Genomic DNA, 135587 nt, shown 5'->3' with positions numbered 1-135587 from the left:
ATGGCGATCTGACAAGTGAACCTGACTTTATGAAACACAGCTCTGCAAAAACAGAATATTTTTTAAGTTGTATCCTATTACAAATGCACTGAGTTCCTTAAACCCTCTTTGCAGAGGGAATTAGGAAAGGACTTCCGTTTATGGAGCACCGACTCCAGGGCACATCTGTAGAGTGACCTTGCTTCTTTGCTTCTCCAAGCCCTGGTTTCCTCATCCATAAAGTAGGCGCTCACCATCAACCCCTCCTGCAGTGGTTTGCAATGGTTGGGGTGCTGGGGCATGTTTGAAAATGTGTGGGAGTGTTTTCAGCCCACAATGCCCAGAGGGATGTGGGTGGGGGACAGGGATATAAATACCCCCTAATAGTTCCCTCAACTAGAAATTGCCTTGCCACAAAAATTGGTGGTGCTGCCACTGAGAAACAGATAAAGCAACGCCTTGCAGATGTCTTTCTGAGAAACCAGTGAACACTAGATGGCAGGACAGGGGAGCTTTAAGATGAAGGAAAAGAAGTCAGCATTCAAAATCCACGAGATTCTTCTGCCCTGTTAAAACAACAACAATTTTAAATAATAATTAACTAATTTTAAAATTTAAATAAAATGTAGGTAATTTAAAAATAATAACAAGTTTTTAAATAGGAAACAATTTTGTTTCCTACGTAAGTCTGCCCAAAGCAAATCTGAAATTCTCCTGCTATATGCAAAGTATCTTAAAATCTCGGATCAGCTCACCACCCAGGTGAGAGGACTTCTCTTAATGAGTTCAGACACAATGAGTTCATTTCCATTTTTGTCTGTGTTTCTAAAGTGTTGCTTGACTTTAGTGAAATCAGTAACTTATACTGCCAATTTTAAGTTATCTAAGATACTTCTTTGGATGTATCTATCTCATGCCAGCTGCTGCTGGGCAGGCCAGCTCTGTATGAGCTCTGACAAAGTTCACAGAAGCCCCCAGCTTGTCGTAATTCTTAAGAGCGCAGTCTTTGAATCCAGCAATCAATAGCACGTTGCAACAACTAGCATGTACATTTCACTTTGGCTTTCCTGCCATCCTTGCTTTGCTGTCCTTGCTCTTCACTCCCCTTCCCTGAGATTGTACTCCTTAATAAAAAAAAGAGCACATAAACCCTCTGCTTCGGGCTCTGCTTTTGAGAGATCCAGACTAAGACCTAAGTGGAGAATTGAAACCATCATCTGCTTAATTCAGACTAAATTCTTGCAGAGATCCATTTGGATTAATTTACGAGACAGGATGTCAAATACAGAAGAATGGTAATGCCAACTGACAAGTTAAATGAGCTGTCAACATTGTGTGACCATCATACCACCTTTCTCTTAGAAGCTCACTTCCGAATTCTCTGGTGTCTGTTTGGTTGACTCTCCAGCGTCGGACTTCTATCCCTCCCACCATCAGCGGACAACCGCTCTTCCAATTTAATTGGGAAAATAGATACCATCAGATGGGCACCCTTTGATCATCTTATCACTAGATCAACAAGCCCATCTGCACCCGCCCTCATCTCCTTTTCTTCTGTTCCATCTGGTGAAGCGTCGCTTCTCCTATCGCCAGTCAGTTCCTCAGCATAGATCTGATTTCCTCTGGCCTTCTCAGAGGCTTGGTTCCTTATTCCCCTTCTTCTTTTATTTTTTAAAAATATATTTTTTATTTATTTCAGAGAATGAGAGAGAGAGAGTGCATAAGCAGTGTGGGGGTGGGGGGAGAGGGACGGAGAGCAGAGGCAGAGGGAGAAGCAGACCCCCCGCCTAGCAGGGAGTCAGACGCCTGGCTTCATCCCAGGACCCTGGCATCATGACCTGAGGTGGAGGCAGACACTTAACTGAGTGAGCCACCCAGGCGCCCTATTCCCCTCCTTCTGGAAGCCCTAATCCCTCTTGCTCTGTTCCAGTCTGTGTTCAAAACACTCTCCTCCCTGTAAAAGACCTCCCTTTACTGCACGCTGGCCTCCAGCTATTTCCACACTTCTGTACTTGCTTTCCCAAACTTCTCCGAAGCGAAAGCTGTCTCACCTTTCTCACCTTCTATTGTCTCCTCAACCAAGTGTAATGAGCCGTCCACCCGCACCACTTCGCGGACACTGACCTCATGGAAGTTACTAAAGACTCTTGCTCCATCTAATAATCATATTTTTTACGGCTTCATTTTAACCCAACCTCAAGCAGCAGTCAACACAATGAAGCATTCTCTCCTTTAACTACTTCCCTCACTTCCTTTTAACTCCTTGCGGGGTTCCCCACCTGCCACCCGCTGCTGTCTCTTAATTACATTTGTGTGCGCTCTTCCTCTTTCCGGGTGGTGAACGTCAGCAGTCCTGAAGACTTGATCTAGGCCTTCCCCCTCCTCATTACATACTGAGACATTCTCACGTAGACCTGTGATTCCAAATTATGTCATTTGCAGATGACTCAGAAATGTATGTCATCAACCAGACTTTTCCACTGATTTTTATTTCCCACCTAGTGCTTACTGTCTTATCTTAGAATTTCAAATGCACTGTAAGCAGCTCTTTCTGCCCATGGGTCCTGTTCCTGTGCTTTAATAAAAACATCTTTTTGCCCTGAAAAAAAAAAAAAGAATATCAAAGTCACCGCAGACTCAGCATGTCTAAAAATCTAACTCACGATTTCTACGCTACCTTCCACTCAGCCCAACCTGGTTGTCTCTCAAAGGTTCCCCAGTTCAGTGATTAGATCATTGATCATGAAGTCATAGGAGCAGGAACAAAGTTAAGGGAAACTCTTCCTTAACCAACACATCACTAAGCCCTGTCTATTTGTAGAGATTCTAAACTATTTCAATTAGTTTCCTTTATGTTAAATCTATTTTTTTTTTTTAAGATTTTATTTTGGGCTGCCTGGGTGGCTCAACCAGTTAAGTATCTGCCTTGGGCTCAGGTCATGATCCCAGGGTCCTGGGATGGAGCCCCATGTTGGGGGGTCCTGCTTCTCCCTCTGGTCCTCAACCCCCAACCCCCTTGTGCTCTCTCTCGTTCACTGTCTCTCAACCAAATAGATACAATCTTTTAAAAACAAGATTTTATTTATTCATTTGAGAGAAAGAGAACACAAGCAGAGGGAGTGGCAGAGGGAGAGGGAGAAGCAGGCTCTCTGCTCATCAGGGAGTCCAATGTGGGGCTCGATCCCAGGACCCCGGGATCATGACCTGAGCTAAAGGCAGATGCTCAACCGACTGAGCCACCCAGGCGCCCCTATGTTAAATCCATTTTTAAATATTTCTCGAATCTGTCTGCTTTGCCACCACCACTGCTGTCATACTCTATCAGTATCTTTTGTCTGGGGATTACTCCAATTTTTTTCACCCAGTATCCAGAATGATGATTTCAATCCTCAAATCTGATTGTGTCACCCTGTTGCTTAAATTTTTAAAATGGTTTCTATATATTTTTAGAACAAAATAGGGAATCCTTCATCTAGTCTACAAACCTTGTATGTTCTGGCCTCTATTTCTCCAGTTTGCTCTCTTTTACTTTGTACTTTGAATTCATTAGCTTTCTTTCAGTTCCTCCTACTCTCCATGTGCCCTCCTACCACAGTACCTTAGGATATGCTGTCCCTCTGCCTAGAAAGCCCTTTTTCTAGTCAATGTCTGTTCAGTCTTCAGGTATACATTCAGGAATCATTTTTTTAATGCAAGCGTTCCCTAACCTTTCAGCCAAGTCCAATTCCTATTATATATTCTAATGTGTGTGTGCCCCAGGACACTAATAATATAGTGTGTAAGAAAGCATGTCCAAAGAGTTTACAAGAGTTTGAATTAAAGCCATGGACTTCAGGCTCAAAGTCAGAACCCCATCCCTAGAAGGCAAAATTATTTTATGTCTACTTTGTTAGAGGCAGGGAATAAAAGGAAGTTTGAAGGAAATTTCCAAATGTCTGACTTGTTGGACTGGGTGAAGAGAGATGCCTTGAAGGAAAATGGCAAATTTAAGAGTAGAACTAGGCTTCATGACAAACAAAAGTGTGAATGCCAGTTCACACGTAGCAAAATTACATATGTATTTGCTCTTTGACTTAGCAGTTAACGCTTTTGAGACTCCATCCTCAAGGTGAAATGATGACAAATTGCTGAAAACAACCCAGCATCATCAATAGGGGATTAGGGGAAATTGCCGTACACCTTTGTGTAATAGAGCACCAAGCAGATGTAAAGAGAAATGAAGTTTCCTATATATTACAACGGAGTTATCTTTCGAATATACTGTTAAGTGTAAAAAGCAAGGAGGAGAAAGCATACATAGTATGTTACCATTTATCTAAGTAATGGAGAAGAGGATTCGAATATCTCTGCTAGTATTTGCTTATATTAAAAAAACAAAATGACAAACCACAGTTATTTTGAATGGTTACCAATAGAGGGAGGGCATCATTCTGCAATGCAGATCTAAGTCTTCATCAGCCTAATGAGGAGCTCTAGATCAAAGACTAAGAGTTCTGGTTGGGTATTAATGGCCAGTACACTGATTTCATCTGCTCGGGCTGCCATAACACACTGTCGTAGACTGGGGGGCTTGAACAACAGACACTTATTTTTCTCACCGTTCTGGAGTCTGGGAGGTCCGAGATCCAAGTGTGACAGCATCCAGTTCCTGATAAGTTCTCCTTCCTGGCTTACAGATGGCTGCCTTCTCTCTGTGTCCTCACGTGATCTTTCCTCTATGTTCATGAGGAGAAAAAGAGAGATCTCTCTCTTCCTCTTCTCGGAAGGCCATTAATCACATTATCAGAGCCCATGGTCATGACCTGATCTAACCCTAATTAGCATCAAAGTCCCCATCTCCAAATATCATCTGTCTTTGTACAGGCTGCTATCACAAAATACCACAGACTGGATGGCTTATAAACAACAGAAATTTATCTTTCTCTTACAGTTGTGAAGGCTGGAACCCTGAGATCAGGACGCCAGTATGTTCGGCTGAGGCCCCTCTTCTGGGTCACAGACTTCATGCTGTGTCCTCAGGTGGTGGAAAGGGCCAGGAAATTCTGTGTGCTCTCTTTTATAAGAACACGAATTCCATTTGTGAGAGTTTCACCATAATGACCTAAGAACCTCCCCTTCACAACGTAAAAACCTCCCAAAGGCCCTACTCACCACCATCCCATTGGGCATTAGTATTTGAACAGATGAACTTGGTGGAGACACAAATAGACCATAGCACCACCACCTTAGGGGTTAGGGCTTCAATATATAAATTGGTGGGAGGGGGACGCAAACATTTAATCCATAACAGACATCCACTGTGCTTAGTCATTGGCTTGGGATTGCCTGGAGAGAGTAAAGCTTTAGTTAAACCAAAGTGACTCCGAAGGCACTGAAAATGGAAAGATACAAGACACATCAATTTGTCTTTTGTTTAGGAGGAGATGTTCTGGGACATGCCTGACCCCTGGAGCTTTAAATACGTGACTGAAGTGGCAGGTCCCTGAATCATCACAGGATGTCGTCTACCTACTAGAGTACAGGCCCATGCTTTATCGAGGCTTCCAGTGTGCCAGCCAGAGCTTGGTCATCCTGCCACATCAGAATGATGTTGTCACTCTAGTGAATTAATGTGATGTTCTGCAGAACATCCAGAGAGTTCAGATCTCTTTGAACTGTATTACTGTCAGATAGCAGAAGAGTTAACATAACACAATGACAAAACTGTGAATGTGTATAGTGGCCCATTTCATATGAACTGATTCTGGGCCTTTATCTTGATCAGGATAGAAAAGTATACATCCTTTATGTTAATGGTGATATACCATGCACCTAAGATCATAATTAATCTACTCTAATTAAGATAGCATGTTGAGGGGTGCCTGGGTGGCTCAGTCAGTTGAGCATCTGACTCTTGGTCTCAGCTCACGTCTTGATCTCAGGGTTGTGAGTTTGGACCCCAGGTTGGGCTCCATGTTCAGTGTGGAGCCTACTTAAAAAAAAAAAAAAAAAGAATGTTTAGCATGTTAGTTGCAATTAGGGGTATTACTTGGTTGAGCCTGCAGTGGTCTATTGTCATTCTCCAGAATCTAGCATCAGGTTTCTACAGAGGCTAGACTGGCTGGATCCATGGAGATACGGTAGTGGCCACCATCCCTGATCCTTGAGATCCTTAAGGCTGATACTGATCCATCCCATCCTCCCTCAGATACAATGCTGCTTCTATCTTTATTAGGAATGAGGATGGGGCAGGTTCAGAGGTTTTTACTCGGTCTAGCTACTATCATATTTCTTACCCCTGCAGGCCAAGGGTTACTCAAAACGTCAAGTAATTCAAACTCAATTATAGATTCAGGAATTGGAAGGAAAGACCACAGGGTCAGTGCACAGTTCTGGTATATTGATTTTAAGCCATACTTTGGCCACAAATCTACTATTGCCTGGTTCACTTTTGCATCCACTCTACAGAGGATTATGACGACACTGGGTTTCTAGGTATCTATATTTGTTGAGGTTTTCCAGGGAAATTAAATAATAGAGTGTGTGTGTGTGTGTGTGTGTGTGTGCACGCGCATGTGTGTGTGTAAAGAAAGAGACATTTTAAGGAACTAGCTCATGTGATTATAGCAACAGGCACATCTGCAAGGAAAGCTGGCAGGTTGGAGACCCAGGGAAGAGTTCATACTGTGGCTTAAGGCCAAAGGCAGTTTGGAGTCAGAATTCCTTTTTCTTAAAGAGGACCTCCGTCTTCATTCTGAGTGGATGAGGCCCACTCAGAATTATGGAGGGTAATCTGTGGGACCCAAAAGCCTACTAATTTAAACATTAGCCACATCTGAAAAATATCTTCCCCACACCGTCTAGACTAGTATTACACCAACCCCTGGGCACCACAGCCTAGCCAAGTTGACACATGAAATTAACCCTCACAGTATCAGTGTCAAATATGAGATCCTGTTCCAATAGTTTTCAAAATGTATTGGTATTTCTCTTTCCCCAGTATAGAGTCACCCAAGCCAAAGGCCATTCGTCCCTTGGGAAAGAGCAAGGAGAGTGAGTACGTATTTGCTGGGGTGTTTCAGGGTCCTTCTTCCTGGAGACAAACAACCTCTTTATTCAATGGTGCCCTAAGTTATAAATTTATTACCTTGCAGCTCCAAATTTACCCTTTAGTACTTACTCTATGATAATAGATGAAATTCTTTTAAGGATGTATCCTTTACAGTGAGCAAAATGCTAAGCTTTCTCAATGGCAGGTGCTAGAGGAATAGAACAGGAGGAAGGAGCTTCTCCCACACCTTCTGGCTGTTGTGCTGTCAGGCATGTGGTCGGTGGTGCTGACCCAGCCTTGCTCCCAGAATGCTCCCAGCCTAGCTTGACAGTCTTCCCATAGCCCTCTTAATACAGATATTGTGCCCTCCAAGCCTCTCACCTCCAAGCCCTACAACACCACCTCCTTCTGCTGACTGCTATCTCTCCCCCAGAAGTTTGTCTCCTACTTCCTTGACAATGGTGTGGCCTTCCTGACGTAGACACTGTGCTCTCCAGGCGTCCCATCTGCACTGGCCACTGTGGGCAACCCTCCCCTACAATGATCGTCTCCCTGCTTGTCCAGAAAGTAGAGCAGCTCTGGCCTAGGAAAACCAGCACACTTCTTTGTCATTCAGTGGGTTGTAACCATACCTTCTCCAACAAGGTCTGGACCCCAGCCTTTGAAGGAGAACTCCCTCAATAGAAGTTTGTCCTTCTTTAGATATTTTCCCTCAGGCCTAGGGTGCCTTTATATCTTATATTTACTCTTTTATCATAGCGTAATTATTATTTTTTTAAGATTTTATTTATTTATTAGAGAGAGAGAGAGAACACAAGCAGGGGGAGCGGGAGAGGGAGAAGCAGGCTCCCCACTGAGCAAGGAGCCTGATGCGGGGCTCAATCCCAGGACCCTGGAATCATGACCTGAGTTGAAGGCAGCTGCTTAACTAACTGAGCCACCTAGGCACCCCTAGCCTAACTATTCTTAATACGGTACTTACCCTTTTTAAATCTTAGTGTGGTTTCTGTCTCTTGATTGGACCCAGAATGATACAGAATGGGAATGGTCTCAGAAAGTTAGGATTTGGGAATTAGATTGGTCATCCCCTGGTCTTGAGTGCAGTGCTGAGCACATTGCCAATGGCAAGCAGGAAGTTAGTAAGTCATTGCAGACAATGGAATCACAATTCATCAAGATTGAATGGTTGATTGTGATGAAGTGCCAGATGAAGCAAGTGCCTTAGACACTTACGTGGCTTTCGTGTTTGACAATTGTGGCTGTCTGTGAGGACTGTGGTGTGGGATGGATCCTTTTGAAAGCACCTCAGTACTTACACAGAAAAAAAAAAAAGACACCCTGAAGCTCATTGATTTTCAGCTCCATTATGGAAGTAGCTTTCTCCTATACCCTGTGCACATCCCCTGGGTGTGGCTTGCTTGTGCCCCGAAGGGCTGCTTCCTGCTTGCCTCGTGATTGTAGACCATCTTGGTCCAGAAAGTCAGAGAATTTTTCACCATCCAGTGGAACTGTAACTACACCTTCTCCAGTAAGGTCTGAACTCTTGTCCATGTTTGTCTTGCCTTCGTTACTCTCGCTCAGCCCCAAGATCTATTTATATCTTATAGTTACTCTTCTATCATAGCTTGATAATTTTTTACATTGAACTTCCATTGTTTAAATCACAGTGTAGTTTCTATCTTCCGACGGGACCTATGTTAAAACGGACTCCAAATTTTGTACCTGGCACAGGTCCAGAAACTGAGCAAGCAATCCTGAATTTTTATTAAGACAACATTCTGCAGCCCTCTGTTTATCCATTCTTGCTTTCTTTTTTTAGTATTATTTTAAAAATATTTTCTTTATTTATTTATTTATTGAGAAAGAGAGTGTGTGAGCAAGGTGAGAGGCAGAGGAAAAGGGAGAGAGAAAATCCCAAGCAGACTCTGTGCTGAGTGCAGAGCCTGACACAGGGCTCAATCTCATGACCCTGAGATCGTGACTTGAACCAAAATCAAGAGTTGGACACTTAATCGACTGAGCCACCCAGGTGCCCCATATCCATTCTTGCTTTCTTTTGATTAGAGACATAAAGCAGCCCCCCCCTTTTTTTTTTTGCCCATCTATTTTGCCCCTAAGGACATTGTGTTCTACTAACCATCTCTACAACCCTGCAGGTCAAGTCCTTTTGGATGCCACGTCACCTTTGCCCATAATGACGACCATTGCGAACCATTGGCTTCCAGTCATTAAACACTGCCATTTGTCTTCATTCCCTCCTGTCAATGAGCCAAGCTCCCCTACTCCACTACTGTCAGATGAGAGCCGCCACTAGACTTCTTGGGGATGCTGATGCTTCTCACTGGCATACACCTGATGGCCTTGGTAAATTGCCTGATCTCTGGGACTTCCATGGAACAAAATCCTCTGATGGATCTTTCAGCCTCACAGGATATGTCCACTCAAGCGTGCTCATTGCCTGAGCTTTTTATTCTTCCTGTTCATTGTATGCTACAAAAATTCAAGCATTTCAACTTAGCTCAGCGTAAGCCATTGCTTTCTTCCACTACTCTTGCATTATGTGTGTACTGTCTCTTGAGTTTCTTGGAAGGGCGCTAAACCCAGTATCTCAAGACAGGTCCCCTGAGTCAATAAACTCTACCTCATTCAGTCTTTAAGTTTCAGCCCCTTTGATAAAATATTCTCAATATCCAGTCCCTCAGATATCCCCTGGTTCCATGTGGAAAATGCTGACTAACTCTCACAGCTCCTGTGGAGTACAGGCCCTGTCCTCCCTTATCAGGCTCAACATGAACCTGGCTGTCACTCCCCACACCTATTAAGTTGGCGGTTGGGGCCCAGTTGCTCTGTGGAGGAGAGGCATCTAGAGTATTTTCCTCTATGAAGACAGTATGACTCCTACTGAGGAGAAGGCGCTTACCTTTGCAGGCTCTGAGGGTTTAGGTAAGTCTGTGGAACAAAAGTCTTCAAGAAATAAACAGATATTCTTATCCCATGTATCAGGATTCTTGGGTTTCCCAACCAGGGCCCTGACATTGGCATAATAGACCTTCTTGTGTAATGTGTTCAATCCTCTTTGAAGCTAGGAACTCTATTCAATTCTGAGTTTGTTTGTTTGTTTGTCTGTTTGTTTGAAGGATTTTATTTCTTTATTTCACAGACGGAGAGCACAAGCAGGGAGAGCAGCAGGCAGAGGGAGAGGGAGAAGCAGGGTCTCGATCCCAAGACCCCGGGATCATGACCTGAGCTGAAGGCAGAGCTTAACCAACTGAGTCACCCAGGCGCCTCCTGAGGTTGGTTTTATGCTTTTTCTGCTTCTTGCTATGAAAGAAAAAGGGCCTCTAGGAAACCAAAGAGGCTTTCTGGCCTCCACAGTTAATTTTCTATGGTTAATTGCCCTCAGTTTTTCATTATCCCTCTGTAAGACAGAGAATCCGTAAGATACACCTTCATAGCAAATAACTAATTCCATTGTCTTTGTGTGTGTGACCTTCCAAACCCAGACCTCAGACCAGTTTTGCAACTTGTACATTACAAAGGGGAGGGGTTTCGATTCTATCACTCTTCCCCCTGCTTAGATGCAATCAAATGATCTAGAGGTCAGATGACAAAGCCTAGGAAGAATTTAGAGAGCCTCCCACGGCTTTTCAGATGAGGATTTTTACTGGCTTACGTGAACTCTCGGCCTTGTGTTTTTGTCTTTCGCTCTTTTTGTTTGGAAGTAGCTATTTGCCTGATGTGGAGTAATATATTTCTCTGCCTCATATGTCTACACGTTTTAGAAATCTGAGCATTGCATGAGAGACTATGGACTCTGAAAAACAAACTGAGGACTTCAGAGGGGAGGGGGGTGGGGGAATGGGATAGGCTGGTGATGGGTAGTAAGGAGGGCACATATTGCATGGTGCACTGGGTGCAATACGCAGCTAATGAATCATGGAACTTTACATCAGAAACCAGGGATGTACTGTATGGTGACTAACATAATATAATAAAGATATTATGATGAAAAAAAAAGATATCTGAGCATTTCAGTTAGTTACCAAACATGAGACATGAATCCTCCACAACAGAATGCAGTTTATAAGGAGTCGTCTCATTCTATCACTGAACTGTAAAATAGTGACCATGAACGGAGCATTTTATTTCAGCGTACATTCTTTATTCTGCACCACAGCACTATAAAACAGACCTAACCCTCCTTATTTCACAGATCAGGAAACTCAAGGACAGGAGCGAAGGTACCCTGACAATGATCCCACGTGCTAGCAAGTAGTACAGCCGATCCGACTCCACACTCACAATATCAAATGTAATCAACTGAATCATTTAGGTAATTCAAGGAAGACATCCACTTTCCTCCAAAATTAAAAATTCAGACACATGCCTATTAGGGGTTAAGAAACTTCCTCAGACATTAGCCCTAATATTTTGCCCTGTGTTTCCTTCCCTATTTTAAGAGTGAGTTTCTATAGCAAATCCTGGAATCTGAGTAACTACTAATTATCCTAGCAGAATGAAAGAATGCTCAAGGGCATACATAAACTTTTATGTGTGATTACCTCAGGATAGTTATCTCCACTCCAACCCAAAGTTTAGAACATCAGACAAAATACTTTGCCCAGATTCAACTACAAAACAATGCCTTCTTTATTACTATCATACCAACTGGGTTTAAAAAAAAAATGGAAAAGTTTAGTTTAAATGATATTAAAAAGGAAGACCTTTTATTTTATTAAGGCAAATAGGCTTATCATTCTTGTAAGAGACTGAGGGACAACAAAGTCCCTTTGTGTAACCCTTTCTTCTTGTTACTATGAGACTACTTTTAATATTATTATCTTTTCCTGGTAAAGTCACTAGGATCCCCAGCCCCCAAGCGTGCACCTGTGTCCATAGGCTCCTGGATGAAGTTTTTTCCTTGGTAGTCCTGTGGCTCCCGGTGTCCCCCACTGCTTTGGCACTTGCTGGGCTCATTCCCCAAATGCTGCTTCATCCCTTCCTGCTATCACTGGCCATGCCCAGGAATGGGAATGGTCTCTCTTCCAGCAGTCATAGTTTGTATTTGGCTCACAAAGAGCTTTATGAGTTCTTCCCTGTTGGCTGGAATGAAACACATTTGATAGTGAGTCAAAGTCCTACTTGAAACAATTCCTCTTGTGGAAAGATCAATTTAAGCCCCAAATTGACTCATGTGTCTTAATTCTTTCCTACCCGAAGATGATTTTACCTCATGAAATTAGGTATGACTTTTCTTTCTTCTCCCTCTTTTCCTTCCTTCCTTCCTTCCTATTTTTCTTATTTTTGCGGCTTACACACCTGCATGCTGGATTCCACATAATCACATTTATAGTTTACTTCATGCTTTCTTGGGAGCCTTAGGACCCACAGCAAATATCTGTGAGCTACTTGAGGACAGTTTTTGTATTTACGACTTAATGGGAGTCAACATTCAATTCATGTTTATTTGCATGAATGGCTACATTGGTGAGACAAACTATTAAGTAAGCATAACGGTTACGGTACATAAGAAAAATTGTGTGGTGCAGTATTTATATATTTAAAAATACCTATGTAATCTATTTGCATGTATTTTTTATTTTTTTAAAGATTTTATTTATTTATTAGACAGAGAGAGACAGCCAGTGAGAGAGGGAACACAAGCAGGGGGAGTGGGAGAGGAAGAAGCAGGCTCATAGCGGAGGAGCCTGATGTGGGGCTTGATCCCAGAACGCTGGGATCACGCCCTGAGCTGAAAGCAGACACTTAACGACTGCGCCACCCAGGCACCCCTATTTGCATGTATTTTTTAGACATTATAATTTGTTTAGTGGGATATATAATTTTTATTGCAGTATAATTAATATACAATGTTAGGTTAGTTTCAGGTATAAACATAATGATTCAACAAATCTATGCATCACTCAGTGCTCACCACAATCACTGTAGTCACCATCTGACACCCAACAGCATTATTGCAATCTTAATGAGATCTGGCCATTTGCAACAACGTGGATGGACTTAGAGGGCATTATGCTAAGTGAAATAAGTCAGACAGAAAAACACAAATACAATATGATTTCACTCATATATGGCATTTAAGAAACAAAACAAAGCACAAAGAAAAAAGATAACAACAACAAAAACAGACTTAAATACAGAGACTAAACTGGTGGTTACCAGAGGGGAGGTGGGTGAGGGGATGGGTGAAATAGATACAGAGGGGATTAAGAGATACAAATTTCCAGTAACAAAATAAGTAAGTCCTAGAGATGAAAAGTACAGCACTGGGATATATAATGTTTAACAAAGTATAACTGTACCTTTAAAACACTTCTTACTGAAGAATGGGATCCAAACTTACGTTAATAAAATGACGGGAAGCACTTAGGCCAAGGAAGAATGCATCTGTATCTACCACCCAAAACTCCTTATCTCTGGTTAGCTGTATCCTCTCAACATAATGTCTTCTATTTGTCTCCACACTTCTTCTTCGTGTTTTTACTATTAGTAATGATACAGAGTGACATATACACTTTAAGAATTCATTATAACATATCTCCTAAAACACTCACAGAACTTACTCGGTGTTCCATAGTTAGGCTTTCCATTCATTGTGTTACTGCATGGCAGGCCACGGCCACCCTGTTACACAGGGCCACGGGGCTTCACAGACACCCATGTGAATGGAGATCCTGGAATTGTGTAGCCACACATAGTGGCCCTAAGATTACATACATCTCCAAAAGTTTTACCGGCATATTTCTCTGCCTCCTTTGGAAAAGACAGGGCTTGCTTATCAAGTCAAATTCCTATCAAATCTTAGCATTGAACTAGGAGTCTGCTAATCTCTTCCACTGAAGAATTTTGACCGTTTTAACAGTAAAAAGAATGTAATAATAGTATATCTTCTCAGAAATTTTTTAAAGATTTTATTTATTTATTTGAGAGGGAGAGAGCACAAGCAAAGGGAGCAGTGGAAGGAGAGGGAGAAGCAGGCTCCCCACTGAGCGGGGAGTCCCATGTGGGGCTTGATTCCAGGACCCCGAGATCATGACCCGAGCTGAGGGCAGACACGTAGCTGACTGAGCCACCCTGCCACTCCATAGCTTCTCAGAATTTTTTTTAAAGATGAGTTTTTAATAGAGTCATTTCAGGAGCACCTGGGTGGTGCAGTTGGTTGAGCTGCTGACTCTTGATTTCATCTCATGGTCCTGGGATCAAGCCCCAAGCCCTGTGTTGGTTCTGTGCTCATCACGGAGTCCACTTGCTTCTCTCCCTCTGCCCCTCCTCTCCACACTGCCCCCTCTCCCCCCACCGTTTTCTCTCTCTCAAATAAATAAATCTTTCAGGGCACCTGAGTGGTTGAGTCGGTTAAGCATCTGCCTTAGGCTCAGGTCATGATCCCAGAGTCCCAGGATAGAGCCCCGCATCAGGCTCCCTGCTCAGTGGGGAGTCTGCTTCTCCCTCTGACCCTCCCCCCTCTTGTGCTCTCTCTCTCTCAAATAAATGAATAAAATCTTTTTTAAAAATTAAAAAAAAATAGTCATTTCGGTCTACAAAGAATTTCTACATCCATTATCCCATTGTATTCCCATACCAACCCAGGGTATAAGGTCTGCAATTCTTACAGTATCAAATTTGGAACTGAGGTTTAGGGAGACAGAGCAACTTGACCAAAAGTCACACAGCCACTTTGTGACAGACTCGGAATTCAAGACTCTGATTCTAAATGCTATAATATTTCCACTATCTACTTTTTAAAAAAATCAGAAATATCTTGCCTGTGCCAGAGAGAATTCAACGACCTCACAGGTGTGTATAAAATCAAAGGGGGAATTTCATAAACAATGCTTAAACAATATTACATAAAAGCTCAAAAAAGCAGAAAAACCATCCACAGACACCAGAAGGGAAATTTTATTTATTTATTTTTTTGTATATTAGATTTTTAAAAATTTTTTATAGATGGTGTTGATTCTCTCATTAACTCAGTGTACATTTCTGGGGTGTCTGTTATTAATGAGGCACTGAACTGAGCACTCTGAGAACTGTAAAAATGAATAGGACGCAATTATTGACCTCCTGAAATATGTCATCTCTAAGCACACAAATAACTGTAATAACAGGCAAAATGTTATAAATGCCATACCACACAGATGAGTATAGGGTTATGAGAAATTAGCGGAGGCAATACAATTGTCATTTTTGTCTACAGTAAATGCATATTATTCTTATAATAATTTTATGTATTTATTTTCTTAATTTGTTTATTTTTCATGATTTTTGTTTCCCTCCACTTTTTAGGATTTTCCCACTCCTGTCTATTTGACAAATCTTTTAGTGACTCACCGGTATCAAGTCTTTTTTTCTTTTAAAGATTTATTTTTTATAAAAGATTTATTTCTTTGAGAGAGAAAGAGAGGATGTTGGAGGAGTGGGCAGAGGGAGAGAGAATCTCAAGCAGACACGGTTGGTGGGGGGAACCCTGAGACCACGACCTGAGCCAAAACCAAGAGTCAGATGCTTAACTGACTGTGCCACCCAAGTGCTCCTACAATAATAATTTTAAAAGATTCATTTCATTTTTGAAGAAGAGAGAACATTACATTTATGGAGGAGAAACAAAGGTATGGAAGTAGCCATGGAAGGTCGGAAATACAGGTTTTCCACAACTGATGACGGGATCACACCGTGCTCACTCATTGTAAAATGAAAAATTGCAAGTCAAAAATGCATTTCGTACACCTAACCTTCTGAACTTCATAGCTTAGGCTTGCCTATCTTCAACACGCTCAGACTTACACCAGCCTACAGCTGGATACGATCATCTAACATAAAGCCTATTTTACAAATAAAGTGTCTATAATAAAGTGTTGAATATCTCATGTCATTCATTCATACAGAAAGGAAAAATGGCATGGTTCTAAGAGTATTGGGTATTCATCCTTGTGAATGCTGGGGCTGACTGGGAACTGTGGCTTGCCGCCCCTGCCCAGCATCACAAGAGAGCATGGTACCATGTACAGCTAGCCCGGGAAAAGACCAGAACTCAAAAGTTTGAACTACGATTTCTATTGAATGCATATCGCTCTCACCCCAGTGTGAAGTCAGAAAATCGTAAGTTGAACCACTGTAAGTTGGGACTGTCTGTATATAAACCAACTTTTTCTTTGTCCAGTGAATGACCGGAAGAAGGAAAAATAGCTGCCTTCCCCAGCAAAGTTCCAAGGAGATGATATCACCTGAGGAAAAATAGGCTTCAGTTCAGACGTGCAAATTGAAGAATTTTTAGGGCTGGGTGGGACATCTTGACTATATCATCTTGCACAACCCCTTATTTTAAAGTGGTAGAAACTGAGGCACAGATGAGTGAAGATACTTGCCCAAGATCAGGTAACCAGTTGGAACAGAGACACAACTAATATTCATGCCTCTGAACTCCACGCTGTTTCACTGATGACTGGCAATATGTGGAATGCTATCTGAGACACAAACAGTGTTTGATTGTCTTCACTGGATATCCACAGTGCCTTACATATAGTAGGCACTCACTGATTATTTACTGAATAAATGAAAAAATTAAATTAGTAATATGCTATTTGATGTAATAAAAGTATAATATGTGCTATGTGTCTACTCAGCATCCTGAATTACTAATAGATATTTTGAATTTACATGTCTTAAAAACCGAGCTCCTGGTCTTCCCTCCACAGGTATGCTTCATGCTGTCTTTCTCCTTTCTATTAAAAAAAAAAATTTTTTTTTTAAAGATTTTATTTATTTACTTGCCAGAGAGAGAGAGCAAGCACAAGCAGGGGGAGCAATAGGCAGAGGGAGTAGCAGGCCCCCGGCAGAGCAAGGAGCCAGATGCGGGGCTCGATCCCAGGACCCTGGGATCATGACCTGAGCAGAAGGCAGACACTTAACTGACTGAGCCTCCCAGCCTGCCTCTCCTTTCCATTAATAGCACCTTTATCTATCCAGTTACTCAGGCTAAAAACCTTGGAATCATTACTGATGTCTTTCTTCCACCACATATCCATTTTGTCAACAAATCCGATTGGTTCTACCTTCAAAATATCTCTAGAATCTACCCTCTCACCACCTTCTCTACCACCACCACCTTAATCAGTCCACCGCTGTCCCTCTCCCAGGTTCCTGCCACGGTCTCCAAAGCAGACTCCGCTTCTTCGCGCAGTCTATCTCAAAACAGCCAGAACAATTCTTTTAAAACTTAAGCCACATCACCACTCCTGTGACCCCAGCTCTAAAATCGACTTTCATTTTCCTTCTCATCAAGACTAAAGTCCCTTCAAATGTTTATAGCAGCATCATTCGTAATAACTAAGAAGCAGAAACGACCCAATGTCACCAAATGGGTACATGAAGGACAACGTAGGACTGTAAGAGCTACTTCTACAAGTGACTACAAATGCGGCGGCTTAAAACAACAAAAATGTGTTCTCTCACAGTTCTGGCAGCCAGGAGTCCAAAACTGGGGTTGTCCTAATTTTTCCAATTGATTTATAGTTCTTTATATATCCTGGATATGAGTTCTCTTTGTGAATATATGTCTTTCCCTAATCTGCCCTAATCGCCTTTTCATTTTCTCACTTGTGTATTTTAGGCATCAGCAAACTTTTTCTATAATGGGCCAGATGGCAATTATTTCAGACTTTGCAGGCCTTCGGTGATGTCTGCTGCTGCCACTCAACTCTGCCACCGCAGCACAAGAGCAGCTGCAGGGGCGCCTGGGTGGCACAGCGGTTAAGCGTCTGCCTTCAGCTCAGGGCGTGATCCCGGCGTTATGGGATCGAGCCCCGCATCAGGCTCCTCCGCTGTGAGCCTGCTTCTTCCTCTCCCACTCCCCCTGCTTGTGTTCCCTCTCTCACTGGCTGTCTCTATCTCTGTCAAATAAATAAATAAAATCTTAAAACAAACAAACAAACAAAAAAAAACAAGAGCAGCTGCAGACAGCTATATGTTAAATGAACGCGCATGGCTGTATTCCAATAAAACTTTATTTATGGACACTGAAATTTTGAATTTCATGTACATTTCACATATCATTACATATTATTCTTCTTTTGACTTTTTTCAACCATGTGAAAATACAAAAACCATTCTGAGCTCACAGGCTATACAAAGCCAGCAGCAGAATAAATTTAGTACGTCGGCCATAGTTTGGTGACCTCAGATACATTTTATGCATACAAGTTCTTAATTTTCATGAGTTTCAACTTATATCTCTTCTTTTGTCATGAATGCTTTTTATTCCTATATAAGAAATCTTTGCCTATCCCAAGTTCCTGAATATGTCTCCTTTGTTTTATCCTAAAGGTGCATTTTATGGGGTGTCTGGGTGGCTCAGCCCTTAAGCATCTGCCTTTGGCTCAGGTCATGATCCCAGGGTCCTGGGATTGAGCCCTGTGTCAGGCTCCCTGCTTGGCAGAAAGCCTGCTTCTCCCTCTCCCACTCCCCTTGCTTGTGTTCCCTCTCTCACTGTCTCTTTCGGTCAAATAAATAAATAAAATCTTAAAAAAAAAAAAGTGCATTTTATCATTCACTTTTACGTCAATGATCCATCTAGGATGACGTTTTGTGTGTGGTATGAAGTAAACGCTTTACACTTTTGTTTCTATGTACCCGAGTCATCGTGGACCTTTTCAACTTTGTCATGCAGCGATGACTTCTCTGCTCCATGAAACTCTCCCTGATGGCCAGATATGGAGCTTACACCCGTCAGCTAGTCATTCATTCAACCACTACTTTTAAAAGGCTTATTAAGTAACACGCTAGACACAAAGGTTTGGCTTTTGTCTGAAGGAGATTATAGTCTTTCAAAGAAAACCGCTAAGTCTCTACAATAAAATGTGATAAGTGCCATGATAATATTGCAAGTATTTGTTTGTTTTCCTCCTACTTAAAATGAGTCATTTGAAGAAAGGAACCATAGGCTTTAATTTGGTTATCTCCAGCACCTCGCGCAAACTCTGGTATAGAATAGGTGCTAATGAACATTGGACGTGTGATTAAATGAGTGGATAAATAGTCACACATATACAGTAAGCAGACATATTCATACAGTGCATCTGTACACAGTATATGTACATATATGAATTCAGTGACTAACACGCGTCAATGTACATATGTGTACCCACACAAACACACATATACAACCTTCTCTTTCTTCTTCCCAGACACACAAGCTAAAGCACCTCTTGGGCAACCGCTAATGTCTGTGTATGTTGGTCAGAGGACAACGTTCTTGCCGTAAAGATTCGTGATTGGAGTCCCGGTGGCTCTTGCATTAGAGAGCTTCTGTTCAAATCCAAGCTCTCTCACTCAGTAGCTGCGTAATCTTAGACCAGTGACTTAATCTTCCAGTGCCCCAGTAACCTCATCTATAAAATGGGAATACCTTCCTCGTAGAGTTGTTTAGAATAGTAAATGAGTGCATGCCTATAAAATAATCGGAGGCCTAGAAAGCTCAATGAGGACAGGAATTTTTGTCTGCTTTGTTCATTGCTGGACCCCTATCTCATAGAAGAGTGTCTGGTGCGTAGTACTCATTAAACACATCTGTTGCATGAATGACCGATCCTTGGATCAGGAAAATCTCAGTAATTGTTGACTATTTTTATTTCAAGTATGATATGAAAGTTCTAGATTCCCTTTCCAGCCATTCCCCATCCTCCATTGATGACAATTTCACTCTTGGGGAATCATAGCATTTTCCCACAGTGACACAAGGTGGCAGCATCAGTCTCCTTTTGAGCCAGCGGCGGCACTAGTTTGCACGTTCTAGAGAAGGGCCCTGCAACTTCTCCATTTGCAAGTTCCTCCATCCGTTCTAGATTCTGTTATTTTAAATAACAACATTAATTGAATTATTGTAAGGTTAGCTCTTAACTGCCCTAATTTCTAGCTAAAGAAAAGATGACTGCTTGTAAAAAGATAAAAATACTGACATTAATCTGGGCTGCCTTACAGTACCACTACTGTTTTGTGTCCCTAAAGCTCTGGCTTTGTAACAAATAATGAGCAAACCTCTTCCATTTCTTCTACACAAGGTGCAACAATGTTGTTCCTTTCCAAGTCTATAAGAAAAGACAAAACAAAATCAAACTTCTCTGCTTTCTAAATAAAGACAGGAGGCTAATTCTGCAGTCCTTTTAACTTACTCTGGGAAACCACTGTTTAGAAGCAGAAATTTCTGGGCACCTTTGAGGGTAAAGAAAAGAATCTTGGTTTAAATGAAGAGAACTGGTATTCCAGTGGTGCCTCAAGGAAACTCCTTACCACCAACTTTAAGCTTTCTTTCCAGAATTCTGTATCTTTATTTGTAAAACAAAGATAACAATCTCTGCCTTACCTACTTGAAATGAGATCAGTGAATGTAAATTCCTTTAGAAATTGTAAAGGGCTCTATTTTATACTGCATGAGCTAAGGTTAGAATCATTTCCATTTTACCAACGGGGAAAACCAGTTCTAGCTAGTTAAATGGGCTTGCCTCAGTTTTCACATCTATAAAATGGGCTAATGAAAGCAACCCCACCTACTTCGGTGAGTTGTAAGGATAAAATAAGATAATAGATGTGAAAGTGCATTTAACATGAATGTACTCTCACTTGTACAAGATTATTAGTTTAAGCAAATGGCTTTTCTTGAGTTTCACCAATAATCCTGAAGGAAGAAATATGTAACTAAATAGTTTTTAAAAAAAATTAAGCATGTCTGATTTACTTCAGAATCTCAGGAAATTGCACATTAAAAAAAAAGATAGGAATAAAGAAGCTCAAGGTATCGTTGCATTCAGGGAAGAATAAATAAAATTAAATATTCAGAATTAGTTGGTAACCACTTCTTGAATATCTTCATTTAAATTAGGTGTATTGTAGAAATAAATGTCTTCCCTTAAACTCCTAACATTCAGCTAACATTTGCCAACTGCCTATTTTGAAGCAAGTATTTTAAAATGTGTTCTTTCATTTTTTAATGCTTTAGTCCTCAAAACGAGAGAGAAATTGAAATTAAATAGAAATTTAATGAAAATTGAAGTTAAAAGTTGAGAAAACTGAGATTCAGAGAAGTTGCCTAGCCTACCTCCGGTCAAACAGCAGATCAAAGATACTCAGACCTCAAATCCCCTGCTCCTTCCTGTCTTGTCTTAGGCGCATTACTTGTGGGGGCTTCTCTCCACTCCTCGGCAGCGCTCCTGATACTGCATCCAGCACTTACAAAAGCAAGCTAGCAATTTTTGTTTAGTATAAACCAGAGGTGGAGTGTACCAGTTTTAAGGAAACTGTATAAATGGGTACTTGAGAGCCAAAACTTTGTCTTCTTATGTGAATCTCAAAGGCTCGCTTTGACCTTTGGACTCTACACTCTCCCGGAAAGGCACTCAGTTACCTTTCCCCTAAATATTTCCAGAGCCAATTCAGGCCTTTTCAAAAAATAAAAAAATGATTAATTATTAAATGTTAGGGGTTAAAGAGAAAGAGAAATAAAATTATGAGGTAACAGGAGATCTTAGAAATGAAAGCCATTTAAATCTCTTGGGAGGTATCAGTTGGCTAAGAATGATGTGCTGTTGTTGCCACACATAATAAGTTAATCTTAAAAAGGCATTTATCCCCGCTGATGTTACAGTTTTTCTACAGACTAGTTTAGTGAACTGGATGCCATTTTTAGGTGTGAATTTTGATCAGCTATGTTTACCAGGAATTTTAATTACTTAATTACTTTGAAATGACATGGTTCTAAACTCTGGAGTCTGTTCCATTGCATTTAACTTGCTAGTTAGACTGTTCCATTTTAGGGTTAAAGCAAAGAGGCCTTCAAGTTTACGTGTCTGGTTAGGTGGTTTGACTTCCTATTATCTGAAGAATGATATTGACGTTGTGCTTATGACTTGTTCAAGTCAATTTTAATGAGTATCTGTAGTATTCTGTTCCCTTGAAGAGTAATCCAAATATAAGACTTGTTTGCATACAACTCCATGCATCAATTAACACTATGATCTTTGTGTTATGAGGGGGGAGAAAAAAGCCCACAGAGCCCTGTGAATGGAAATATAAAACTTATTTAAACATCCATTACTTTTCCCTCTTATCTGCTCCTGGAACACCAGACTTTAGCCCTCTTATTAAGTGGCTGAGTTCAGTCTGGAGGACCTGAATATTAGGTTCCTAGCATTCAATCTAGTGCCAGCTAAAGTTAACAATCTTACCCAATGGCTTTAGGGACCATCAAGATTGAGGAGTTGTAATACCATTTAGCTAGGGTAAAAGCCTGGCTTTTAAAGATGTTTATTCTTAAATTAATAAAAGTCATTTCACAGATAAGAAAAAGCAGAAAGGAAATGTAAAGGGAGGTAACTCTAAAATTCTAATGATGGAACAGAGTAGAATATCTTGGAATATAAGCAGCAGCTGCCTTATATGGCACAGGTGCCCAAGGAGTGGGGGAGATGAGAGCGGTCCGCAGTTTCAAGATCTGCGTAAGATTTACTTTTATTTTTTTAAATTTTTTTTATTATATTATGTTAGTCACCATTCAGTACATCCCCAGTTTCCGATGTAAAGTTCGATGATTCATTAGTTGCGTATAACACCCAGTGCATGCAATACGCGCCCTCCTTACTACCCATTTACTTTTAGCTTAGAATTCCAAAGATAGGGTTTAGTGACTTAGAACTTCTAGGATGATTATAATTACAAGGAGGGTTGGGAGCGCAAGGGAAAGACACTGAAATCCCTGAATTCCTTTCAAAATGTCAGTAATCACATTGTATTGTTTCTGCTATTTTAACATTTGAAGAGGTGTTTCTCATGGAAAAGCAAGCCAAGGAATTTTTTCTCTTAGTTATCCTGGCTGATATTTGAATTGAGAGTGCTGTGTCTGACAGGCATCAGGATGCCCCAGCTTCCGGAATTGTCTTGGAGATTCCAGAAGACAGCGATTTTGCCTTTCTTTGCCAGCCCTATCTGTTGCCCAGTCTGGACCTGAATTTCATTCAACAGACCCCAAATCCTGTGCTGGGTACTGGGGAGATGCTGTGGAGTTGGAAATCCACAGAGCTGACTAGATTACTAACTGTAACGCCAAATCAGACTGTGAGAAGTGCCGCAAGAGTGTTATAAACAAAGTGTTGAAGGTAAAGTTAATTCTGTCCAAGGGTCAAGAAAGGGCTCAGAGAGAAGGCGACATTTCAGGGGACTCTAGAGCAAGAGAAGCATTTTGCTAGCTAGAGAAGGGATAGAGGTGCATTGTAAACAGAGGGAGTAGGAGGTCAGGGGCGTGAAGTGTCAAAGGAGTGTTCTAGAAAGGACAAGTGGTTGATGGTGGCTAGATGTAGGGGTTACTGAGCCCCGTAACAAGTCAGTGTAAATGTATCAAAAAGTTACAACTGTTTCTATTTCTGGATGCACAAAAAGAGACACCTGGAATAAATATCCATTTATTGTCCACCGTGTGCCCAGTTCTCTGCTAGGGACTATAGAAGATATAGGGGAAGACCCATACCCTGGGAATGTTTATATAGCATTCTGTCTGGAAGAAAGATGAACTCACATAAAATAATGTAAAATAATATTACAGCTTCTAAAGCAAAGCATTAGATTGCCCCAGACTCAAGCTAAAGATGATACCTCCAGAGAGCACTCCTGCTGTCCTGGACTCCCGCAGCCCCCCCCCCCACCAAACAGTGGTACAGGCAGGCTTGAGGCCAGCTGAACCAGCAGAGAAGCTTGAGGGCTTCCGACGCCCTCACCTCAGAAACAGGTATAAAGGTCACGGCGAACCCTTAGATAGCCCTTCTACGTACCTGGCACTGTTCTAGATGCTTACATGGATTAACTAATTCAGTCTTCACAATTACTGTATTTGGGAGAAACAGTTAATATCTCCATTTACATATAGGGAAACTGAGGCACAGAGCCACAGCCAGGATTCAGATCTACAGGGTCTGGCTCCAGGGTCCTGTCTCAAGTTCATATCCTCAAAGACTTCAGCCCAGTATCCGGTGCTGGGCGTTTTTCCCTGAGTATTTTCAAGATAATATGATTCAAAGCGAAATAAATACTTGAAAGCCCGAAATCTGTAAGGGAGGAGAAAATGCATGTTCGCTATGTACAGCCTCAACTTTTGCCCGACCCAAGGCCAACAAGAAAATGTTTCTTTTTATTTATATAGTTTTCTTTTTGTGACAACTTGGTGTTTCTGAACGCTAGGGGCTCCCGGATTCTCTGGTTTGAGAGTAACTTTTCCTTTTAGGATTTTTTTTTTTTTTGAAGGGGGTGGGGGAAAATGTGGCCTTAATTATCCTACGTCTTAGGCAGCTTAAGGAAGGGGCTGTGCTTTCGGGATCTCTTCAGAGCCAAGTAAGGAGGTCCGTCTTTCCCCCTGTCCCTCTCTCTCTTTTTAAAAGGACCTCGTGCAATAAAAGTGCAGAAACAAACCCAGGCGACCACAACAGCAGCCGCGGCGGCAGCAGGAGGAGGAGGAAGAAAAGTTGGAGTTGGGGCAGGCGCTCCGGAGCGGCCGGGCTCGGAGCAGCTCCCATTCATTAAGTAAGCAGCAGCCGAGGAAGGCGGCCGAGCGCCCGCGCTGCCCACTCACCCGCTCGCGCAGCCGGACACGCGCCAGCCCAGCGCGCCCCGAGCAGCACAGCTCTGCAGCAGTTTCTGCTCGGCAGCGGGCTCTCTTCCCCCTGGACTTTCGGACGCTTTGGGGCTGAGAGAGGAGCGCAGAGGCGCAGCGGGGAGCAGCAAACAGCCCGGGCTGCAGTGCGAAGCGCGCGGCGGGCTGCACCTTCGCCGCAGCGCCGCGAGCCGGGGGCCGACCCTCCGCGTCCCGGAGCAGCCGCGGCCGGGAGGCGGGCCGGGCGCGCGGGGGCCCCCAGCCGGGTCCCGGAGCCCTCGCGCCGCCCCGAGCCCCGGCGCCCGCCCTTCCCCCGGCCGCCGACTTCCCGGCCTGGAAGCGGGCGTGGGGCGCGCTCAGGCTCTCCCGGGCCACGGGAGCCCGGCCCCTTAGGAGGCGCCTCCGGCCGGAGGCGCAGGCAGGGTCTGGTGGAAGGTGTGGGTTCGGCCTCTTAGCGCAGGGCGGTGGGCGGAACCGTGACCCGGAGCCCGCGCGGAGCTGGGTGCCCCCATCCAAGTAAAATGGATCTCCTGGGGCGCCGGGCCCCTTCCTGCAGCCGCGCTGCCTCCTCGCTGGCTGTGTGTAAACACCCAACCCTTCCGCTCCCGCCGCCTCGGCCCGGCCGGACTCGAGCTGGCCTTTCCCCGTCTTCCCCCCCGCACACCCCCCGGGGGGCTGGAAGGTGCTCCCCGGGGGCTTGCTGAGGGCACCCATTCAGCTGCCACTTGTTAGGCGCCTACTATGTGCCAGTGGTAGGCGGTGTCCCGGTCTTAGTTTCAACCAGCCCTCTCTCCGACCCTGTGCGGGATGGGTGAGGAGCCCCATTTCACCGATTAGGAGACTGAGGCGCTGGGAAAGCAATCCAAGATCGGGATCCTGTTTGAGGACCACGATTAACTGCAGCCTCAGAAAGTTAAGGCCATGGTCCATTTCTGTTTTCCAAACTAGTTGCATGCCCCAGCCCGAAGAGCAGGGGGGCGCTAAAAAAATAGAGCGGGGAGTGAGGAGGATTTATGAACTTGGTGGGGGTGGGGAGAAAGCTATTGACGTGAATCTACAGGAGTTCCAAGGTTAAGTCAGAGTAGATTTTTTTTTTTTTTTTAAAAGCGATTCATGGTGTAATGGAAAGCGCACAGGACTTGTCGTCAGAACAGTGCTACTCTGCCACTTGCTGGGCGTGCCACCTCCTTGCCTCCTGGGCCTCGGTTTCCTCATCAGTTGAGTGAGTGGGTTCCATTAGATGCTCTCCTAAGGCCCCTTCCTGCATTAAGAACTCGGATTTGGTCCAGGAGCTGTTCTGCCAACTCTGCTAACTGAAGAAACATCTGTGTTCTCAATTCAGTTCCCTTAAAATAGAACTCCTGCACGGAGACCTAAGTCCCCTTTGAAATGGATTTGTCCGTGCAGATTGTGCGAACCAGAGATTTAGTGGGCTGGAGTTACCCTTCTCTTGTGTTTCATGAGTCTTTCTGCAGCAGGGTCCTCCCTGAGGTCCGTCTGTCCTTGGCTTGACTGTCCGTAGTAAGTTTGGGAGTCAAAGGAAGATGGGACACTTAGAAATATGAAAACACAAGAATGGCCCCCTTGGGGTACAGAGAGACAGCTGTGGCTAAAATCGTGCTCTGTGGAAGGGAAGAGAGGTAACTAGTTCAGGTGGCAAATCCCCTTCCCACCTCTTCGTAGAAATTAGACGTTAAGATGCTATGTAAAGGAATTGTCACTGGGGGGCCTGCCTTCCTGTGGGCCGCTGGCTTATTATCCTGCACAGTGGGAAGATTAGTATTTAAAGTCAGCTGCCAAGCTATTGAATTTTTAAAAGGCCCTCCCTGGTCCTGGGGGAGTACAAGGAGAACACTAAACACATTCAAACTGTTTGCTGTAAACTTGTCTGGGGCTTCCCAGTGTTTACTGGTGTGTTTTGTTGGTGGTAAGGTAAACTCTTCCCAGACGGCCTGTGCTGAGTACCCTCCTACCTCCTACTTTGTGATTAGGAAAGCAAAGCTAGAACACGCCTGACAGCCTTTGCACAGTTTCATTGTTCTCCTCCCCTCTTCCAGTCTTCTGATTTCAGAAGACAGGCCCAAGAGATGGTGCATTCTTATTAAAGGGAAAAGAGGTGTGAAGGAATTTGCAGGAGGACACACCTATCAGCTCTAGTTTAGCCAGGGACAGTGTTGTACATTGAAGATACAAGTAAGGTGGATGTTTGCACCTTTCACTTCATCTGCCGCAACTCTCCCTGTGGCCCCCGGAAGCTAATATTCTCTGCCAAGCTATTGATGATCTTTACTCACTGTTGGTCTGTTGGAATCAATTATTTTGTTTACCTCCAAAAGGTGGTAACTGGACCCCGCATTTTATTCTGAGGCACATAGCTGTCTATTTAAAGGGTATGCCTTGCTGTTAAAAACAAAACAAAAAAACGTGCCAACAAAGTCATTTTCAAAGTGACTTATCAGTGTCTCCCCTAGGCATAGACCAAAATATAACATCACTAATTTAATGCCTCACCTACCTTTAATAGGAAAAACTGTAAGATAAATACTTGAGAAATTTATGCAGGAGAACTCTACTTGGCTCCCAAAAGAAAATTAATAACACAACATGTGATTTTAATATCCCCTACACGACAGTCCTAAAAAAAAATTGTTTCTTCTTGGTTCACTTTTTGCCTAAGACTGTCAGTGTGATTTAATTTTTATATAGTTTATTGATCATATGGTCTGGATTACAGGGCACTAATAGAATAAAAAAGAGAAACATAGTTTTCTGTTTATTCTCTCACAGGAATATATACCAAGCTTCATCTCCTTGTATCTGGAAAAAATAAAAGCTGATGTGCTACATAAGTGTTATGTGAGTGGAAATATGTGAGCAGTTGAACTTGTTTCACATACCTTCTTGGAATATGAAATTCTTAGCAGAAAACAAAAGTCCACTCTTGTTTGAAGGCCTAAAGAATCTGGTGTCTGAGAACCCCAAAGGGAGTTTACCTCCCATTGAATAGCTGTCTTTGCCAACTAATTGCTTTCATAAATTCAGTTAAGAATCTTTGTGTGCTAGTCTTTCTAAAATTGATTTTGTTTTCCTTTCAATTACATAATATGTCCCGCCTCCTGTTTTTCCAGCATTGGTTCTGGACACCAGGTGACAGGAGAGCCGCAGAGGCTGTTCCAGGCAAGAAGGGAGGAGCGTGTACAGTCTGTCTAAGCTCTGCTAGCCTCTTCTTAATTAATATACATGTGTGTACTGTCCGCTGTAAGCTTCATGAAGAGAGTCTCTCCATTTCATAGGTGAGAAAACCATGTGTCAGGCAGGAAGCTCTGAGATGCACCGTGAAGTCCACTTGGGTGGATGCCTAATTCTTAGTGAGCAAGACTGGAGTCCATCTCCCTTTCAGACTCGAGATTCTTATCAGAAAATCCCAAAGCTGTTTGCAGAAAGTCCTGCCTCTCCCGCATTTCCGAGTTCACCTATTTGCACCAAAGCAAATGGGTAGAGGTGGTTGAACTCTTCTGGTCAGGGGTGCAGTCTTGTTGCTCCACAGCCGTGTTTGGATTTGGAGCTAGTTCCGAGACTAAGTAGTTCACAGATTTTTGAGGGCACTTTTTTACCGGTTGAGACAGTGGTTCCCCAGAAAGAATACCAGCAGTACGTGGCTGGAGCAAAATGCAGAGATTTGGTAAATCCATGCTGAGTGTGCCCCCACTTTCCCTCTCTCCTGTCCCTCATCTCAGCTATTTGCTGAGTGCCTCCCTCCAACCCATGCCCTTGGAGGCCTTGGCAGTTTTAGACAGGTCAGCTTTTTCTATGTGGACTTTGCTCAAGGCCCTTCATCCTTTGAGTTCAGTTAGCTCCCCTGCAAAATGGTGAGCAGACTGGCCGCTTCATTCCATTGCTGTAAGGATCAGAAGAAATCTTGGATGTGACAGTTTTGTTTTGCTTTGTTGTTGTTGTTTTTATCTCTCAAGTCTTAGGCAAACGCAAGGGCAAATGCAGGGGATTTATAACCCGGAGCCCTGGGTGAAGGCGTTGTGGTTGTCCTCATACATCGTGTCTCAGAGTCATAGGTAGATGAGCCCATGAAATAAATACCCAATAATATTATTACAGTGAAGACCGTAAGGCTGCACTTTAACTAAGAGAATGTCACATTGGCCCAGTGAGTTGATGACAGATGATTTCCATTCATGTCGGCTCTACACTTGAGCTGAGAGGGCAGCCCCTAAAACTCAGCAGAGCTCTGGAGCCAGCTGATCTGCACTGTGTACCCTGAGCCCTCTTTAGAGAAGGTTCTTTTGTTAAAAAACAAACAAACCTGTTCCTCATTTGGCTTTTGATACCAGAGGGTAGGTGAGCTGAGCTTACACCAGGAGGGCTGCGAGGCGTTCGAAGAAGCAGGGGCTTGGTCAGGTTGAGTCTGAAAGGCCGGACTCCCGTGCCGTTCCCCACTAGGAAATGCAGTCAACGGGTGGAGTACTGTGAAACAAAGGGAAAGAAACTCAAACAGGTAAAAATTTAGGATTTGGATGCTCAGCAACCATGCTGTGTAATTTAGTGGTTCCAGAATGTTCTTGGCCTTTTTTGATTTTCAGTTAAATGGTTGAGACAAAATTCCTAGAACTGGTTCCGTAGATGGGCTACATAACATCATCTAGTGTTATTATTAAATTACTCCCTTTTCATCCTGAAAGAGAGGCAGTGTGAGCAAGAACAGGAGACTTAGAAGCTTCAGGTTCCAGGCTGGCCAATGCCACTATCCAGTTGTGTGGTTGTGGACAAGTTGGTTTTCTGTGGCTCTCAGGGTTTTTTCCCCATTGGTAAATGGCAGGTTGGGCAGGATCACATCTAATACGCAAAGCTGCTAAGCAACGTTCTGTGACGGATTTCTGGCAGAGAGGAATGACCCATTTGTTGAATGTCTCCCTCGTGCACGCACTTTGCTTGGCTCTTCATTGTACATTACCTCCGTGAGTCACCGCAACAGTGATGAGCCTAGAAATAGGAGTCCTGGCCTCGGACTAATGCTTTGTTGCCCCGTGACGTCGGAGAAAGGCGCTTGACTTTTCCGGGCCTGGGTTCTTTCATTATTGCAATAGAGGGAAGGGCCTAGATCATCTTCTCAGACCTCTTCTAGCACTAACAGTTTTATGATTCTGTTCTGGTAGATACATGCTGTGATGTAGAAACCCGGTCATCCCGTCATTCCGTCAGACCATTCACCATCGATTGAATTGTTACATTTATTAACCGAAGAATGAATGCTGACAATGAGCTTATGTTGGTATTCATTCTGGAGAGAAAGTAAGCACTGTTCCTAAAGTTAACCCACTATGCTGAGAAACCAGCTAGATTTTTCCTTAGCCACATGTGTCCTCCAACCTGCCTCCTGAAATTTATAGTACAGTTGACCCTTGAACAATGCATATGACTTTTTGACTTCCCAAAAACCTAACGGCGTACCATTGACCGGAAGCCTTACTGGTAACGTAAACATCAATTACCACGTATTTTGTGTGTTATATGGATTATAAACTGTGTCCGTACAATAAAGTGAGCTAGAGAAAAGAAAGTGTTCTTAGGGAACTCATAAGGAAGAGAAAATGCATTTATAGTACCGTACTGCATTAAAAAAAGTCTGTGTGTAAGTGGACCTGTGCAGTTCAAAGCTGTGTTGTTCAAGGGTCAGCTATAATCACAAGCAAACAAGCATAACAGGTAACTTTCCATCTTTTTTTGTTACTTTTATTATATTCACTAAGTATGTGTTTTTAATAATAGGTTTTGATCATTTAATTTACCATGCGAACCACAGAATATAGAAATAGATTTTCATTAATCAACTGGTGAACTGTCCAGCCAAGCATCTTGGATGGGATGAAATAAAGGAGGGAACCTCCATTTTGTAGGTAAGCCATGCTGACTTTTCCAGAATGATTGAAAACCTCTTATTTCCTCATTGTCCAGAATGGCTAGGGTCTTTTTGTTTTTGCTTTTTAGTTTTTGGGGTTTTTTTTTCCCTTTAGCTCTTTCTTCCCCAGCTTTCTTGAGTACTCAAGAGATACACCATGGGGGTGTAGCTGTCTTTGTGGGAGACTGTTAAGGCCAGACTTGGTGGCCTTTTCCACTTGTAGCCCTGTTTGATTTCCTGTCGATTTTGGATTCTTTCTTTCCCCTTCCTGTGCAGTTGTTTGGGCTGGCAAGCCCAGTTGGCTGTAGTATGATGCTAATGAGACCGGAGTCAAGGACTTCTTCCCTGTGTAGGCAGTTCAACCGGTACACATTATTGGAGGAGGAATCACTTCTTTGGGGGAGGTCTGCTATATCAGCATCTCACAGACTTACTAATAAGGAGACTCATCTGGTGTGAAATAGAGATTCTCAGGCTCCTTCTCAAGAGATTCAAATTCAGCAGGCTTTGGGCCAGGGCCTGGGAGTCTGTATTCTATAAAAGCTTCTGCTGATTCTCATCAGGCCAATTAGAGCATCATTGTGTTAGCAGCCAGTGTCTTAAGGGCAACTGGCTGTGTCCTGGGCTTTTTGTCCCTGGACTGAATGTTCTGGCATTTTTCACATCGTTAGGTTTTTTCATTTGTGGCCAGCACACCTGTCTTTCAGCAAAGATAATGAAGCTTGTTAGAATTCGTTCAAAAGGAAAAATTACCTCTGGGTACAGGCCTGAAGGTCTCTGGTGATTTTTAGTGTAGGGGCTTGGTGGTGTCTCCTAATGGCTGGGAGGCTGGGAGTTTTATTTGTTTCTGGGTCCGAAACTGAGTTCTGTGTAGTGGGAGTTGCCCGCCTAGTGACCACTTTGGAAAAATGAGGTGTTAACTCTGTAAATATTTTCTTTTGAGATATTGAAGTTTCTGTCTGAGTGAAAAGTGAAATGAATAAATGAGATTTGGAATAGAGCCTTTAAAAGATCAAAGTTAGCCTGGCAAACGATTGTGGAAACAATACCAGCTTTGGATTCCCTCCAATCTGGGTGTGACTTGGGCAAAAAGTGTTTCACCTTTCCAGGCGGAAACGTGTCCTCCTCTAGAAAAGAAGCAAGAGACCCAGTGACACCATTGTACGGGAAAGCTCGGGTGAAATCGTGACTCTGAAAGGACTTTGGGAAGTTAAAAAAGCACTCTATCTTGATTATCAGGTATCATGTCGCTATTATTACTCAAAGTAATAGTAGTATTTTCCTTTCCTTCCCACTGTTCTTACTCCTCAATGGTGCTGTGAAATCCTCTCATTTTTTTGGCAACAAAGTTGCCTGATATATAATAGGGGAAAAAATTGTGAAGAGAATCCTAAGAAAAAAACCAGGCAGAGGGAACACAAATGTTTTCCATTAGCCGAAGAAAAGCAGTGGCAGGTTTTCTGACCCCATCTGGGAAAGTCACAATGTAGGGACCACGGTAGTCTTTGGTGAGTTGCTTTTTCCCCTTGGAAAGGGACACGGCCGTATCATCTTATGAGAAGGACAGATACACTGTAGGAAAGGTGGGAGGGAATTGGGACAAATGGTTTGTCTTACGGTCAGCTCTTATCTGTGTCTTTTGACAGCCCCAGGAAAAATCTAACTGAAAAGAACAGTTGGGATTGGAAAGGATCAAAATGCTTGTGATCCAGGGCCTTGTCCACATTTCTGGGGGAAGGGAGGGAGCAGCTGTGGTCATTGTCACATTGATTATTCGGGCCAGCCACATGGTATCGGTACCAGACTCCTTTCATAGACAGGAAACTGCGGCTCAGGGAGGCTTAGGAACTTCCCGTGTTCCCAGCTGGTCAGTAGCCGTTCGGTTTTCCAGAGCTCTTGCCACCTTTAATCTGTCTTGCTGCCCACTTTTCAGTACAGTGAATGCAGCGAAGACTCGTTCTTTTCTAGTTCATTCCATTTTATTCATTTCAATTTTACTGAGTCTGAATGTGTATGATATGTTTTACAGGACCTGATCTAGGACACAAATAGGAGTCTTTTTAAAAAAAAATTTTTTTTTTTAAAGATTTTATTTACTTATTTGACAGAGATAGGGACAGCCAGCGATAGAGGGAACACAAGCAGGGGAAGTGGGAGAGGAAGAAGCAGGCTCATAGCAGAGGAGCCTGATGTGGGGCTCGATCCCATAACGCCGGGATCATGCCCTGAGCCGAAGGCAGACGCTCAACTGCTGTGCCACCCAGGCGCCCCATTTAAAAAAAAATTTTATTAAGATCTCTTTATTTGTTTGAGAGAGAGAAGAGAGAGCACGTGAGCATGGGAGCAGGGGGAGTGGCAGAGGGAGAGGGAAGAGAATCTCAAGCGGACTTCGTACCGGCGCAGAGCCCTACATGGGGCTTGACCTCACGACCCTGAGGTCATGACCCGAGCTGAAATCAAGATTACGTCGCTGAACCCACTGAGCCCCCCCAGGTGCCCCGACACAAATACGAGTCTTGAGGATCACGTTGGGCAGTGAGGAGCTAGGTATACATAAATAATTGCAAAACAGCACACAGAGTGTTGAGTGAGCCTCTCTGTGGACAGTGTAAATTACGAAAATGCTGTTGGAACAGTTCTTCACTGCCTAGTTCATGGAATCTTTACAGCCTGACAGTAGCTCTTGGAGTTGTCGTTATCAACCAACCACATCAAGGTCATTTTTGATCTCCGTCAGATATATAGGCCTCTTGGGGCAGGGCAGGAGGTGGGAGCGGGGGAGCATGGGCTCTTGAGTCCGACAGATGGGAGCTTGCCTGCTGTTACTGGCTATTGTCTTAGACAAGTCACTGAGTGTCTCTGAGGCCCCCTTTTTCTTATTTGTGAAATCAGATAGTACGGGCATCGTGGAGGTGTGAGGCTGTGCCAGGGATGGTGAGTGGTGCTGTGCACCCAGCACGTGGTGGCAGCTCCAGTCACCTCTGTCACCATGTCCTACTCTGTGCTCTCCATGTGACATGAGGAGCCCGAGGCCTGGACTGGGTGGTGATGGTCCGGTGATCCTGAAAGATCAGGGCCTATAACCCATGTCTTGCCTTTATGCCATTTTGCTTTTCTGGTGGTGTTTACTTGTCAGTTTGAAATTGGTATTGTCCGGGAGGTCTGGTTCTCCGGAGAGCTGTAATCTCTTCTTTCTCTTGCCTGTGTCACTTAAAAAGGGAACAAGACAAACAGGTTAACTTTTTTTTTTTTTAAATTTATAATAATTTCTTATTACGTTATGTTAGTCACCAAACAGTACATCCTTAGTTCAAAATCATTAGCCATCATGGAAATTCAAATCAAAACCACATTGAGATACCACCGTGCCAGTTAGAATGGCAAAAATTGACAAGACAAGAAACAACAATTGCTGGAGAGGATGTGGAGAAAGGGGATCCCTCTTACACTGTTGGTGGGAATGCAAGTTGGTACGGCCACTTTGGAAAACAGTGTGGAGGTCCCTTAAAAAGTTAAAAATTGAGCTACCCTATGACCCAGCAATTGCACTACTGGGTATTTACCCCAAAGATACACGCATAGTAAAAGAGAAGGGCCATATGCACCCCAACGTTCATAGCAGCATTGTCCACAATAGCTAAATTGTGGAAGGAGCCGAGATGCCCCTCATCAGGTTAACTTTTAATCCCGATCATTGGGTAATAGTCAAGTGAGGTCAGAGAGACATGAGGCAAATTTGAAGGACAAGGCAGTTTTTTGATACCACTGTTCTTCCAACTGGTGCTTGTTCCAGAAAGTGCTTATTACCAAAGATCATTGCTGACTGATTTGAACTTGAACAGGCGCCCGCTTTTGCAAATGATGTATTGCAGGAGAGAAGAAAGAGAAACCCACATTTTCAAAGTTTTTGCTTTTTAAAAGCCTCTTGAGGTAGAAACTATTCTCACTGGACCGAGGACAAAACGGAGTCTCAGATTAAATAATTTTCTTAAGGTCATGCATTAATTGGCGGTGCCAACATTCAAAAGAAGCTAGGTCAGGTTCTCAAACATCTTTGTGGAACCATCCTTCCTTTCGATCCACGTTTATAAATTAGAATCTGCATTAAAATTCCCCAATTTAAAACCAAACCAAACAACACACATAAGATCCAGTTGGAAACTTTTGAAAGGAACTTGTTGATTTCTGTGTGCTTTGAAAGTATATGTTGCAATCAGAATATTGGTGGTAAGTGTGTTTTTGAGGTTTGTCACAAATTAACAAAATTATATGCTTCGCGAGTTTCGCAGAGAAATGCAAATCAGTATAAGCGCCTGGTCATAATAAGCAGTATGCTTTGGTTCCTGTTTATGTATCCCCAAAGCACATAATACACATAATTATATTGACACGAAGGAAGCCTTTCTCATTGATGGTTTCTTTATATCTGGCCCCCAAATTAGTTTGCGGTATCAATCAGTGTAATTTCTAGAGAGCCTATTTCATTAAGTCTAGGTTTGTACCTGTCTTTCAAGTATCAGTCTTGTCTTCCATGGTTATTTCTTGAGCACCTACTATGTGCTCGGGCCCCCAGGCTTTCTTGACCTGTAAGAGTTCTCAGGCTGGGAGAGGGGCCCAGACTCGCGTGATTAAACACACTAAGTGTTGCTGATGTGAAGGGTAGAGGCGGAGCTGTAGCAGCCCAGGGAAGAGTGGGGAAGTTTGCCTGAGGGCGTGGAGCTGGGTCCTGCAAGAGAAATCTTAGCTCACGTGCCAGGAGAGGGGAGAGGGTAATCCAGCGAAGGGAGGAACAGATGCTGAGCCGTGGGCCCGCGACCAGGTCTGGGAAGAGTGAGTATGAGAGGCCTGTGTGTTTGTGTTGTGTGACGGAAGGAGGATGTTGGAGATAAGGTTGGAGCCCGATTATGACGGGGGTGGGGGGGGTGGCTGTAAATGGCAGGCAGCAGAGGAACTTGAACTTGACTTTGGAGGACCAGCCGAGCCAATGAACTTTTATTTTTGTTTTCGTTTTCCTTTTTATTATGGAAAATGTCATCTCGAAACCAAACACCGTATATACCTAGGAGTGGAATTGCTAGGTCATATGGCAACTCCGTGTTTCACTTGTTGAGGAACTGCCAAATGGTTTTTCCATAGAGGCTGCACCGTATTTTAGAAATAGTGTGACATTAGTTACAATATGTAAGGAAAAAAATGAAGAGTTTTATAGACAATGTTTGGAATTAACATATTCATGAATAGTTTTAGGAGAGGATTAATCTGCTCTGAGCTGTGTTTGAGATTGCTCGGTTTGAGGAGAGGGAAATGGGAGAGAGAGGAGGGGCACTAGTGACACGGAGGCAGAGCTGGACTGTAAGCACTGGACACCAAGAAGAGCAGGGTGGGGAAGAAGGAGGACAGGTAGCCCCTCATCTCCTGGGTGGGAACCTCTGACCTGTGGTGTTGCCATTCCCTTCACAAACACTTTGAATGCAGTGTTTATAGAAGGCTTAATGAAATCCATCTTGTAGGATTACTGAAGTGCTTCATGGTCCTAGCCTTACTAGGCAGATGAAGCTGTAAGTTCCCTTTCTACCCCCACTCTGGAATTTTAGTTTCTCAAATGCCCCTTAAAATACATGGGCCATTGGAAATCCTCCTGGTTTAGGGAAGTAGTTTTTCTTGGATTGTAATGGTATTTTTGAAACAGTGTTGTTGAGATATAATACCTGAATTACATAAAAATCACATATATATTACATATTTTAAATGTACAGTTCACAGGCTCTCAGTATATTTACAGATGTGGGCAGCCATCCCCACTATCAATTTTAGAACATTTTCATCACTGCAGAAAGAAACTCGGACCTGTTAGCAGTCACTGTCCATCTGCCCTCTGGTCCCGCCATCCCATGGCAGCCACTGATCAGCTCTGTGGGTCTGTACATTTGCCTGTTCTTGACATTTCATGGAAGTGAGGTTTTATAATACGTGGTCTTCGTGAATGACTCCTTTGACTCGAGATGAGGTTTGTAACGTTCATCCGCACTGTATCACGGATGTACAGCATGTTTGTGGAGCATGTATTAGTACTTCATTGACTTTTATTGCCAAATAATATCCCCTTGTATGGCCATACTGCATTTATTTTATACATGTATCAGTTGATAGACATCTGGGAGTTTCCCACGTTCTAGCCATTATGAATAATACTGCTATGAACATTCATATACGGGTATTTTGTATGGGCACACATGTTCGGTCCTCTTGGGTATCTATGCCTAGGAGTCGAATTGCCGGGTCACGTGGTAACTCTTGTGTTTAACTTCTCGAGGGCACTGTCAAACTATTTCCCATAGTGGCTGCGCCATTTTAGAAATATCCTAAGATTAATTAAAATATGTAAGGAGAACACAAAAAAGTTTTACCAGGGACCTTTGGAATTAACATATTCATGAAACCATTCTAGTGTCGCTTTGTTGTTTGAGCCATTTTCCACAAAGAAGCAGTTTTTCATCAGTTCACTACTGTCACTGGGTTTAAGATGAGTGAGCAGAGAACAATGAAGCTGACTGAGAAAAAGATGCTGGGTGGTCAGCTGGACCCGCTCACCCGCTGAGTAACATACTTCCACAGTCCGCGGATGTCACAAGCAGATTCCTGCCCCAGCGAAATGGAAACAAGCCTCAGATCTTCAGAGTCTCTCGAAAACCGTTAAAAGTACAGGTGCTGATATTAAGATCTTCATATGCCTAGGATCTGTTTTATGATAGTTTTTAAGACCGTGAAATAGAACTATAGTTTCTGATGAGGTTGACCAGTCACCCTTTTCCCTGCTAGATGTATGGCTGTGTACAGAATGACTACCCCAGAAGTCAGAATTACCGTGTGTCTTTTGGACTCCCGTGCTGGATGCTGGAGATGGTAAAGAGTGTAAGACCCAAGCACGCAGCCTTAGGAATTAGTTGCAGCGTCAGATTGTAAGTTACACTAAAAATTAAACTGTAAGTGCGTAAAAAATTTAACCACCAATATGAAAAAAGGGTGAGGAAAAGAGACTCACCTTTATTATCAGGAGCATGAGATGCTGTCTTGCTTCATCTTTCCAGTAACAGAATAAGGTCGATGTCAGTAACCTGGTTTTGCAACTCAGAGAGGGTAAATGATTTGCCCAGGTTCACACAGCTAATGTGTGTGGGGGCTGGGCTGGGACTCAGGCCTGCCGAAACAAGGACAACTGCTGACATTTGTCCGGTACTAGTTCTGCTTCTCACTGGGTGGAGCAGTGTGCACTCATTCACTCGTTTAATCCTCCCACTGAGCCTATGGCATCCTTGTTGCTGTTATCTCCGTTTTATAGAAAGAAGGTTCAGAGAGGTTAAAAAATCACTTCTCAGAGGTTCTGTGGCAAGTGACTTTTGCAATATTGGGGTCAGACCTAAGCCTTCTGACCCATCGGGCTATCCTTCACCACCAGGCTCTACTGCTTTTGTTCTCCGGGTGCTTCTGAAGCCCCCTTTGTCCACACCCCCTGCGTGCTAGCTCTCAGGTTGGTCACACATGATGATTTGTCCAACATGAGTTAGACTTGGGATTCTCACCCTGGGCTCTCTGCACCTGTAAAGGTGTATTAGGGCAATTCTGGGGCATCTTATGCTCTTTTCAGCACTTCAAAAATAGCTAACCTGTACTGTACGTTTACCAGTGTGCAACTAGTCTAGACTAACTCGGAGCATCAGCCCTGCCTGCAGTGGTCAGAGCGCTGGGTTCGGGGCTGTGATTTGAACGTGGAAGGACACCTGTCCGCTCACTCTGGTCTTGCTGGTTATTTCCACTAGTCAGGAGATGGGATTGGCACTTTCTATGCTTTGATGAACAGAAGGAGAGAAATGATTTAAAATATAGTTTACTTGCTAAATGAGGACATCTTCCAGACGTCACAGAAGGTCAAGAAGGAAGTGGCAGGTATCTTTGGTGGTGAAAAGTTTGGACATCCTGGAATAGATAAGCTGCTCTGTGAATTTAGAGGAGAGGAAGACACCGTGTCATGGGAAGATGTCCTAGAGGGAAGAGGGGCTTGAACTAGGCCTTTGTCACTCACATCGGGCAGTAGTAATGAGTTGCCCCATTAGTGACCTTTTTTGTACCATGGGCTGGATCTGCTGTCCTTGTGGTTTGGTGTAACCTTTGGGTCACATGGAGAAATTGTGAGCTTGTCTGGTTAGTGGCTGTGGGTGTAGCAGCTTCATTAAATGTGGTGACTAGAACTTCTGCTAGTAGCCTCTTCCCCACAAATGACCCACATTGTTGTGGAGTTAGCAACCACTAACAGGAAGTGGCAGAAATGCTTGTCAGCCACACAGTGGATTTCATTAGACACTTGCCCAAAGTAGCTGTTTTGGTCAATTTGGCCTCCATAGGTTTCTGGGGAAGAATGACCTAATATGTTAGTTCTCATCATTGCATTTGTCTTGCTGTCATCTTGGCCTTGACGGACATTTTGATTAAATACGTGGTGCTGTCTTTGGAAGCAGCTGCACATATTAGGATGATAGGGAAGAACTCTTAGCAGGCTGAGATCTTTAAAGTAGTTCCAAGGGTGTTACCAACGTACCTGAGTTTTTTAGTGGGCTTCTCGCTTAAATCTCTTTGGAGAGAGCAACTCCAATAACTAGGCAGGAGGGATGACGGGCTCCACTCATCCTAGTAAACCATTGCTTTGGAAGATCTGTATCATAGGTACTGGGTGAATGCATGATTCCCAGGGGCTGGCTGGGAAATTAAAATATACTTCTGGGGTCAAAACATTAAAAATACTGGGTGCTTTCAATCCTATGGGGGAAATAAGCCATCTTGATTTTTGGTTTAATTTTCCTAGGGCCATTGGTGGTTGAAGAACCTTTAATTATGATTTTGCCTTAAATTGTATGTTTGTGGTTCTGCTGGCCTCAGCTGTGGAATGCAGTTATTACTAATTAATAATCTCTTTCAGTGAATAGTTCCATCAAACGATAATGTATGCATCTGAGAATTAGAATGTAAATACCCTTTTTTGCCTCAGTTTCTGTCCTTCTAGATCTCCAGCTGCCTAAACTCTGAAAGCTAACAAAACACAAATACCACTACACCCAGGATGTCATTCTCCAAATGCCCACTGGAAAAAGGCTAGGAAAAGAAGGTTTTTGAGCCCTATGGTATAGTCAGGCATATCCATGTGTCTCATGAAATAGTATAATGCCGAAGGGGAGATACTGCCAGAACTGATTTTTACAGATGAAGCCTTTGCCCTTTGGAGAGGTCGCGTGGCTTGCTGGGGATCCTGCAGCTGGAAAGTGGTCGAGTGCCTGGGATAAGAACCAGTCAACACCTTTGCTCTTTCTTCCAGCAGTGAAGACTGGCGTTGGAATTTGCACTGACTTCTATTTTCAATAATAAGCTTATGAAGCCAACAAGTCAGCCAGAAAGTTTTGAAATGAAATTATCAGGCCTTGTAAAGTGTTCCAAGTGTGATTTGGGATTTAAAGCCTTTTGCCCATTTTAGTTTTGCCTGTTGCTTTGTAAAATTCCTGGAGGACAGAGATGAGACTCAGAACCTTCAGGCTGGAAGGGGGAAGGGCATGAATTTTGCTGAATCTTTCCCTGGCAGGCAGTAACGCAAGGGGCTTTACAGGCATTATTAACTGACTTGAATTTCACAACAACCCTATGAAGGAGGAGGTTGGAGTTCATTTTAGTTTTCTCTGAACCTAGTCAGCAATGCCTGTCTCAACTCCTTTTGGTAGGTGGTGACACATTGTATTAATAATTCAACTAGTTAATCACCAGCAGAGATCATTTACTAAGATTCCAGGGGAAGTGCTCTGCCGGAATCGGCTTGGAGCTTGTCACTCATGCCATGTAGCCACTTTTATTGCAAATAGGTGGGAGAAGCTCAGCTTGTGTAGAGCGTGAGGAGAGAAGGACAGGCCAGGGCAGGAGAATATTTTGCCCATTTCATACAGTAACGGATGGACATTTCTGCAGGGGGATAGCAGCTTCACCTTCTCTTGTTGCTGAATCTTATCAGTCTTCCCCAAAGGAGTTAAAAAGGCAGGGAAATGCAACATTTTGAGTGAAGTAACCCACGCTCTGGTTACAGGCTCTGTGTATTTCCCAGGCTATTGTAGGTTTCCTATTCATCTGGGATTTGAATGGTGGTGTGATTAGCGTGAGAGCAAGTGTATAAAGTAGGTCTTTTTCTCCTTTTCCTAAAAGAAGTTCTGTGGCGTTTCTTTTTCTGACAGAGTTGGCATGAAGCTTTGACAAACACAGACCCATGGAAAAGTTAAATAGGACTCAGAGCAGACCCATTTTGTACAGACCCTTCGCACTTGGAATGCAGAGCAGCAAAGCAGCTGGCAAGAGGCACCTCAGATCATAGAGTCATAGCAAGGGCTGTTCCTCTACTGTGGACCAGTCAGTGATGGATGGGAAATACCCACAAGCCCAATGGGAAAGTGCATTCTTGGCTATTGACCAAAACTACAGATGAGAACATTCCTGGGACCCCGTTGTCTCTCTTATCTACCCTTCAGTATTTATTGAGATAAATGCAAAGGCTGAAAGAGATACCAAGAATTACAAGAGGTGGAGCCTGCCCTTAAGGGGCAGGTGAGAAGATGAGGAGATAGACACACAGTCAGTTGATGGAGAAAACACAGCCAGGTTTCTTGAGTGGAAAATTAAATGAAAAACTCCCAATAGGGAGTCTAGGAGGCATCTCCTTGCTGGTCTTGGGCTCTCTTCCCTGCTTTGCTGTATTGGCTGGGCGACCCCTGGCAAATCATTGCTACTTTAGGAATGATATGGTGGGGGTGATGATTCATTCCCTGCCTACGTCATACAGCTATTGAGACCCTAGGGTATGGTGTCACAAATATATAGGAAAATGCTTTAGCCTGTAAAGCCATGTCTGTGTTGTGCAATGAATATATGTTTTTTTTTTATCTTCTGAATTTGTTCTCTCTTCTGCATTCTCCCTATTTCTCATTTTAGGTGCATGCTGTCACATACCTGTGGCTGAAAATATTTCTTTTCTTTTTTTTTTTTTAAAGATTTTATTTATTTATTTGACAGAGATAGAGACAGCCAGCGAGAGAGGGAACACAAGCAGGGGGAGTGGGAGAGGAAGAAGCAGGCTCATAGCGGAGGAGCCTGATGCGGGGCTCGATCCCATAATGCCGGGATCACGCCCTGAGCCGAAGGCAGATGCTTAACCGCTGTGCCACCCAGGTGCCCCTGAAAATATTTCTTTAGCGGTTTTGTTTCTAGGGTGACAGTGTCTGCTCTCCCCCATATATACTTTATGCAATAAATCTATAGGAGTCATTTCTTTCTTTCTTTTTTTTTTTTTAAAGATTTTATTTATTTATTTGACAGAGAGAGAGATAGCCAGTGAGAGAGGGAACACAAGCAGGGGGAGTGGGAGAGGAAGAAGCAGGCTCATAGAAGAAGAGCCTGATGTGGGGCTTGATCCCACAACGCCGGGATCACGCCCTGAGCCGAAGGCAGACGCTTAACCGCTGTGCCACCCAGGCTCCCCTATAGGAGTCATTTCTTAAAACTGCATTTCTGATCACATAGGTCCTTCTCTTCAGACCAGGACTTTTATGACCTCTCATTGATGACAAAATAAACTTTTAAATATATTTGAGATCCTTCAGAATCAGACCCCAGCCAACTTTTCCTGCTCCTCATTCCTTTGCTTGCCATCCCCCCTCTACTCCGCTGCTTCGTACTCCTGTCCCAGACATCTCCATCTTGTGGCCAAGCCACGTGCTCTCCCACTGTCATTCTTTCTCTTCATTCGATATGTACTACTTACCTCACGAGACTCACTCAGTTCAAGTGCAGCCCCTTCTGTGAAGCCTTTCCTGATTTCTTCTGGGCAGAATTAGATCTTCTTTGGGCCCTTTGTATTGACCTTTCTTAGGTGGAAAATTTTGGTTTGTTTTCAGTTTTGTACAGTTCCGTCTTAATAGGATATGACTTCCTGGTATATAATAGATGCTTAAAAATTTTTATTAAAGAAAATGGGGGATGTGGGAGGGATGGGGTAACTGGGTGATGGACATTAAGGAGGGCACTTGATATAATGAGCACTGGGTGTTATATGCAACTGATGAATCACTAAATTCTACCTCTGAAACTAGTAGTAATATACTATATGCTAACTAAATCAAATTTAAATAAGACATTAAAAAAAAGAAAGTTGCTCTCAAAAATTTTTACTGAAGAAAATGTCAACAAAATTTATTTTAGAAAATAGAGAAAAGCAGGAAGAAAAACAACATTTCTGCTGCCTCTCCAACCACAATGGTAAGGTAGCTACTGGCACAGTATGTCTTCTTTCTATAAATAGCTACATTATTATTAAGTATAATTATAAAGCTAAACAGTGGATACTTAATACGTACTTCCTGCAAAGCAGTGTGATGGAATGGAAAAAAAACAAAAAAACCCCTTTGCTGCTAGAGTTTGTAACAGCCCATCAAGTACTAACTAACTGGAGAGAATTGGGTATGTAACAAAATGAAATGCAGTTAGATATTTTGAGTTCAACTTTGTATTCGTACAGTGTTTTGAACTTGGTCAACAGACTGAATTTGTACTGACGATAGCTCCCATTAAAAAAAAAAAGTTTAACTTACCTTAAAAGCTAGGGCTGTATTTATTTATTTATTTAATTTATTTATTTGACAGAGAGAGACAGCCAGCGAGAGAGGGGAGTAGGAGAGGAAGAAGCAGGCTCCCAGCAGAAGAGCCTGACGTGGGGCTCAATCCCAGAACGCTGGGATCACGCCCTGAGCCGAAGGCAGACACTTAAGGACTGCGCCACCCAGGCGCCCCTAGGGCTGTTTTTAGAGTGAGAGGTTTTTCTCATCTGGTCCTGCCTTAGGTGGGGTTCTTCAGGGAGAGAGCAGAAAGGAAAGTTGCCCAAGCTGGTGATAAGAAATCTGGGTTTATGGCCCAACTTTCTAACTTACTGGGTCACCTTGGCCAGGTAACTTTCCCTGTCTGTGACTGCTGGCCTCAAAGAGTATGTTAGTATGAAATCTGTCTTCCTACAATTGTAAAATGGCATCAGCTATGTTTGGTACAGTGTCGTTAAGTAATTATTACCATTATTAATAATATTAATTAGTTTTATCATTAGAAGCCCCAGAATAAGTGGTCATGATGTGTCATTTCAACAAATATTCCTTGAGCATCTTTACCGTACCAGGTACTGTGCCTGGTGTCGGGATCTAATGATGAGCTGGGCGGGGTCCCTGCCCGTGACTCTTCTGGAGTGGACACTGGTAGATCCAGGCCTAGAAGCGCAGCACGGACATCAGACAGACAAAGCAGAATTGACTTGGGAGGCTGAGAGCAGTAACATCACGGTTGTTCAGATGGTGAATCGGGAGAATGCTGTTCGGCACCGTTGTCAAATAGGGCATTCCGCCAGCAGAGTGGTTCTTCTGTCCCAGCTCTGACCAGTACTGACGACCATGCTTTAGAAAAATCTTAGAAGGCAGGAGGTGGGGGGACCTGACCATCAGGTTTTTCTGCTGCCTTACCCCTGTTTCATGAATGGCAACAGTAGGCTCAGAGAAGTTAACGATCTTGGAAAATGGTTAAGTCCAGAAGAAATAAAACCCTTATCTGGTGCAAGTTCCAGTTTAAATCCAGTTAAGTACCGTATTTTATTTATTTATTTGTTTAGTAAGTGCCATATTTTATTTTATTTTATTTTTTTAAAGATTTTATTTATTTATTCGACAGAGATAGAGACAGCCAGTGAGAGAGGGAACACAAGCAGGGGGAGTGGGAGAGGAAGAAGCAGGCTCATAGCGGAGGAGCCCGATGTGGGGCTCGATCCCATAATGCCAGGATCACGCCCTGAGCCGAAGGCAGACGCTTAACCGCTGTGCCACCCAGGTGCCCCAGTAAGTACCATATTTTAAAGCATCCCTGTTTACTACGGATTTAGTTACTCTGCAAACCAGATATTGGCCCCACGTGTCAGTAATCTACAAAGCCTTTTAAACCTTAACACAACATCCCAAAGCATAGTAATATATTCTTATAGGAAAAAAAAATTCCAAAAATACGATTATGCTTAAAGGGAATAGCCCTCTCACCCGTTAGCCCTCTAAATTCTGATCCCCAGAGGCATCTACTGTTAACAGGTTGGAGTTCCTGCCAGCCTCATTTGGAAGGCACAGGTATTCTCATTGACATCCACCTTCAGCCATATTGCTCTCATTGTTTCCTAGACACACCCCACAGATGTCTGCCTTCTGGCCTTTGATCATGTCTTCCCTCTTCAAAGCACCCTCCCCATCCTCTGTGCCTGTGGGAAAAAGAATCCATTCTGATGGCTGGTTTCTGCTCATCCCACTCCCTCACTACATCTGCCTTGGGATACTTTCACCCCCCCACCCCCCTCCCCTGTGATCTCAAGTCATCTCAGCTCTGGCACTAGTTAGCAACCTTAAGCAGAGCACTTAGGTTCTGTTGTTCTAATATTCCTCACCTAAATAATGGGGCTGTTGAATTAGATGGTCTTTAAGATCTGCTTGATGCTGTAAAATATGAAAGACTGCACCTAGCACAGTGCTTAATTAAGTAGTTGGGAGTCTTGACTGTGGATTGAATGCCTGAATCCTGTCAGAGGATTTCAACGTAAGAGGAGAGATGAAGATATTCATCTAACAAGTTCCCCCAACTTAAGTCTTGCCTGAAGTGTTCTACTCTAAGAAACAGTGTGGCACAGTGGAAAAAGGATGTGTCTTGGGGGCAGTTCTGGGCTCAGATCGGGGCTCCACCATTTTGCTAGCTCACAGCCCAAGGCAGGGGTTGGAACCTCTCAGAAATTCAGTTTCCTCATCTGCAAAATGGGGACAATAATTCCTATCTTAGAGGTTGTCCCAAGATTAGAAGATGCCTGGCAGACTGGAGGCTCTTCCACATTCGTCTCTACCCTGCCCCCCCAAACTTATCTGTCCCAGATAATCGGCAAGCTTCAGAACAAATAAATGTGTAACAGGGTGCTACCTGGATTTACAGCGTGTGTAGTATACAAAGTATGGATCAGTGGTAGTTTATCTGATCTTTGAAAAGTAGCCCTGGAGTCCTTCCAGAGAATCCTATGTCAGCCACCCAGATGGGGCTACCTTTCCATCCGCTCTTGCCGAAGGAAGGTGTTTTCCAGTTGGGAGAGCGCACGCTGGGGATTTGTCTTTAATGCATTCCAGTGTTCTGAGGCAAAACTTGCCTGAGAGATTAAGCCGAGCATATTAACCAATATCATTTAAAGTTGATTAAAACTATCATCTTAATTAAATACAAGAGAACAAGAAGTTCTCAGTCTTCTGGTAGCAATTAAAGACTAAAGAGTCAATTTGAAGTTGTTTTTGCAATTCTTAAAATAATACTCTCTCCCCCTCCCCTCCCGTGAAAGGAGTTTCTTAGCTATAGACATGCCCTCACATTGAGGTTTTTGAAAGCTGTTAGGACCACAAACCTGCTGGCAAGGCATCAGAGTTCTCAAAAGCAAGAGGGTCAAGCTCAGGATACACTGATTTGGAGAGAGAGCCCAAACAAAGGGCCTTTTGAGGCAGGAAACAGGGCTTTGGCCTCAGCACAGAGCAGTGTGGGATTGGAACAGCGCCCCGGGACTTGCCGAGGAGGAGAGGGACTATGAGATCGATGGAGGAAGTCTAAACTTTCTCCATATAGTGAAAGTTTATTCCAAAACCCTCGAAAGTTGGTTTCAGAAGCTGTTATCTTTCCTCTGTCAGCTTCATCCGTGTGCCTGTAGAATGTGGACTTACCACTCTTCTATGTCTTTGAGCAGAAGAGGGAAATGGTCCATGAAGGTACACACAGATGTGACCATTCTAGCAAGGCTGTCTGACCTGAGACCAAAGGCTTTCTTTCAAGACCCAAAGCAGCTATGTTCATGAATTCACTTATGCACCCATTTATTCGTGCAACATTTACTGATCACCTGCTGTCTGCTAGGAGCTGTGGAGTTGAAAGGGTACGATTCCTGCTCAAGGAGCTCAAACTTGAGTTGACCAGAGCTTGAAGATTTGAAGGGAAGAAGACTGCCCTTCTTCATAAGTACTCACCGCTGCGTTCACGGACACATGACCCTGCTCCCTGCACCAACCCCCAAACAGGTTCCTAAATTTGACCTTCCCCCAAGTGATGCTTCTAATACTCACCTTCACAGATTAGTATCAGCAAACTGACCAGCAGATTGAGCCCTGCAGGGACTGATGAGTTAGAGATGGCTGATAACATGGAGAGGACTCAGGGATGTAAGTCAAGGGGGAGGAAATACATTCTTGCAGATTCTAGTCTTCATTTTTCTGTATCGAATCTGTACCTACTAAGCCAAAACTTCCATGAGCAGTAAAGACCTACTTCCTGTCAACGGCTGGGTAAGATTGGGGGAGGGGGCGGGGGTTGAAATAGAACAATGGGAACAACAAAAGGAAATGAGTGGGTTTGGCAGAACCACTGACCACAGGACTGATCCTGGGAGGTCCTGGGTCAACTGGGACTGTCACCTAGAAGAGGTGTGGTGACTCTGGGTCACAGGTTTGGAAAACTTGAGTTTTCTGGAACAGATGGGACTCTGAGCTGTGAGCAAAAAGGGACAGTTTGTCATAGATGAGTGTTCTTAAATGCATGCTCTGTGCCCCCCCTCCCATGTGCATCAATAATGTAGCCCATGCTGAGTGGCTTTTGAGAGTCAAGATCTAAGTGTATCCAGCCTCTGCCTCCTAGCATTGCTTATGTGGCTGGTAACTGCTGTTGTCGTAGTTTTGCAGACATGCTCCACCAGCAACTGCAAGCACATTTGAATTCAGAGGTGCCAGGGCCTTGAATCTGCAGACAGGTTAGGTTTCCCTAACATCAGTTAGTTGTTGGCATGAGATGCAGGGACAGCTTGTCTCCCGCTTTGATTTGCACTTACGGGTGGTGTTTTTGACAACTGGATTTAATCAGAGAAGATAATAGCTGATTGGTTTATTGAATAAGGACATTTAGAAAAGTTTCTGGTGTGTTTATAGGTATCTGGACCACACAGGCAACTTTTCTTTCCCTCTTTGAATTAGAGCATTTTGCACGGGAGATTGAAATTTGAAGGATTACTGCATTCCTATACATATTTGGAGAGGTGTAAAGGATAAATATTGGTTTATGTAGAGCCCTGACAGTGAAATCTGAGGCAGGGATGTTCTCTTTTTACTTCCATATTCCTCGTGCGTTCTCTTTTTACTTCCATATTCCTCGTGCCTAACTCGGGGCCTAATACATGTAAGTTGTTCAGTAAAAATTGAAAAAATAGAAAAACCCAAGTATTTTGACACTAGCATAAACTTTTTAGCCTTTTTTTCCCCCCTAAATCTGTGACTTTGTTTTTTTATCACTGATGTTTTAAACTACCCAAAATTTGGGAAAAGGGAGAAAATCACCCATAATCTATGACCTAACCCAAATGTTATTACCATTTGGCGTATTTCCTTTTAGTCATTGTTACTGAGTTTCTTTCCGTTATTCAGGTATATATCCATACATACACATTCATACGATTTTCTGTGTTGCTACTAATTGCCATAATTAAAGTTCTTTCTCTTTACAGTCACCCAGAATTAAGGATTACCCTTTAATCACATAGATTTCTCTTCATTCCCTTTTGCTTTCCTTGCCTGACTCCCCCAAATGAAAACTCTCTGGGGTAGGTACCGTTGCCCCTGCTTGCTAGAGCGGCTGTGACAAAGTGCCACAAACTGAGTGGCTGAAACGGCAGAAATCATTATCTTACAGCTCTGGTGGCTACAAGTCCAAGATCAAAGTGATGCAAGGTGGTTCCTTCTGAAGGTTGTGAGGGAAGAGGTGTTCCATGTCTGTCTTCTTGGCTGAAGATGGTGGTCTTCATGTGAATATGGCGTCCTCTCTGTGTGCCCTGTACGGGCGTCTCTCCGTCCAGATATCCCCATTTTAGCAGGTCGCTTGTCATGTCGGATAAGGATCTACCCTAAGGACATCATTGTAACTTAATTACCTCTGTGAAGACTCCATCTCCAAATCAGGTCACACCCTGAGCTCCTGGGGCTTGAACTTCAACTATGAATTTTTTTTGCATTTATATGCAAGGGAAATGAGGCCCAAGTCAGGTAGCATGAGCTTTGGATTTAGGCTTCTGTGACTCTGAAATGTGCGTTATCATCACATCCTGTTTTCTACCCATGAATCGAAAATACCATGAACAAAGGGAAAAAAATTACTTCCTTGATCTGAATTTGATTAGTGTGAGACAATGTTTGATGATGGTTATTAATTGCTAAATTTAACCGTTTGACCAGTTGAAACCTGTGTAATCATGTTATTTAAAAAGGAAGTACAGTACACTATGCTTTGTTAAACCTTCTCATTGTTCTAAAGTGTTTGTTAAGCCTGTTGCAGAGGTCGTCCCATTTGTATTTGAAGCACCGGGGGACACAGCTCCTTATACGCTCTGGGGCCCCCCAATGATTCCCTGGCAGTTGGATTACATTTCACAGTAAAACCAAATATTGCATATGGCTCATCAGTCTTCATCTTGTTTCCTTATCTTTTATGTAGATTCATCTTCATCTTGTTTCCTTATCTTTTATGTAGATTCCCTTTAGTCTTTTGTTCTTCTCCCACACGACTGTGGCAAGCTCTGTGTACACACGTGTGTGTGCTAACTACACCCCCCCACACACTTTTTTTTTTACAACAAAAGTAACATGTATTCAGTAATATCCCAAATATGGTTCATACTCAAAATTGTACAATTGTCCCAATATCTCTTTTGTAGTTTTTTTGGATCCAGGATCTAATCAAGTTTCACTCATCATATTTTATATTATCTCTTTTGTCTCCTTTATCTGCGACGGATTCTATCTTTTATATAAATATAACATTGAGTTTATTGAAGGGTTCTGGCCAATTATTTCGTAGTATGTCCCACACTTTGGGTGTTTCTGTTTCCTTATTACTAATTCCGTGAGACAAGTTTGGTGCGAATGTTGCATACACACCAGTAGGCCCCAGGGAAGGCTAGAACCAGTATAACAATACCCAGGTGACATAGTCAGCCGGGCCATGGTGCTTAGGGTGTGATGTTCACAAGAAGTACGAGGCCCTGGTGAAGGTCTGGAGCAGAGGTGGTTGCATGGGGCCTGCTCAGCCTTCTCCACGAAGCAGGAGTGGAAATGGCCCTGAGTTTCAGTCCTGGCTGACAACCTCTGGGGTTGTGCAGCACATGGAAACCTGTGTCTCTTCTTCACCGAGTGCACTCGGGCAGACCCCTACGCTTTTTCTTAACTTCCCCACAGGAATTTTATTTTATTTTATTTTATTATTTTATTTTATTTTATCTTATTTTATTTTATTTTTTTTAAATGATTTTATCATTATAGAGCGAGTGGGGGAGAGCACATGCAGAGGGAGCGGCAGGCAGAGGGAGAGCATGGGCGGGGGGAGGGGCAGAGGGAGAGGGAGCAGCAGACTCCCCGCTAAGCAGGGAGCCCGATGTGGGGCTCAATCCTGGGACCCCTCCTGGGGTCGTGACCTGAGCCGAAGGCAGACGCTTAACCGACTCAGCTACCCAGGTGTCCGTCTGATAAAACTTCTTGATATAAAGTTCTCCCTGGGACATTCGATCTGTGTTAAATGCAAAGTCCTAGAATGTCTCCTGGAACTTCATGCAAACATGTAGAATGTTGTTGGATTCCTTTAATCCCCACAGGAATTTTAAAAAAGGGTTTGACCTATAATCACTGCATATATCCCCAGTTGCTCTCACGTCTGTCCTTTGTTCATTGTGGGCGCATAATAAATATTTGTTGGAAAGAAGCGAATGAAGAGAAAGTGAACAAATCGTCTCCATAGAGATGGAGACTATCAATATGAAGTAAAGGTCCAAGGAAGTCCCGAGGGACATTCCATTCAGCCCAGCATGAAATGCTGAGAAGATCCCCACTCTTTTCCTTTAGCTGGATATAATCAAACATTGAGAAGACACTGGTATTTTGGAGAACTGTACATATATTGTTGCCCTTGGCTGTTTTAAAGGAAGTGCAGAGCTCCCACCTGGGGCAAAGGGCTACCCTCATCACCTTTCTTCATGCTGACGTCTTTTGTAGGGAAGACCTTGAGTGACAAGAGCCACTGCCATGAATTGAGGGCACTGTATATATCGTGCTGTGTCTCTCAGTTTCACAGAAACCCCTCAAGGTGGGCTCAGCTAGCTCCCTTCTGCAGATGGCCTTAAAGACCCTAGCAGCTTGCCTCATGTCATAGGACTAAAAAGGGGCGGCAGAGCCAAACTTCAAATGGAAATCAAGTCGACCCCCAAACCTGTGTTTTTTCTGATAACCAAAGTCATTCACTCATGTCTCATAAAAAAGCCAAAGGCTTGGTGACCTTCATGGTACCTATTCAGTAACAGTGCATGAGGTAAACAGTGGGTTTCTTTGTGGGCCAAGATAACACCTGTCTCTGTCCTTGCTGGAGAAGACACACCATCCCATCGTCGTCGGCATAGTAACAGTTACCGAGCATTTCTGGGTGCCAGGCATCGTCTTAACATCTTTGCTCCTAGGATCANCAGTGGGTTTCTTTGTGGGCCAAGATAACACCTGTCTCTGTCCTTGCTGGAGAAGACACACCATCCCATCGTTGTCGGCATAGTAACAGTTACCGAGCATTTCTGGGTGCCAGAGCATTTCTGGGTGCCAGGCATCGTCTTAACATCTTTGCTCCTAGGATCACATTCCTCTCACATCACCGTGAGCTGAACGGACATGGTGAAGGGGGAGATGAGACCCAGGTGTGTCTGACTCCAAAATCCACATGCTTAGAGCTACACCAGGCTGTTGTACTTCCGTGGCCAACAGATGGGCTGCCCTCTTGAGCCGTTTGCTTCTCAGCTACACGAGGTGTGTTCCCGAACAGTGCTGTGTATTAAGATAACCCGAGAGTCTGAACAGGGGTGCTGCAGCGGTCGGTTTCAGAGAGGTGTTTAAAGCAAGAAGGGAAATAGCCCCAGACTCTCCTGGAGAGCAGGCACTGTTTATTTGAGTTGTGCTGGCCAGGACCTAGCGTGGCGTCAGGCCTGTGGGAGGCCTTAATACGTCTTATTCAGGGTTGATGAGGATGTGTCTACAGAATGCAGAAGGCTTTTCCTCGGGAAGGTGGTTGGTCACACCTCAGTTAGCAGGGAGCTCGAGTTCTAAGGGCACTGTGCTCCAGCCTGTCCTCCACGTGGCTGCCAGAGTCATCTTTGTAAAACGGCTTGGCCGCGCCACTCTCAACCCTAGACTCATTTTTATGTTGAGTCTCTGCTGTATAGCCAGCACTGCAGAGGGTAAATAGAAAACACTGTTTCTGCCGGCTAAGAAACGAGTCTTGTTTGAAAACCGTATACGTGAAACATAATTTTAGAGCCGGCAAGAGATCATTTAGGCCCACTTTTCTTGCGAGAGTGTTCTGGAGAGCTCTGGTTCTTCGAGTTTGTACATCTCCCTTTGAAACTCAGCAGTGAACTTTGATGAAGGCTCCAGGGCAAAGGCTCGTACTGCACATGCTTTAGGATATGACCAAATAGTCCCATTTCCTCTCTTCTATAGGTAAGGAGGCTCAGTGCAGAACAGGGACTTTCAGTGGAGAAAGTTATCCAGGCTTGGGCTCCAAAACCCAGCCCCAGGCTTTGTCTGCTGCACAGGGACCCACTCTGTGTCTGTCTTCCATCTAGGCAGTCCTAAGGCTCATATTTTCTCCTGTATCTTGAAGCCATATGTTTCTCCGGCTTTTTCTCTCCTTCTAAGATAGGCCTCTGAAGTTGGGTGTCTGAAATCATTCTGTTCTTTTTTGGTGCCGTCTTGGTAAAGACACTGAAAAGCAAAGTCCACCATGAGGCAGAAGAGAAAGGAGGGAAGAGCTGTAGGTTTGCAGTCTCACGGGATCCCTAGGTTAGAAAGACTGGCTCTTCTGCTGGGATGTTGCTGCATTCCTAGACAGGGAGCTCTTCTGAGGGCAGGAACCCTGTTTTATTCATCTCAGTATTGCCTGTCTCCAGCATACGATAGGTGCAACGGCAAACATTTGATATATATTTTTAAAGGTTTAATTTATTTGACAGAAAGAGAGAGAACACAAACAGGGGGAACAGCAGGCAGAGGGAGAGCGAGAAGCAGGCTCCCCACCGAGCAGGGAGCCCGATGTGGGGCTCGATCCCGGGACCCTGGGATCATGACCTGAGCTGAAGGCAGACACTTAACTGACTGAGCCCCAGGCGCCCCAAACATTTGATATTCACTGTGGCTTAAAATTTTGTTGATTTGCTGGACGTACATATAAGTGTCGTTTTATGTATATTATGCATCCACTTTTTTTTAAAGCCCTTGAATTCAAAAATGAAATGTTTTTACTTTTTAGAGCAGTGACTCCCAAATCACCTGGGAATAGAATCATTTCAAAGGCTTGTGAAAATGGAGACTTCTCAGGCCCTTGTCCTGGGAATTCTGATTGAGCTATTAATCAGGTCTGGGTAGTGCCTGGAATGTGTTTTTTAATGAGTGCCCCTGATGATTTTGATGATTGGCCAAATCTGAAAGTCACTATCCAGAGAATAACCTTGTTCCATGCCCAATTTTACCCTTAAAGACATGTGAAAATCAGCACTAGCTTTCAGGCCTGGAACCTTGAAACCAACAAAGCGTGCTGAGAGATTGAGAAAGGTTACAGGCAGAACAATAGGCCAGTGTACCTGGTGTCAGATTGAGAGGGGGTGATAGAAATGATTCGGAACCCTAATTAGACCTGCTCCCCAGTTCTTCAACCTGCAGCTCTAAGCCCCCTGCTAATTGGCAGTCCCTTAATAGATTAGGAGTTGGCATCAGGCTTGCATGTTATTATAAACCACACACAGAAAAACCCAGTGGCTGAGGAACTCCTGCCAAACCCAGGCCTGGGTTTTTGTGAGGCTTTTGAAGTGCACTGGTCTTTCAGTATTTTGTATGGTCAGTGTACTGAAAGGCATCAAACCATTCCTTTGGACGGGATTTGTGAAGGGCCGGTTTGTTGAATAATGAATTCCCCGAGACCCATTCTGTCATCTTGATGGACAAGCCGGGGCCCACATCCACAGTTTTGCTCTCAGCGGTACAGGGAGCAGGATAGGAGAGGTGACCTCTCACGGATCTGGTCCTGCGCCCGGCAGCCTGTCCCCTCCCCTCGTCCTCAGAACCCCAGTGCATGCGCTCCGTGCGCTCCGTGCGCTGCCCAGCTGGGGGCCACCCCCTCCCCCACCCCAGCTCGGGGAAATCCTCACGGCAGCTCTTCCACGCGGCCTGACCTGTTTTGCCGTCTCAGGACGAGGAGGTCCTGAGAATTCACTGGTCCGGGGTCACACTGCCACAAGCAGAGAATGGAGGGACTCATGCGAGGTCTGCTCCTTCCAGTCACCAAACCTGACCAAACCCAGAAACCGATTTTTGATTTTTCTTCTTGGAGCTCAGTGGATTCTGGGGGGCTCTGAAACAGTTTTCAGCCCTTGACCTCACTGTGCTGGGGATACCTGTTTGCACCCGTGGGTAATACATGCGTGGCAAGCGCTCCCCCGCCCCCCGCAGTTCCATACTGGGGTCCGTCCTCTGGTCCTCTGAGGTGAGGCAGCCCATTACAGAGCCACATTGTGCACAGGGGCGAGCGGCTGCAGAAGGGGCCCGTTCCAGGCAGCCAAGGCACAGTCAGGTACTCCTCCGGCCTCCGAGCAATCCCAGGGGCCTTGCTCTCTGCTCTTGTCTGCCCAATTAGGTTCCAGTTAGGGGCCTTCCATTTCTTTCCAAGTCCATTTCCACAAAGGGAGAGCTGTAGTGGAGGCCGAGATTTCCATGAAAACCTTCCAATTTTCAGGCAAACATACCAGGCAGCTCTCATGGCAATACCATGGTGAAGGGGAATAATGTTATTTGGCATTTCGCCCTTAAAAAAAATGTATGTGTGTGTGGGGGGGTGGGTAGGGAGGATGTGGGGAGGATGGGCAGAGAGAACAGTGGGGGCTTTGTAATTTACTGCTATAGAGAGGTCAGGTGGGCAGGGCCATGAGGGGAGGAGGGGTGCAGAGAAGGCCTGAACCCCCGCCCCCCACTTTGAGCTTTGCTCCCTTCTTCTCCCTCTCTGCCTGATTCACACATTTTGAGAGGTTGTAAGGGCGAAGTTGAGGAGTTTTTCTGTTTTTATTTGGAAGAAGGACTCTAGACATTCTGTCCCTCTGAGGGAAGCTGGCTCCTTGCTGCTTTGCAAGGATTAAGGGCCTGGCTTCCAGTACCATTGAAGAAACATCCCAGGAACTACCCTTTTCTCTCAACAGCTGAAAAATGCATCACGGAGCGTGGCTTCCTGGAGAGTTTTGGCAAAAGAACTTCCCTCTGGAACAATAGGGTTCCTATAGCAAACCACCTAGNGGGTTTTGTTTTTTTTTTTTTTTTTTTTTTTTTTTACTGCAGTCCTTTCTCCTGTAACTGAATGCCCACATTTTGTTATCCCCATCGTGGTGGGAGCGGAGGGGAGGGCTGCCAGAGCAGCTGAGGGTGGCCCCGGGAGCACAGGAGTTTCTAACTACGGGGAGCCAGCCAGTTTGCCAGAGGCACCCCTTCTTGGTCTGGGGAGAAGCACCTACAGATAGGGAAAGCGCTGGCTGCCCGGAACTGTGGAGAGCCAGCCCGGCCCAGTAGCATTTCTGCTCTGCCTGCTCCACGACCTTGCTTCTGATCTTCAGTCTGGGCCTTTGCAACACCTAGCTTGTACTGCTTACCTGGAAAGGATGACCGGGAGGAATAGTAGAGACCCCTCTATAAAGCGCCTCGAATAGTACCCAGTTGGCTGCAGTAGCTGATGCTAATTCCTCCCTGCCTGCAACCCACACGGCGTTTTTGCTGTTACCTCCTTCTTTGACAGAGCCAGGAGCTGCCAATCGTTCATTCAGTTTGTATCCGAAGGTCTGCAGATTCGGGGATGTTGCTGGAGCTGTTCTTTTCTAAATGAGCACCTCTGAATTCTGAAGGGCACTGCTTGGCCAGTCTCTCTTCCCAGACTTAAAAGGAACATGGTGTGCCCCTCAGTTACCCCAGTGGGGATAGTGGGCAGGTGGCAATGCCCATCTGTCTGTTCTGTAAGGTTGCCCTGGGAAGGAAGCCTGCAGTTTGTTTATAAAGCACCGAGGCCAAAGACAAAAACGACAAAAACTCCTGCATTAGAAATGTCCCTAAGACACCTGATAAAACCACCCCTTTCATTTTGCACATGAAGAAACAGAGCCTGAGAGAGCAGAAGTGTGAGTTGTATAGTTAGTTAGCCTCACTAACTACCACTGATGAATACGAGTCATTAGGATTGTCAGTTAGTGTGCATTGGTATTTGTTCTTTGAGGTCTCCTTGCCAAAAGAAACTGAATACTCCCAAACTCACTTGTGCTGTCTTCTTACTGATAGCAGGCCTCTCTTCACTGACTCAGAGGCTAGTGTGGAAATCGTTTTCTTCTCCAGGACATTGGCTGAGCTGACCCGGCTCTGACTACTTGAGACTTTGCTATTCAGTAGGTGAAAGGTTGCCTAATTCACTAGGATAAACACACAATGTTGAGTGACCCTCGTACATCTATTTGGATTCAACTTATTTCAGTTTATAGTAACCCTGGTGATGATTAACGAGAATCCTTTGTCTCCAAGTAAGACAGCTCTTCTGGAGGGAACAACATTTTTAGCTGCCATTGCTCCCTTTTTAGCATCTTTTCGGCATCTGTGTTTTAGGAATTAGATGGGCTCCCTCAAACTCCTTTTCTCATTTTTCCTCAGGGTTAAAAGTTGGGTAGGGGCTGAGGGTGGGTTACCACAGCAGTTTTATTAACTGTTTTGGGGGGGATCTTTCCAGTTCTGGCTTTTTTTTTTTAATTACTTTTATTTAAAAAAATTTTTTGTATAGACTTTATTCCGTTGTTGGCATTCAAATGGCAGCAAGGAATCTTTGAAATGCATTTACTGGGTTAGTCAGTAAACTGGTATTACATCCCTGCTGGCAGCCCAGTCATGTGCTCATCCTCCGTGCTCCCTGGGCATTTTAGAAAGGCCTCCCTGGATGGTCCTGTCCCGCTGCATCATGGGTAGCTGTCCCCAGAGTCTGCATTCTTAGAGGGCAGGGACCACATCCTATTAATTCCTGTAGCCCATAATTCTCCCAGTGAGGGCTGTGCTTCAAAGTAGCCTTTTTCTCCTTCACTTTCTTGCCACCCAGTGCATTCTGGAAATCTTGGTGGGGCATACCCCAAGCCTCAGATGTGGGGGAGAGAAGTTTGACTTGTACTTTAATCAGGTGTTCTGTAATGCCATTCACTCCCCGGATACTTCTGAAACGAAAACGTAGCCTGTGAGTGCAGCACCGAGAGAGGAAATAAACGACAAATTAAAAAGTGATTAGTGAGCGTTTAGGCAGAAGGTCAAAGGGATTATTTTGGACTTCAAACTTTCCAGCTTTCAGGGCCTGTATTCAGTTACAGAATTGCATCCCTGAGTTATTTGTGCAGGTGGCAGCTGTCAGAGTAAAAAGAAGGTTTCTGGGTTCTACAAAGGGAACGTTGACAGGCCCAGAGTGGGGAGTGTGCTCCTGGCGTGAGGGTTGTCTATCCCTGGCACACCGGAACGGCTCCAGCTTCGCCTGACTGGAGTGACAGTCCTTGTCAGAGCTGACACAGCCTCGTCCAGGTTAGTCTGGGCACCTTCGTGAGGAAAGTGGAGGAGACCAGTCATGCCGCCTGATTGGCATCAAGTAAACAGCTGGAGGGTAGATTTTCAGGCCACGAGGGCAGAGAACTCGCGTCCGTTAAATCCCTGCCCTGTGATGGGTCATCCTCACAGCTCTTCAAAGTGGGTATTATCCTCTTTTTACAGTGGGGGCTCTGAGAAGTGAAGCCCCTTGCGGACGGTTGCATAGATTTGAAGTGGCAACACTGGTTTTCAGACCTAGATCCGAGTTGCTTTCTTGAGATTGTGCTCTTCCTCTGACTGGGAACTTTCTCCTGGGCAGCAGTTCCCCAGAGGATCACGGGACGTGGGTCAAGGGTGTGCTGAAATGGATCTCTAGGTCCTCGGGACAACGGGGCAGGGTGGAGTGAGCCGCTGAGTCACTGAACGGCAGCCTGCTCAGCTTACCTGGGTGCCCTACAAAGTATTTCCTGGTAGTTTCACCACATGAAAAAGACTGGGAAACTGAAAATTCAGGGTCTTAGCGGTCATCCAGCCCAACAGCCGCCCATCTGAGACTTGGAACTGGTTAGGTGCCCCGTAAGTAATTCCTCATGGATGCGTCTGCTCGTCGTGAGGACGCGTGGTGGTGTGTTGTTTTGGGGGATCGCGTTAGAGAAACAGGAGTTGAGATATGAAAGAGTTCCGAGGAAAACTCAGAAAGGTGGGGGGGAAAGAATCTATAAGCCATAGGCTGTATTTGGGGCAGAGCCACGTCATCTGGATTTTAGTTTGTTTCCTATATACATTTATCCAATATCCATTTGTGAAGCACCCACNGGAGCTGACACAGCCTCGTCCAGGTTAGCCTGGGCACCTTCGTGAGGAAAGTGGAGGAGACCAGTCATGCCACTGATTGGCATCAAGTAAACAGCTGGAGGGTAGATTTTCAGGCCACGAGGGCAGAGAACTCGTGTCCGTTAAATCCCTGCCCTGTGATGGGTCATCCTTACAGCTCTTCAAAGTGGGTATTATCCTCTTTTTACAGTGGGGGCTCTGAGAAGTGAAGCCCCTTGCGGACGGTTGCATAGATTTGAAGTGGCAACACTGGTTTTCAGACCTAGATCCGAGTTGCTTTCTTGAGATTGTGCTCTTCCTCTGACTGGGAACTTTCTCCTGGGCAGCAGTTCCCCAGAGGATCACGGGACGTGNGGAGGATCACGGGAAGTGGGTCAAGGGTGTGCTGAAATGGATCTCTAGGTCCTCGGGACAACGGGGCAGGGTGGAGTGAGCCGCTGCACTGAGCGGCAGCCTGCTCAGCTTACCTGGGTGCCCTACAAAGTATTTCCTGGTAGTTTCACCACATGAAAAAGACCGGGAAACTGAAAATTCAGGGTCTTAGCGGTCATCCAGCCCAACAGCCGCCCATCTGAGACTTGGAACTGGTTAGGTGCCCCGTAAGTAATTCCTCATGGATGCGTCTGCTCNTATGGATGCGTCTGCTCGTCATGAGGACGCGTGGTGGTGTGTTGTTTTGGGGGATCGCGTTAGAGAAACAGGAGTTGAGATGTGAAAGAGTTCCGAGGAAAACTCAGAAAGGTGGGGGGAAAAGGATCTATAAGCCATAGGCTGTATTTGGGGCAGAGCCACGTCATCTGGATTTTAGTTTGTTTCCTATATACATTTATCCAATATCCATTTGTGAAGCACCCACTTAGTACTAGGAATTACTCTTTGTGCTGGGCATACAGAGATGAATAAAATATGGACCCTTTTTTGAAGAGACTATCAACTAGTGTAGGGGACTTACAGAAAAAGGAATAATGACAATGCTAGAGTATGATGGATAAATCATACTGGATTTATAGTTGAACAGATAGGCTTAAGGTTAAAACAGTTAAATAAACTCACGCGTACGCTCCTACACATACACACGTCTCATGAGGCCACTACCTACTGCGGTGGGCATGGTTGAACCAAGAGTTCGTTATTTTTATTTTTATGGGTTCATTCAAGGACCTTCATATTTTCTAGAGCAGTGCTGGAAAAAGTAAAATGTCTACAGCGGCCAGGTGGATAACATAAATAACTGACACAGACCAGGCGTAGGAAAATCGACAATTCAAGCTCAGGGACAGTGATGACGGATCTGCGGCCCTGGATGTCAGGGAGACAGCAGGAAAGGCGGAGACCACATTCAGCCACAGTTAGCACTGCTTACATTGCCATGTAGCATTTGAGCTGGTTCAAGAGCTGGAAATCTGGATGTTGCGTGAGACCCACTGTCATGAAGTGGTAACAACCGATGTTAAGAAATTAAAGCCATGGGTGGCCAAACAGAATATCTCTGCAGGCCAAATTCGGCCCTGGGCTGCCAGCATGTGACCTTTGACCTAGATTGGCCCATGCAGCTCAGTGCCCTGGTGGGTGCCCTGGTGGCCTTGGATGGCCAACCAGCATGATTTGGTCCTCACGGCATCTCCAGTAGTGCTCCAACTCTTCATTTTTGACACTGTATCTGGCTCCAGTCTTGTTTTTGGACTATCTCGAACTTTGGCCCTCCCAGGTGTCTGATGTCCTCCCAGTCCACGTGTTGTTTATCCTACCGCCATGTGAACCTGGGGCTTTGTGTACACCTGGGCAGCATAGCTTGGGTGGGAGCGTGCATGCTGACGAATGTATGTTTAACTCTTTGAGAAAATGAAAAGGGAATTTTTTTCACCCTTATAGACTTACCTCCCATTCAGCCTGGCGTGATCTTTTGGCAGTGCATGGCAGGGTTCCTGCCACGATATTTCTTCTCTGCATCAGGGTGCCAGGCCCTGCTAACTACTGTCGAAGCCCCTTCTATTTATACAATCCCAAGAAGTCCCTGGGATTAGATGATTTTATGAGCGTGCTTTTCCCGTGGGATCAGATTGCATTTGGGAAGGAGTTGGCCTGCCCCAGCTGCTTGAGTGAGCTTTTGACTGAACTCTGATCACGTCTTATACCTGCTTAAAAGCTTTCCGTGGCTTCCTGTCACACGAAGGAGCAGGAGCTAACACTTAGGAGCCAGGCAGTTGGATCTTTTATAAACGGTGTCGTCTCAGTCCTCACAATCAACTCTGTACATTGGGAATTATTGTACAAAGTCCTATTGTACATTGATGAAGCCCAGAGAGGTAAAGTGACTTGCCCAGGGTCATACAGCATGACAGATGATAGAAGTAGAATGTAGAATCCTGTCTGCCTGACTCGGAAGTTCATGGATAAATTGAAAAAAGTAACTCTACCCGAGTGGCTGAGGTGGCTCAGCGAATCCTTTGTAGAAGGGATATTTAAGTCTTGAAAGACATCTAGGAGTTTGCCAGGGGTACTTTAATCTAGATGTTAAGACATTATTTCATGGGGTTGTTAGGAAGATTAAATGTGATTCTTTATGTAAGAGCTATTAAACCCCATGCACACAATGGGATTCTTGCTATGTCCTAGCTCTAGGCAGCCGTATTGGAAAGAAACACATTGGGGTCATCTGGGGAGACTGAGGCAAGAGAGTAGCTGGATCTATATAAATCCATCTCAGCATAAGGAAGAGCCTTGCTTTTTATCCTTGTTCAAGGCCAGCATACACTTTTCCAAAGCTTTGTAGCTTTGCTAATATCTGCATATAAACCTAGTTCCTCTGTGTACTTAGCAAGAAAGGCTAACTGGCCCCATCTCTGAATGAACTTCAAGAGTCTCAGTATTCTATTATATATCCTGGTTACACTGCTCTTACCAACAGTGGTGAAATATAATCTCTGTGACTCAATTCTTGGGCTATATGCTACTAATTGTTTTAGAGGATTGATTTGAATTACATCAGTTGATGTATCCAGAGCTCCAGGCAAGTAGTATGCACCAGATGAATGCAAATTTACTCTCATACTTATTTAAAAGAGGGGTCAAAAGAGGAAGAACATGACCCAGTTTGACCTGGGGTAGAGGAATTGTTTGTCCTGTTAGCTGTGGTAGTTGTGTATTACTAGAAATACCATGTCTACAAAAGAAGGCTGGGGCTCTCTTCATGAAAGGTGTGAATCATGCACTGTTGGCGAGTTTGTTTTTTAGTCCCTGGTGGATCTGACAACCCTTTCAAAATCCAACTGAAAAGGTCAAAAACAGACAGAGCTAAGAGTTTTAAGGTGACCCATGTTATTTTGGAGAGTAAAATGTTTTCTCTTCAAGCACTTTTCCAATGAGAAAGGCCATCCAAAGTTCTTTTTCACACCCATGATTAGACTAAAGACAGGTGTCCCTTTGTCATGGAACCTGAGAATTTCCAAAGTTGCGAAACTCAGAAACAGTTTGTTATCTTGATATTGTGTGTCCCCAGCACCTAATAGTGCCCCATACTCAGGAACTGTCCTCCATGTTTGTGGAATTACCACTGAAGGCCCTGGACTTGGGCTGGGGAAACCCAGGCGCCAGGACTAGATCTGCCATTAATGTCTTCACTTCTACCACAGAGTTGCTTTCGGTTCCGACAATCTTCTTTTTGTGAAGAAAGGGACTGGACTTTCCAGTTTTGAAGAATGAGCATTTGTCAAAGAAAACCCCTAGACCCAGAATATTGCCTGTTCACACCAGCCAACAGCAAGTGTTTTTCATGGCAGCCTGTTTCAAAGGTGGGAAACGCCTTCATAATAAACTTAGTTTTGTCTCATCTGGATTGTGTCCAGTATAAAAATCTGGGCAAATATCGTAAACCAAAGAAAGTTTGCACACTTCTAAGACCAGTAGCAATTAATTACTTTAAATAGAAACCCTGTCACTTACAAGCAACATAAATATTTGTATTTTGAACCTCTAAGTAGTAGTTGGGTTGACCATTCTGGCCTTAAGTGATTAAAAAAAAAAAAGCAGTTGGTCATATTTTAACAGGGAATACATTTATAAAGAAAGGGAGGGTCAGGTCATGTAGTAAGAAAACATGAACCAAAAGACAGACAGACCTGGGTTCAAATCCCAGTGACCACCTGACTCATGTGGGAACCCTGGCCGTGTTACAAAACTCCTGACCTCAGCTTTCTGTTGGCGACACATGAAAATAATAATAATGTACCTTTTCACAGCTATTGGAGAAGTGCAGATACATTAATTCCTAATTGAACTCTAAGTTTGAAGTCAGAAGCCCCACGCCTTCCTTCTGTATTTCTAACATCTGGTCCATATCGGCACCCTTGCTAACTTTGCCTTTGGATGAGCTGCTTAAAACTCTGAGCCTTAGTCTGTCATTTGTAAAATGAGCAGAACGGTAGAGTCTGTACCTCATAAGATGTCTAAAGTGCTGTCATGGAGCTCTCCTAACTGCCTGGAACAATGAGTCTGTGCTTGATGCCCACACACGGATTCTGTACCCACCCGTCTTCTATGGGTAGGTGTTTGTTTAATTATTACTCTCACAGATCCTGGACTCTGCTTATTTTAAGGTAACTACAGATCAGATGAAGTAGAAAGCCGGACAACTCTGGGGAAGGCACCAGAAGGCCTTGGTCTCTAGGAGCCATGGGCAGCCCCTCCCTGATGCCCTAAGTTGGGTCCTGCCAAAGAGCGGAGATTTCTTTTTTTTTTTTTTTTTTAAGATTTTATTTATTTATTTCAGAGAGAGAGGCAGCCAGTGAGAGAGGGAACACAAGCAGGGGGAGTGGGAGAGGAAGAAGCAGGCTCATAGCAGAGGAGGCTGATGTGGGGCTCGATCCCAGACCTCCGGGATCATGCCCTGGGCCGAAGGCAGATGCTTAACGACTGAGCCACCCAGGCGCCCCAAGAGCGGAGATTTCTAGTTCAGTCTCCCACCCCCACTCTTTCCCTGACACACAGCACGGGCTTTCTAAAAAGCACTTTGAGAGCTGGAGTGTGTTTAATTTTGTGCAAACGTGAAGCTGGGGCTGAAGGGAGCTGGGTTCTGGGGCTGGGTCACTTTGGTAACACTTCCCACATGACTTTATCAATGGGTGGGCCACAGAAACTTATCCTGTGTTTTTTTTACACCCTACCCCCCAAACCACCCAACCTGCTCAAGTGTTAGTTTTTCAAAGCCCAAGAAGTTTCAGAGGCCCGAACCCAACACAGGGGCCTTTCTTCATGCTTTGATTTTCTGCCCATTAAGTGTTTGTCAGTGAGTTCGTATTTCGCCGCCTCTGCAGCCTACACATCCCTAGAGGTCCCAGAGGTATAGGAAGTTAATTGATCCTTGATTAAAAGAAGAAGGACTTTGGGTTGGGGTCTAGAATCACCAGATGGTATGTACGCATACACACACACACACACACACACACACACACACACACACACACAAACACACTGTTTGGATTTGCTTTGCAAAAAGCTTGTAATGTACCTTTCATTATAGATAAATCTAAAGTAAATTAGGTACTGAGCCCGTGTGTGGTATGTGGTAAATGTTCAGTGAATAATCGCCCAAGCTATTGCCTTGACTCTTCCATATAAAGGCATCTTTTTCTTCAAAGGCCATGAAATTTGTGAGCTGTAACTAATTTATCAATACTCATAGAGGCTTCCTTCTCTGTTTTAAGTGACTCGCTGACTTTAGAAAGCACCCAAAAGTCCTAGTGTCTCTGGCAAGTCACTTTAATCCCTTTGAATCTTTGGGTGACTGAATGTGTTCGTTTTTATGACTGTTCTCCCATTAGCCCTTGGGCCACTTGAAGGTTGGGACTTCCCTCAGCACAGTGGCCCAGTCGGTGGCACCCAGGTTTGTGAAACGGCAGATGTTCACGTGGGGCTCCTCAGCACAGTCTGGGCACATAATAGTCAGTCGGTAAATGTTAGCTACTCTCGTTGTGTCTGTGCTAGCTTTCCCTTTCTTCCTTTCATTGCCTACTTGTGTGTCTCTTCCAGCTCTGTAGCCAAATTTAAAATTATATTCTCATAATGGCCATCACTTTTGATGACTGCCTTATTGAAATCCCTAAACTACATTGAATTTTTTGAGTGTATTTAGTCCCTGGATCCAAAAACCTCCTAGTCACATAAGGGCTGCCTCAAGCCTCCCATCCTCTATGGGCCATCTTTGGTGCTCCTGGTGGAATAGTCTTGTTGGGCCTCCCTGAACTCTATACATATGCCAGTCCTCACATTTGGAAATACTGTAGTGCACTTGTTTTTGTAATTTTCTTAAAATACGACGAGCCTGTTGAGGGCAGGTACTGTGATGTATTTACCTCTAGATTCCCAGGCGCTAGCACTGGGAATTTTTTTGAAATGATGCGACTGGGGACTATAGTGGTTGGTAATAAAGATGGTGCCAGTGTTGGAAATGGAGATCTGCTGTGGAAAAGAACAGCCTCTTCCCTGTGCCCTGGAGAGGCAAGGCATGGTGTTACGTCTCTTGAGGATTAGCTCTGCCCCGTTGAGAAAATGTTTATGCTTTTCCCATCAACTGAAGGGAATCTGAGGTTACTCTCTTCTGGAGCAAAGTCAAGACTTGACTGGCATCCCCCCCCAATCATACCACAAGTTTGTAGGGGAAACAGAAAAAGCCGTTGGGTTTTCTAAATGCTATCTCCATGCCTTTCAAGAAAATAAACAGAACACATTCAGATCCAGCTTCTTGTCTGTTTGTGGCCATCATCCATATAATCAGAACCGGAAACTCCCCAAGCCTTAGGCAGAGGAATGAGAGAAAGGATTTGGATCGCTCCCAGGTTAAGAGAGGGCAAAGGAACGGAATAAACAGATTTTCTTTACTAGCCTTCTCTGTGGGATTATCCCCCCCACAACTTCATCTTTTTAACGTCTATTGAGTGTCCATAGTGTGTGCCAGACTCTGTGCTCATGTTACCCAGTGCTGTTGCTCGGTTTCTTTCAACAAAAGCGACTTCCGACGCTGACTTCATTCCATTACGTCTTCCCCTACTAGATGCTAAGCTCCCTGAGGGCAGGGTTGGTGCCATCTTTGTATTCCTTGCACTTCGTGTACGTAGTGAAGACTGAATAAATATTGGTTGAATAAATGCATGGATTAACGTAGTGGCGCACTACGTTGTCTGAGCAATCCCCGAACTACATCTCGTTCTTCCCATTGCACAGATGAGAAGGGCGTTGGGGAGATGGGAAGTAACTCGCTCAAGTAGCCGGGAGCAGAGTTGAGATCATTAACCCAGTTCTGTCTAACTCCACAGCTCTTTTATATGTGTTTTATTGTCCTTAGAAACATATGTTTTACAGGCCTATCATGTGAACACTATTAAAAATAGAAGCTGGGGCCTAAGAGCGTGGCACAAATGTAAGGCACTCGGGTTCTGTTCCCTTCCTGAGTTTATTAGCAACGCTTTGGCTCCCAGGCACCACAGAGGCTGCGGCCGGGCTCAGACGTGGAGCTCAACGTTTTATCACGATGTGTGGAACTTTAAAAGCGGACTATTAATATCATATTGCTGGCTTCTCGGCTACTTTTCATAGCCAACTTGGCCACATTTCAGAATGTTGAGTAGTGGAATGAAGGTGGTTGAGGCCCATATGATATTTTGTCTCTCGCAGCCCCCCACCCCCGAAGATAGGCTGACTACTCTTGTCATTGCTAGGCCACCACGCTTACCCACTGCCTTCCCTTGCCCACTTCACTCCTTTGCGGAGACAGAGTCTCGAGAGCTAATGTTAACTGCCTTCCAGGGCCCCTCTGTGTTTACTTTGAGAAGGTCAGGCACAATGCTGTGGTGTGTTGCTGTTTCTTTCTTTTCAAAGCACCAGTATGAATTTGATAAAGTAAATTGTTGTTCTAGCAGGAAGCAGTTAGGGGTCACAAAATAAATAGCCGTAGAATTCAAATAAATCCAAAGAATAAAACCAAATAAATCCATGTGTGTATGCACAGTGATACATAAATACACTTTTTAGAAAGTGAGCATTTTTATCGCTGCTGGTCTGGACCAAAGTAATTGAAAAATTGTGGAGTTCATGGTACATTTTTTTTAAGAGGCGGTCTGGGGCTGCGAGCAATGTGACGTGAATTTAATTCTTTTTTGAGAATCATGAAAATGGAATTTTATCTTTTAAACAACCGCTTATCTTGGGATTTTTCAGCTAGTGAAATTCACAGTTGGATGAAACCAATTTGCAAAGTTCAGTTAGGGGATTCTGGCATCTGGGGGTAGACTAAGAGACTCTGAATGAACTAAATATTCTTAGTCTCTGTTCTCCTCACTTGAAGATGAACACGACATGTGCTTAAATGACGATTTAACATGACCTCTTCAGGTTGTTGGAAGATCCAGTACAAAAATGGATATAAAGTGCCTTCCGCATTGCTGGTGTTAGCTGTTCCATCAGTGCTGGCTGTTAATAAGATAATTTTTCTTGGTCTTCCCCAGTCCTAACATTTAGCGGCTCCCCTTTGACTTTGTAAAGTGGCATGGCGGCTTGGTGTTGAACTTGGGTGGTAGGGAAAGAAGACAACTTCCGATCTGAGAGAAGAGTATGAACCAAAACACAGTCTCTGTGTACTGTTTCCTTGGAGGCGGTGTCCAGGAAGGCAGCAGACTGTGAGTCAAGAGAGAGGAGGTCCAGTTCACGGGGAACCCCAGAGGTCATACTTAGGGACTTTATCTCGTCCTGTGCAATGGGGAGCCATTGAAGAGACTTAAGCAAGACAGTGACGTGCTTGTGGTCAGGAAGTGAACTGGTAGGCACGTGTGAGAGACCGTGAAGGCCAGGAGACGGACGTGGAGGCCGTCGCAGTGACCGGGCAAGAGATACTGTAGGCCTTCGCCTTTTGCTTCAGTGTTAGGAGGGGCTTTTCCTGGCAGGTGATGGAATCCATTTGCCATGACCTTTAAGAGAGCGGCATCTGAGCTAACACTGATAAACCAGCAGCAGCTGCAAGGGCAGCCCGGTGCTCCCAGATGCCCTTGGGCTCCGCTCCAGGGCTGCAGGCGGCAGGGCCCCACTCAGCAGGCTTAGTCTTGTTGGTGACCCTTCACTGGACGAAGGAAGAAAGAGGTTGAAAAGGGCACCGCTGAGCAGCTCCTATGTGCCAGGCACCATGCTAGAAGTTCTATGTGCTTCGTTTTCCTCTCCTGGTCCCCACAACTCATTTGTGAAGAAACTGAGGCCCAGGAAGACAGAATTAGAACCAAAGGTCACATTGCTAGGAGGTGGTGGATCTGAGATTCAAATACAGGCTATCTGACCCCAAGGCCTTCCCTGCTCCAAGGGGCGGAGCCTTAGGATGAGCTTCTGCAAGGGGGAATGGCGATGACCAACGCACTTGGAGATTAAGACATCATTAGACTTGAGGCTTTGTTGGTCATTATTACCAACTGGGCTTAAATTTTAGCAGGGTGTTGTGGTGCAGGGGGAGAGCTCCTGCCTGGCTCTTCCACTGCCTCCCGCAGCACTCCTACACGAGACAAGAGGGTCAGACTGTGCTCCTGCTGGGGGTGATCAGGAAGGAAAGGGCATGCGTGTACTGAGCACTCTCTGTGGCCCATATGTTGCAAATGCAAGAAATTACTATCACTGTCAGTGCTGTTATTGGGGGGGTGTCATTGCTGCTGGTCAGTGCTTCTTTGGCCTCCTTTTATTGATGTTTTCCCTTTCTCTTTCTCTTTTTTTTTCTGGTCCATGTGGTGGTTCCATCTTGAGCAGCGGGCCTGCCCTTCCTCATCATTGAGACAAGCACCATCAAGCCGTACCACCGAGGGTTTTACTGCAATGACGAGAGCATCAAGTATCCCCTGAAGACTGGTGAGACGATAAACGATGCTGTCCTGTGCGCCGTGGGCATCGTCATCGCCATCCTCGCGGTAAGCATCCTGGCCACCGCGCTCAGCCCGGCCTGCCGCCCCGGGATCCTAGTTCAGACTATCTGAGCCAGTGCAGTTGGCAGATCAAGGAGAATTTCATTTGATTAATACTGTTCATTTCATGTGGTTAATACTATTACTAAAAGTATTTTCAGGGATAACCTGGGTGGCTCAGTCAGTTAAGCGGCTGCCTTTGTCTCAGATCATGATCCCAGGGTCCTGGGATCGAGCCCCACATCGGACTCCTTACTCAGCAGGGAGCCTGCTTCTCCCTCTGCCTGCCCCTCCCCTAGCTTGTGCTCTCTCTCTCTCTCGCTCTCTCTGACAAATAAATAAAATCTTTATTAAAAAAAGTATTTTCAAATACTAAATACATATGTATATGCGTATACACCAGAAGTATAATATATATGTACACATATACTAAAAGTGTCATGAAAGTACGCAACGCACCCCTCTAAAATACTTTGCATGCATGATCCTTAGAACCATCTGGTGAAGTCTAGATACTCTTCTTATCTTCTACAAATTAAGAAACTGAGGTCTGCAGAGTAAATGTAATTTGCCCAAGTCCACTTGGAGTGGCAGAGTTAGGAACTGAACCAAGGTGCCCCTTAGTCCAGAGTCTGAGCTCTGAGCCCCGACGCTGAGCCCCAGAAGAGGGGGGAGATGCCATCCGATGTCACAGGCATTTTCTGGGCTCTCTTCACACCGTGGCTGTGCTGCTGTCACAGTAATCTTGCCACTGGCGGTTCTCTGGCATATCGTTCACTTCTCACATCCAGAGGCGGTGGTGGCAAAGTGAAGATAAAATGGGACTTGGAATCGAGAGACCGAGGTTCTAGACCTGGCGCTCCGCTGACAAGCTGTACATCCTTAAAACCAGGGATGACCATCTTGCTTCATAGTATTGCAACGAAGAGTAAAAGAGGTCATGAATATTGAAATACTTTGCAAACTCCCAGCTACAGGACAGGTTACTCAGGTGCAAGTGTAAACACACAGATCTTTCCTTAAAGGATGAAGTCCTCATTGAGGATGCAAAAATGTGCCACGGACTTTGGGACCAAGTCCAGGATCATTTTGAGCAATGGTTGCTTCGTGGAAATTGGGGTATGGCCCACCTGGGCTTTACTTGGAAAGTCACCACCCTGTTTTAGATGTGCCCATTTGGAGTAGGGGTGGGGAGAGTAACTAATGGTAATCCAGTCTTGTAATTTGTGAGTCCTAAGTTTTCACAGCTGTCCATGCTCCACCTCCAGAATTTTCTGTTTGTTCTCTGCCCTTGAACCCCAGCCATGTAGGCATAAGGGACGGGCGTCATGTCCACCAAGGTCATAAATTCTTTCTCTCAGATCCTTGAGTCATGTTTATATTAGCCAGAACCTGGAAGCTTATCTTTGGCCTGTATTAGAAGCCAAGAAGGAAGGAAGCTAAGGTTAAGAATACTGCATGTGAGTTAAATGCTAATATCTCATTATACAAGTGGAAAACCAGAAGCTCAGAGGGGTTAAATGATATGCTCAAAGTCTACAGCAAGTAAAAATTGGGGCTCAGTCCTCTCCCTCACTTATTTCATAGCTCCCTTTCCATTTTGCAGACTTGATTTCAAAATGAGAGTGGCTGTCTTATCCATATTAACTGCTCAAGGGATAGGCACTTGGCTGCTCTTGCCTACTCTGGATCAGATGCAAGCCGCTGATGGTACTGAACCACATTTCATGAAGTTTTTCTTTTGACTTCCTCACTCTGGGGGTTGGTTGTAAACTTTGAGACCCCTCTTTGTTTTTTAATAACATCGTAAACCAGGCACACAATCAACAGTTTGAAATTGGGAAGGGGGATGGGGACTAGTAGAATTCTTTCCAGCCTTTAAAATAAAAACAGTCCATTTGGCAACCCTAGTAGTTTCTTAAAGGTGGACTGAAGATCTTTGTGTTCAGAAACGGAGAGATCTACAATCTAATTTTACTATTTGCTTCAAATTGACAGTGTGGGGTTGAGTTCTCTAGGAAGAATGGCTTTTCGTGGAAAAGAAGTTTGTCAGGAAGGCAAATAATTGTACAGTATCTTGTACTAAGGTTTGAACAGGTGTTTTTGACGCTTGGAGGATCAGTGAATTGAGTGCTTCTAGGAAGCAGACTATAACCCAGGAGTGGTTAAGATAAGAATAGCACGGGGACAGGGATATCACGTGCGCTTTGCTCTGTCTGCATGCAGTTAGTATGGGCTTGCCTGGTGGGGCAGCTCCCAGACCCAGCACAGTGGACGGCCGTGCCACCCGAGCTCTGTGAACCGGGCAAATCACTGCTCTCTCCAGCCCTCGTTTTCCTCGTCTGGGTTTGCATTCACTCATGGGGACTGCTGGGAGACTCAAACACGATTATTCGTGGGAACGGACTTTGCAGTGCTAGGTTAGATGGACACAGGCTGCGAAAGAAGCTTCTCTGAGGGCTATGCTTCTCACCTGTGCTTCCTTGCTCGAGCAGAACTCCTGCTCAGCAGCTCTTTCCCTGCTGTTGGCCAAGACCAGCCCCTTCTTCCTCTGGAAATGCTAGCATTTCTGAGAAAGATCTGCTTTAAGGAGTTTAGTTTGGCTTGCTTTTGTCCTGGTGTCATGTTGGTGTTTTAATTAAAATGCCCCTTGACCTCTCAGGTTTCCTTGAAACAGGCAGTCACACGCCGCGGCCTTGGTTATAGAATGAGCAAGGTTGTAGAATTGCTTCCTTATCCCATAAGATGTCAGCAAAATAGGTTTGGAGAGTGCTTTCCTACAGTTCCAGAGGGCGGAGAAGAAGCAGGCGAGAAAATACTGTAAGAATCGGTGGCCTTCGTTAGGTGCTATTATGCGTCCTAGAAACCTATGAACCATGTTTGAACATTTCACCCTTGCAGAAGCCCCAGCAGCTAGGTAATCTTAAAGGTCTCCGTTTAGCATGGGGGTTAAAGGTGTAAGCTCTGCATATCTGAACTCCTGCTGTGGAATGTGTAGCAAGTTAATTAACCCGTTGAGCCTCGGTAGCTCATCTGTTCAATGGAGATGATGTATGTCAAGTAACTCAGCGCTTGGCACCTAGACTACGCTCAATACATGTCAACTGTTTTCTTTGTAAATGAGTCAACAGTCAAAATGTAGTGAGGTGACTTTGCCAAAACCTCCTGTCCAATAAAAATAGAATCAGGAAAGGAGCTTCGGCCTTGGGACCCATCCTGTCTCCCACTCTTTCCTTGTAGTTAATTCACTAAAACCCAGATCTCTTGACTCTCATTCCAGTGCTCTTTGCAAGGGGACTTTGCCTCCAGATCCAGCTACCCCTGCATTTCAGCTGGAGGCGCATGCGAGATGTGGGCTCATCGTGAGGTCCGTTTACCCATTTACCTGCCATTAAGTACTTGAGTCCTCATGGAAACAAGCAGAAGCAGAGACCTCAGAGGAAAAATGAGTAATTCACTTTAGTGTAGTCAATTCTGGAAAAGCTATATACAGCCTAAATTAAACAACAACAACACATTTCCCACTTTCCCATTATGACTGGTCATAGAGCCTGGCTGGCTCCACCCAGGACCTGCTTCTGATCAGAGGGCGTGAATGACAGTCAGGGAGGGTGGAGGGGGACCCAGGGCTGGGAATCTAATCATCCTGCTGCTTGCTGCCCGGGCCCTCTCCTGCCGACCTCGAGTTTGTTCAAAACAACAACAGGAGCCTTGACTGATGTGGATGCCCTCGCTCCAGTTTGAGCGTCCCACAGCAAAGGGGTGGGGGGCCGGTGCAGTTTAGAGTGCGATGTGGACATGGAGATCATCAGCGGTTATAGAGAAAGCAGACACCTCTCTGTGGCAGGAGATGTGGAAAAATCTAGCCGTTTTGACTTCTTTTTCAGATGTATCTCAGATTCTGGAATTATAGCCTAATAGGAATTTTTCCAAATCCACAAAGCAGCAGTTCCTATCCTTGCCTTGTAGAGGTTTAATGACTCTAGCAGCAGTGAGATTAGGAGCAAAAACAGTAAAGTATCACCCCCTACCTAGCCTCCTCTCAGTTTGCCTTACACTACCCTCAGCGGAGTATTATGGGCGAAGATTTTAATATGGAAAAAATGCTCAGTGTTCATTTCAAATAAACATGGGCTCAGCGCTTGCCTTGGTCAGACGCTGAAAGTGGTTTATATAGATTCTTAATACCTAGGAGTTGCAGCGTGGATGAGCCATGGGTGCTTCCCCGTCTCCCTCCGCCATATAAATTCTGCTTTTCCTCTGAGATCCTGTTGCATGTGACTGCTGCAATACTATTCCTCACTCGAGAAGCAGCTCACACTTCGGCACCCTCTCGTTTATTTGTGCTTATTCATCATCGGACCCCCTTGGAAAAGAACTGTACCTTCCTTTTCTGTAAATTGGTGACAGTCATTCACCAACTCCGTAGGCTTTTTCTGGAGGTCAGATCAGGTGACATCGTGTGTGTCATCAGCGAGGAGCATCCTTTTCGTTTCCGTAGCGTCCTCCAGTTAACAAAGTGCACTTGATGTGCACACTCCCCGATTTGCACCTGGTGCTGATCCTGGGAGGTGGATTGTTACAGCTAAGGCAACCGGGGATCAAGGATATTAATGACTTTCCCATAACTAATTAGTGGCAGGGCCAGACCAGGGGTCGTCTGATTCAAAGGCAAGGCTTTTTTTTTTTTCTTTTCTTTTCTTTTCTTTTCTTTTCTTTTCTTTTCTTTTCTTTTCTTTTCTTTTCTTCTTTTCTTTTCTTTTCTTTTCTTTCTTTCTTTCTTTCTTTCTTCCTTCCTTCCTTCCTTCCTTCCTTCCTTCCTTCCTTCCTTCCTTCTCTCTCTCCCTCCCCTCCCCCCTTCCCTCCCTCCCTTCCTTCCTTCCATCCTTCCCTCCTTCCTTCTTTCCTTTTTCCCCCCTAAATAATGGCATCACTGCTGCCTTGTGAAGCCTGCCTGCCTACCTTCCACGATTACTTCTCAGACACCCCTGAGATAGCATGTGCTGGGGACCCGGTGACTCACGTCTGCCCCGGTTGCATCTCAGGCAGACAGATAGCACCTTCCATACTTCTGTCCTGGTAATGTGATCTGTGTCCGGGTCTTGTCTTCCCAGCCAGATAATAGGTTCCTAGAAGGCCAAGACCAGGCTTTCCTTCTTGCCCATGGTAGGCACTAAATAAACCCCTGGCAGACATCTCTCTCTCCAGGAAGCGTTCCTTGGTTGCCTCCTCCCCCACCTTCCGAAGGTCCCAGAGATTCCCTGGGCCCTCCTCTGACTTTGCAGTTACTGTGTGGAACTGTCCTGTCTGTTTACTCGTTTATTTTTCGTTTGCCCTGGGAGTGGCGGCAGGGACAGGGACCGGCCTGCTCTGATTTTGAATGGCTCGTGCAAGGCACGGACTGGCTCTCAATATGTGTTTCTAAGAAACCACAAGCCATACATTTTGGGCAGAAAATCAAAAGCGTTAGGCCAGGAGATGTGAGAGGACCTATGCAGCAGGGAAAAATATCCCATCTGCTGCCCTAAAATCTTAAATATGGCCCATGATGCGCATGGGAACGCGCTCTGTAGCACACGCAGATTTCTCGCTGGAAAGACAAGAAGAAGAGCTTAATACCTCCAAGACTTGTTTATTCAGGATCGGGCTTCAGTGTGCCCACATCTGGACTTCATTACTTCCTCCCCACCCCCAGCCCCCTTTATCTGAGAGAGCACTGCCAAGAAAACAAGGTTCCCCAAGATTGCCTCCTCATTAAAGGTTAGGCGAGTTTTCAACTCTAAAAACAGTGAAGTCGGGCTGGCCCAGTGGTGCCTTGGTAGAAGACCCTGTCCCCCCGGTTTCCAATCCACTACATCTGTGCAATTACCGGGACCACCCACAGAGAGTGGCCACATGAATCCTTCAGCTGTGCCATTCCCTGATCAGATGGCTACAGAGTTCTTCTGAGACCTCCTTCTCCCTGAGGGGATGGTGGAAGGGGGCATCTATTTGGCATTTAGCAAACACAGGCATTGGGATTAGGATTTAGTTTGTGCGCGCGCGCACACACACACACACACACACACACACACACACAGACGCAGATGCAGACATCCAGACCCTGGAAGAAGTGAGAGCTGCAGCAGTCCTTCCTTAGCTCTATGTAGTTCTTAGGGGTTAATGACTACTTGGAAAATGTGTCCAGTGTGAAAGTGGTTTTTAATTTATCCATTTTAAGTGATAATGCTCTGGAGGCTGGGAAATCCATTCTGTGAGTGGATGTATGTTAGGGGATGGGGTGGAGAATCTGATAACACTCACAAGCTGTCTAATGGGGGGGGAGGGCTAATGCATTATCTTAACAGTTAGATGAGGTAGGTATTATTTACCCTGTCTCACAAAAAGGGTACGAGGCTTACAAGGGAGAAGCAGCTAGTGCAAGGTTACTCTCTGTTTAGTGAACCCAAGTCTCTCTGGCTTCAAAGCCCAGTGTTTGAACTGACATTCATTGAAGGCCTACTCTGTGCTAGATGCTATGCAGAGTGCTCTTGGTTTCATGAGCTGTGAAAACACGTAGTTTCTGGGCTTGCTTGGAGAGCTCAATGTATGGAGGAAGGCAAGACAGGTAGACCACTGGGCAGATGACCACCTGAGATCCTAAGACCGACGGTGTGCAGTAGCGTTTTGTATGAAGTGGTTTTTGCAGACGCAGTAGCCTGCTAGGTGGCTGCTTGGTGAGACCTCAGCCTAGAGCTGGTGCAGAAGACACAGATACTGTCCTAGGAGCCGGTGGTCTAAAGGGGAGGCAGGGCAAGGAGAAGACTGACTGCACTATTAACTCTCAGAGAGACTGAGGACGTGGTCAGAGAACACGAAGGGAGCCAGAGCACTCTCTGCTGGTGGTGGGCCCCAGAGCTGAGAGCTTTAAGGACAAAAGAGGCCAAAGGCAGTCGATGGTGTGAGGTATAAATAAAGTGCTGCTATGGGAATTCAGAGGAAAATCACCGAAGGTTATTTTCATTGCTGAAGACTTCATCATCATTGCCATCATCATCGAACATCGGGCACTAGTCCCACTTAATTATCACAATGGCCCTGGAGCTCTTGATACTGGCATCCTCCCCTTCTTACACATAAGGAAACCAAGAGTTACAGTGCTCAGTCATCCAAGACCCCTAAGTAAGAAGAGCCAGAACTCTAACCCTGTCCGCGAGTTGACACTGGAGCTCTCCTTTGAAGGGCAGGTGGGACTTTGATCAGAGAGCCTGGCCTTCCAGGCAGAAGGTATTGCTTCAGGGATGAGAAGCTGAAAAAATGGAGTATTTTCAGGAAATGTAAAGGAAACCTGTTCGGCTGGAGAGAGTATCAGGGAGTAGATAGAGATAAGGTAGAAACAGAGCGCAGCGACATTGTCAAATGCCTTGAATGTCAGGGAGTTTTTACCCAAATGAATTGGCTAGAGATTGATGAAACTATTTGAAGCTAGCTTCATCAGTTTTGCAGCCAGGGTGAGGATGAGGCCTGAACCATGGTGGGGGCAATGCAAGGGGAAGAGAGAAGAAGAGATTGGGTGGGAGACAGTTTGCAGAAGTAGGATGACCAGGTTTGCATGACAGTGGGACGAGGAGGCGAGGAGTCTGCAGGGTCATGTCTTTGCAGCTGTATGGTGGTGACTTGAACAGAGACGAAGGGAAGAGCAGTGAGGTTTGGGATGGAAGTTGGAATGAGTGTGATCATATAGGTTGATATGCTGATGTCATCAGTGATAGCGGTTGGGAGATTTGGCAGAAGACTGGAAGAGGACTGACTGGAATAAGGGGTAAGCTGAAACGAGCGAGAGAGAGAGAGAGAGAGAGAGAGGAAGAGAGAGAGATGCCCTTTGGGTGGTCATCTTCACAGAGGTAATAATTCAGACTGTTGACGTAGCAGAGATCAGCAGAAAGGCTGCAGCTCCAAGAAGATCTAGATTTATCTGGTAGAACCCTGAAGGGGAGCCACTGGAAGGAGAAAGGTGTTTGAGAAATAGAAGAAAAGCACTGTGGTGTGATACTCAGGAAATTTCGGGAATTCGGTGTCAAAAAAGAGTAAGAGACGGGCAGCAGGCGGTGCAACAGAAAACACAGTCAAGAGCCTCCTGCACAGACAGGCGGGGCTAGTCATCTAGGAGACCCGCGGCTCTGAGGCCCCGACCTTTGGGAAAAAATGATGCTTCATGTCTCAGACTGCCTTCTTCATAAAGCTTATGGGCTTCGGGCAGCCACTGCTGATTTCAGCCGTAACTAGCTTCTGTGGCCTCTCTCTGGCCTTTTGCTGTCTATATTCTAGATATTGGAGTTTTGACTTACCATAGGGCCCAGAAACTCCACTGGTGGCCTTGCACAGAGCTCTGTTCTCCTCGCCTTTCCCAGTCTGCAGGGCACTGATCTCCTGCCAAGAGGCTGAAGACAAACAAAGCGAGAGAAGAAGCGAAGACTAAATTTCTCGTCCGTTCTTTCTCGTCACTAAAGATCCCGCATTTTGTTGTACTAGATCGAGCATCCAGCGTCCGAGGAGATACACTTCTATCTCCATCCTCAGAAGCAGGACCCAGATACATTTTTCCTTTTGCTTTGGGACTGAGAAAAATGATTTCCCCTTCTTTATTGTCCATCACCCAGTGTTCGTTGAATGCATGAATCTGTCCTGGATGGACAGAAGTTCACTCATGTGCATAACTGAGATGTGAAGGAACAGCGTGGGGCTCCATGGCTAGCCGGCCCTCAGGTGTGCAAGTGCCTGACAAGAGTACGTGACCTCACCAGGTGCTCTAGGAGCATCCGTTTCCCTGGAAACACAATCCTGCTGCCTGCTAGGACTTCTCAGGGAAAGCCGGCTTCGTGCGGTGGAACAGGGCCCGGGACTGGCGTGAAGAGTCCATGCTTGAGTGCCAGCCCTGCCATTGCCGGATTTCTGACCAAGGCTGAATCACTGGCCTCCCTGGCCTTCCCCATACTCACTTATAAAGTGGTGACGATAATTTAGTAATTCATAGGGTGTTGTGAGAAGCCGATAACGCAGTGGATGTGAAAATGCTTTGTAAGTTGTAAGGTGCTGTGCAAATATTATTCAAGCAGATCGTTAAATAGGGAAGTTTGTCCTTCAAACTCAGCAGTCTCTCAGGGATTGTTGGGACACTGTGCAAAAGTCTTCTCTTTTCTTGGGATCATTTATAGAGGGGAATGTGACAAATGACATAAACAGTACAGTAGGCCTTCCCTTGCTGCCTGGGGTTTAGACCTCTCCTCTGCTTTGTTCCCCTGAGAAAGGCATCCTATAGATACCATGGTCAAAACCAACGTATCCATACACATGTTTTCTGGTTCTACTCTGGAGGGATGGTACTTCCAAACTCTTCGATTTGGAACGTTCTTTTCCAAGGACCTTTTGGAAGGATCTTAGGAAGGATATGTTCTACAAGTATGTGTTAATTTTTTGTTTCCTCTCCTCTAAGGGAAAGAGAAAAAAATTAACTTTTGGAGGGCTCTTCTGCTGGGTGCCAGGCATTTGACATATCACCTCCTGGCATCCCTTGGCAGTCCCACCAGGTGGATGGTATTCATCTTATTTTTATACATGAGGAGACCTAGGCCCAGAGAGGAAAGCCACTTGTCCTAAGGTAAGAGATGGGATTCAGACTGAGTTTTTTCTGGCTCCGAAGTCAATGTTCTCCAGATTTCCCCTCTGGAACACTTTGATATTTGTGAACATGTGGGCAGTGGAGCTCTTTGACACCAGAAAGGGTAGGCAGGGAGGCGCTGTCTTGGAGTTGGGGACAAACTGTTACCGTTCCCAGGCAAGGAAAGATCCCTTTCTGTCCCCTCGTAGCTTAATTGCAATGCTTTCCCACTTTATTAGTTTCCAGATTCTGTGCCAAGTGCTTTAATAGGCAGGTAGGGGAGAATTCTCCTCTGCTTCCTGGCAGCTTGCCATTCCCCCCAGAATCTGTTGCCTGCTGTTTCAGAAAGGGATCAACACGGAAGGCATTCTTGTGGGCAGTGAAATTTACATATCGCAACCTTGCTGACTGAAGTAGAAATAAGGGCTGGGGGCGGGGCCGAGCCTTCGTAGGGGGAGGGAAGAGCAGATTTTATTACCCAGGAATAAAAACATCGTGAGTAATGAATAAGGTCCGAAAGCAGTAAATCTGGAACTCTGACGTTAGGTGTGTAATGCGTCAGAGAACAATTTAAGCCTTCGCCTGTTCTGCAGGGGTGAGGTATACGGGCTGCCCCTCGCAGCCCGCATCTCATTCAATGGTCTTTTAAGGGTTAGGATTACAAGAAGCCAAGTCCGGCTGGTTCATAATGATGATTTATGGCTGTATTGTCGACTCCCCGACCCTTCTGTGCTAGGGGATAGAGAAAATACATAATTTGTTGCTCATTAACTGCGAGATCTGTCAGGGCTGCCCCAGAAGCCATGCGGTCCTGGAGTCATGTGTCTGCTAAATGGCTTCAGCCTGGCCCTGTCCTTGAAAATATGCGACTGGGGTTCTGCAGTGGAAATCAATTTTAATAACGATAGAGATACAGCTGATCCCCAATTTACGATGGTTTGACTTACGATTTTTCGACTTCACGACGGTGTGCAAGCAATACCCATTCAGTGGAGGCCATACTTCGATTTTCAATTTTGATTTTTTTTCCATGGGTGAACGATAATGCAGTACGGTGCTTTCTCGTGATGCCGGGCAGCAGCAGTGAGACGCAGCTCCCAGTCAGGCCCTGCGATCGTGAGGGTAAACAGCCTTTCCGTACCCATGCAACCATTCTCTTTTTCACTTTCAGCGTGGTACCCAAGGAATGACATGCGCTATTCTACACTTCATTGTAAAACAGACTTTGTGCTTGTACCCAACTGTAGGCTGATGTGGGTGCCCTGAGCATGTTGAAGGTAGGCTAGGCGGAGCTATGGTGTTCAGATTAGGCTAGGATATTTTCCACTTAGGATGTGTTTATCAGGATGTAATACCGTGGTAAGTCGAGGAAGATCTGTAACAAAATTCTGTTGATACAGTCTGTTGTGAGTCTTTGAACTTAAGAGTCAGCATATCTGGGCTTTACTTTAGCTCTGTCACTTAGATGCCTCAACTCCTTCACCAAAGTGCTTGTCCTTCAGTGCCTTACCATCCTCGGCTGTACAATGGGTATAAGTTCTTCACAGAGTCACAGATCAGATGAAACTGTGAAGTACGAAAGAAATGTACAAGGTTACTGCTGTTAATAGCTTTGTGATTAGGAATTTGAGATGCCATGAAACGCCTTCTTTACCTCTTTCTCCTCCCGTGAGAGGAGGAAGCATTTTAACTGGCGGTTTGCCGTGCATGAGCTTGTGGCACTCAAACTGAAGCTTTACAGTGAAGGGATGTTAGTGCTAAAAGGGGTCCTTGAGTCGTGATCAGACCCTTTCTCCCTAAGGCGGCCGAAGCGTAGAGGTGACTTGTCTGAGGTTAATTAGTAAATTCATGTGCGAGATGCTGATTTGCAATGAAAAGCCACGTGTTCTTTTTCAGCATCGTATAGGAAGTCAGGCTCAAGCCAAGTCAGTTTAGAGTTTCTTAATTTGTGGCCATCAAGGAGCTCAGGAACCATCCAAGGGCAGGGACTGTTGTGCTAGGGGCCTTGGTTCTGCGCCGTGGCCGTGGCATCGTCTCCGAGGAAGTACTTTCCTCTGCTGTTGCTTTTTACCTTTGCTTGGCTGGGAGGCTAGTGGTGGAGGTAGCACAGGAGAGTTGAAAATAAATGTCATTGCAATTATGAAGTGATAAATTACAGAGTCTTGTGCCCTCATTTTGCAAATGGAGACACTGGCTTATCTCAGATTCACTCAGTGAATAGGGACTTGAACCCTGGCCACTGCCTCCTCGTTGAGTGTTCGTCTCCCTGCATCCAAAGTCATGTGAGCGTGATTTATAAATAAAGAAGAAAGCATGATGGTGGTAGTGAACATCTGCAACTTGTTAGCCTGTAAGGTTACACGGGGTAAAAGTATAAACAGGTTCAAAGGGGAATTAGACCAGCAATGGTAGGAAAGAATGCTGGGTGGGGAGCTAGAACACCTGGGTCCAATCTTTCCTTGTGAGTTAATTTAGACCTCAGTTTCTTCCATGTATAATGGACCCTTTCATTTCTTACGTGCTAGGCTTCTCAGGTTTTAATCTCTGCAACGTGTTATCAAAGGACTTTTGGTAATATTTAGAGGATAGTTCCAGCTTTGTAATAAAACAACTGTGAAGGCTATGGTCCTGTTCCTTTCATTCATTCATTCATTCAGCCACATCTGCGAGATCAGGTGCTCTCCCGGAGAATGGCTAAGCCAGGACTGTGCACTCAACTGGCCTTTGACCATCTCTTTCTAACATTGAATGACACTCAGTGTGATCTGGGAACCAAAGTGTGGCACTTAGAAATAATCCAGTATTTATAAACACAGGATCGCTGTACCAACATTAGCAGAGCTAGTGGTTGTTCTCGCTACCACACCTGCTGGCCCCTGAGCCCAGCTGGCATCTCCCTTCCATCTGGCCATCTCCTCACTAGACTTAGGGGCCCTTGAGAACTTGGATCAGACCCCACGCCTCGACCCCTTCCCCCGCTATGAAACAGTAATGGGGGACTTTGAAAAGGAGTGCCCGGATATGTCCGTCTATTGCTTCCGTTGCGGTTGTGAACATGCCCTGTGCTCCCTGAAAGAGCAAGTGTGGCTCACCATCCCGCCCTGTGAGAAACTGTAAAAGGAGCTTTGTGGTGCGTGATGAGTTGACTGTTGCCGTCCCCTGGCTGTGGCTGCGATCAGGAAGTGGCCGGAGCTGCGCCGTGGAGTTAAGACAAGAGCAGCAGGCTGTGTGGTTGGGCATTACCAAAGTGGGATGGGTCCTCTGCCATGTAGGCATCGCGGGCATTTGCCTTGCGGAGAGTAAGCTGGACCCCCGGTCTTAATGTAAAACCAGGCAGTGTGGGTGGAGCTGCTTCCTCCATCTGAGCTCCAGGCATACCTGTCTCATGGCCGGATTGTCATGAAATAAAGCATATGGGAGCGATACCTGGTATGCAGTGTGTAATCAGTAACTGGTGGCTCTTCTTTTCCCAGGAGTGAGAAACCTCCCCTAAGCGTTAGGAGTAAACACGGTGGGTTGGAGGAAGGGTATGAAAGCTGAGACTCACTGACTGTCCTTTAAGATTCAGGAGATGGGAGACAATGCCCACAGACTTGGAAATTTGCAAACACCAAAGGGCATTGTGTTAAAAGGTCCTTGGTTTGTAGGCCAGTGTTCTCATCATAACATTCTTTTAAAAAGGAAAATGAAAGAATCACTTTCTATGACCCAGGTCATTTCCCATCCACGTTACCAGATTTAAGCCAACGACTCGGCAAGGGCGTGCAGCCAAACGAAGCTTGGAGAGGTTGTCATGGCCGAGGGACATCGGGCAGGTGTCAGAGCTGGGACTCAAACCCAAGACATGGTCTTGGGCATTCACCTTCCTATAGAAACCCCACCCATGGCTCAGTGTTGACACAAGGCTGGTGATCCCCGACTCCGAAGCCCAGTATCCTGAGATTGGCTTAGATCCTCTGACGTCCTGGCCTGATGCTTAACCATGTCCTTGATTGTTCATTTAATTTTTTTTTTCTACATCTGGGTCTTTGTCTCTTTCTTTGTTTAAAAAAATACATATAGGGGTGCCTGGGTGGCACAGCGGTTAAGCGTTTGCCTTCGGCTCAGGGCGTGATAACGGCATTATGGGATCGAGCCCCACATCAGGCTCCTCCACTATGAGCCTGCTTCTTCCTCTCCCACTCCCCCTGCTTGTGTTCCCTCTCTCGCTGGCTGTCTCTATCTCTGTCGAATAAATACATAAAATCTTTAAAAAAAAAAATAAAAAAATAGGGGCGCCTGGGTGGCACAGTGGCTAAGCGTCTGCCTTCGACTCAGGGCGTGATCCCGGCGTTATGGGATCGAGCCCCACGTCAGGCTCCTCTGCTATGAGCCTGCTTCTTCCTCTCCCACTCCCCCTGCTTGTGTTCCCTCTCTCGCTGGCTGTCTCTATCTCTGTCAAATAAACAAATAAAATCTTTAAAAAAAAATAAATAAAATAAAATAAAAAAAATAAAAAATAAAAAAATACATATAATTTTATATTTAATGTATATATTTAAATATAAATAAATTTGATTGTATATTTTTGTTGTCACAAAGGTACTATGTGGCCATGTGGGACTTTTTTAAAAAAGGGAAAAATGACCATGTTAGCACTCGGATGTTTCCTCTCATCAAATTTTTGTCTGTATATTTCTCAAATAGAAGATTAAGATTTTCTTTTTTCAAAAAAGATTTTATTTAGGGGCGCCTGGGTGGCACAGCGGTTAGGCGTCTGCCTTCAGCTCAGGGCGTGATCCTGGCGTTGTGGGATCGAGCCCCACGTCAGGCTCCTCCGCTATGAGCCTGCTTCTTCCTCTCCCACTCCCCCTGCTTGTGTTCCCTCTCTCGCTGGCTGTCTCTATCTCTAATAAATAAATAAAAAATCTTTAAAAAAAAAAAAGATTTTATTTATTTAGGAGTGAAAGGGAGCACACACACGAGAGGGGGGAGGGGCAGAGGGAGAGGGAGAAGCAGGCTTCCCGCTGAGCAGGGAGCCCGATGTGGGGCCCCATCCCAGGACCCTGAGATCATGACCTGAACCAAAGGCAGACACTTAATCAACTGAGCCACCCAGGTGTCCAGAAAGTTGAGATTTTCTAGATTATAGCCTGCAGTTATATACTGAACATTCTCTTATGTCACTAAATATCCTTTACAACGTTCGCTTTGATGACAGGCCTGGATACTGCCTGATTCCCCTGTTGGTTTCCTTTCAGATCATCACTGGGGAGTTCTACCGCATCTACTACCTGAAGGAGAAGTCCCGGTCAGCGATTCAGAACCCTTATGTGGCGGCCCTCTATAAGCAGGTGGGCTGCTTCCTCTTCGGCTGTGCCATCAGCCAGTCCTTCACAGACATTGCCAAAGTCTCCATAGGGCGCCTGCGTCCTCACTTCTTGAGCGTCTGCAACCCTGATTTCAGCCAGATCAACTGCTCCGAGGGCTACATCCAAAACTACAAATGCAGAGGTGACGACAGCAAAGTCCAGGAGGCCAGGTGAGTTACCACCTGCCATGGCCACAGTGGGCATACCTTCAACACAGGCAGCTCAGGGAACACTTACTAAGGCACCTAGTGCATGAGGTGCCAAGCTCAGTGAAGGGCTTTGGTTTCAAGGGGTGAATAAAACATAGTCCCCATTCTTAAGGAACTCAGGGTCAAATAATTTAGATACATAGATAAATAAGCAATTGTGGTAGAACATTGGTAAGTCCATCCATCCATCCATCCATCCATCCATCCATCAATCCATCCTTTTGCTTACTTATGCATCTGTGGGTGCCTGCTAGGTTCTAGACTGTGTATCCAAAGCATTACCAAGGACGCAAAACCAAGCAAGATAGTGCTGCTCTCAAGGTCACAGTCTAGGGAGGGAAGACAGACAGGCAAACATGTGTCAGGGATGTGATTATGGCCCTTTCATGGCCCTCTCTTGCTCTTGCAGGAAGTCCTTCTTCTCTGGCCACGCCTCCTTCTCCATGTACACTATGCTGTATTTGGTGGTAAGTACCTTCCTTCTGATTCCAATGGAGTGCAGCGTCCAGCCCCAGCTTAAATCTCTTCTGTGCAGAGAGCCCTTGGGATGGTTAGGGACAGACTTCATTGTGAAATCCTTGAAAGAGAAGTTAGCTAGAAAAATGAGGTTCTGTTTTGAGCTCTGCCATGGCATCAGTAGAAGTTGTTTTATTTTCTAGGCGTTTCCCGTTTTTCAAATATAACTGATATTTATCATGGCTGTTTGATAAGGATCGTGCACCCATTCGAAGTTATAAAATGATGAAGACACTCGTATCACATTTTATGGTAGCAAGCACTGTTTTCTGAACATCCATTTAACTCAATCGACCCTTCCAGGCACCCTAGGTTATAAGTAATACTATCTCTTTTGTGGGAAAGGATTACTAAGTAAGGCTCAGAGACTTCAAGTGAACTGTCATAATTTACACGGACACTAGCACTATTGCTCACATCCATGCCCTGTCACCAAATTCCTTGTGGTGTTCCTCATACCAGCCCTCCTCCATCCCCCACTGAGGGAAAGGCTTTAAAAATTATCATTATCTGATGACTTAGAGTAATTTCAAGTGTGACAGGATAATTCTGCTTCCGTGAGCACATGTGATCTCATAATAACATGGTGAGGCACGAAATGCGTGTCCCCACTGCTGGGATCCAGAGACCAAGGCCCAGGGAGGCCAAGCAGTGTGTTGGGGGGTCCCTCAGCTAGTGGTGGGGCCATGACCTGAAACCCCGTGTTGCCCTTCCTGTGGCCATGTCTGCTCTGACTTCCTAGAGGCGCTGGGACAGTGCAGGCGAGATGCCCTGCGCCTCTCCCGCTGCTGCACAAACAGCGGCCGGTCTGTTTCTCTTTGTGACTTACATACGGTCCCCTGCCTCTCCGCTCCCCTTGAACGAGGTCCCTGTGCCAAGGCACTTCCTGCTTTCGGCCCTTTGATGAAGAGCAAGAAGGCGCTGAGAGGTCAGACGTAGCTCAGGGGAGCATAAGCTGTTTGCAGAAAGAACGTTTTGATTTTGACTTATTTAAAAAACATAATTAGGATTTGGAAAAACTAGCAGAAGGGTTTTGTTTTGTTTTGTTTTCCCTCGCAATCCTTTCCAAGCCCGGAGGCCTCCGGGCTTCCCATTACCTGGGATACAGAACTAAAAGGTGGGCCCCGACCTAGGAAAGCCTCACACGGGGATTTTCTTTATTCACGAATCGCTCCCCCCTCCATTCTTCATTGGTTGTTGTTGTTTTGCTTTTGTTTTGCTTTTAGAAAGCTAATTTAGCGAAGATATTTAGTTTCCTATTGCATTTTTTATATTTTACCCAGGTCTGGAAGCAATTTTACAAATGTAATTTCAGTGTTTTGCAAAGGTGCTTGGAGGAGTGGGTCTGTGTTCATTTTTCTCCTATTCCTTCATTTTCTTCCAAGACAAAAATAAGGGGTAATTTTGAAACCAACTCTGCGTTGTGTGCTCGACAGCCACTGAAGAGATAAAGGTGCTGACATGTTTCTGGTGCCTTCTGTGTACCAGGCACCGGGGCAAGCTCACACCGTAGCATTCGGTTCTCTCAGTAACTCGGTGAGGTGCATTTTAATTACCTCGTTTTCAGTTGGAAACCAGCCAATCAACCCGAATCTTAAGAATTTTAGTAATAAAAGTTCCATCTCCTGTAAAAGGGAGAAAATGGATTTGAAGGCTTATCTTGATGACACCAGAATCACTGCCTTGTTTTTTTCATGGTTCTGCTCTTCAAAACACAAAAAACAGCCTCGCCAGGATAAACTGAAAGAGTATAAGTTTCCTGGGCGCCTGGATGGCTCAGTCGGTTAAGCGGCTGCCTTCGGCTCAGGTCGGGATCCCAGGATGCTGGGATTGAGTCCTACATTGGGCTCCTTGCTCACCGGGGAGCCTGCTGCTTCTCCCCTGCCTGCCTCCCCCCCGCTTGTGTGCTCTCTCCCTCTCCCCCTCTCTCTCCCTGTCAAATAAATAAAGTCTTAAAACAAAGCAAAACAATATAAGTTCCTGACTCTACTTTCCATTTCACCTGAAGGCAACCTGCCTTTCTTCAGATCTGCTTTAATGGAGAGGCTACCCCGCTCACCCCCACCCACCACGACCACCTCCTACCCGCTGTGATTACAGCCAGAGACCTCCTCTGCAGGGGTGAGGAGTGAGGGGTAGATTCGGACCTAATGTCTGTTTGTGTCTTTGAGGGAGGAAAAAATTATAGTGCCTTTATGTTTCTGGAAAGAAGGAAGGGAAGGAGGCAGGGAAGACTGTGGGAGGAACAGACGAGCCTTCTTACTCCTCCATCACCCTAGCATCTTACTGCACACGTACACACAGCCATGCACACACCACACACTGGAGAAGCTTTGCAAATACACACGTTTTAACATGCACAACTCCCGGATAGCCATATATACAACATATAAACACAGGGCTCTATGTTTAGCTCTAAGGTTATCTTGCCCTGAAACAACCTCTGAGGTTACATTCCAAGGAGGACAGTGCTCTTTGCCAGGCTCCTTTCTACGTGATGTTACGCAGAAATTTCAACCCTCCGAATGTCCAATGTGCAAAGCTTTCTAGAGCAAGTTCGAGCACCATTGCTGCCTGTCAGGGTCTGTGGGAAATGCTGCACTCAGGGGAGCCCCCTGGCCCATCCCCCGGGGCTTCTCCATGGAGGTGGGCAGAGGAGACCCTGGCCTCCCCCAGTGCACCTCCCCCTGGGACCTTGGGGAAAATCACCTTTGAACCAGTTGGGCGTAACATTGATGGCGTTTGCCCTCAGGGTCTGGCAGGCCTGGATGGTTCCGTGGCCTCACGACTAGCTCTGGACCCAGGGGTTGCTTTCCTAGGTTTCATGCCTCAGTACTCCTCTGAAAAGTGGAGACAGTCATGTCTCTTTTGCAGGATTCTTGCTACTTTTCATCTCTAGACCCCACTTTCTCCATCTGTCAAATGGGAGAGTAGAATTAGATGGTATCTACTTATTTCTCAATCTCTGTGGTTCTGTTTGAAAGAAGTTTGAACTACCCCAAGCGTGACAAGAAAAGATGGGAAGCCATCCGGGACAAACTTACGCCCTCATTACCTTGGCATTCAAGGCGGGGGTTAGGGGGGATTGGAAGCACCAGCCGGCCCTACTCCAGGCCTGTCGGCGGCAGCTGCCATATGAACCCTCCCATGGCTCTGAGGGACACTCCACGTTAGGTTTTGATATGTAAAATGGTTAGCTTGGAAAAACCATGCCCCAAACACCAAATTATCTCTGGGCATAGAAGCTTACAGATGAGGTTAAGGCATGTTAGCGATTAATGCAGTCTAATAGGAAAAACCCACAGCATATATAAGCATATGTGATGCTTTTCTAACCCTGAGCCCTGGCCTAAGCCCCAGAGAACCACATCTGGACCGGCCCTGTACCTCCATGGTCAGGGACCGAGGATGACTTACTTGGCTTTCTGGATAAAATGCCAACACCCGCACAGGCCCCAGTTTGTGGGGCATACCTGTCATTGCTTCTGTTGTGCCAGGCACTCTGCTATCTCCCAGGGCTATTAACATGAATCAGACCTGGGCCCTGCCCCCAAGGACCTCAACGTGGGTTCAACACTATGTATATCAGCACGTATTTGGTGGGTGACTGTGATAGACCAAGCAGCACGCTAGGGGTTGGGGATAGACACATCGGTAAGTCATGGGCAGAGCCCTTGGGGAGTTCAGTCTAGGGGAGCAAGTAGACAATGACAGCAGTTTGGTACACTGTGTGGGGGCGGGGGGTCAGGTGTAGGTCCTTATGGAAACTTAGAGTTGTGGCCCCCAAGCCAGCCTGGACGGAGGTGGCAGAAGCTGGGGGAGGCTGCCAGTAGGTGAAGATGGGCAGAGCGGAAGAACCGCTTATGTGCGGTGATTTGCAAGCTGCAGGTTCTCAGTTCAGTCCAGCTCTGGTGGCCGGTAGGAAGCAGGGGGTGGAGGGTGCAGCGAGAGCTGAGAGGACTTTCAGGACCAGCCCCTCCTCCTGCAGCTCAGATCAGGAAGCAGCAAGTTGGTGGCGAGGCCTTTCCTTTGCCGCTGAGACTCCCTCCCCGAACGAGCACCTTGCCCCCTTGCCTTCTTCAGGGTGCTTTGTCAGAGAAGCCTTCCGTGGTGATGCTCCCTAACTCCCTTTGCAGCCTTCTTCCACCACCACTGCCGCCCCCCCAATTTCTCACCATCTGAAGTCTATATTCATTTCTCTACCAGATAAATTGTAAGCTTCATGAGGGGGACGTTTCTGTCTCTTGATTCACCACTGTATCCCACGGCTCCAAACAGGGTCTGACGCTTAGTTAAGTATGCAGTGCATATCTGATGGGTGAATGAACGAATGAATGAATGACTCAGTTGCAGGCCTTCTACGTCCCCAAGCCAATCTCCTTCCCATTCCAGTCAGAATCGTGTTCATCCCCTCATCCCTGAATTGGTCAGAAAGGACCTAGGTGGTATAGGGAAGGCCTTTGATGCCTCTTTGCTGAACTATTGACATATTGACTCTTGACTAGGGTGCCCGTGGGAACTGTTTATGTGTCAAAGGGTTTGTCGGATACCAAGGAAACAGGGAAGTGGCTGTCCTCTGACGGCCATGTTCCCTGGCCTGTGGTTGTTAGTCATTGAGGTTTTGTTCAGCGTGTTTAGAATCGCGGAATGGTGGGGTCTGGTATGCCCACGAGACATGCCCACAGATCTTGGGAGTGTCTGGTGAAACCCCTGGCAGGGACAAGATTGTGGTTTCTACGGGGAATAAACTGCCGTATCAGATGTAGATGTTTTCCCTTGTCTTTCCCCCACCTGTATCCATCCATCATCCATCCACCCATCTGCCTGTCCATCTGTCCATCCATCTATCTGTCCATCCATCCATCTGGCAGTTTCTGAGCCAGACCTTGTGTGAGCATCTGGGGACACCAAACGACCTCCTATTTGGTGTGGAAAGCCTGAAAAGTGAATAGTCTCATAACAGGTGGATGAGGTCTCCGACTCGGGTGGACTGAGCCACAGCGCCCCAAGGGGAGAGCTGCTAACTCCACTCTGAGGGGCACTGACTGCACGGTTCACAGGCTCTCCTTAGCTTAGAATCAGGGCGGAGGGTCTAATACTCTCACTCTTAGAAAAGCTACACACTTGCATTTTAGACAGTGGCCTTAATGAAAGTATGTGACAGGTGAATTCCAGGAGCACACGCTTCCAGGTATCCCCTATAGGCTGTCCTTTAGCCCACAACAGCCCTGTAGTCCCCATATTGCTTTTCTCCTCAGACAGAAGTCCAGTACTAAAGACCAGTACTTTGTGTGCAGAGTACTGAGTCCCTCTAAGGAGGCCAGGTTCTGTAATTAGAGCTCGGACACATCTTACTCAAATCATGGCTCTCTGTTACCTTGAGCAAGTGACATGGCCTTTGGGCCTTGATCTCTTCATCTGTAAAATGGGCACAGTGGTGTCTATCCAATAGGATGACTGTGATCATTGCAGGTGAGGTCATGTAAAGCGCCTGGAACAGTGTCTGGAACAGTGCTCAACAAACTGGTAGTTTCTTTTTCTCCCCTTGATCGTGACAGAAAACAAGAGCCTATTCTCTCCTGAAGGAGGAGAAAAGTTCACTAAAAATTCTTCTTTTGTCCTGAAAGCAGTTGAATAACTTCCCAGAGAGAAATTCCAGTTCTGCACCACGTAGACAAGTCACTAGGCTCATGGACCAGAGCCAAGCGTGAGCTGTGGCGGAGATGAGAGAAGGGAGAAAGTTTCTCCCTATGGGTGTCAGTGATCTGGACAGACTTCCAGGAAGAGAGCAGGCAGGGACTTAAGGAAGGACAAAAGCCTCCTTTTCACTCTGAGCAGAGCAGTCCCAAGAGCGATGGAAATGAAGTGAGAGGACAGTACAGACCTGTTTCACCAGTATGCAAATCATGTAATGAAACACAAATGACTTAGCAAGAACCCAGTGTGACTCACCCCCACATCTGACTCTGCTAGTTTAGACCAGAGGAGCCCACGATTTCAGACAGACCTCTCTAAAGAGGTTTTGTTGGAATTCCACAGGACCCCAGTTTTGAAGCTAGGACCACGAAGGAGGAGAGAACTCCATTTATGGAGTGAGTTCGGTGTGCTGGGGACTTCCACATACATCATTTTGGGGATGGGGGTTTGTGGGCAGGACCTACAGCTTTCTGTTGTAATCTTCCCATCTACAGTCAGCCGTTTTATTTTAGCAAATGGAAGAAAAATCTTAGTAAAGAAACGAGATTTGATTTTTAATTTTAATATTCTTTTTTTTCAGGGAGGAACTTTATTCATGTTTCCATCTTTCACAATTTTGAGCAGAATAGATGCTCACGACAGGTGCTTGTTTTTTAAATGAGCAAATCTCATTGTGTAAGAGAAAGCAGAACTTGAGAGAAGCAGAGTGATGGGTTTAGGGCCCTACAGGTGACATGGAGCAGAGAAAAGAGTCAAATTTAGTTTTGCTCTGATTGCAAATCAGACCCTTTTCTGCAGGGTCACACTGATGCTTAGAAGTGGATTCTGCCAGCCCAGAGACCTTCACGCAGATGGGGAAGTAAGATAAGTCAGGACCTCAGGGCTGTTGACCTCTGTGAGAGGTCAAGGGATTCAGCCTTTTTGGTTTTGTCCAGCTCTGCTTACCTCTTTCCTAACCACCCTTTTGCAGGGTGCCTATGACTTTCCTGAAGCCCCCGCAGAAATTCTGAGTCTGGGCAAGTCTCCCTACTATTTGGTCCTGAACAAGGTCTCAGTATCACCGTGGTGAGGAGTGTGACTTGCTCCCGTGGAATGGGAATAAATGCAGTCTCCTGCCTCTCATCCTGTCCCCACGCTCAGGTTTCCAAGGGAGCAATGTGCTCCAGAAAGTTCTCTCTGGTCACAGTGAGGTCCAAGTCCCTGGTATGGAGAGCCTCACGAGAACTGGGGTATAAACCAGCAAAAGCCCATCCATTTAGCAGTAGGATTGGTGGGGTGCGGAAGGACTTATTAGATCCTTTGGTCAACCTCAAAGCCTGTTGCGACCAGCTTCTCAAATCAATGTGGAAGGTCACCGTGCAACCTTTTGCTTTAGTCAACTACTTGTTTTGGTGAAATCAACCACAGTCATTGAGTAAGTCTCATTCACCAAGGCAAAGGGGGACATAGATTTCTGAAGAATGCCTTGAGTGCCCAGTCCTATGTGTCTCATTTGATCCTGGCAACCCAGAGAGGGAGATGCTCTTGTACCTGTTTCCCAGATGAGAAGTTGAGGGACCGCCCACTTAGGAAGTGATGGAGTTAGGGCTGCTTCACCCCCAAATTCACGCTACTCTTGCTGCTGTGCTTCCCCCTGAAGCCCCAGCTGCAGACGCCAAGGTCAATCCTGAGACCTCAAGGTCTGAATCAATGTGTTGGTTCCTGAGGGGTAGCGAAAAAGTGCCGCTGGCCATTCCACATCTGACTGCTTCCCCAAGGCATTCTTTTCCCGTGGCCCCTGCTCCTTTCTCATTCATAAGCACTCCCTTCCTGGAGCTCTTCTGATGACTGGTCTCTTCCTCTCTCTCCTCAAGTTCCTCTCGTGTATTTATTTATTTTTTTTCTTTTCTTCAGCTCCAGGCTTAAGTATCTGAGTCAGTGGAAGGGGAGATGTGTGCCATGTCCGGTTGGGAAACCCACCCTTCCTCTGCCCCACCCTGATTTCCAAGGCCCATGACCTAAACTCTGCACGGAGGGGCGGGGAGGAATTGGAGGATTTTAAAAGAGCGTTTTCTAAGGATCTGCGGATTATTTTATTTGTGAGAAAACCTAAGGCTCGGTGAGATTTTTCTGATGAACACCTGGTGTTCTTTCTGTCCCTGCCCCGGCCCTTGTCCACTGCCAAAATGCCGGAAGATGGCCGGATCATGGTGGGCACAACGCAAACGGACCGGTGCTTTTGCCCCAAGACTTGTGTTAAGTGGGAGCTACACCAGCGTCACCCCATACCCACTCCTAGAAGGAAAGGATCTTTTGATTCACGATTACAGAATCCATTGCTGGCTCATTTCTGCGCAAACGAGGGGATAGCCTTTGACCTACAGGTTATTTTTGATGGTACTGAGGGCCTTTCTTAAAATAATTTAATTTTTCACCATTTGCTTACAGTCACATTTCCCAATTGCGATTCAATAGACAGATACTCTGTAAATGTTAGTAAGTATTGTCAGTAATGAAAGTAAGGATTTCCCATAGAGCATTTACCATCTTTGCTTAAAAGACCCTTAGTATTCCACGGAGTATGGTTTGAGAAAGACTGACCTACTAAGTAAAAGCCAAGTTCCTTAGTTTGATATCCACACCCTTCCTGAGCTGGCCCCCTTTGCCTCTGTAGCCCTGTGGCTCATCAGTCCTCCCACCCCCACCCTGAAGAGCTGTACTGAAAGCTGTGAGGTTCTCCGGAACTCTGGCTTCTAAGCCATTGCTCTGCCTGGAATATGCGTGTCGCTGTCCCCTCTACTCCTAGCAAATGCAGATTGTTTAGGACTCAAGTCAAGTACCCCTCCCCCCTTAGTACTGACCTTGGTTCCCCAACTTTCTCCATAATTCCTAGGAAACCTGTAAGTGCCCTTGCCTGTGTTTATGGATTCCCCCAACGAATGAATGGTCTATAGGGCAGGAATTACAGCTTCCATTTCTGTGTCCTTACCCTCTGTTGGAGTGCCTGACTTATTTATTCGTTGGTTTGTGTTCTGGCTAGTTGTATAGTTGGAGCCTTTTAGTTTGTTTTTAGCATGATTTCTTTCAAGTCTTTTTCTCCAGATCTTTTTAGGATGTCCCTACAAATCGGATGGGATTTAAGTTGCCAACTTGATGAGCTTATAAGTTGAGTGTTTTATACATAAAAATTCTAGCTGTCTGTTCAGCTTGTCCTTTATGTCCCTTACTTCCTAAAGGGTCCTATGTAGTTCTTGGTCAGCTAATTACTGTTTGTAGAATCACCTGGGCTGCTGTGACGGTTTTACCTCTCCTTCTAGGTTGTTCACTGGTTATGTTTCACATACGAGAGACTGTTGATCTTTATCGCTTGTTAACAGCCGCCATCCGTGCATTCTTTATTATTATTTTTCATTTGTTATTCTTAGATTGCCCAAGAATGCATTCATAATGATTATAAAGTTGTCTGCTGTTGTGGAGGCCTGGGTTTTTGAAATCACCTTCCAGGTAGTTGAGGAGTCAGTGCTAGGCCATCTTCCCCCACCGGCAGGAGTGGCTCCGGAAACTTCCACTCATCTTTCTCCTCACGACCAGCCATTGGCTTGCTCCTTCCTGTCCGCCAGAAGGAAGGTGTCCCTGTGTTTCAGGAAGGGCTGAGTCCCGTCTCTGCCGCTCTCCCAGGTCTATCTTCGGGCCATCAGCTCCTCCCCTCCGAGCTCTTCCCCTTTCTGCTGGTCTCCCCCAGTGCCTGCCTTTGATTTGTCGTCGGAAGTTCCCCTTGACCAGTTGCCTTTTCCCCCTCATTTCCCAAGTTCCCACAGGAACCTGGGAAGTAGGTTGTGCCCAGAGGTTAGAACGGAAACTGCAGCTAGATAACTCTGAGGGACAATGCTCAGCTGACGTCATTTCAGCTTCTTTGCTTCGGCCAGAGGAGGTGGGTTTTTCTCCATTTTTCCTCAGGTTACTCTCAGCCCGGTGTCTGTCAGCCTCTGTGAAAGCTCTCCGGCATTGTCTGGTTGCTTTATGTGTTTCCTTATATTCGAGCTCCAAAGTCCATAGTTGGGAGTGGTGAGTTGGAAACTTGTTCTTCGGGAGAGGTGCGTTCTGTTGAAGCAGAAACATCCCCTTGTGACTATCACGAGAACCTCTCCTAGCAATCCTGCATTTTGTCCAAGACGGTCCTAAGCAGCAAGTAGTGCTGCCCTGATCGCCAGGGAAACACACAAATGCAGTGCATGGATTGTCACCGATTGCAGAAAAGAAGCCTTTACTCCCCTGGTTACTACTCTTTTATTTGTTTCAAACACGAAGAAGATAAAAGGGAACGCACGTTTATGAAGTGTCTAGAACGGGCCAGACAGTGGGCTCTAAGGCATTCCTCGGCCCTTCACATTTTTCTTTTTTCTTTAGTATGGGAACTAAGGCTCCAGGTTTAAGGAGCTGACTTGAGGTCATATCCAGGTTGAATGTTCTTTGTACACCATGCCCCCGAGAAAGTCCAGATGGTTCCATTTAGTGGAAACGGAGTGGGTGTCGACCTGGTATTCTAATGCACTTAATGTGTGTTCCTTTTCTCCCCTCTCTCCAGCTGTACCTGCAGGCCCGCTTCACTTGGCGAGGGGCCCGCCTGCTCCGGCCCCTCCTGCAGTTCACCCTGATCATGATGGCCTTTTACACAGGACTGTCGCGTGTGTCCGACCACAAGCACCATCCCGGTGATGTGCTGGCAGGATTTGCTCAAGGAGCCCTGGTGGCCTGCTGCATAGTGAGTAGCATGTCGTTCTCGGTCCACGAGCAAAGCCCCGGACGGCTTGCTTGTTCCGTGTTTCCAGCTCAGCGACCAAAGCTAGCAAGCTCTCAATCCTTTTCTCTGCCCAGGGTATCAAGAGTCCCCCTACCCCAGGACCCCTGCAGTAAAAGGATAGTATTTTCTGTTTTCCTTCCAGCCTGTGAGTTTTCCTTCAGCAGAATCTCTTACGTCCTCTTCTCTCTAACCGTGGAAGGTTTGGGCTCATAAAACATTGCAGCCAGAGGAGGTCTTAGATGCTGTCCACCTTGGTCACTTGACTGATGAGGACATTTAGGATTTGAGAGGGGAAGGAACTTGGTCACATGTCAAGTGACTAGTGGTGTTTCTGACTCATATGGTGCTCGCATGCTGCTTTGCTGGACGCTTACAAATCACTAGAATTCAGCTTCTTGGGAAACGTCTACCCTTCCCACTGTGACCTTTAGGGTGACTTGGTCAGACTCTAAACTTGGTGTTGGCTAGAGAAGAGGGAGTTGGGTCAAGGCTAAGCCTTCCCCTGGCTAGCTCGAAGGGCCTTGTCCATCAAGAGAAGGGCCTAGAGAATGGCCTTGGGAGGGGCCAGGTTCCCATTTGCCCCAGGTGACCAGGTTACTCTCTCCTCACACTTCATCCCTGACTCTCACTGAGCCTCCATCTCCTCAAGAATCTCTGTTTTTCTTGCCGGCTTAAAGTTTTGAGGGGCTTATGCAGCAAGCGCGAGGCGCACCTGCTCTGATCCTGTGCCTTCCTGGACCTCACTCAGGGGTGCTCACGCCAGGCCCACGGGAATCCCAGAACACAGTCATGGCTGGGTGTTTAGGCACCACGTACATGGGGTGTGTTGTGCGTATAATTCTTGCCCCACCGACTGTAGGACTCATGAACAATCCAGAAATCTGGACGAGCCCTCGGCCTTTCCTCCTTTCTAAGCCTGGCTGCGGCCCCGTGTCTCCCAACGGTGGCCTCTCGCACTCTCCTCTGATGGTGTGTTTCACCCTGTGCTGACGTGTGTCTCCCTTGAGACTGTAAAGTTCCCTGAGGACGGGGACCGTAGGTGACGTACTTGTTGCTCTCCCTGTCTCACCAGCTCCTCTCAAGGCATCTAGCTCAGAATAAATGTGGTTTTTAATCAACAAAAAACGAGAATCAGTGGGAGGCTCTCTTCCTTGAGAACACTACAAGGGACATTCTCTTGAAGGTAGAGGCATGAGTAAGGCAGGGCCCTTGCTCCCAAGGAAATGCCAGTCCAGTTGCTCGCAGCGCCGGCCAGCACAGGAGTTAGAACATGGCTCGGGGCCGTGACCGAGAGGCCCACAGCGCCTCGTTGCCGGCGAGGGCCGGATGCGGGGTGCGGCGGGAGGGGAGGGGGCAGGGGGCCCCCCGGAGAGGGCACCACAGAGAAAGTAGCATCTGAGCTGCTTGCCAAGGGACTGCCTATTTTGATGGTTTTATTCATTACTTTCTTTCTTCTTCTTTTTTTTCCAGTCAAGGCCAGAGGGGAGAGAAATTGTGAGAGCAAACTGTTAATGAGAGCAGCTGTCACTGGCCCTTTAACGTGAAGTGACAGCAGGGGTCTGGTGTTTGCAGGGAGGGGTCACCCTTTGCTGACTGTGCCCTTCCTAGCCGTGCTTTTGGCAGGCAGATGGCCTGCTGCTGTGTTTCCTTCTCTGTGCTGCCTTAGTTAGGGTGTCCTGCACCCCCGATTTAAAAAGGTGCTGGGATGGGGCGCCTGGGTGGCACAGCGGTTAAGCGTCTGCCTTCGGCTCAGGGCGTGATCCCGCCGTTATGGGATCGCCCCACATCAGGCTCCTCCGCTATGAGCCTGCTTCTTCCTCTCCCACTCCCCCTGCTTGTGTTCCCTCTCTCGCTGGCTATCTCTATCTCTGTCAACTAAATAAATAAAATCTTTAAAAAAAATAAAATAAATAAAAAGGTGCTGGGGTCCTTCGTTGGTGTCCTCTTGCATAGCCTAGAGCACTCTCCATGTGCGGTGAGACGGTGTCCGGGAGGGCAGGGTTTATTTTCAAGACGGACGTGAGGGGTCTGGCTTCTATCCTCTTTGGCTCTGGCTGACTATAGCGCGGGATAGGAGTTTGGTACTAGGTTTGTAAAGCCCCGACTCGGTGCTGGCACCATTCTAGTCCTTTACCCACTGGCTCCTTTTAGACACATGCAGCCATTTTGTAGATGAGGTAACTGAGACTCCAGAGAGACCAGCCGAGTCATCCAAGGTCAGAGCTGGTCAACCTGCTCCCGCATGCCCCCGGCTCCAGAGCTTTGCCCTGTGCACGGGGTAAGGAAGGGTGGTTGCTGGAGGTGAGGCCAGCCAGAGTTAACCCGAGGCAGAACAGCATAGAAGGCTGCTTAAGGAACATCATTTAAGGATGTCACAGGGCCTTTCCCCAGCCTTTGGGTTGATCTGGTCATTGCTTTGCGTTTATTTATTTATTTATTTATTTATTTATTATTATTATTTTTTTTTAAAGATTTTATTTTTTATTCGACAGAGATAGAGACAGCCAGTGATAGAGGGAACACAAGCAGGAGGAGTGGGAGAGGAAGAAGCAGGCTCCTAGCAGAGGAGCCTGATGTGGGGCTCGATCCCATAACGCCGGGATCACGCCCTGAGCCGAAGGCAGATGCTTAACTGCTGTGCCACCCAGGCGCCCCTTATTTATTTATTTTTTAAAAAGATTTTATTTATTAATTTGACAGAGAGAGAGCACAAGCAGGGGGAGCGGCAGAGGGAGAGGGAGAAGCAGGCTCCCTGCAGAGCAGGGAGCCCAATGTGAGACTCAATCCCAGGACGCTGAGATCATGACCTGAGCCGAAGGCAGATGCTTAACCCACTGAGCCACCCAGGCGCCCCCATTGCCTTTCAGTTTAAAAGCCTGTTTGACAAAGTAAAGACGGTTTGGAAAAGGATGATAAATATTTTTCCATCTTTTGCCTACTTAGCTGTAAACACATGAGGGCAGGGGTTTGACCTTATTTACGATTTTTCTCCAAATGCCTAACACCCAGCCTGGTACTCGTGATACTCAGGAGCTCGTGGTCCTGACAGGCTTGGCATCACAACACAGAGCCATCCACGTCACGGATGCCATCAGAGAGGCCAGGGCAAGACGCTGTGGTTAGTCAGCCCAAGAGCTCAAGAGTGCTCAGCTTAGAGGAGAAAAGGCAGTGGGTGATTGCCCATTACAAGAGCCGTCATCCTGGCCTTAAGTGTGAGGAAGACATGCAGAGCTCAACCCTAGCCTGAGCCGGAGATAGGTCTGGGCAACCCACCATCTGAGTGCCCTGTATTCCCTGGGGGAGGGGACAGGTGGCGAGCCACGGCCCCACAGGTAGAGCTTTGCAGCATGCATTTGTGGCCTAGGCCAAAGCCCATGGCCTCTGCTCTGTTTGGGTGTCATAGCAGAAACTCCCACTCAAGAACCAAGGCTGGCTGTCCCAGCGAATCCCAGGAAAGCCAGCACTCCTCTCTGAATGTGGCTGTATTGAATGGATCTGGAAACACAGAGCACAGGGGCGTCTCCTGGGGGTGCGAGGAGGACCCGGAGGAGGCAGCACAGAGTGGTACAAGGCCACTCCCGGGTGCCAAGAACCCCAGAATCCATTTCACCCTCTGCCTGATTACCTGAGCCAGGCTTCACTGGACCCCACCACCACCTTAACAGAGAAATAACACTTGTGAACATGTATTGCGAGCTCCCTGTGCCAGCCGTGATGATAAGCACTTTTCACAGATCATCCTCAGTCCCCTTAAAATCCTGTCCTACCCTGTACCCATGATTGTTCTCTAAAGAGATGAGGAAGGGACGCAAAGGATGGAGTACCACAGAGAGAAGGTAGGGAAGCCAGGGTTGTCCGCAGGTGGTCGACAGCCAGCACTATGAGACCCGAGGGCCTGGTCTCTTCCTCTCTACTCCCCTCACCTCCAAGCACACCAGACTTCTCAACATTTCCCACTGCCTGAGCTCCTGTCTTAGATGTCGGTCCCCCTTTGATGGAGCATGGCTCTGGTTTCACCCCATCGCTGGTGGAACCTTCTGTGTTTCCCGTGTTGCTGCTGCAGCAAATTACCTCAAACCTAGTTCCTGCAGTTCCTGAGTTTGGCGTTACAAAATAGGTCTCAGTGGGCTAGGATCAAGGTGTTGGCGGGCTGCGTTCCTTCTGGAGGCTCGGGGTGGGGGCGGGGATTTGCTTCTTTGACTTCCCCAGCTTTTGCAGACCGCCTGCATTCTTTAGCCAATGGCTCCTTCCTGGCTCTTCAGATCTTTCTTTCATTTTCTCTGGTCTCTGCTTCCATCACCATCTTCTGAGATTCTTACTCTGCCTCCCTCTGCGGAGGGCTCTGGGGAGTCATTGGGTCAGCCGGTTAATCCAGGACAATCTGCCCCTCTTGAGGTCTTTAACTTCATCATATCTGCAGTCTCTTTGGCCATGGAAGGTGACATATTAGCAGGTCCTGGGGATTGGGGCACAGACATGTTCAGGGGACCATTGTTCATCTGCCACACCTTCCCCTCCCTCTTCCCTGAAGACAGAATTGTTTGGCTTTCCCCTCCTGCTTCCTCGGCCCTTTGTGTGGTTTTCCTGCCGTGGCCTTCGGCCTGGTTTTATTGTGGTTGCCTGTTCGAATGTCTGTCTCCCCAGCTAGACGGCCAGAGTCTCAATAGCAAACCCATGGCTTCACGTTCTGGCTGTTTGTCCTCGGGCTTGGTGCGGTGGTTGACATAGTAGGTGCTTGATTAGCCTTGGTTAAAGAGTGAGTGATGAATGAGCTTGTGACGTCAGGCCAGACACTTCCCCTCTGAGCCTAGTTTCCTCATCCGGTGAGCCGATGTTGCAGGCCCCGGAGCTCTGTGACCTTCTCCCACAGAAGTTCAAAGGCATAGCTGACTTTGTAGTAATTAAGCTCGACCTGCCTTCTCAGATGGCACCGTCTCCCTGCAATGTCCGTGAAGGTGGCCTCTATTTGGGGATGGGGACTTGTCTCTAAGCGGGAACAGTGCCTCACTCTCGAATGTTGGCTGAGTCACTGCGGAGCCTTGGGCAACAGGCCACGACAGCTTAGCACTTTCACCCAGGTCTGTGGAGTCAGTCCTGTCCCAGCAAGCAGATGTGTCTAGACAAAAACCACGTGCCAAGCAGGAGCAGTTTCAGTTTCCTCCACCCGCTGCTCACTCGTGGAACCCTTTCCAGAAAGGGAAAGGCACTCGTCACAAACAGAAAGCCTGTGTGGCGTCATAGACTGAACAGGAACATGGGCACGTGGGGTGGGATCAGCCTGCACACTGACGTCCATCTTCATACATGTGAGTGGAGGTAGAGAGACCCAGAGGCACACGGACAGACCAGGTAGCGTCCAGACTTGTAGACGGCCATCCTCTCTCTCTCTCTCTCTCTCTGTCAGTAGCACTGAGAACACAGACATGCACCGGCAGACAAGCCAATGCAAACACAGGCACATACTGACCCTCACATCCCCCCTCCTGCCCATCTACACACGCGCACACACGCACACACACAGTCGTCCCTACCAACACAGGAGCTCTACAGCGGGGCTTACCAGACCCACCCCTGGAGTAACCCAGGGACTCAGACGAGGCAACAAACATCAGTTCATTTCCTGTCTGGTGACAACTTGCCTATCTGGTCACCTCCTCCCTGACCCTCTCGCAGATGGCAAATTATGGGGCCCTGGGAGGGGTCAGGGCAGGGCCAGGCCGCCATTGCTGTGGGTTCGGCAGAGGAAGCAGCTGCTCTTGGATGTCATAAACACACAGCGGAGTCTTTCCTGGTTTTCCTCTTCCCTGGGGGTGTAGCTCGGCTAGCGGTTACTCTTTTGTGTGCTGCTGTCTTCCTCCAGGATGTAGGGAAGGGCGAGGGTGTTCTTTGTCTCTGCCCCAGTGAGGTGACCTTGAGAGAAGAGACAAGCAAGAACAGGACTGTGAAGAAGAGCTTGGTGGTGACACCCCTCAAGAGGAAATGGGTGCAGAGAGGGTGTGACACACCCAAGGACACACAGTGGCAGAGTTGGGACCAGATTCCGGTGCTCTTAATTCTATCTCACCGGACTAAGACCGTGAACTCCAAATGTGCTTGGTCTGTGCCAGGAATCTGTGAGGTCTCCTTCTCTAATGGAAGATTCCCATCTATTCCCATTAGATTTATCCTACTGCTGCCTGAGCACAGGGAAATGGATGAAATGACCTTGCAAGTGTCTTTAGGCCCAGCGGAAGTCTAGCTCCTTGCCCAGTAGGCCCTGGGGCTGACCTTGCCTCCTCAGGGCCCCCACTCTCCTGTGGGTAGGGGTGCCAGACTGTCGTTATGGGAGAGAGAAGGAAGCAAAGGTGGAGGCAGACTTTGGCCCCAACAGATGATGACTGTATCCTCCAGCCTCTGCAGCGTCCTTCTCAGATGTCCTTTCTCATTGCCCTGCTGAGACAACTGGGATGAATGATGAGGCAGGAGACTCCAAAAGGGGCGTCTCACTAGCCATCCGCTCATTAGGCATGTCGGGCATGTCACTTCCTCTCAGGCACCTTTCCCTGTCATGTGATGTACGGATGACAGTACGTCCCGCAGTCTTTGGTTTGAGGATTCATTGAATAAAAGGTGCTCATACTCGGCACGTGCAGCACAGATGGAATGTGTGTCACGGGGATGTACTATGTTTTGTCTTAAAGTTTTGGAGCTAAGAAGAGTGGGTCCTTAAAGAGCTCTCGTGCGGGAGCTTCCCCAGACTTGACCATGATCCATGATAAGGAAACCATTTTCCATCATAACCCAATAGAGGCACCCACACGTCACTGAAACATTTCTCCCGATAAGACTTAGCTTCCCTGTGTGTGATACATCCTACTATTTGTTATTCAACCTTTAAACATGCCAGTAGTGACCACCAGTTAATGGACTTTGTAACTTACTAATGACTTGTGACATGCAGTTTGAAAAACACTGATCTAATGGGGACCGTGGGGGCACAAGAGAGGGGATTCTTCTTCCTGAGGGTGTTAGAAGGCTAGAGAGAATTCCTTGGGGAGATGGAACCTTGACGAGGGGACATTTTTATGAGCTACAAAAGAGAAGGAAAGGCATTTCACACAGAAGGAATGTTGCAGAGACACAGGGATGAATGAGAACAGTGAGAATACAGTGTGTCTTCTGATCCTAGAAAACTTTAAAAGGTAGAGCTTCTGGAAGTGGGGGCCCCTGCCTCTTTCTGGCCCCTGTTATCCCTTTGTACAGTGTTCGTGAACCCCATCTCCTGCTGGATCGAACACCCCACTATCAGAGCTGTCAGCCAGGAGCTCCCCCTTCCCGGAAACCCTCCTTCGTCATAACCTAGAAGTGCCTTCCCAGAAGGTCCCCTGGGCAACCACAGATCTCTCTTCTCCAGAATGGCCCCCACTCTCTCTCCTCTGCTGCTTGGAGCCCTCCTTGTTTTTGTGAGACTAACCTCCTTCACAGCCCTCAGTAGCAGGGATGGCCATGAACCATGGTAACTAAGATAGCATTTGAATGGCCTTATATGGGTAAGAAGTGCTTTCATATAAATTCTTCCGTGGAAGCCTGACGGTAACTATGGGAAAGTGAATTTTTAAATAATGTTTGTACCCAGGTACAGGGCAGATTCATCATCTGAAGTCACAAACCTCTTCACTTTGGATAAATTCTAGCCCCGACAAGAGTGTGACTTGGCCTGGGTGACACAGCAGTTGCAGTTTGGGGACCAGATCCTGCTGTCTGACTCCGAGTGTGACATTCTTTCCACCCCATCAAGTTCCCTCACAGATAGACCAGGAAATTATTCAACAGAGACGCTGGCAAGCTCCCAGTGCCAAAAGCCACTGGAGGCCTTTTTTTGAGGTCAAGAAGTGATGATTGCAATTGTGTCAGTCTGATTTGGTCAAAAGACAGGGCTGCCAAGGATGGCTTTTCTTTAGACGTACACTGAGGGCATGAGGGTGAGCCAGGTCCCGAGGCTGTCTCCTGCAAAGAAAATGATTCCTTTAATCTAAGAGATTGTTTATTATGGGAGAGCAGGATGCCAAAAGGAAATCCAGGGGCCAAGGCATGGGGATGTCTGCAAAAAGAGCAGCAGAGGGGCACCAGGCTGGCTCAGTTGGTGAAGCATGCGACTCTTGATCTCGGGGCTGTAGGTTTGAGCCCCATGTTGGGTGTAGAGATTACTTAAAAATTAAAAAAAAAGAAAGAAAGAAAAAGGAGCAGCACATGGTCTCTATCCTCACATGGGGTGGATTCAAATTTATTGGGGGCTATAGTTGCTGGGCTCTGAGTAGTTCATGGGCTTGAGTAGGTCATAGTCCAAGTGGAAATATGGTGTAGCATTATGCCTGAAAGCCTATGTCTAGGGCTAAGATGGAAGGTCATTGAAAGCTGTGTGGGTAGCAAAGAGAAAGTGTAGGCAGCTTGGGGAAGGTATCACGAAATCCAGTGAACAGATAAAAGAGCGGCTCTCAAAGCAATTCCGAGATGTGTAAGACATTCAGCCACTAAGTAGCAGATGTAGGATTTGAGCCCATCTGTTCATCTGTACAGTGTCCACTGATGGTTCTCCTCGCTTGAGTCTGCATAGCAGACACCTATAAGGGTCGTTGAATGCAGACTTCAGGCCCCACTTCCGGTAGGTCTCGGGCGATTCCCCAGCTGATTCTGAAATAGATGATCTGAGGATGACACTCTGAGAAATACCAGAATGGACAACTTGCTGTTTTCTTCTGGTTAGAAGATTCCAACATTCTTCTCCTTTTGTATTTATCCATATTTATCCGCCCTGTGCTGGCATCTAAGCTCGGTGGGGGGGCTTATAAAAATCTCAGTGTATGAGGATGTGATTCCTCTTTTCAAGGCATTCACTTACACATTCTCAGAAGTTGACACACTCAAGGACTCCAGAAACACGTAAAGAACAATTTTGCCGTCACGATCTACTCTTTACAAGATGACCCTCAGAATTTGCTGAGTTGGCCATTTGCAGCAGTGGGAGTGGAAACCTGGCGACAGACCAGAATGCTGGTTCCTGGACGGCTTGGTTCTTGGTGCACTCCAGCCAGGCAGCACCCCAGCGGCGCTAGACTGTGTAGGCTCCAGGGGGCTGGCGCCTCTGGAACTCGTGAGTGCCGGCGACAGGACATCAGAGGCATCTTCGTTTTTGATTGTGCTGACTCATTCCCCAAAATAGCCTCAGAAATTACAGGACTTTGAGATCTGATTCTATCTTTCTTATGGAAAACTCCCACCTGCAGATGGTCTTCCTGTCTGACTTGACTTCTACCTGTTGGCTTATATTCTGAATCATTCTTTCCCCCTCTCTCCTTTTCCTTTTTTCTAGCTCCTTCTCTGTTTCTTGCCTTCCCACAAAGGGGCAAGGGGAAGAGAAGTGACTTTGTACAGGTAGGCACTGAACACACAAGCCAGTGACAGTGGCTCATACCTTAACCTCTTATGAGGCCCCAGGCACGTTGTCATCCTTGTGCTTTTGTTCCAACACATCCTTAGAGTAACGCTTGGAGGTGTGTCCTGTGTCCCTCAGTTAGGTATTTTACTGAAAATAGCAAAGCTTGGATTTGAAAACAAGTCTGACTTGCTGTAGTGGGCTGAGCTGGTTGCCAGTACACAATGGCCCAGTAGAGATAGTCGCCATTTGCAAGGAGACTCCCTGTAGGCCTCTTACCTCCTCTTAACCGTGAACGGGACTCCTCGGTCTGACTCCTCGGTCTGGAATTGCCTTGTTTGCATGTAGTGTTGCTCTCGGTTGAAGGACTCCGCCGTCCTGAGGGCTTGGGTCCCATCAGGCCATCTTGCACTCCCAGGTCACAGAAGAACCTGCCTTTCTGACTCAGGAGAAGGTCAGAACCAATTCCCCAAGATACTACAGGAGGGACCCCAAATATTAGAAGGCAGAGGAAAGCAGAGCTAGAATGTTCTTCCCCTAGTGTGGTTGCCCAGACCTTAAGAGTTTTGGTGGGGACAGGTGCAAAGATTTCTGGAGTTAAACGCGGAACTGGAGAGGAAAGCATCAGCTCCCCTGCACACATAACCACCCACGCGCTCACACAGCACCTCTGTCGACCGCAGTCTGTTTGCAGCGGTTCAGACATCGTGTCTTCTTGGCCGGCACTACAAGCAAGCCGTGGCCCGTCCTCCCCTGCAGGCTGCAGGTCCTACCTGGCGCCCTGGCCTTCAGGTTCCACACTCCCTTTTTGACTCCTTCTGCCTCTTAGATACTGTCTTTTCAACATGCTGCTTCCCTGCGACAGCCTTGACCATGACTCCTGAGGCCCACGAGGATAAGGTCCGATTCCTTAAGGTGTCCTCGGAGGCTTCTCGAGATCTGGCTCTCTCCTCTTCAGCCTTACTAACCTCTTGGCCGTAGCCAGACTGAGCTTCCTTCCTTCGGCTCCTGAAAGTGTGGTCTTCTCTCACTCCTGTGCTCCTCTGCCTAGAACGACATTCCTGGCCTTCCCCACCTGGCTAACTCCTACTTACCCTTATTGAGCTCAGCTCAAATATACCTCCTTTGGGGGAAGCCTTCTAAAGCCCCCTCCCATCCCCTTCAGTCTGCATTAGATGCCACGTTCTCTGGGCTGCTTCAACACTCTGGCTTCTCTCTATCCTGATCTTTTTTTTTTTTTTTTTAAAGATTTTATTTATTTATTTGACAGAGAGAGACAGCCAGCGAGAGAGAACACAAGCAGGGGGAGTGGGAGAGGAAGAAGCAGGCTCCCAGTGGAGGAGCCTGATGGTGGGGCTCGATCCCATAACGCCGGGATCACGCCCTGAGCCAAAGGCAGACGCTTAATGACTGAGCCACCAGGCGCTGCATCTATCCTGATCTTTAACACTGCATTGTAAGCTGTTTACCCGGATCTCCCCCTCATTGCCCTGTGAACTTTTGGAGGGCAAAGACTCTTAAGTGTATTTATCTTTAAAATCTCAGGGCGTGGCACAGAGCAGATGTTCAGTGTGAAAAAGCAGTTTATAAAATGCAAGGAATCAGAGAAATAGAATTGAAGGCACATGCTTCTGGCAGTGCAAACGAGAACTGTTCTCGCTGCTTGGGGTCTAGATTCCTGGCCTGCCGATGCTGCTGTTTATAAGCCACTGTGCTCTTTCCTACGCAGAGATCTGTGGCAGCGGGGCTGCGGGCTGCGAGCCGCTCCCTGGACCTCAGAGAGCTACCTCATTTGTATAGACCCTTCCCCGCCTGGGCCTCTGGGTTTTCTTTTTGGGTGGAGATCACCTTCTGCAGGAAATGGAACTGCTCCAAGCGAAGTTTTCACTTCTGCTAGTCCTTTTTGTGTTCTGCTGTTCAAGCGTTAGAAAGACTGAGCCCTGTTTGATTCCTGACGGGGTCGGGTTTCCTGATCCCAAAAAAGCGTTTGTGTGAGCTCAAGCCACACCAAAAGCGAAATGCAGCTTAAAGGGGGATTCTGCTGGACCTGACTCAGCGTTCATCCTGCCGCCCGGCCGCGCACATGCAGGGTAGGAGCGTGCGGTTCCCCTCAAGTCCGGGGGATTTGCCTGTGCCGATAAGATCGAAGGCTAGGGTGCTTGCTTCCAGTAGAGAGGAGTTTAGAAACTCAACAACAAACACTTACTGAGCCCCTGGTGTGGGCAAGGCTCGATGCTAAGGGTTGTGGGTGATGTAGGGTCACTAGGGCCCAGATTCCATCCTCAAGAGGCCTCCCATCTAGGAAGAAATGCTGACTAGCAAGCTTTGGGACACATGAGGGGGGTGGCTTACTCTAGGTCCATTAGGTCATCACTTTGCGGCCCAGAGCTTTACAGAAAGAAATGTCTTTTACTGAATTATGTTCCAGATGCAGGTTTAGGTCTCCTCAAGTACATTATTGCCTTGAACCTCCATATTATCCCTATCTTGCAGCTGGGAAACGGAAACCCTAATATGCAGTAGATATGAGCTAAGAAAATTAAACTGGGATATAAGCCAGTAGATTAAGGTGGTGTCACAATCTTGAAGGGAAGATGTTTATTGGGGGCTGGGGGACCGAACTCTGCTATATTTGTCTTCAGCAGGTGGAATGAAGCTGGGAGAAAGATCTCCGAGAAACGAGAGCAGTATGAGCCCTTATTTGGTGTGGCCAGCTGCTAGGCGGGAATAAGTACCGCTGAGAGCCCGCCATGGGGGGGGTTGATCGAAGCCTTCCTCTGAGACAAAGCTAAGGAGGAAGGGGAGGGTGGTTTCCAGGTAGAGGTGGGGACACTGGCTCTGCACCTGTCAGAAAAGAGTTGAAAAGTTTAATTGTCTCCATGTTTAACTTTAATCACATTCGTTAGTATTTCCTTATCCTGGGAGCACTTGAAGGCTCTTCTTGAGGTGGGAGAGGCCCAGCACCTCCCAGCAGGGTTGGGTACAAATCTTTTCTTGCCTTGGCTCTCAGTTCTTTCACTGTTTATACCTCCTTGGAGAAGAAAGGGACACAGAAGGCTTAATTTTTTCCTTTGTTAAACGGTGTATTCAGTAGCACTTGGACTGTAAATGTTTGAGTAGGTGATCTGTGGCATGGGTACAAAATTCAAAAGGTGTCATGGTTTTGTAGTGGCTGGTAAGTCTCTGTTTCCTGTTTGTCTTCTAGTCACTTCTTCTCCCAAGTAACCAGCAGCGCCAGTTTCTTACTGTGATTTTTGTAGCGCTTTTGTTGATTGTTGTATTTCTACAGAAAGGACATTTTGGAAATTGTTTCAACAGGGGATGCAAGTCCCTACTACGGCTGGGCCTTGGCTGGTCTGAGCCTTGGTGTTGGCGAAGTTATATTAAATTAAGAACTTCACTTGCTAGCCTGTACTGTGTCCAGAATGAGGTCAGAGTACCGTCATTATTAGTGAGTGCATGACCCGCGGCGGGACAGGGACTTTTCAATCCAGAAAGCTGCGAGACAGAAGGAAATTGGAAAATGTGTTCTAGTCTCCATTCCGAATCCCAGCCATGTGTTCCCTATTAAAGGACATGACTGATAGCTGCCTCATATGGTTTACTCAATACAAACTCCTGTTGCTGAGTGGCTCGAGTGGATGTCTGTGTGTTTACTTTGCCATCTAATAGAAAGCACAAATTTTTCTTGCTCCGCCAACTCATCAAGTTCTTGAATCTGTCATCGTAAGCTAATCGAGACAGAAACTGTGAGTGAGCCATCCCCGTAGGCTTCCTCAGTGATTCTAAGACCGGGTGAGGTCTCGTGCTCACAGGGAGGAAGGACTTCGGGAAGGAGCGATAGGAGTTTTCATTGACCTCTCCTCCGGGTTAGTTGCTGACTCCCTCAGCAACAAAAGCCCGGCTTCTTCACCCCCATCAAATTGTTGAGCTCACTGGGCTTTCAGGAAAACGTGGTCACAACTGCTTCCTTCTCCAATCCTGCTGATAGGAATTCATGTTGGCTGATCTCTTGTGGTCATACCCTAGATTTCTTTATGAGGAAAGGGAAAGTATCGTGGATTAATGAGTGTGACTAATTACGACTTGCTTCCTTGTTTAGGAACTTCTCTTTCATCACTATTCGTTTTCCTTGAGAAATAAAGGAAGTAGGGTTTTGGATATGGACCACTGGACTGAGAGTCCAGAGAACTGAGTTCTACTCCTACCACAGCTGGGCAGCCTGGGGCATGTCATTGTCCTTCCCTGGGCTTTAGTTTCCCTATCTGTATAACACAATTTGGAATATTTATATATATGGTCTTTATATGATTCTTTCCTATTCGGAGATCTATGGTTTGGAGTCCCCTTTTCCCAAAGTCTGTGCTCCTATGACCTTCCCTTTGCCTATCCCCAGACTCCAGAGGCCAGTTATTGATTTGGATGTCTCATTTTGTGCTTCTAGGTTTTCTTTGTGTCCGACCTCTTCAAGACCAAGACGACACTCTCCCTGCCTCCCCCCGCTCTCCGGAAGGAAATCCTTTCACCTGTGGACATTATTGACAGGAACAATCACCACAACATGGTGTAGGGGCCGCCCACCTCCTGAGCTGTTCTATACAATGACTGCTGACAGCAAGTTCTTGCTGCTCTCCAATCTCATCAGACAGTAGAATGTAGGGAAAAACTTTTTGCCCAACCGATTTTAAAAAGGAAAAAAAAAAAAAGTCTTACTTTGTGGCCTTCCAAAATAGGTAGTGTTCACCTATGTGGAAACAACAGCAAACTAATACCAAGTGCCGAAATCCTGGATGTGCAATTGGTTTAAGTGTTCATGTTCTAGTGAACACGGGCTTGTTCTGGAACAAACACTAAAATGATTTGCGTGGAGTCTGCCAGTCACCCTTGTGACCCGAGGAATCCCAGGCCTGTGAGAAAAGCTCAAGTTCACATTGTAGCACACGATGCCAGAAATAGCACTGAATCAAGAAAATAGCCATTGGGGGGCTCCTCTCTCGTGTCTCTCTGTCCACACCACTCTATTCTGTACTGTGACTTCGGTTCGGGAAGTTAAATACAAGCCAAGAGCAGGTTTTCTAAGCCAGGTGATTCGATCCTGCAGCCGAGCTCCCAGTCCTGAGGCCTCAGCCCTCACTCCCCCGGCCCACAGGCCAGCAACCACAACCCCTCACTTCAGTGATTAGGAGACTCTTTGTGGATGAGTGAATTTCACAAATAGCACAATTTCAGAAGAGATCGAGGGTGCTGGCCCTCCTTTGTCTTCTTTTGCCGCATAATGCTGTGACGGGGGAACGTCGGCTGCGGGATGTGGCTGTTGTGTTCACCCGTCACCCAGCACCTGCACACTCAGTAACAGTTAGCTAGCTTCGGTCACTGCTTTCTCCCTCGAGGCCCTTGCTGTGCGCCCATCAGGGCTTCCTGGGAGGGTCCCGACACCAGCAAAGGTGTGCATTGCCGCCACCTGATGGAAAGCAGCCTTACACACCAGAGACGTGGGAGCGAAGGGGCAAGAATGAAAAACTCACTGACCTTTTGGCTACTCGAAGTCAGAATGAGCCAGAGTAGCAGACAGACAGCCTCACGCCCGCGAAGCTACCCTTCCGGATCTCGTAGCTGACGAGGGTCTCTGTGGGGGCTGCTCTTGCTAAGCTGTGTAAAGCACTCTTGTCTTGGGGTTGATCTCTAGGGCAGTTCTTGGTAGGTTCTGCTGGGCAGAACACATGGGTTAAATCTCCATAGAGTTTTTCTCCTCTTCTATCCATAAGTGTCCTTCCAAGCAAGGCCCCACTCTAGGCAGTAGACAGGGACCCTTTCTACTGAACCTTCGAGGAAAGGAGGAAGGAAGAAAGGCTTTCCGATCGCGGATGCAGACCTTTCAAAGGGCTAAATGTAACCCCATGAATCAACCACATGCACATCCTTACTACAGAAGCCGTCCTTTCATTTCAACTCCTAGCAAGCTATGATTTTTATATATAAATATTATATAAATAATGTATAAAACATTAAAAGTTAACTATGTAAGATATTTCTGAAACAATTTTAGCTATATCCACTATGATTATAAACTGTGTCTCGACCTGTGTTATTTACATTAGCTGCTTAAAGAAGCATTGAGTTAATTTTTTTTAATATCAACTAAGATATCGTAGTTCTGTGGTAGACATTGTTTTACAATGAAAGAAATAACTACAACTAGAGAAAACTGTATAAAAACATTAAAGTGTCAGTATTTTTGTAAGTTTCCATTTTGTAAAGAGAATAATATTCAAAGACTTTTGTAGAATACAAAGTGAAAACTTGTATCTGCGAAACTACACTTGTATTAAATGTGCTTTTTAAATAAAAGCTCATAACACAACTAATGAAGGAGCTGGGATCCAAGAATGTTCGAGGGATGTGTTGTTTCGGCTGTGTAGTAGGAGGAAGGGGCACTGCGGGTGATCTGAGATCTTTGAATGGGCCAGCCTCACCTCAGGGCACCTCTTCCCGATCCTTCCAGTGGTAAATATGGTGGCTGTTGGATAGCCATAGCTGTCTGAGCTGCCCTTTCATCTCTGAAAGCCTGTTTGCCCAGTGAGGCTCTGGCTCTGCTCTGTCTCAGGCCCTTCTAAAGAGCTTTTGTATTCTAAAGGGGTTTTGTCAAGGAGGGAGGAGCTGTGGGTCCCCCAAAGGCAGATAAGGAGCCAGTGCTACAGATAAGGTGTGCTTGGGGAGCTCCCAAGGGAACCCTTTATACATCAAAGGAAGGAGGATGGAGGGCGCTTCAGGAAGAATGGCAGTTGGCCCTTGCTTTTTCTCCCTGTGTCGGCCTGGGAAAAGTGGGGAAGCTGGAAATGGCACCTTTATCACGCACCTGTGTGCCAGGCACTTCTGCCCATTTGTCATTTTTGATCCCGATGGCAGTTCTTATTTTGAGAAATGAGGAATATGAAGGAATGCAAAGATGAAACGACTTGTCTAAGATCCTGGAGGAGTCACTTGCTGGCTGGGGCTTGTACTCGTTTCCTATTGCTGCTGTAACAAGTTACCACAAACAAAGTGGCTTAAGACAGTACGGATGTATTATCTGACAGTATTGGAGGCTCTAGGGCAGAAGCTGTTTCCTGGTCTTTTCCAGCCTCTAGAGACCATCTGCATCCCCTTGGTCTGTGGCCTTCTTTCTCCATCGTCAAAGGCAACAGCGTTGAACCAGGTCCTGCTCATGCTGCCTCTGATTTTCTGTTTCTGCCACCTCTTCCGCATTCAGGCCCTGGTGATTATGTGGGGCCCACATGGGTAATCGAGGATTCTCCACCTGTGTTGAGGTCAGCTGACTAGCGACCTTCATTCCATCTGCTCCTTAATTCCTCCTTGGCATGTTGGCATAGCAGATGTGTAGGCCCCAGGCATTAGAACATGGACATCTTGCAGAGGGAGGGTCATGCTACCTATCACAGTTCACCCTCCAGGCCCCAGAGTCACATCCAGCATGCATCCAAAATACTTTCACCGGATCCCAACATCCCACAAAGTTTCAGCACATTACAGCATCAACTCAAATCCAAAATCTTATCTAAATCTTAACTTAAGAGTCTCAGATCTCATCATTGAAACAAAGTCAACTAAGTCAGGTAAGGGTGAGGTTCTGGGTTTAATCCATTCTGAGGCATAATTACCCTACATCTGTGAGCCGGTGAAACAAGTCAGCTGCTCCCAAAATTCAGTCATGGGACAGGCGTAGAATAACACAGACATTCTTGTTCAAAAGAGAAAATAGAAGGAGAAAAGGAGCCATGGGTAACACACAATTTCAAGACCCAACAAGGCAGACTTCATCAGACCATGGGAATAAGCCCTTGCAGCTCATAGCTCCTGCCACCCAGGTCAGTCTGCTTGTCACTTCTAGACAAGCCCGCTCAGGCTCTGATGCTAGCTCAGCACTTTCTCAGCATTTTCCTGTAAGCAGAAATGTGCCATTGGGCCCCAGCATGCAGCTGGGGAGATCCTCAAGGTCAGAGTCCAAATTTTCCCTTCAAATCGAGGGGAACAAAGGTCTAGATAGACCAAATAACTTGCTGGGGGTGTGTGTGTATGAAGGGGACACATGGCCAGTTAGGGGAGGGACTGGGAGACCAAACCCCAAGTGTCCCCATACTGCTAATCCTCCAGTCTTCCCATCATAACTTTCCAGTAGCACTTGACAGACTCAGCTGGTCTCAAGAAGAAATAACCCTATTTCCTGGAGACTTAAGGAAAGATGGAGCCATGCCATAGTACGAGCAACTCTGGGATTCAGATCCAAACCATTGCAATTACTTGTCGACTAGTATTAATTACCTACTGTGTACTGAGCACTAGCAAACACATAAGGTAGGATAGTGGATAAAAAGAACAGGAGGATCTCAGTTTTAAGGAGTTTATAAGCTAGAGGAGAATGTATAAAATCAAATAACCAGATTTGTACGTAAGAACTAAGATATGGGAGTAGTTTTTGTTTTTTAGAGAGAGAGAGAGAGTGAGGTGGGGGACAGAGGGAGGGGAAGAGAGAGAATCTTAAGCAGGCTCCACGCCTAGCATGAAGCCCGACGCGGGGCTCAATCTCACACTTCTGAGATCATGACCTGAGCTGAAATCAAGAGTTGGAGCCTCAAACGACTGAGCCACCCATGCACCCCAAGATGAGTGAGTGTTATGAAGAAAAGTAGAGGAAACTGCGAGAGGTGTCAGCAGGAGGACCTGTCCTATCTGAGGGTTGGGAAGCTCCCCCGGGCCAAAACCTGTTTGCATCACTCTCCTGCCCCCCCAAAATGAATGAAGAGTCCTGCCAAATGCAGGCTAGAAGAGATAAATGAGTAGTAAATAATGATGGTGGTATGATAGAGGAAGGAGGGACCTGTATAAAGTGTTCTGGGAACATAAATAGAATGAATTAGAAAGACACTAAGGCCCTCCATGTGGACCCTCTTCTCACCTCGTGTAAGCATCCCTTCTAGAATATCCAATCCTGAAAAAAATGCCAGCTTCTGTGAGAACCCTTCCAATGATGATAATCAGGCCTTTAACAGCCCTTTGCAAGTGTTCAAAAACACTTCAGTGCACACAATCACATTTGGATTCCCCACATCTCTTTTTAAATGAAGATGTGGAAGGAATGGCCCCAGAGATGATAGATGAATGTTAGTAACAGGGATGCCCTGGTAGTTTTTTTGACACCAAAACAATTTGTAGATAATAATAAGAAAAATAGGGGCACCCGGGGGGCTCAGTCGGTTGGGCGTCTGATTCTTGGTTTCAGCTCAGGTCATGATCTCAGTGTCATGGGATTGAGCCCCTTGTCAGGGTCTGTGTTCAGCGAGGAGTCTGCTTAAGATTCTCTCTCTCTTTTCCTCTGCCCCTACTCCTCCCTCCCTGTGCTCGTGCTCATGCACGCAAAAGCACACATACTCTCTCTGTAAAAATAAATAAATCTTTTTAAAAAAAGAAAAAGAAACTACTCATTTTTGAAACTTCATAATGGAGGATATGCAAATGGAAGATAAACATAAAAACATGCTGAACTCTTAGGGGGAAAGGCACAGATATCACTACATATTTGTGACATCCTTTTCTAACTTAAAAAAAAAAAGCAACCCAATAGTACAAAGTGGTGATGACATGAAAACTGGAACTCTCATCACTGCAAGTGTGGAGGTAAACTGGCACAACCATTTTAGAAAATGTTGGCAGTTATCTGCTAAAGCCAGTAATACACATACCCTATCCCCCAGAAATTCCTCTCCTAAATATATACCCAACAGAAGGATGTATGTATGCTCAGCAAAAGACATGTACAAAAATGCTTACAGATGCACTAAGACTGGAGACAACTCAAATTCTCATCAACAATCAAGTGGATAATTAAATAGTCACACAAGGAACACTATTTAACAATGAAAACAAACAAACCCGCATTATGCACAGCAATATGAGCAAACTTCACAGAAAGACTATAGAGTGAGTGAAACCAGGCCTAGCAGAATACACACTGTGAGTTCATTTTTTATGAAGTTCGAAACAGGCAAAACTCATAGTGAAAGCAATGATCAACAAAATGAAAAAAACAACCAATGGAATGGGAAGAAATATTTACAAATCCTATATCTGATAAGGGGTTAATTATATTCAACACATATAAAGAACTCACATAATTCAATAGTAAAAAACCAAATAACCCAACTAAAAATCACCGAAGGACCAGACTAGATATTTTTCCAAGAAGATATATGAATGGCCAACAGGTAGATGAAAGATGCTCACCATCACTGATCATCAGGCAAATGCAAACCAAACACCTGTTAGAATGGCATCAAAAAGACAAGAGATAACAAACACCAGCGAGGATGTGGAGAAAGAGGAACCCTCTTGCACTGTCGGTGGGTGCAACCACTATGGAAAACAGTATGGAGGCTCCTCAAAAAATTAAAAATAGAAATACCATATGATCCAGCAATTCCACTTCTGGGAAGATATCTGAAGGAAGCAAAAACACTACATCAAAGAGATATCTGCACCCTCATGTCACCGCAGCAATGTTTAAAAAAGCCAAGACATGGAAATGACCTAAGTGTCGTCAATGGATGAAGAAGTTGTGGAATATATGTACAATGGAATATTTTCCAGCCATGGAAAAGGGGGAAATTCTGCCATTTGTAACAACATGAATGTACCTTGAGGGCTTTAGGCTGAGTGAAATAAATCAGAGGAAAAAAAAATAATGTATGATCTCACTTCTATATGAAATGTAAAAAACAAACAAAAACACAAAACCATAGAAAAAGAGATCAGATTTGTGGTTACCAGACGCCAGAGGTGGGAGGAGAAGGAATTGGATGAAGGTGGCAGAAGGTACAGACTTCCAGTTATAAGATAAATAAGTACTAGGGATGCAATGATGCCTACTGTTAACACTGCTGTGTGGTATATTTGAAAGTTGTTAAAGAATAAATCCTATGAGATCTCAGCACTAGGAAAAAAATATTTTCCTTTTTCTTTTCTTTTCTTTTTTTTTTGCTATCTTTATGAGATGATAAATATTAGCTAAGCTTACTGTGACAATTATTTCACGATGCATGGAAGTCAAATTATTTTGCTGTATACCTTAAACTTACATAGTGCTGTATCTCAAAACTGGAAAGCAGCAACAAAAAATAATACCAACCTAACAAAAACAATACTTCAAGGAGCTGAACAAGAACAGAAAATTCCAGAGTAATGATTATACCTTAGACAGAAAAAGACTCTTGAACCAAAATAAATATTTGTACTACTTGATTCCTAGCATTGGCCTGGTTGGAAACCAAGGAAATTACTTGACTGTCATAATGGCACCCAACCTAAGAAGGTTGTTCTTAACCTATTTTCCATCATGGAATCTGAAAAAGAGGGTCACTAGCTTTCCAAGCCAGCTTGAAGCTGCTCGTGTTCTATATATTTGAGGAAACAGGAAGGCATTTGAGGAGACGTCTCATTAACCTGGTTATTGCTACTTCCTTCCTTTGTCATTGTGCGGTGAGGGTATGATGTTGGGGGTTGTGGCAGCCACCTTGCCAGCCTAAGGAAAAAGCCAGAATTTCAGAGAACCATTGACCCAATGCCCTGGATGGATCAGCTCTGAAACCACCTGGATCTAGACTCTCATGATGTGTGATAACTAAATGCCTCTGTTATTTGATTAAATTCAATTCAGTGTTTCAAAAAAAACCAAACAAACAACAGATGAAACTCATCTTTGGTGACAGAGTCAGATGTGTGATTACCTTTGGGGGTATATTTGACTGGGGAGGACTTGCACTGGGAGGTGGTCACTGTGAAAATTTTTTAAGCGGTATACTTATGATTTATGCATATTGCTATGCATACTTCAATTGAAAAGGGAAAAAGGAAAGTTTGTAAAAACAAACAAACAAAAAAACCAAAGGGTAAAGAAAAAGACTGACAGTATATCGTCAATTTTACTTCCTAAATAGCTTTCACACTCATCCCTTCCTTTCACTCCCTGACCATGAACTTAGGCCAGGCCTCATTAACTCTTTTTTAGTCTCCTGTAATAGCCCGGCCTCCGCCTACATTCTCATAAAAATTCCTCCACACAGGGGCCGGAGGGAGCTTTCCAAAGCACAAAACTAACCATGTCACTCTCTGCTCAGGGAATAAAATCCTTTGCATGGCATTTATTCTTATTTTAAAATTTCAATTTATTTAAAAAATGTAATATAATACAGAGTAACATGGAAACCATATGCCTACCCCTCAGATATAACAAATTTGCATTTTTGCCCTATTCCAGATTAAATATTGTTATAATTTAAAAACAAACTATTAAGATACAATTTTAGGTCAGTCCCTCTCTTCCACACAGTCTGTCTCAAAGGTAACCATTATCCTGAATGCTAGTCCTTTCACATCAGATCTTAGTAGGCCCAATATATGGATGCATTCATGAGTAATGTATAGAACTGTTTTATGAGTTTTAAATACGCATATATGTAAAAATTATCAAAATAGCATGTATTTTTATAGACTGCTCTAAATACTCAACATTGTGCTTTTGCAATTTATACATGAAGGATCACAGATCTAGAATGTTCACTTTAGCCACTCTGTAGCATCACTGTATGCATAAACCATTTCTTATTAATTCATTACGATATTGAAGGACATTCAAGCTGTTTGCAGTTTTTAACTATTACACGCGGTGCAGCAATGCACACACTTATGTCTGTCTCCTTGTCCAAGTGAGTTTGAGTCCCGATATACACAGAAATGGAATCACTGGATAGTAGAGTATATACGTCCTTTCTTTAACAGACACCATTGCCAAAATACTCTCAGAAGTAGTTGTATGAAACTTACACTATTACTAGCAGCGCATGAGATTTCCAATTGATTTCCATCTTCAACAATTGGCATTGTTGGACTGTTAAATTTTAACAATCTGGTAAGTGTACATAAGTAACACCCCTTCACATTTTCATTTTCATTTTGAGTACTAAATAGGTTGAGCCTGTGTTGTTTATCATTTTTTATGCTAAGCTTATCTGTAGCAGGGCTATGTTTTTTGTAGGAGTCCCACGTGCCCTGGTCTTTAAAAGTAGTTTTGTCTTTGCTCCTGCTGGGAGGGAGTCCCCATAGGCCTTGGGCTATGCAAATCTAATCATATAATTCTCTTCTTAAAATTTCTAAAGAAGGATTGCAGGGAAGAGTTGAGACTTCTGAGATGCACAAGACTGCATGATTTGACCTCTGCATACCTCTCCAACATCAACTTCAGCCTCAAGGTATTATCTTGGTTTTATACTTTTCTTTCATTCCAGACTTAGGGAACTTTTACTGATCTGGCCCATGGATTAATGAGGGCATGAAGTATTGTATTTTATTCAATGGAGAGAGGTAGTATATTTTATTCAGTATTTCTGTGTGTTTTCCTGGGGGACATAGTTCTATATTAGCGAAGTCTGCCATGTTGCTAGATTTAGAATTTCTGCATGGGACAACTTTCGTGATCTGGAACTTGCCTATCCCTCTACTCCTCCTTTTTTTTTTTCTTTTCCCCCAATGTACTTATTTTCCCCCTTGTCCCCTAAAATCCAGCCATGCTGAACAGCTTGCAATTCTTCTGAACTCGCACTGCTTTGTTTTTGCATATTTAGCTAATCATTTTCAAGGATTGGATCCGCCCCTACCTTCACTGGAAAAACTCTGAGCCCAGAGGTTGTGTTGGATGACTTCTCTGGCCTTCCATCTGCCTTCTTGTTGTGCAACTGACCATATGCCTATCTGTCTCACTTATTCATTGAGAACTTCTTGAGGGCAATGACAGTGTCTTATCCTTCATTTTTTCCTTAGGATGGAGAACAGTGGCCAGCACAGAGTAGAAACTCCATAAACAAATTTTGATTGAATAGATGCCTAGAGAGTCCCTCTTTTAGCTTATTTATGTGAAGTTGTATGTGTGTGTAGGGGTGTGATTATGTGTGCCAGTATGTATATATATTTGCAAATACATGATTGTGTATCTCCGGATTTGCACGCAAGTATGTGTGTGTGCGTCCAAATATATGTATGTCCATGTTCACTCTGCTTCTTTTGAGTGGGAGACACAAACCTTTAGGTGGCATTTGTGGAGATGCTGTGATGTTTGCGGTGACAGTGGAGAGGGGAAATAAAGGATAATTGCCACTTTGGTGACCAAACTGTGGAATATGTGTTCCAAGCAGCTCTCAGTCAGAAACTTTCCCTATGGAAGGTGCCTGTTATAGGGAAGGGGGTATGTGTGGAATCCATTCTACCTAAGCAAACACTACGTTGCTTTTGCATTTAGGGTGTTGGGAGAAGGGGTGGAATGAGTTTTGACATCAATGGGACAGCATCAGTGGACAATGGTTCCTGTGGACCTGATCTCTTTCATGCCAATTGAAGCTTATGTGCCAAGTTTTCACTTTTCATTTTCGTTTTAATCCTTTGAGGCCAGTTCCTGCCGTACACAGGGGCCTCTTTCCATCCCATTAAGCCTCTGTCTTCTATTTCTGTGCGTCTTTTCTTCTCATTACTCTGGCATGTGTTGGCAAACAGAAACTTTCTACCAGCGCTGCCACTTGACTTCTTTCTCTTTCTGCTTGATTCATGGGATGCTGTCTGGGGGTCCACCTTTATTGGCACAGGAGTTCCATGACCATGATGTCACCTCTGCTCAGTTGGAGGACCCCAGCATGAATCAAGACATCAGAGGAAATGAGTGGTGATCCCCCAAGGAGACAAGCTCATAAAGTCATCATCAGTGACAGCAGAGGAAATTAAGGAAACCCGAGGTCAGAGTTATAAGAGTACAACCAGTGTTTGTTGATTCATTCCTCATTCATTCAATAAATATTCACTGAGCTCCTATGCTGTGACTTAAACATAGTTCCTGCCCTCAAGGAATTTACAGTCTAGGGAGAGAGATTGATATATGGACAAACAGAAAGACAGACGTAAGCCAGGATACTAAGGAAACCCAGAGAAGAGGAATCTAAATGGCAAAAAGTTCAGAGAGGAAGCAAATCACACACAATGATAAGGAATGTGAGTTTAGAAGCAGGTAGACTTGGAATTAAGCCTCCATTCTGCCACTTTATGGTAGAAGCCACCCACTAATGGAGCCTCCATTTCTTCCATTGGACACTGGAGACGACACACCTATGTGAAATGGGCTGATGATTAAATGACATGAGTTTTTAGCATAAGGTCTGACTCATGGCAATCTTTTAAGTGGAAGATTCTATTCTATTTTATTTTTTTTTTTAAGTAATCTCTACACCCCACGTGGGGCTGGAACTCATGACCTCTCAAATAAATAAATAAATATTTTTAAAAAATCTTAAAAAATAAATAAAGAGAATAATATGATTAGTTTTGCATTTTTAAAAAGTTACTCTGAGACAACTTGATAAAAGTGTCAAGAGCCTTAAGCACATTCATATAATTTGATCTAACAATTTTACTTCTAGGAATTTATCATAAGGAAATGACCAGACATAAAGAGAAAAATTTATATGTGAGAATGCATATTGAAGACTGTTTATATAATAAAACTAGAAATAATCTAAATGTTAAATAATTGGAAAATGATTAAATACATTATGATACATCCAACTGATGTAATATTTTAAAGCATTCAAATGTATTCAACAACGTTGAAAGGTATAGGAGACATTCATAATAAAATGTCAACCCAAAAAGAAGAATTCAGAGCTTAATTACAATGGTTCTGATTTTGGTTTGAAAGAAAGAAGGAGAGAGAGAGGCGGAGAAAGAAAGAAAGTAAGAAAAAGTAAGAAAGAAGAAAGAAAAGAAAGGAAAGAAAAGAAAGAAAGAAAGAAGAAAGAAGAAAGAAAGAAAGAAAGAAAGAAAGAAAGAAAGAAAGAAAGAAAGAAGAAAGAAAGAAGAAAGAAAGAAGAAAGAAAGAAGAAAGAAAGAAAGAGAAAGAAGGGGGAGGGAGGAAGAAACTATGCGTACATATATACATACATACATACATAAGTACATAGCTGGATTTATCTCTGCATAGTGGGATTATTGGTGATTTCTGTCCTATTTTTCATTTTTCTGTACTTTCCATATCTTTAGAATGAATATGTAGCTTTTAAATTTAAAAATATTTTTAAAATTATCACTCTTATGGACATTGTACAGAATAGGGGTTTAAGTAGGAGAGAAAGAAAAAAAGATGAGACGATGGTTGGCTACTATACTAATTCAGGAGAGAAGGATAAGATTTTTTACCAAGCCACACCCAGAAGGGATATATGGAAACAGGGACAGATTCTAGAAATATCAAGAGCTAGAACTGAGCAGATCTCACTGCCTATTAGATATGGGTGAAATCACACAGAAGAAATCAGGTTTCTGACTTGGGCAGTCAGGTGGATTGTGTACAGATCTCCAAGAGAGATAAGACAAGGAAAGGGCAGTTTGGAGGACAGACTCGTAGAGATGAGAAGGTCTGCTTTGGATATGTTGAACTTCAGGTGTTTGTGGGAGGTTGAGTGAACACATCCAGTGAATAATGGAAAGATAGGTCTGCGTTTTGCTTATTCACTCACTCATTCATTCATTCATTCATTCATTCATTCATTCAACAAATATTTATTATCTATTATGGTGCCAGACAATGTTTGGTTTTCGGCAGGTAGCAAAATACAGGACAAAATAGAGCTTGGATTCCAGTTGGGGGCTAGAATCTCTACCGTAGAGTAGACATCTGGGCTGGATGTAGATTTTTTGGAATTAACAGCTGGTGGAGATGGCGGACAAGCACGTGGACATAGTGGAGGTGGAGGAAGCCACGAGCAGTGGATGGCATCGATGACCCAGTGTGGGAGTGTAGAACGAGAAGTGGGCTTACTGGGGATCAAGGTCAGTCAGGCTACTTTTTTTCATAGTTGAGGGGATTGAACTGCTTTGATAAATGTCTGCAAACCCCTAAACTATGATGACTTTGTGGCTGTACTCAACTCCCAACCCAGCCACCACTTTGGGAAAGGCGGATAAATCACCGTCTCTCTCCTAGATTTGGTTGTCTTATCTCTAACATAGAGTACTCTGACTTTAACCTGCATCAGTATAATGTTCCGGCTTCAGGACTTCTGCATTCTCTGTTCCTTCCACCTAGAATGCCCTTCCTATGTTCTTCCCCTGCTTGACTACTTCTTGTCATTCAGGCCTCTGCTTAAATAACAGTTATGCCGAGAGGACTTCCCTGACCCTCCAGTATAAGTCAGTACAAAGCCAATATAAATCCAGGCCCTTGCTACTCCAGCATCCTTTTTTAAAAATTTAAATTCAATTAATTAACATATAATGTATTATTTGTTTCAGAGGTACAGGTCTGTGATTTGTCAGTCTTATATAATACTCAATGCCCATCACAACACATACTCTCCCCAGTGTCCATCACCCAGTTACCCCGTCCTCCCTCCTCCTCCAGCAACCCTCAGTTTGTTTCCTATGATTAGGAGTCTTTTATGGTTTGTCTCCCTCTCTGGCTTTGTCTTGTTTCATTTTCCCCTCTCTTCCCCTGTGATCCTCTATGTCATTTCTTAAATTCCACAGATCAGGAAGATCATTTGATAATTGTATTTCTCTGATTGACCTCTTTCGATTAGCATAATACCCTCTAGTTCCACCCATGTCCTTGCAAAGGGCAAGATTTCATTTTTTGATGGCTGAGTAGTATTCCATTGTATATATACACCACAACTTCCTTATCCATTCATTTGTCGATGGACATCTGGGCTCTTTCCATAGTTTGGCTACTGTGGACATTGCTGCTATAAGCATTGGGGTGCAGGTGCCCCTTCGAATCACTACATTTGTATCTTTGGGGTAAATAGCCAGTAGTCCAGCACTCTCTTCTAATCAGAGCCTGGTATTTTACTGATTGTTGGTTCTCCCACACCCCAACCGGAATGTGCCATGACGGTATGGATCCAGCTTCTCTTATTCTTTGTGACAGTCTGTCTCCTAGAACGGAGCCTGGCTCATAGAGGGCAAGCAGTAATTTTTGAATTATTTTGAATTTAAATTTTGAATTATTTGAATAATTTAGAACAAATAAATAAGAAATTTTCCAACTTTAGGAGTAAACCTTAAAAAAGAATTATTAAACATTTCTAGGTGCCAAGTACCTTGTTAAAGTGCTGGGGATACAGAATAAAATCTGATTTGTTTCGTATTTGCAAACAGGTTTACAATCTCATGAGAGATACAGACACCTATGCAGCTATTATAGGGGAGTGAATAAAGGTGGGCAGAGGTTTGAGTTGGTGTGAAGAAAGATCTGGAGACCTTTGTTGTATGCTTGGAGGATGGTACTAGGTAGTTTCAGGGCTCCAAATTGTAATACTGAGATTGTGATATCAACTTGATATTCTGACTCATAGGCTTGATTGATGGAAGAAAAGATAGGATAGGAGAATGGGTCAACTTGGAAGTCTACAGCAGACTGTGTCTGGTACATCATACACAGATATAATGCAGAAACATAGTAGGCGATCAATAAGTACTTTTGAATTAGAGAAAATCTTATCTTGGGGTGCTTGGGTGTCTCAAGTCGGTTAAGCATCTGCCTTTGGCTCAGGTCATGATTTCAGGGTCCTGGGATCGGGCCCTGTGTCAGTGAGGAGCCTGCTTCTCCCTCTCTCCCTCCCCCTCTCCCTCTGCTCATGCTTGCTCTCTCTTTCTCTCGAAAGAAAGAAAGAAAGAAAGAAAGAAAGAAAGAAAGAAAGTCTCTAAAAAAATCCTATCTCAGGGGCACATGGGTGGCTCAGTCAGTTAAGCATCTGACTCTTGATTTTGGCTCGGATCATGATCTCAGGGTTGTAAGATCCAGACCTGTGTGGGTTCCGCACTCAGTGGGGAGTCTGCTGGAGATTCTCTCTCTCTCCCTCTGCCCCTCCCCATGTTCTCTCTAAAATAAATAAATAAATCTTAAAAAAAAAAATCCTACCTCAGTGTGAAATAAAATTCAGAGTTGGTATATACCAATAGTGGAATATTATTCATCCTTAACAAGGAAGTGAATTCTGACACAGGCTACAAATGGATAAACCTTGAGGACATTATGCTAAATGAAATAAAACCGTCACAAAAGGACAAATGAAGTATAATTTCACTTATATGAGGTATATAAAATAGTCAAAGTAATAGAAAAAAAGTAGAATGGTGGTTGTCAGGGGCTGTGGGAGGAAAGAACAGAAAATTGTTAATGGGTATAGAATTTCAGTATTGCAAAATGAAAAAGTTCTGGCAATTGGTTGTACAACAATGTGAATATACTTAACACTACTAAACTGTACACTTAAAAATGGTTATGATGGTAAACTTTATATTGTAATTTATTATATTTAAAAGTTAAAAAAAATAATCAAATTCAGAGTGCGTGGCTGGCGATTCAGGTGTGGCTGGCGATTCAGCTGTTCCTGGATCTGTTATTCTGTTCTCCTGAGAAGTTAAAGAACTCAAAATGTCTGTGTTCCCAGTGAAAGTTCCTTCTGCCTCCAGATTTCGTGGGCCCGCATGAAGGGGGAAAGGGAAGCTGAAACTCAGAAAGATTGTATAGCTTGGGCAAGCTCGCACTGCCAGCAGAGACTAGGTCCTGCGATTAGAATCCAAGTATTTTTTTTTTTAACATTTTATTTATTTATTTGAGAGAGATGGAGAGAGAGAGAGAGAGAACAGGCAGGGGAGTGGCAGGCAGAGGGAGAGGGAGAAGCAGATTCCCTGATGAGCAGAGAACCTGGCGTGGGGCTCCATCCCAGGAGCTTGAGATCATGACCTGAGCTGAAGGCAGATGCTTAACCGGACTGAGCCACCCAGGCACCCCTAGAATACAAATCTTTTGACTGCAGTTCAGTGTTTTTCCCATTCCACTGGCAGTCAGGAACAGGATCAGGATCAGGGTCAGGGTCAGGGTCAGGGTCAGAGCCAGGCTCTGCAGCCACCTTTTACATCCTGATGCTGCCTTGAGTTCCACTGTTTTCACCACAGGAGACAGAAAATGCATTTCCTGGACATCTCTGCCTAACTGTCTAATATGCGCCTCACACTGCCCTAAATGGAGCTCCTGATTTGTCATCCAGTGATACACTTTTGAAAATAATTTTTGATGATAGTTCACTGTGTGGTTTTTGGAATATGCCTTCGAAGGAATTCAAAGAATTGAGTCACATTCCTATACCAAACTCTTTCCCCACGTACTTAGTTCTGAGAATAAGGCTTCTCAGTGCTGACATCTATAAAAATGAAAAATAGGAACAGAACTGATGCTTAACCTTGTTCCATTCTAGCAATAAATATATGCCAATGGGTACATGAACTGAGTAAAGAAAATCCTCATTTATCTCATGATGAGATTCATTTCCAATAAAATTTTACTTTATGTGTTTAAGAATTATTTTTAAAAATCCATAATGCATTTGTTTTGATTGTGTACTACTGATTATTTTAATTCAGATGGAATTTTTTAATACTTAGAACCACATGGACACAGAAAACAACATTTTATCTTTCTATTTATATCTACATTTTTGTTAGTATATGGTGTGATGATGAATAAACGACTTTCAATCAAATAATCTGCACTAGGCTGAGCTTCTGGAGTGGAGGTAAATGGAAAAAAAAATATGAGTTCAAGGAATTAAAGGAAGTATGTAAAATTTCTGATTCTTTGGTTCTTTCATCTATTTTTTAAGTAAATGTAAGCATCAGAATGCTATATTTAAATTCAGCTGAATACACCTAAAAGACTAAATACTTTTATAATTTCAGCATTTATAAGTTACCATAAATTACCATGTTTGTAACTATTTAAACTTAAAATGAACTTTTTTTTCAGGTTTGTGAATTTATTTGTGGTAAATTTCGTATGACTGCATAAAAATTAGATTCTATTGTGCATTTATATAATTCTCTTAATTAAAATAATTAAAAGTGTATGACTGTGAAACTGCTGGGAAATTTCTGGTGGCCATTCATGTAAACTAAATGCCATGCATGATATATACAAATGTATATACATGACAGGGATTCAGGGATGGCTGAGATCATAAACACGAAATGAACGATTTAATTTTTAAATTAAAATTAAAAAAATTTTAAAATTTATTTGATAGAGCAGCAGAGGGAGAGAGAGAAGCAGATTCCTCACTGAGCAGGGAGCTTGATGCCCAACTCAATTCTAGGACCCTCGGATCATCACCTGAGCAGAAGGCAGCCGCTTAACCAACTGAGTCACCCAGGCACCCCTAAAATGAACAGTTTTAGATACTAACTTAAAAATGTGCTTCAGAGTACATAATTTTTCCATATTCTTTTGGGGGTAGGTGAACCAAACAAGCTTGACCACCACTGGCATATACGGATTTTGGTGATTGCTCTGTAAAAGTTGTAGAGAAATGGGTAGAAAGCTGGAGGAAGATGGGGAGCAAGAAAAGATTTTGTTACTGGTTTGGCTTTGGTTTGCTTTTGTTTCTAAAGATTGGAGGAAATTTGTGTGCCAAGGGGAATGACTTAGACGCCAGGAGCAGGTGACAGTACGGGTGAGAAGACGGGAGTGCCCACGGACGCGAGGCAAGGCCTAGGAAAGGGGCGAAATTCACCGGCCGACCCCCAGGCGCGAGGGCGGGCAGAAGGCCGGGCGCGGGCCCAGCGCGGATGTAGATGCGGGGGCCGGGCCTGCGTGGACCGAGGGGCAACCCACGCGATTGCGTCTGCCTCCTCAGTAAAATGGCGGCAAGCTTAGGCGCTGTGAGGATGAGGGAGGAGGTGTTGGGCCGGTAAGAGAGAAAATGTCAACTGTCGTTGCGAGGAGCGGGGAAGAATCCACTCGGGAAACACAGTGGACTTTAAGTTGGTGAGAGGAATTTACTGGGACAGTCAGCAAGGTGGTGTGCTCCCGGGCCGAGTTCCTGAGGCCCGCGCAGGTGAAGCCCTACGCGAGGTGGGCTTTAACCAGCTTGGGGGTTGGCATGGGCGCAGGATGGTGGTGGTGGGGGCTTGAGGCCGAGTAAAGGTGATGGAGCCTGGCCTTGGAGATGCGGAAGGAGCGAAGGGGCGGCATAGTGCTGAGGGATGGGAGCAGTGGATCACTGAATCTCTGAGGGTGGAGTAGGAATTTTTATATATTATATATAATTTTTTCCCCCAAGAGCACTTTGTGACTCGCCAATTCTTTTCTTTTTTGGACTAGCCTCTGCGTCATTTTCCCGTGTGGAGTATCTTCTGACTTTCGGGAGGAGGTGAGTGGCGGTCTCCCGGGGTTACCTCCGCCGCCGCTAGAGGCCTGTGCCTTGTGGCTCGCCTCTGCCCGCTTTCCCGCTTTCCCGCTTTCCCGCGGCCAGTGCACTCAGGTGGCGGGAGGCGGAAGGAGGTGCTGATTGGAAGCCCGTGTGCGGGGGCGGGGCCTATCCCGGCGGTGGGGGTGGGGGGACGGCGACCCCGCGGTGAGCTAGCCGCGCTCCTTTCTGAGCAGCGTGGGCTCCAGAACTCTCGGTGCGGTGTCGGGGTTCGGGGGGGTGGGGCCGGTTGGGCCCCAATTCCCTGGTTTTCATCCCTGCCCCCGCGGCTTAAGACTGCGAGTGCGGAATGCTGCGTGCAGCGTCGGTGCGCTTGTCTAGGGGCGGGTTTGGGGTGGCTGGATCACAGCACAAGGGTTTTGTTTGGCGTTCTTCTCCCTCCGCCGCGGCCCCCCGGTGGGACGGGCCCAATGGGAGCAGCCCAGAGCTTCTAGCCGGGCCAGGTTTTGAGAGCACCGGGGTCAGAAGAGTGGTTGAACTTTAACTCTTTGTGGCTGTGGCTTATCCGTGGGGGCGGCGGGTGGCTTTGGATTTCCAGGCTGCTTAGGGTACTGCGTGGGGTCCTTCCGGGGGACGTTTCCAGAGAGAAAGGCACCTTGCAGCCTTTTCAAATGACTCTGTCGTGCCCCAGCTCTTGGCCGTTCATGGATGGAATCCTCACAACCCTATGATGTAGATACTAGTCCGCCTCTTTTTAGGTAAGGGTTGAAGTGACCACCGAACATCATCTAGATGGCAGGGACAGACAGAATTCGGGTTGGCCTGGATCTGCCTTGACAGCCTAGGCACTTTGTAATACTCCACCTGCGCCGTGCCCTCCAGGGTACCGGCTTTGCTGGGTGGGGAGAGGAAAGAAACTAATTAGTGAGTGAGGTAGTAAGTGCTGTATCTGGTGAATGCTAAAAAAGCAAGGGAAGATGCCAGTGGTCACTTTTGTGTGTTTGCTTCTTTCTGTGTGATTCCGCGAAGCGTCCTCAGATGAAATTAAATGTAACCTGGCCAGTGAGGACGAGTAGGGAGTTCACGGCAGAGACAGATGCTTCAGGCCCAGGGAGCAGGAGGTTCCGAGGGTAGCTATTGGGACCCTCAGAATGGAATGACTAGAAGATCCTTAGGGATCCCCTACCCTTTTCATTTCACGGAGGAAATAAATGGAGGCCCAGAGGGGATAAGGAATTATTTAAGATCCCTAAATGGGCCTGGAATGCAGGTTCTCTGCCCTTAATGCTGTGCTCTGGCTTTCTTAATAATTTAATGGTCAGACTTATTCTGGAAGAGTAGTTCACACTTGCTTAGTACTTACTAAATAAGTACTTTATTATGTACTTTAGTCTGTTTTAGTTCCTGTAACAACTCCATGAGGTATTTGGGCAAAATACAGTATTTTTACAAGTGTTTTACAAAGGAGAAAGTTGAGACAGAAATAACTTACCGAAAATCACACTGCAAATCTCAGCCCAGAGCCCAGGCTCCTTACTCCTCTGTTATCTGTAGAGATAAGTAAAGTAGATAAGGAAAGAAGGGCATGACAAAACAAACAAGCAAAAACCTTTCAAAGTAGAATTGTGTATCTATCCCCTTATTAGATGAGGACCTGAGGCTGAGAGATGTTGGGTGATTTGCCCAAGGTCACAGAGTGAGAAGGTGGTGGAGCCTACCCTGGAGACCAGGCCTGGGTTCTCTCTGCTCCACCTAGCACAACCCCACCTTAGCTAGAGAGGCAATCACAGCCCTCCTCTGGACTCACATCTTTCTGACACTCTGCCTTAGGATATTGGCCTCCGCAGGCAAAATAGCTCTAGTCCTGGCCCAGTTGTATGGTCAAATATCACTTTTCCCATGAGGAATTTCCTGCTTAGACAGGACAGGGACCTGGGTTTTCTGGCTGCCATTGTGGTGGTTTTCTGCATTCCTCCTCACCTTCTTCTGTGCAGCATGTCCTCAGGGGATCTGGATTGCATTATCCCAAAAAACCAAAGTGTGAGCTGCCTTTAGCTCTGGGACCCTTTAGGGAAGCCAGTTGGTAAAGCAACTTTGGTTTAGGTTTGCAGGTAAAGAATCAGGGGGGCAAAGCCTGGTCAGAACAGCCTACACTGGAGGCATGGGGCCTGCTGGAACTCAGCACCTCTTAAATCTGGGTGAAGAGTGACGAATACAGTTATGAATTGGGGGTGGAAAAATGAGACCCCCTCCCAAGTATTTCTCTTCATGAGTAACACTCACTGACCTAGTGAATAAGACGCATGAGACTTCTCAAAATTAATTTAGCTCCTCTGGCTTGTCCTCACTGCTAACTTAGGTGTCTCTGAAGGCTTGGCTTCTAGAAGGGTTATTTAGAAGGAGGGCTTCTACTGTGGAAGGCAGCTCTGGACTTGATTCCAGGAGGTCTGCGGGGCTTGAGCCAGCACTGCCAATCACTGGCTGTGTGACCCTGCAAAAGGCAGTTCCTTCTCTAGAGCTCAGTCATTATTCATTCAGTCATTCAATAAACATTTCTTGAACCCCCACTGTGGCCTGGACAGGTCCTAATGAATGAGACAACTTCTAACAAGACAGCCCTACAGTGCAAGAACTCACAGCCTCGAGGGGAGAAGAGACAAGACTGGACATTTTGAGTGGATCCTCAGTTACTCTGGGGTATGGGCAAAGGCCCCCCGGGGGAACTGATGTCTACAGGGCCACAACAACCCTTTAGAACCTTCATGAAAATTGGAAAAAGGTGCCTCCCACCTTTTTTTCTGGGCAAATGTAGCCCCATACGAGAGTGTACAGCTTGGCTAGTAGAGCCCAAGCGATATTTGTGCTTCCAGTTGCCCCCTGGGCTGGTCACTCGTGCCTGGTGAACAGCTTACAGATCTGACCACCGCAGCCCTGTATATCAAGACTTCGGTGTAAAGGTCCAGTAGAAGGCAAAGGTGGAGAGTCCATTTCAGGCTGAGGAATGAGCGTGCATAAAACCCACAGGCTTGGGAAAGTGCTTCCTTAGGAAGGTCCCCTTCCTTCACTTGGGGACCTACGGTGTTCAGTGTGACTAGAAGAGAGAATGAGTGGCACCCTGGGGGAATTGAAGAGACTAGGTTGGAAGGATTAGGAGAGCCATTTATTCATTCATGAAGTAAATAATCAGTGGGGGGTCACTCTAAGTTTAGTGTTATAAACATGAGGGAAATAGTGAACAAAGTCTGCGTAATCCCCTGTCCTGGAGGAATCTACATTCTAGTGAGATGATGGGCCTCTGGTGTCTGTTACAGTTATCATAAGGAACCTTTCTTCCAGCGTTGTATGTAATGAGATAATGTGTTTAAAAGCCCTTTGAGAACTGAGAACTTCTGGATCATTACTATGAATAAGTACTTTTAATCTTTTTTTTTTTTTAAAGATTTTATTTATTTATTTGACAGAGATAGAGACAGCCAGCGAGAGAGGGAACACAAGCAGGGGGAGTGGGAGAGGAAGAAGCAGGCTCATAGCAGAGGAGCCTGATATGGGGCTCGATCCCACAACGCCGGGATCACGCCCTGAGCTGAAGGCAGACGCTTAACCGCTGTGCCACCCGGGCGCCCCAAGCACTTTTAATCTTAATCTGTGTGGCCAACACCAGTGCCCAGGCATTTGGGGGCCTGTTCCTGACACCAGGCACCTACCTGATTGTACCTTCAGGGCAGAAGTGACCATTGGTCCTGATTGCAGTGCTACAGGAACTATGACACCTTCCCTCCATCTGCTGTCACCGCCCATCCTGACCTGGAAAGAAATCCTCTCTCTTTGGGTCAGATGAGCAGTCTGGGTGACCTGTGACTTTCTGGGGCCTGTATGGGAAGTCGCTGGCTCATCCTCAGGCTGTGACTACCTGCTGCGGTCAAAGTCTCTTGAACTTTTCTGGCTGAATTACCAGTGGATTTGAGTGAGTCACTTAAAAATTATGAACGAAAGGGAAGCTCTATCTCTGGGGTAAGAGTGAGCTGAGGGACTCCAGGAGTCTTGTCAGATTGTCCCCAGGTTAGAATCTGTGTGGTCTGCCCAGTCAGGTAAAAGAGGGTGATTTTTAGGCCTGGGAACTTGGCTTCTTCCTCGCTGTGCGGTTGTGGGCTTCCTCTTTCTGTTTACTAGTTCCTTCCTCTCTTAACTAGAAGGTTTCACTTATTGAAATGTGAACAACAGAGTTCTTTGAACTCTTCTGTTTACCCCCAGTGTATAAAACAGTTGAAAGTGGTGGTACTGTGGTTGAGGCAGGTTTGGGGCCTGGAGTTCTGCTGATTTCAACTGCACCTTGTCCTTACTCATCCTCTCAGGACTTCTGGCTCTATTAGATAATGCCCTGGAGTCATAGTGGAATTTAGTTTGAAACAATTGGATTGGACATTTTCTCTCTAAATTGGCTCCTCTTGTCCCTGGTCTTAAGGTAGGGGTGAGGGCAATTAAAAAGTCTTATGATCATTTTTATAATTTCATGTATACATTAAATGATTATCTGACCCTTTCCTCATTCAGTATGAACATAATCTGGATTATCTAGAGGATCCTCCCTCACCTCTTTTTTCCATGAACAGGTGTGAGATTTCAGCAGTCCCCTTGGTGTTTATATGTATCACTATGGCAGCACCCTAAAAACATCTAACATGTTCCCTGTTTCATTTTCTATGCAGTGCGTTTCCCAAATTGGGGAATCTGAATTTTTTTTCTTTAGAAGCAATGTATTTGTTAGAAGATGGTGGCATAAACATTTAGGAATTTATTGCTCTCATGTATGAAGTCCAGATAGGTGCCCCAGGGCTAGAATGATGGCTTCTCAAGCATCAGGACCTCAGCGTTTTCCATCATGTTGCTCTGTAGTCCTCAACACATGCCTTCCATCTCGTGATCCAAGATGGCAGCCCTAGTTCCTGCCATCAAGTCTGTATTCCATCTAGTAGGAAGGAGGATAGGAGGAAAGGTGAGAGCCTACCATTTCCTTTTAAGGGCAGAAATTGAACACATCCCCTTCTTTTCACATCCCCCTGCCCATAATTTTGTCATGTGTCCATCCCTACCTTCAAGGGAGGCCAAGAAATCTCTAGCTGGGCATCCTTGTGACCAACTAAATATTCTTTCACTAGGCAAAAAAAAAAAAAAAAAAAAAAAAAAAAAAAAAAAAAAAAAGGGGCAAAAGGGAATNTGCCACAGGCTCTAGCTATTTCTCAAGCTTGAGAAAAACTGATTTCTACAGTCCTTTCTGGGAATGAAATTCTGTGATGTGAGTAGACTCTAAGGACTTCAAGCTGTGAGGGAGCTCAAGAGTTTAGCTAATCCAGTCTCCTTCACCAGATGACTTTACAGATAAGGCCGCAGGGGGTGCACAGAGGTTAGGCAATTTGCCCAGGGCTCAGTAGCAAAGGGAGAAGTCAGTCACAGGAGTGGCAGGATTCTTTGGGCACGTGGAAGGGCTCTTGTCTCTGTTCTTTATATTCCTACACCCGTGATGTCCTGGCCCTTCAGACCATCTTTTTCCATTTATGCCATTTTTTGGGGGTTATGGTAGACTCTGCCGCAGGCATCAGGATACCCCGAAAGGAACATGAGCCTTGGAGTCAGGCATAGTTGGCTTTCAGTCCTGCTTCTGCCTCTTATTGCTGTGTGGCCTTAGGCGAGGCATTTCGTCTCCGGGCTTTGCTATCCTCATGTTTGCAAAGAAGATATTATCCACCTCACGGGTTTCTTCTTTCCTTGCACCCTTCCTTCTTTCTCCTCTGCCCCCCTTTTTTCTTCCATTCATGGAATGAATAAGTGAAGGGACCTGCTATGGGAGGTTGTTCCTTCCTTCCTTCCTTCCTTCCTTCCTTCCTTCCTTCCTTCCTTCCTTCCTTCCTTCCTTCCTTCCTCTTTCGTCCTCTTCTTTCATTTTCTTTCTTTTTTTCAGTCTCCTTTTATTTTTATACTCCTTCCCACCAGCCTTAATAATCACAGGATCGAGAGGACTAAGTACATGCAGGAGTTGGTAGGTGCCAGATTCTCTTCCGAATATGCGATGCCCAGAAAGAGTTGGCCCGGACTGGTAAACTTCTACTCCCTTTTACCATTTTTTTCCTTATTTTTTAATCAGACAAGGAGAACTGCAGTTCTTGTTGGGTTTCCCCCTTGACCATCTCATCGCTGGACCCTGATGTGGCTGTTTCCTCCCCTTCTCCATGCCTTCTGAACTCTATACAGTGTTGATATAATTTCATGGCTACTGTGGGTTTTTTCTCTTCCTTGTCTTTGGCTAGAGTCTTGTGTGAGCTCCTAGAGGACAGGGAAGGGACTTCTGTGTACCCCCACAGCTTGGCACACCACCTGGATACACAGACAGTCATGTGGTGTCTGAGAAGTCAGTCAGGGAGCGTGGGTCTGGAGAGGCCATGTCTTCCACCTTCATGTGTTATAGACATGGGAACCGAAGCTCAACTGGGGGTGAGCTTCCTCTGAGCAGGGACCCTGCACTTTACCCTGTGTCCGTCATAATACCTGCTGGGAACAAAGCTGGAAAGGAGTGGGGGGAAGGGGGAGGAAGAGAGAAGGTGGGAAATCACCCTGATTCAGCACTGAAAATACCTGTTTTTAAGTAAATGCTGTCTTACTTCATCTTGACGACAGGAATGTGAGATAAATACCATCATCTGTCCTGCGGAGGGTGAAATTAAAATGGAGGCTGAGAAAGGTGAAGTCTCTTGGTTAAGTTCGCACGGTGCCTAGGAAGCGGAGTGAGAAATGAAACAAGGTCTGCGAAGCCGAGGCCACGCTCTTACTCTTGAACCATGAGTCAGAGTTACTGACACGGTCAAGTGTGAGAATTAAATGGTCTGTGTAGGAAGCCAGATCACTTTAGGAGATTTCTTCTAACAACACTAACGAGGCTCTGTGACCCTGACTGGACATGCGCTCTGTGAGTGCTAAGTCCCTCTCAGCTCTCGAGTGCTGGGATTTAGTCTACCTCTCTCTGAATTCCTCCACCACCAGTGTGAGGCATTTAAAAACAACAGATTCTTCCAGGAGCAGTGGTCTCTTTAACTTGAATCATCAAGGTCAGGCCAAGCAGACTTATTTGGGGTTTTTGATGGGATTTCTCTTAATTGATTGGGGTGAAGAGTTCAGAGCTGAGTTGGAGGATTGACTTTTCAGCTCCACGCTGCAAGAGACTGGGGCTTGGCACAATTCTGGGTTGTCTGATGAGGCTGCTCCTGCCCCCGCTTCATCAGCCCACTGGAGAGCACCTGCCAGCACCCTCTGTTCTCTGGAGCTTATGGAGCTAGCTGCTGCACAAGGAGTAAATATGCTCTTAGTCTCCAGAGAAACTATGTCAAATTTCTGGGGCTTTCCTATTTTGAGTCTACCCACTGCCTGGAGGGTTTTCTGTGTGTTTTGCCTATCTCTCTCTGTCTCTCTCCTCCCCCTGCCCCACTCCCTCACTTTTTTTCTCCTTCCCTCTCTCCCTCCCCCCCATTTTTCTTCTTTTCTTCCTTCCAAATATTTTATTATTCTAGCTTTAAAAACATTTTAGGACTATAAGAAGTTTTGAATTATAATGCTCCCCAGAGTCTAGCATGCAGTGATTTTTGTCTTCTGAGCGTTGGTATGTTCTGTCTCTTCCTTATTCATTTATCTAAGATTCACTAATACTAGCAATAGTTTCAATGGGGGAAAATTTACTTACTGATGGGTAGCAAGCACCAGTCTTTCAGGGACTACTGAGTACTACATTCTTTCTGTCAACAGTGTTGTCAAGCCTCTAGCCATTTCAGGGCACCATCACGGAATGCTGAGATTCAGCAGTGACTGGGGCAAGTCCCCTTCACGGAGCACACTTTGTAGTTGGGAACACAGGCAGTAAGCGTATAAACAAATTTATAATATCCTTTCAGATTATCTAATTACATTTTCAAAAAGACCTCACATGGCAGGTATTACAAGCCCATTGTAGATATGCAGAAATACTGAGGTGCAGATAATGAATTTATCTGCCCAAAAAGAAAGGAGAAGTTGGAATGTAGCCCAACCTATGGTCTTTCTAGCACCCAGTGAGGCTTTGTACTATGAGCCCAGAGGCAGATACACTGTGAAGCTGTAAAGCTTAACTCCAGGGTCCCTCACTTGCACGGGCCCATTCTAAATTCACTTCATATCTAATTTTTCACCTGTTTCTTAATGAGGATTAAAAGTCTCACAAAACCTGGACCAGTCCTCACTGATACAAGGATTCAGAGACCATTCTGAGTTTCCATACGAACTCAGAAGCCAGTGGAGGAGACAGATATGAAAATAAATCATCCTAATTCGTAGACGTAAGAGCTATAATGGAGGTGCTGCGGACTGAATTTTGTCCTCCCGTAAGTTCATATATTGAAGTCCTAACCCTGAATGTAACTGTATTTGCAGGTATGACCTGTAGGGAGGTAATTAGGTAAAATAAGGTTCGTTAGGGTAGAGCCCTAGTCCAATAGGATTGGTGTCCTTGTAAGAAGAGGCAGAGATCCTGGGGAGCTCCCTTCCCATGCACACATAGAGAAAAGGCCATGCCAGGTCACAAGAGAAGGTGGCTGTCCCTAAGCAGGAGGGTTCTCATCAGAAACTGAATTTCCTACATCTTGATCGTGGATTTTAGCCTTCAGAGCTGTGGACAGAAACAGAAATAAAAGTCTGTTTTTTGTACTACTCAGCCTATGGTATTTTGCACCCAGAGCAGACTAGTACAGGAGGGAAGTACGAGGCAGATGGATTTGAGGAGGGGGAGGCCTTCTGGGCATAGGAAATAGTCTGAGGAAAGGTACGGAGACCCAAGAGAGCATGGCCTATTTGCAGACCTGTAAGTAATCCTTGTGCATCTTACGTAGTATGAAGGCGGGGTGGTGGTGGTGGTGGTGAGCATCGCAAAAGGTGTGGTATGGCATGCTGCAGAGTTTGGGCTTTATCTGACAGGTGTGGGAATGTCCCTGGCTTGCCCAGAGCAGGGGAGAGTCACTGACCACTGTCATGGTGGCTGCAAGGAGGAAGATGCATGGCAGGGCAAGAGACTAGTTGGCCAGCTAATGCAGTAGCCCAGGGAAGAGAGCGTGTGGCTCTGGAACAGGCCAGCAGTGGCATAGGGAGAGGGATGTGTTTTGGATCTGGCAGGAGACACTAGGAGGGAGGGGGAGGAGCTTGGATCACACTTGGGTTCTTGTTTGGGTGTGAGAATGGATGGTGTTTAAAATATTTTGGCCATGCCTAAATTAACTTGAATATATACGTAGATTGAATTTACTTCTGAGGAAAAGGGTTTGGAAGTCCCATATTTCCAGAAATACCAGGTGGAGGTGTGCTATGGTCCTAGATCTATAGGCTGGGTCAACTGGATTCTCTGCCATTACAGAGTTTTGGAGGGAATCAGGATCAAACTTGGTAATTACTTGGCTTGGTGCAAAGAATGTTTCTGTCCTAACCTGAGTCTTGGTCCTGATCCAATTTGCTGTTTACCTCTGGGTGAATCATTTGCTCTCCTTGG

At 45.5% G+C, this 135587-nt stretch overlaps 1 protein-coding gene across 1 annotated transcript; it reads left to right on the top strand.

Moving 5' to 3' along the window:
• Nucleotides 1-35345: 35345 nt before the first annotated feature.
• PLPP3 (phospholipid phosphatase 3) lies at nt 35346-110107 on the top strand. The gene is made up of 6 exons (XM_034653246.1): nt 35346-35397; nt 67989-68146; nt 83018-83298; nt 83747-83804; nt 94115-94291; nt 108187-110107. The coding sequence occupies exons 1-6, from the start codon at nt 35361-35363 to the stop codon at nt 108310-108312; spliced, it is 837 nt and encodes a 278-aa protein (XP_034509137.1). The 5' UTR covers nt 35346-35360; the 3' UTR covers nt 108313-110107.
• Nucleotides 110108-135587: the final 25480 nt, after the last annotated feature.

The sequence above is a fragment of the Ailuropoda melanoleuca genome, chromosome 2, assembly GCF_002007445.2.
Source record: "Ailuropoda melanoleuca isolate Jingjing chromosome 2, ASM200744v2, whole genome shotgun sequence".
NCBI classification, from domain to species: domain Eukaryota; kingdom Metazoa; phylum Chordata; class Mammalia; order Carnivora; family Ursidae; genus Ailuropoda; species Ailuropoda melanoleuca.
This window is presented reverse-complemented; position numbering and strand designations above follow the sequence as displayed.

What these genes read in the sequence shown, in the direction of transcription:
- PLPP3 (XM_034653246.1), top strand. Translation starts at nt 35,361, where the DNA reads ATGCTGAGCCGTGGGCCCGCGACCAGGTCTGGGAAGA. An exon ending in CGCGACCAGGTCTGGGAAGA is followed by an intron (nt 35,398 to 67,988) that starts GTGAGTATGAGA and finishes CATCTTGAGCAG; the next exon opens with CGGGCCTGCCCTTCCTCATC. An exon ending in TCGTCATCGCCATCCTCGCG is followed by an intron (nt 68,147 to 83,017) that starts GTAAGCATCCTG and finishes GTTTCCTTTCAG; the next exon opens with ATCATCACTGGGGAGTTCTA.